This window comes from Rana temporaria, chromosome 9, assembly GCF_905171775.1.
Source record: "Rana temporaria chromosome 9, aRanTem1.1, whole genome shotgun sequence".
NCBI lineage: Eukaryota > Metazoa > Chordata > Amphibia > Anura > Ranidae > Rana > Rana temporaria.
Genome location: NC_053497.1, coordinates 145,025,807 through 145,147,702, shown reverse-complemented (window position 1 = coordinate 145,147,702; position 121,896 = coordinate 145,025,807). Strand labels below are relative to the sequence as shown.

The following is a 121,896-nucleotide window of genomic DNA, read 5'->3' as shown; positions in this document are numbered from 1 at the left end:
ACACACCTGAGTTTGCCATTAAAGTGATTCTGTTTTGAACCAGAGAACAGAGCTGTGTCTCGTTATTCTGGGGGAAAATCCAATGGGTCCTGTCTGCTGGATTGTGGAGTGTCGGAAGCTGTCTTGGGTTGGTGGAATGGAATATCGTAACGGCGTTAACCCCTGACCGTTACAGTCATGTTCTAGGTACTTAAAGGGAACTAAACCCTCCTTTCCTTTACAGCCAAGAAGTCTGCCATCTGTTTGATCTGCAGTTGCCATTGTGCTGCACATGTGATCAATTATAACATCAGCCGTTTGATGGCTTGACAGTTCAGTTGGGAGCACAAAGCAAATGTGAAAGTTATCATTCAGGGCATCCCTTGAATGTAACTGTTTTGGTAAGTCGTTAAATCAATGGGTTTAGTTCCACTTTAGCAGGATAATTGTAAACGTCTTTTTCATTTTGTAATAGTTCTATACGTTTTATTAAGGGCCAATTCACACTATATGCAATGACAGATGTTCTACTGCATTGTAAAACATCTGTCACCGGAAAGTCACACAGGATACATTTGTTTCCTATGTGTCCCATTCATACTGCAACGCAACCTAGCACTGCACTAAAATTCAAACATGTTGCATTTAATCGCAGTCCGAATCACACTGCAAGATGCGCTGCCTGACATTGCAGTGAATGAAGTGTATGTTTTGTACACTTCAAATGAAGCTAGTCCAAGTCCAAATAATCATAGTATGCCTAGAATGTACCGGTTTTGGGAAAAAGTTAAATTGATCGGTTTAGTTCTGCTTTAAAGTGGATGTAAACCCTCCATACACCCAGAGAAGTGAACAGCCTCAGATGATACACAGAGATGAACCAGATCTCCCTACATAGGTTTTACATGTATATCTGCTGTCTTCACATTTATATACTGTTTAGAAAGTTCAGATCGTGTTAGGAGATTTTCTCTTCCTGTTTAACAGAGTGTGATGTCTGGGCATACAGCCAAGATAGATAACATTTCTGATTGGAGGAAAGGCATACACTAATCTATAGCAACCTTCACTGACAGAAATTTCAGGCTGCTTTTATCTGATGTGTCTGAGAATCTGTCAGGAGTTACGAGGCTGATAACAGAGGAACGGTTCAGGAGAGAGCTATGGGACTTAGCTCTTTGAAGAGAGATAACAAAGCACTGCAGATGTATGTGCCCAGCTCAAATTTCATGAATGGGGTTTACATCCAATTTAAGTGGTTACAAAAGTAAAAGATAAAGACCTTTTTCTGGGAGATGATCCTTTACGGAAATCCCTCTCCTCCTCTTACAGTATATTACTTGTGGTTACATCCCAGCACGATCCTCCATATTTATGTAAATGGAAAATAGACCTTAACCTTATGTTCTCGGAGGACCAAAAGAACCGGGTACTTCTATTTGCTTACAAGTCTTACCTTTGCAGTAAATACCAGGAGTTTACATTTGACGTTCTGGTATCGGAGAGCGTCAGAAGTAGCGTCACCATTTCCTGGCCCGTTGTGTTGGCGATGTGGTTCCCAGACTGGCATATTATTCCATCTCTTCTGTCCAAAGCTCTGCCCTGGGCAAGAGACACACAATTTCTCTGATGTAGTTCCACTTTCACTTACAGGTCTACTGACTACATGGACTGACTACATGGACTGACTACATGTGGCAGTCCTCCCCCCCCCCTTTTGTAGTTCCCACAGTGCAACTCACTCACTCTCTTGCTCCAGTGCCTCCAGGAAGACTGGTCCAAGGACATCCCCCTTCATATTCCACCCGACCTCTCCTGCTGGCATGGCCCATGTCTATTTATGAGGTCATCTCTGTCCCCTGCTAGGGATTGGCTGCGGCCTCATAAATATGTATGGCAGCCCCTCCTTACGCCCACCCTCTAGTTCTGAAAGTTTCTACAAACTGATGCTGTGTACACACGGACGTTCCGACAACAAAATCGTGGATTTTTTTCCCGACGGAAACTTGTCTTGCATAAATACGGTCACACAAATGTTGTCTGAAATTTAGAACGTCAAGAACGGCGGTCACGTACAACACTACAGCGAGCCGAGAAAAATGTAGTCCAATGATTCCGAGCACGCGTCAAATTGATTCTGAGCATGCGTAGGATTTTTGTGCGTTGGAATTGTGCGATCGGAAATTTTGTTGTCAGAAAAATTGAGAACCAGCTCTCAAACATCTGTTGTCGGAAATTCCGACAGAAAATGTCCGATGGAGCATGCACACGGTCGGAATATCTGACTAAAAGCTCAAATCGAACATTTGTTGTAGGAAATTCCAACCGTGTGTAGGCGGCATTACAGACCTGGGGGAAGTGCCAGAGAGAGCTTCCAAATGAGTCGTCACTGAACCCTGAACCAGATTCCATAGCTTAGGCTTAGCCCTGAGCTAAACTAAATGTACATGCTCTAGCTAGCACAATCTACTAGAGGGTGCTAAATACAGTATGTATTTTACATTTTAGACTGGGGGTGCCCCAAGATTTGTCATATTTTTAAAGGCCACTGGGGCTGAAAATGGGTTTAGAAATGCTGTATTGGATAATGTAAATGTTTTCGACAACACAAAGAAGCCACACAGTTTTTTGGTATTAAAATTAAGATTTATTCATTATTATGTAAAACCATACTCTCTTCATTTATTGTTGCTGCAGTTATCCCAATCAGTGTTTATCACAGTTTATAGTCATTGTTTAAAAAGCAGCTGTGCAATCAGTTTGGTAGCATGCCACACCTCTTGTGTTACTTATAGACCCATCAGTGAATTTGGGCGGGGTATCTGGGCACATGTAGGCAGATCTAGCTCTGCACCGTAAGTCTTGCGTTGAATTTAGTAGTAACATGACACAATAAGTAGTGTTCTGTAATGAGGAAGGTTTTAGCCTGACCCAGCCTGGCCATTTGGCAATTGTGGCGTTTGCCAGAGGGGCTGATGAGCCTTTTGTTTTATACAGGTATCTGTACCCCCTCCCCCCTGAAAGGTGTCAAATGTGACACCGGAGCGGGGGAGGGTCCTGAAAAGCGGAGGTTCACTTTTGGGTGAACCTCCGCTTTACGCTGGCCATACATTATACCATTTTCTTTTTCAATTCCCTTTGGATTTACCTACGACTATGTAGTGTAAGGGCCTTTCTGATTGCATACAAATTGAAAGTGTTTAGGTTTGTACTCCTAATTTATAGTTTTTGTAAATTTAAAGGAAAATTGCACATTATAATTGTATAACATATGGCCAGCCTTAGTCCCCTATCACAAGACCTATCATAGGAGACACCTATGGAGAAGCCATCAGAGAAGCATAGCTTGTAATGACTATGGTAGTTGGGTGGTGTTAGGAATTCTATTTTGACCAACTGGCCACGGTGTTCCTAAGATGTGTATTGAGTTGGCATGTGACACACCATGCCAGTCCCCATGTAGAAAATAAATATATCAGTTGGGGTGGAGTTGGCTTGTGATACAGAACCACAGAATTTGGCATACCTTATTCAGGTACAACAGTGTTGGTGACTTTGCCCATCAAGCAGGCCCATCGTGACAAGGCAAGCAAACCAAGAAATTGCTTGGGGCCCAGAGCTTGCCTGGGACCCCAAGCAGGGCCCTTGACGTGCTTCCTATAAATGCTGCAGCCGCCTGAGCGCTCTATAGAGCGCCTCAGGCGGCTGCAGCACTGCTGCCTCTCTTGTCACTTCTTCCCCTTCCCTGTAATGTGGCCGAGCTCCTCTCCCTTCCTCCTATCAGTCCGGCCGGGTACCGTGCGGTTCAGGAGATTCAGTTTCCTGTTCCCAGCCGGACTGACAGGAAATGCACACTGAGTGCTCACTTCCTTTCAGTCTGGCCGGGAACCGAAAACTGAATCTCCTGTTGCGTGGTACGGTAGGGAGGGGGGGGGGTAAAAACAACATGGGGGGGGGGAGTAAAAACAACATGGGGGGAGTAAAAAAAACATAGGGAGGGGGAGTAAAAAAACATGGGGAGGGGGGTAAAAAAACATGGGGGGGAGTAAAAAGAACATAGGGAGGGGGAGTAAAAAGAACATAGGGAGGGGGGGAGGGGAGTTAGAAGGACACAGGGAGGGGGAGTAAGAAGGACACAGGGAGGGAGGGAGGAGAGGGGATAAAGAGATTTAAAAAAAATTAAACTGTATCGCTATGCTGTGGTTCCTGTAGGCTTGCGTGCATGCGTGTGTGCGTGCGGGGGGGGGGGGGGGGGGGGGGGCCTCCATGTCCATTTTGCTTGGGGCCCCCAAATTCCCCCAAGCACCAAGGCTGCTTTTGGCTCCCACTCCGGCCCAGGCTGACAAGCTGATTTTAAAAACGATAGAATTTAGATTTTCCTTTTTTTTCTTCTTTTTTTTTTTACCAACATTTCAAAAATATAATGTTAAAATATTTTTTTTTTACTGGAGGGCCTAGACCAGTGGTTCTCAACCGTGCTAGTACCGTGACCCCTTGATACATTTTCCAAAGTTGTGGGGACCCCTAACAGCAAAATTATTTTCGTATCGTGGGTTGTCACCACCCAAGGCAGGCCAAGTAATTTGCGCCCCTAACCCACGGACATTTAGCGCTCCCTGGGTCCCTTCCACTTGTACAGTATTAAAACCCCTTATGATACATTTTAGGCTGTACCACTCTCAGTCGCAAAAAGGCTAGGAGAGTGGTGCAGGCTTCAGGAACAGCCCAGGATTCGGTGACCCCTGGCAAATCGCCATTCGACCCCCAAGGGGGTCCCGACCCCCAGGTTGAGAACCACTGGCCTAGACATTCTGTTGTCCAAGGCTCCAGTCACACGTCTGCATTTTTCGTGCAGAGCAGCTGTGTTGTAATGCATATTAGATGCATTACCATCCATCCCTATGGACAGGGCATTTTGGATGGAAATCACACAAAATATGCAGCAAGAAAGATTTGTTTTTTTAAACGTACTGTACGAAAAATACAGAGGGGTGAATGAAACATTAGAAGAAAACAAAAGGGCAACCCTGTATTAAATACTTATTATCATTATGTTGCATTAATTCACCATGTATTATAAAAAATACATCTATCTGTGTAACCCCAATCCTTATTAGGCCCCTTTCACACAAGGCGGATCTGTCTCAGCGGAGTCCGCCAGCTCAGCGGAAATCTCTCCATGGATCTCCGCTGAGTCGGCGGATGACAGGTCCCTCTCTGCTCACTGAGCGGGGAGGGGCTTGTCCAGCGCCGCTGTCTTCTATGGAGAGATCTGATGAAAACAGACAGCATGTCCGTTTCCATCAGATCTCACCCGATCCGATCCGCCATGGACGGATGGGGACGTATCGCTATCCGACTGATTTTAGCAGATCGGATGTCAGTGGACATGTCTCCGCTGACATCCGACTCTCCATAGAGATGTATGGATTGGCCGTTCAGGTCCGCTGACAAAACTGACAGGCGAACCTGAATGGTCGGACTGTGTGAAAGAGGCCTTAATGTACTGTAATTAAAAGATTAAAAAAAATAAGAGTCTTCAGCACCCCCAAAATAATTTGCATTTTTGTAAATTAAGATTTCTCACAAAAACCACTTCCCCAGACAGCTGCTTATTCGCCTTATAAAAGATCTGCACTCACTACATAAGGCTCAGATATAGATAGAGACTGTACCTTACCATTAAAAGCAGCATTCAAATATGACCTTTGAATATACAAACTTCAGTACACCCTTCCAGACTTCAGAATAGTCTGAGATGCAGCTTACATAAATGGCTGCTGTTGCTGAGAAAATGCTTCCATTCTTCTTAAATTCCATGTATGGCTACCAGGTATCCAACTTGGACCAATGTAAGTATGTATGTGCCATCCCTGTGAAACCTGGAAATCACTGCAGTAGGCACTGCTATTCCAGTGCTCTATAGCCTTCTGTGTTGAGTGGTAACCCTGTTGCCTATTGAACACAGGCGGTCACCTGCTTAAGACAGCAACCATTCAGAGAACACTTTCCATTTTTTCAATGAACGCAAAGTGTTCTCTGATTGGATGAGGTGGAGATTGTGACATCACCGCCCTGTCTCTCCACCTTATCCAATCAGAAATTGCTTTGCTTTAATTGAGAAAATGCAATGTGGCAGGGCAGCCGCTCATCGTGGAACCCGGAAGCTAGTGTATATCACTAGAGTAGCTTTTCAGCTTCCAGGGGATTCCAAAGGTGGGACACATGCATACTTACATTGGTCCAAGCTAGACCACTGAAACTATGCAAAATTAGCCATACCTAGAGTTCGGCTTTAAAGGTGCAGCCAATACTCCCCTTAAGATCTGTGTTTAGCGCTCTCAGAGTGGAGATGAATGGGATATTATAGTGTATGTAAACCCCCAATTTTTATTTTTTTTTGCCATCACACCTTAAATCATTTTGGTAACAGCACTTTCTGTTTCAGGTTGACAACACAATGTCACTGCCGTGCAATTAGCCATAGTGTTGTCAATGCCAACCTTCTGTATGCACTCTTTCAGTTGACCTTTGGTTTGAGGTTTGTCCAATGACCATGCATACCTGAAAGGCAGCCCAACTAAAAAAGTGCAGACATCAGCCAGAAAAAAATTTTTTGGTTAAAGTGGGAATTTAATTGACAGAATCTTGTTCTATTAAAACCCTTGGTCTATCTGCAAGCAGAATTGCAGTTTTTTTTGTGTCTGTTTATTTATTTTGATTGCCTATTTTTGATGTTTAGGCAGAGCTGCTATTAAATTTAGTTGCCAGGCAATACAATAGTTGCCTTGGCCAATAGTTAGGAGATCAATTGATTTCCCCCTAATTCTGGAATTGCTGCTCTTCTCTATTCTGTTACTAGGTGGCCGGGTATCTGGTGACATTGGATAAGATAAGGGCATAGCAGGAACAGATTTTGAATGAATGTGGTGCCTCAGCCAATGGGTAGGGATTTTTTTGGTCCCTTGGCTTGTTGCGAGAGCCTATTTATTTGGATGGAGTCGGGTGATCAGGGTTCTGCGCCACCTTGATGGCTGCCTGGGTGGACATTGCCCTGGGCTTCTAGGCCAGAAATCTAAGGCCTATCCTGGGGACATCTGGCTGCTAGGCTGTCTGAGGGCGATCCGGAAGCAGAAGAGCAGCATAGGGTTGGGACTGCAGGCTTGTAGTCCAACCAGAAGTAACAGTTCCACCGGCCGGGGAACCAGATCAAAGGTAGAGGGGAAGCTGTCACCACTAAGGGACCATCCACCTTGTTACCGGAGACCACTGTGAGTAAGCTGAGGCCAGTACCTGAGCAGACTTCTCGTCAACAGTGAAGAAGTGGGAAAACCTCAGCAAGTGCCAAGTCAAGAACCCAGCCGGACAGCGGAGGTGACGCTTGTCCAGGGACCTAACGTGTCCGCAGGGGTGACGCCTGAAGAGTATCTGTGAGAGCCAAGCCAAGGACCCAGCTGGAAAGCGGGGGTGGCGCTTGAGGAAGATACTGAGTGTTACCAGTGGAAGAGCTCAGGGGATCCAGTGGCTAGTGGATCTGAAAATTAATGAGAGAAACTGGGAGCACGTTGTGTAAAGACCCACCATGAGTGATAGTGGGGTAAACTAAGAACTGTATGTGTTGAAAATAGTTTACTTCAATTGCCGTTAGTAACCGCTACAAGATTGTTGCCATAGGAGAAAGCGGTCCTACCTATACAGAAGTGGTATCCGGCTGGAGGCCTTCATCTGTATAGCTGTCTACCTATAGAAGTCTCGGAGTCTGCCAGTTATCTTTGCATCTACCTAAGGGTGTCCTGGCCCTAACCCTCTCTCTTCTGTTTAAGAGAAATTTCTTTGCATTCAAAAAGTGTATCTTGCATTACACCCAACATGCCTTGTAACCCACTCTAAACAGAAGGATGTCAGTTGTCCCTAACTCTGAAGGTAACTATTATGCCGCGTACACAGCTCATCGGAATTCTGATGAATTCCATCAGAGTAAATTAGAACATGTTCTATATTTAAACTCTGTTGGAATTTCTCCGATGGGGCATACACAGGGTCGGAATTTTCTTATGGAAAAAGTCGGTCAGACTTTTTCCATCGGAAATTCCGATCGTGTGTACACGGCATTAGGCATCGAGGGGCCCAGGACTTTGCTACACCTGAAAGGAGGCAGCCAGCTGAAGAAGACCAAGATGGCAACGCAGGATCTGGTCTATGTCACCCGAACAGCACATCAACGGGACAATGCAGAATTTGATGTGCAAGTTTGTATGTATTTTAATTCATACAGAAAAATACTGCATTAAGAAAACTATATAAAGTGAAGCACAATTCAAAACATACGTAAAAATGGGTTTGCATACACTTAAGGGCTTCAAGAAGGCTGCTTGAAACTTGTAAATGCAATGTAATGCAATTCAGACTATTTTCACATGAACATATGAGGCATGAACATAGACATCTACGTAGCCATGATAATCAGACTGTGCTTTAATGTTATAACTTTAATGTTATAATAAAACTTAGGTTTAAAGAAATAACTACAAAGCCTACAAATAAGAAATTAAAGTATGAGAGCTGGATAGATTGGGCAAAGGCTAGAACCCCTGGATGGTTGGTACTGCTATCTAGGGTTCTACTATGGAGATTATCCCTCACTTCCTGTCCTCGCGTTTTACCAGACAAGAATTAAGGGGAACTCTTCAACAGAAACACGAATTGGAAACAAAAATATGCTTTACTTAGGGTAGGGGAAAGCCCTGCCCATGTCACATATGTATTCCTGTATGTGTTGCCTTTAATGAGTTCCCCTCACTTCCTCTCTGGTAAACAAAAACGAACAGAAAATGAAGATAATCCCTGTAAGAAAGCCCTGGATAACCAGATCGTTTTGATGGGGTGGCTGGTGACCGGGGAAGTCTATGTGTAAAATGATGTTTGTATTTACCAGAAGTAAAATGCAGCACTCAAAGTTCTTCCATTGATGTCCTCCCCTCACTGCCCTTTTGTCATGGTTCTAGACTAGAGGATTCAATAATTGGAGGCAGCAATCATCGGGGGGAACTACACCGGCTTGGACTAGCAATCTGGCATCTAACATATGACATGACGGGTAAGTGTTTCTGATAGTATTCCATTTTTTTATACATTAGAGCCTCACTTTGGTTTGTAGCATCCAATAACATGCGTTCCACATATTATACCATGACCTGCCTTGTATTTTTATATAAAATATTTAGATGCTCAGAATCTTTCAAAATATCACTCACACAGACAAAAAAAATCTATAAACTATAGCTATGTGTGCATTGCACTAATCACCATTCTTCCATGCTAGTGAAGGGCTAGACAAGACAAAGAGAAGACACCTGGACTACAACAAAATGGCTCCCTAACCTGTCATTTCTGAAACACAGAACAATAAGATTGGGAGTTAGAGGGTATCAGTACACCTTTTGAACCTTTAATACCCACAATTAAGACACATTTAAGGCCCATGCTAAAGTCCACAACTGATTGCATCTTAATTTGAACAAAATCACAGCCACCATATATGCCAAGCCTTGTCCTCCTTGGGAGAAAATGTCAGAATTTACATCAGTTAGGGACATTTAGATGCTGCCAATTTCAGGGTATTACCTGTTTCAGTAGTATCAACATTTATAAAATGTGACACTAATGTACTGCTACTAGCTAATGCCTATCAGCAACATTAAAATTTAAAGAGGTTCTCTGGGACAATTTTGAATATTTAAAAATGTTAAATTTTTCATCTCAATAAAGTGTACATCATTTAAAATTTCTGCAAGTACAGAAAAAAAATGATCTGCCAAAAATTCAGAGTGCTCTAACTTCCTGTTTTGTCTGAGAACACAATGCCTTTTGTAGGACTGAAATCCCCAGAGGTGTTCTCAGCTCATCCTTCTGGACTATCCCCCACCCCTCTCTGTCTCTTCACATTCATACATTGATTACATTGATTTTGGTCTTAGCAAACCAATAATGCTTCTGTGACTCCCGGAGACATTTACGCCACACACTGTTGCCCCTACATGAGTTTTACAAGCCTGGTGATGATTTCATAGGGAGTAATGAAAGCCATTACTCACTACAGGAACACGGTAAAAAACATGTAGCGACATGATCTAAAGCAACCATTCCCAACCAGGGTTCCGTGGAACCCTAGGGTTCCTCCAAAGATTGCTTGGTGTTCCCTGAGATGTGGATGTTTGACTTCCTATTTTAAGGTGTCTGTATAGTTCTGGGGTCAACACCACTTGGTAGAGTGAGTTGCATGAAGCCAACAATCTTTTTAGCTGTTCTTAGGGATTGCATTTGACCACCACTTTAAGGGTTGCCTTATTCCCCATAACCACAAATGTAAGGGGCATTTTTTTTTTCACTATCCACCAAGGAATTGGTTTTAGCAAGGGTTCCTTGAGACCTGAAAATGATTTCAACTATTCCTCTGGGGTAAAAAGGTTGAGAAAGACTGATCTAAAGTGAAAGGTTTGGCCAAAAAGTGGGTAATACCTGTTACGGGTAGTCTTAGGCCCCATACACACGAGAGGATTTATCCGCAGATACGGTGCAGCGGACCGTATCCGCGGATAAATCCTCTCGAGGATTTCAGCAGATTTCTATGCGATGGCGTGTACACACCATCGCATTGAAATCCGCGCTGAAATCCTCTGGCGATGACGTGTCACGCCGTCGCCGCTATTATGACGCGGCGACGGGCGCGACGCTGTCATATAAGGAATTCCACGCATGCGTCAAATCATTACGACGCGTGCGGGGAATCCCTTTGGACGGATGGATCCGGTGAGTCTGTACAGACGAGCGGATCCATCCGTGGGATCCGATTCCAGCAGATAGATATTCTGTGCATGTCGACAAATATTTATCTGCTGGAATTCTGAAATATCCGCGGATAAATATCCGCCGGAGTGTACACACCATAGAATCTATCCGCAGAAACCCATTCGATGGGATTTATCTGCGGATAGATTCTATCGTGTGTACGGGGCCTTAGCCTGAGCCCCTAACTGAATTCAGTGGTGCTAAATTGTATTGGCTGTTAAGTAGGGTACTTCCACGTATGCTCCTGTAGGTATCTATGGCAGCACCTCTCGTAACCCAGTGTAATCTCAGGCCCCATACACACGAGAGGATTTATCCGCAGATACGGTCCAGCGGACCGTATCCGCGGATAAATCCTCTCGAGGATTTCAGAAGATTTCTATGCGATGGCGTGTACACACCATCGCATTGAAATCCGCGCTGAAATCCTCTGCCGATGAGGTGTCGCGCCGTCGCCGCTATTATGACGCGGCGACGGGCGCGACGCTGTCATATAAGGAATTCCACGCATGCGTCAAATCATTACGACGCGTGCGGGGAATCCCTTTAGACGGATGGATCCGGTAAGTCTGTACAGACGAGCGGATCCATCGGTTGGAATGGATTCCAGCAGATGGATTTGTTGAGCATGTCAGCAAATATCCATCTGCTGGAAATCCATCCCAGGGGAGATTTATCCGCGGATAAATATCCGACGGAGTGTACACACCATAGAATCTATCCGCAGAAACCCATTTGATGGGATTTATCTGCGGATAGATTCTATGGTGTGTATGGGGCCTCAGAGCTCAGGCTTTCAATAGTCTTTGCAGGAATCTGCATTTTACCATTTTATGGCCACTAGCCAAACTCAGTTTCTACGTCAGGTTCTTTTACTGGGGCTTCTCTGCTATGACCAGGGGTCCTGTTCCTTGGTGTTCACCATCTAGTGCATTTATTATGAACCTGTTTTTTTTCAGAGGTTTCTATAGTTTCGTTAAAGAAGTTTGAAGAGACTCCTAGACACTGCAGAGAATGGAAAGTCATTTTGAAGGGTTCCTCTGTGTTAAAAAGGTTGAAAAAGGCTGTCATATATTGATGATACAGCACGGGTACACTTAAGTGTTTCTGTAAATCTTCCATCAAAAATATAAACTAAGCTCCGTGGACTTCAACAGTGCCCATGCAAAAAGGTTCCTTTAGGTTCACTGATCTGCATTCTTGGAATGACCAGACTGCCTGCACAGCATCCCTATGTAACGTCTCTGCCCGAACGTTGTCGGCCTTAAACTGAACAACAATTGTTACTTTAAGCATGATGGTGTTTGCCTTTATCTGTGCCTGTAACTAAGCGCGAACACCACCTTCCATGATTTTATCTTGTTTTCAGAATATGCTATGGGCTGTTGATTCTGTAGTTTGACCTTATGACCATGACTAGGAAACATCCCATAGTGCATCCCATACCTGTTTGGTGAGTTGTTGGTGAGACTGGTTACCCATTTAATTCCACCACTACTGCCACGGTAAGTTAATACCAATCTGCGACAACCTTTTCAAAGGGTATGTGAAAGAGCTTAAGTCTTTTTAAGCAACACACTTCTAAAATGAATGTGGTGTAGGTAGGTTTCTTGGAGAACCTCTTTAAATGACCAAATATCACTGAAAGTTAAATAACAAAGGGTAATAATTTGTGGATCAATGGCTATAATAAACTGGCTTTGTTCTACTTCACCATTGTTTGAATTGCAGTTGTAAAATAGACAAAAATAGGAGTATCTTCAACATTTCCTCACTGTTCCTTGTCAAAGTGACCCATCATGACCAATGGTTTTTAAAACAATTACTTGGGTCCCCAGCAACCAATGGGCTTCTTTTATCTTCTGATCTGGCCTGGAAAGAAGTTAAGAAGTAGCCCACTAGTTGCTGGGACCAACCTAGACATCACTCCTTTGCGACAGTCTCGATCATGAAGCCCACTGTGACTGGTTTGTCCACCGAACGCAGTGCCTGAGTGAATAGAAGCACATACAACCTCCCAGAATCCCTTGCTTCACAGCCATATCTATACAGTGTGAACTGGCCTAGAGAAAAGACCGGTTCTGGCACTCGGGACATCCTGTGTCTGAGCTTCACCTTAGGCTGGAGAGCACTCTATTCCGTACACAGGAGACCAGTGAAGGTGGAACAAGGACAGACAAGACATTAAAATCACAATTTAGTTTGAGTTGTCTGGATCTTTGAACCACTCGGGGTGTGAGAAAGAGATGTTATATACAGATGCCCAGCGGGCAAACACCAGTTTCTCCGTGATGAAGCGATGGTGATTGCCTCTTCGTCCACGCTCATTCTGAATGTAAGTGGTACACTCATCAGAGCCTCTAGGCTCATAGTAATGATACGCCATCTTGTGCTGTCTCTTGCTGAGGATGGAAAAGAGAAAAGACAAGTACTTTGTTAGAAGGTGACTAAAACAGATAAAGCAGTTGATAAAATAACTCATAAGGCATAGTACATGTCCATCATTATTATGATTATTCACAAATTATCTTTACATTTTTTTAAAGAACAGTATGATACCCAGGCCCGGATTTACTCCCTTTGCCGCCCCAAGGCTGGGTCCTTCAATGCCGCCCCAATGCCGGGTCCTTCAATGCTGCCCCCCCGCCAAAAAAACCTGAAAGTCTCCCAACCCATGCCCATCATTGCCGCCTCACCATCATTGCAGCCTAACCATCACTGCCGCCTTACTGTGCCCTCATTGCAGCCCCCCTCACCATCATTGCAGCCCCCTCACCATCATTGCAGCCTTACTGTGCCAAACAATGTAGCCTCACCAGTCAGTGTGTGCATTACGCTCATCGGGCATCTCCTGCTCCGTCACGGAGCTCACTGTAAAAAGTTTGGGCACGCTGTGATAGAAGTCCCGCCCTCCTCCTAGACCAGCTCGTGTGATAGACAGAACTCTGCCTCTACCACACGAGCTGGTCTAGGAGGAGAGCGGGACTTTTATCACAGCGTGCCCAAACTTTTCATAGTGAGCTCCGTGACACAGCAGTCTCCCACTGTGTGTTACAACCGGTGCCGCCCCTGCACTCACTGCCGCCCCAAGGCCTGGCCTCTGTGGCCTTGTCAGGAATCCGGCCCTGATGATACCACTGGCAAAGCTCTATAACAGGGGTCTCCAAACATTCTAAACAAAGGGCCAGTTTACTGTCCTTCAGATTTTAGGTGGGCCAGATTGTAGGTAACAGGATTAGAAAATACCTTGGTGTCAGTGGGAGTAAACCATGTTTTAACCACTTAAGGACCGCCTCCTGCACATTTACGTTGGCAGAATGGCACGGCTGGGCACAGGCACGTACCTGTACGTCCCCTTGTGTAAACACACCTTCCCCGTTCTTCACAGTGGCAATGTCACTGATCATCTGTTCCCTGATATAGGGAAAGGCGATCAGTGATGTCACACGTCCAGCCCCGCCCCCCCACAGTCAGAAACACATATGAGGTCACACATAACTCCTACAGCGCCCCCTAGTGGTTAACTCCTAAACTGCAATTGTCATTTTCACAGTAACAATGCATTTTTAAAGCATTTTTTGCTGTAAAAATGACAATGGTCCCAAAAATGTGTCAACATTGTCTGATGTGTCCGCCATAATGTCGCAGTCATGAAAAAAATAGCTGATCGCCACCATTAGTAGTAAAAAAAAAAAATATTAATAAAAATGCCATAAAACTATCCCCTATTTTGTAAACGCTATAAATTTTGCGCAAACCAATCTTATTGCGATTCTTGTTACCAAAAATATGTAGAAGAATACGTATCGGCCTAAACTGAGAAAAAAAATTATATCTTTTTTGGGGGTATTTATTATAGCAAAAAGTAAAAAATATTGTTTTTTTTCCAAAATTGTGGCTCTATTTTTGTTTATAGCGCAAAAAATAAAAACCGCAGAGGTGATCAAATACCACCAAAAGAAAGCTCTATTTGTGGGGGAAAAAGGGACACCAATTTTGTTTGGGAGCCATATCGCACGACCGCGCAATTGTCAGTTAAAGCGACGCAGTGCCGAATCGCAAAAAATGGCCTGGTCATTCAGCAGCTAATTCTTTCGGGGCTGAAATTTACTAAGGAAAATTAGTGCAACTGCAAAGTGCCCAGTCTATTTGCCTTTAGTAAATCAACCCCAGTGCAGCGCAACACATTGCAAAAATGTTTTAGTGCAGTGCAGGAGCCTTCCAAAATGATTTAATCTAAAATGATAATCACTGCATTATTGTTTATTGTGGTAATGAACAATGCAGAAGTGGGAATGGGCCCCAACGGTTTTGATTACACTTTACAAGTTTAGGGATGAATTTAATATTCTAGAGGGAATTATCTTCAAAAGATATGCATGCTAATCAGGGAATATCCGATTGCCTCTTTGGGGATCAGGAAGGAATTTTTTCCCCGCCGGAGCAAATTTGATCATGCTTCCTCGGGATCAGCTGTGAGTATAGGATTGTGTATATAGGATTGTATAATTATTATTTCTCTCCTTCTATTGGTAGAACTGGATGGACTTTTTTTTAACCTAAATAACTATGTAATTCAGTAAAAAAAAAAAAAAATACTAAAGGCCCTCCAGCTTCACAGTGGCAGCTGGTGTTTTTTGGGGGGGCGGAAAACAACCACCCCTCCCTCCCCCCGCTGTCCGGCACTTACCCCATCTAGGCAGGTAGCAGGTGGTGGGTAGCGGGCAACCTCCGTGTTCTCTCCTCTATCGGTGGCTTCCAGCGTGCGGCTCCTCCCCAACAAGACAGTCTGTCCTTTCAGCCAACCGGGTGACAGGTTTCAAAATCCACTTCCTGATTGGCCGGGAAGAAGCTCAGTGTTACAATAGCGAATGAATGTTCGCTATTGTAACACATCTGGGTGGGCTCTGTTTGCATCCTCTGCGACCTGAACCCACCCTACTTTTAAGCCTATTAGAGGCTCTGGCTCTAATCGGGTGTTTAAAAAAAACACCTGCCCTTCACTGTAATCCAGGGGATGCATGGATAGGGGGAGGCAGCAACGGACAGGAGGGCAGCGCACGTGCACCCTTAATGGACGAGCCGCCCCTGACAATGAGGACTCTGAAACCAGTGCCACATCCTCTGCATTATTCTTGGCTCACACTAGCAGACTAGTGTTGAGCGGAATACGCCATATTCGATTTCGCAATATATCACGAATATATAGCCGAATATTCGTGAAATATTCGCTAAAATCGAATATTCGTGATATTTTATAAAAAAAAAAAAAAATTTGCAAAATTTCGCTAATGCGAAATTGATTGCGAAATTTTGACAACTGTGGTAGGAGAACTCTGATTGGCTCTGATGCAAAAGAAGGGCGGAGAAAGTATTCGCGAATATTCGGAAATCGAATATTGGTGATATTTTATCGAAATTTCGCTAATGCGAATGCGAAATTGATTGCGAGATTTTGACAACTCTGATTGGCTCTGATGCAAAAGAAGGGCGGAGAAAGTATTCGCGAATATTCGGAAATAGAATATTGGTGGTATTTTATCGAAATTTCGCTAATGCGAATGCGAAATTGATTGCGAGATTTTGACAACTCTGGGCGGAGAAAGTATTCGCGAATATTCGGAAATAGAATATTCGCGATTGCGAATATTCAGCAACATAAAAGGATCGCCTCAGCTTAGCTACTCGGCCCAGGGTCTCTAATCATACCAGCAATGCTTTTAGACGTCGATAGGATGTGATCTGTTTTAAAAATAAATTTGAAAAAAATACGAATATTCGGAATAGCGAATATTGGCCGCGAAATTCGAGTTATTCGCGAATATTCGAATATGCCATATTCGTAACGAATATTCGCAATGCGAATATTCGTGAGCAACACTATAGCAGACTACACTTTAATATATCATGTTGAGCAGCTTGAATAAAACGTGTACTAAGAGTAATAGGTGAGCTGTCATCGCCAATCTACTAAATATGCTGATTGCCTGGCTGTCTTTGATTTCGGAAGAGTCATTGACCAAGAGCAAATATGCAGCAAGTAAAGTCAAAACTCCTAATCCTTTTGCTTGTTCCAGATCAGTGACTCAGGCCTCGTACACACGAGTTTCTCGTCAAAAACCAGCAAGGTATGTTTTTTTTGCCGAGGAAACCGGTCGTGTGTACACTTTTCGACGAGGAAACTGTTGAGGATCTCGTCGAGCCAAAAAGAGAGCAAGTCTTCCTTTTCCTCGATGGGAATGGGGAAATTTGGCTCGCCGAGATCCTCGACAGTCTAACAAGGAACTCGACGAGCAAAACGATGTGTTTCGCCCGTCGAGTTTCTCGGTCGTGTGTACGAGGCTTCAGAAAGTACTGAAGCCACTGGATCAGTATGACAACCAGAGAAATAGCATTTTTAGAAAGAAGCATCAGCAATAGGCAGCCTCAATGTTTCCTTCGTACATAGTACAGCGGCTCTTAAAAAAAAAAGTTTTTTTCTTGTCCCTTTTAAGGGCGACACTACATTTATTAAAAAATGTTGCTGTAACAAATATCATTGCTACACATTTTGTAATTTCAAGTTTTTACAATGGCCATTCTATTTTATTCAGTAGACAACTATGGGCTGGATTCAGGTAGAATTGCGCATTATTTACGGAGGCGCAGGGCAACGTTTTTGCCCTGCGCCCCCGCAAATTTGCTGCGCTGCCCTTGATTCACGGAGCAGTAGCTCCGTAAATTGCGTGGGCGCGCCGGCAAAATGCCCGGCGCAAGCGCGCGCAATTTAAATGATCCCGTAGGGGGCGGGAATCATTTAAATTAGGCGCGATCCCGCGCCGATCATAGAGCGCATGCTCCGTCGGGAAACTTTCCCGACGTGCATTGCGGCAAATGACATCGCAAGGACTCACTGATTCACTTACGCAAACTACGTAAAATTCAAATTTCGCGACGCGGGAACGACGGGTATACGTAACATTGGCTGCCCCTGCTAATAGCAGGGGCAGCCTTACGCAAAAACCGCCGTACGGAAACTACGTAAATTGCATACGCAGGGCTCGCGCAACGTTGTGAATCGGCGTTAGTATGCAATTTGCAAGAATGCAGCCTAAGATATGCGGGCATAAGAGCCTTATGCCGTGCATTTCTTAGGCTGCAGTCGGCGTAACGAGGTTCCTGAATCAGGAGCATTCGTTACGCCGGGGCAAGTAAGCAACTGCGCTGTGTAACCTATGGTTACACAGGCGCAATTGCTTCTTGAATCCAGCCCTATGTTTTTTTAAAGCTGACAAAAGAAATGTAAATGTTGCTTCACTGTAACCATGGCAACTGAAGCGATTCTGTACACTGTGCGCAGAAATCCAAGTAGATGAGAAGCTGTAAATCTCAACCTGCAGCCCAAAGGGTAAGCAATCTGCTTCATTAAATGCAAATTCAGATCAAAAGAAAGTATAAAACTTGTCAGACAAACCAGTTTCAAGAAGGGGCTTGAGCATCTGACTATATTAAATAAACGGGATTGCATTTCCTTTTCTACTTCTTTTTTGTGTAGTATGAGCCTTTGTGAGATTGGCGTACAACTTTCCTTGCCCTCTGCCAGTAAAGCAAAACTGAGCCGCTGGTGGTCCATTCCCAAAATGTAGGCATGTAACCAGTGGTGGCTGGTGTTTTTTTTTTGGGGGGGGGGGGGGCAGCAAACAACCATCCTTCCCCTGCCCAGGTGGCCAGCAGCGGCGGCACTAACTCCTCCGCTCACTGCCTGCCAGGCGGTCTGGCACTTACCCCATCTAGGTGGCAGGCTGCAGCTCCTGGTGTCCTCCAGCACGGCAGACCCCATCTGCATGGCGGCTCTGGCATCCAATAGGATCACCTGACATTTTGGCCAATAGGGAAACGGGTCTCACGACCCACATTCTGATTGGCGGGGAGATTTAGTGTAAAAATAGCAAATATTCATTCGCTATCGTCACACAACTGGGTGAGATCGGGGCGCCTCAAGCCCACCCTTCTTTGAAGCCTATTATTGCCTCTAGCTCTAATCACGTGCTTCAAACCCCCCCCCCCCCATTGGAATCCATAGTCCGGCAAACTGTATGTAGCTCAGGGGGCCGGGTGCATGGATGGGGGGTCGGCGCCCGTGCGCCTCTAATGGATGGGCAGCCACTGCATGAGACACTTGCACAGTATGACAATGTTGCCCCTTAAGCTGGCCATACATGAAGTCAAAGTGGTTCTAAAGCCTTACGCTTTTTACCCTAATGCATTAAGGTAAACACCTTCTCTGATCAGGAACTCTCTAAATACTTACCTATTCCCCGATTTTTATTCAGCGCTGTGCCCAAGAGCAGCATCTCTCCCGCTTCTCGCTGGGCACCCAATTCAGCAATTTTTTTTTTGACCACCGTCATCCAGTGGTGGTGCGTCCATTAAGGGCGCACAGGCGCACGGGCGCTGCCCCCTCTGTCATGCCACTTTCCTCTGTGCAGACTGGATAGATTCATGCTTGATTCGCTGTAGCCACCCCCTATTCAGGCGTCCAGCCCCTTTTTGGGGTAAGTGTGTGCCGGTCAGACGGCAAGCAGGGGGGGGGGGGGTCACAGAGGCTGCATATGAGTGGCACATGCTGCATATGATGGGCACATAGGCTACATATGATGGACACAGGCTGTGTATGATGGGCACAGAGGCTACATATGTTGGGCACAGGCTGCGTATGATGGGCACAGAGGCTACATTTGATGGGCACAGGCTGCATATGATGGGCATAGAGGCTGCATATGATGGGCACAGAGGCTACATATGATGGGCACAGTGTCTGCATTTTATGGGGCACAGTAGCTGCATTTTATGGGGCACAGTGGCTGCATTTTATGGGCACAGTGGGTGCAATTGATGGCACAGTGAGGCTGCAATTGCTGTTTTTTTTCAGTACTTTTCACAATTTATCCGTTTGTTTGCACCCCCCAACAAAAATGTTGAGCACCAGCCGTCATCTCACATTAATGAATCCCATACCTGATTGTCTGAGCAGGGGAAGGAAAACCTGCCCTGAACAACATTGTACTGCAACATGATGTGCAGCATTTGTTCTTAGTTATTCCTTAAACCAGCGACCGCTAATTGGCCTTTACAGTCCTCAGCACCTGCTCAGACTATATTATTATGCATTAATAGCTTCGCCGCAACCTAAACCAAAGTGATGATTAAGTCCCCCTTATCTAATGGGAAATCCCCAGCAATGTTAGAGAGTGAATAGTAGAACAAATTTATAGATATAGCCGCACTCCAAAAAACCTTGATGGTTGTCTTTATTGTAAAAGGGATAAATGAGCACTACAAATCACAGCAAAAAATTGTGAATGCACACCGGCGCGTTTCGCACTATTAACTAGTGATTAGTCATAGCTGATATTAGAGAGTGTGTAAGTGAGTAAGAGATCCATTACCTGCAGTAGTTAGGTGGCACCATTCCATATACATGAACATTATTACACAGCTCCACGGCAATCACCATTGTAAACCAGCCTGTGCTCAGCCAGGAGTGAGACTTCTCCCTACCGGAGACAAAATTACATTTATTACAATACACATTCATTTTTTAATTTATTTTTTATCAACTTTTTTATTTTTTTATGATATTATTCCATTATATGACAATGCTCCCAATTTGGTCTATTTTATACAGGAGAGTTTATACACAAAGGTAGAAAAGGATTTAAAGGATCCGTGTACTTTTAGTGCACTTATTCCTTCCTCCTATGACCTCACACATTTAGCATATAAAATCGTTATCTAGAACTAGATCTTTACTACCCGGAGCTGCAGAGCCTTTGGATCAATACTTCAGAAATCTTTTGATTGTATCGGCAACAGGAATGGCACGTACCAAGATGCAAAATAATCTCCCATTATTAAAATGGCCAGCAGGAACTATTTTTTTTCTGCCACGTTTTGCGCTAGGCACAGCGCTTTGACAAAGAAAATTCATTGAGAAAACACATTGCCTAGCGCAAAACGTGTCAGAATAGAATTTGTTCCTGCTGGCGATTTTATGAAAGGAAGGTTATTTTGCAGCTCAGTGTGCGGCATTCCTGTTGCTGATACAATTGATTGCTTCAGCAAAGACGAGGCAAGAATTGTCGGCACCTGAGATGTGCTTGTGGAGTGTGAAGCCTGATCTCGCCTGGAGCAGCATGTTAAATATTTGACATCAGAAATCTTTCGAGTTGTAATTCTGCTTGCACACCATGGCTTCCATATACTGTATTTTCTGGCGTATAAGACTACCTTTTACACTTAAAAAAACTGGCCAAAAAGCAGGGGTCGTCTTATACGCCGGGTCAGCTGCTCGGATGCCTGCTGGATGTGCGGTAATAGTGTATGTAGCTTCGGCTACATACAGTATATTCCTCTTAGCCAATCCCGGTGAGCGATGTATTAAAATTAATACAGAGCCTGCTCAGATTGGAGTAACAACCTCTGCCAATCCGAGCAGGCTACATACAGTAGCCTGCTCAGATTGGCTTTGAGAGTCAGAGAGGCATGGGCTGATGATGTTACAGCCTCTGCCAATCCAAGCAGGCTTTGTATTCATTAAAAGAATTCATCGCTCGCTGTGATTGGCTCCAGCTCCAGCAAGAAGGAAGAAGAATATGGCTCCAGAAGGAAGAAATATAAAGCGTCGGAAGGGGGGTCGTCTTATACGATGAGTACAGGAAAAAAATCTTAAAAAACAACTGTAAAATTAGGGGGTCATCTTATACGCCCGGTTGCCTTATATACCGGCAAATACGGTACCTCTAAGAGACTAGAGACCGCAGTACAGCCTGGAAGATTTTAGCCAGAGGTTGTGCAGCTCTGCGCAGTGAAGATCTCAGGACAGCCATGTTTTAGATAAGTATTACAAATGCTGAAATTGTGCCGCACCCATTATCCATGCGTGCGTCCCCCTAATCTACATGCAGGGTCCCGGGCGCATTGGTTTCAATAGGTATTTTTTTTAAGCACGTGATTAGAGCCAGGGGCTTTAAAAGGCCTTAAAAAAGGATTGTTTGGGGCGAAGAGCACTGCGCCCCGAGCTCACCCAGTTGTGTGACAATAGTGGGACCCGTTTCCCGATTGCCCGAAAGGAGATGCGTTCCAATTGGCCTAGGAGGATGAGGGAGGTGATGCACAGCGGATGCTGGCCGCGCCATAGATGCGGTAAGTAACGGGTTTGTAACCGACCTCCGGGGGGGGGGGTGTCTGTAATGCCGTGTACACACAACCGTTTTTCATGACGTGAAAAATGCAATTTTTTTTTAATGTCATTAAAAACAATCGTGTGGGCTCCAGAGCATTTTTCTCGACGTGAAAAATGGGCTTTAAAAATTTAGAACATGCTCTATTTTTTCGCGTCGTTGCTCACGTTGTCGTTTTTCACGTCGTGAAAAACAGTCATGTGTAGGCTTTAACGACGTGAAGAAAACGTGCATGCTCAGAAACAAGTTATGAGACGGGAGCGCTCGTTCTGGTAAAACTAGCGTTTGTACCATTAGATAGCACATTCTTCACGCTGTAACAGACTGAAAAGCACGAAGACAGTAAAGGTTTGGTGAGAGATGATTCGCGCTTTTCAAACACGAAATCAGCAAAAGCAGCCCCAAGGGTGGCGCCATCCGAATAGTACTTACCCTATTAATAGTGCCGTTGTACGTGTTGTACGTCACCGCGCTTTGCTCAAGCATTTTTCTTTCACAATCGTGTGTAGGCAAGGCAAGCTTGACAAGAAGTATTTTTTTCTAGACCATTAAAAATGGTCGTGTGTACGCGGCATTAGGCTTAGTAAATAGAATGTTTTATTATATTTACTTGTTTTAAACTTTTCTTCAGTTTCTTTGTGGTTTCTGGCCTACATGAATCATCTGCCCTTACTCAAGATGCCCATGACTAGAAATGCTGGAAGAATGTTTTTCAAAGTGAGTTCTCAACAAAATAAAGCATTGATGGGATGTTTGCTTTAAATATTAAAAATGAACTAAAAAAATTACATCTAAATCCAGAAATAAAAATATATTACAGTTTACCAATCCATCTTTTTGCATTACAGCAATATTTATTTGTCCGTTTTTACGGTCCTACTTTTAATTTTAATTTATTTCTATTAGCGCAGTTTACAGACTTTATGGGCCAGATCCTCAAAAGGGATACGCCGGCGTAACTGCTGTTACGTCGTCGTATCCCTGTTCCTAACTATGGAACTGACCCACAGAATCAGTTTTCCATAGTTAGGGAGAAGATCCGGCATGTGTAAGAGACTTACACTGCCGGATCTTAGGATGCAGTACCGCATCCGCCGCTGGGGGCATTTCGTGTCGAAATGCCGCCTCGGGTATGCAAATTAGCACTTACGGAGATCCACAAAGCTTTTCAGCTTCGTTTTTTCTCCGTAAGTTTTAGTTTGCAAACGCAAAATTAGGGCTGCTTTTACAAAGTGTAAACTGTTTACACCTTGTAAAAACAGACCCTTCTGTCCAGCGACGCGATTTTTTTTTGTTTTGATTTTTTTTTTTTCGCGCCGTATCTTTTTTTTTTCCCGACGCAACTTTATTGACCCGTCGCAATCCACAAAGCTCGGCGTAACGTAATTTCGCGCTATGCACGTCGGTAAAATGACGTCACGAGCATGCGCAGTACGGCCGGCGCGGGAGCGCGCCTAATTTAAATGGGAATCGCCCCCATGAAAATAAATTCCGCTGGCGCAAGGCGTTCCTAAGTTACACAGCCAAAAATTTCTAGGTAAGTGCTTTGTGGATCGGGCACTTAGGTAGAAATTTTAAGGCAGTGTAACTTAAATGGAAAAAATTAAGTTACGCCGGATCTTTGTGGATTACCCCCTTTATCTTTATTTTGCCCTGGTGATCCTTCCTTAGGGTGTCAACATTTACTTGCTGTACTGTATTGAGGAACAGCGTTGTGCTGTACCAGGGGCGGACTGACAACTCATGGGGCCCCCAGGCAATAGATTATGGGGCCACACAGTATGCACATACACACATACAGTATGCATACACAGTATACAGACACACAATATACACATACAGAATACACACAGTACACACACACTGAGAAGGTACTGGAGAGGCGGGGCAGCTTTAATCCTGGGATTTTTAGACCAAAAGGATGTCGGTAAGCGACATTTCAGGGACAGATGTAAAAAACACATTTTTTCATACAGTCCCTGGTTTTACTGAGGCTGGCAACCCTGATGGAGTGGCATGGGGCCCTTGGGCAGTGCCCGAATGGTCAGTCCGCCCCTGTGCTGTACTGTATTGAAGAACAGCGTTGTGTCGTACTGTATTGAGGAGCAGCAAACATTCTCTGATTGGATGAGGTGCAGATGTCACTGCCCGCCCCCACCTCATCCAATCAGATCGCTTTGCATTATTTGAGAAATAGCAAAGCAATCGCTGAATATTGCCCAAGCCAAGCAGCCGACCTCCTGTGTTCAGAATGCAGCAGGCCAGTCATACGGGAACCAGAAGCTAGTGGAGATCACTGGCGTGTAAAAATATCCGTGCCAGGGATTAAAACAAAAGTGCCCTCATATAGGCTTGTTATTTAGCAAGGAAGGTCAAATATGGCTTGACAATTCATCATCTATGTTTCCAGAAAGACCCATATAAAACTTTGTTAGTAATAATTATGAATAGCTTTATTCTAACCGGTCTCGTCCAGTCTCTGCCCGAAACAGCTCATCAAACCTCATCATATTCCGAGGAGACAAAACGAAGGCTGACACGTTGGGGAAAGCAGAGCTGGCTCGCTCGATGATGTGATACAGGTTAGCTTTGCTGTTTTGCACCATCTTGATCGGGGGCCCCCAGAATATAAGCGTCTGTCTTGGAGCCCGGCTCAGAAATTCCTGTGGCCTTCGCAGAACCCGGTACACGCTGGAGTGGGCAACTACCCGGAAAGTTGTTTTGTTACCCACGTCCTTTTCATAGCCAGTGGTGGGAGCATCGTTCATGCGGATGACGCATTCTGCCTGATCGATCTTAGGTCCCAAGCCGGTGTTCAGCAGATGGCTAGAGCTGGTGACGAGGACACAACTGTTGCATTTGGAGTGTAGTGTCTAAAGAGGGTTCAAAGGTCCACATTTAGATTAGATTATAAATCATTATGATATGAATCAATAATTACCCCCAAAGATCATGTACAAAAATCAACTTTCTAAAAAGTTAGTATTTGAATATGACTTGGCACCCTCACCATGTGATGGGGCTGGGCCCGGGGCCACTCATGCAACCAGCACTACATCATGGGAGGAAGGAAGGAGTCCCTATACTGAAATGTACTGGGTTTTTGCCAAGGCTGCGGCCAGGGGTGGACTGGGATGCGAAACACTGCCCTGACTTACACTGGCAATACACAAATCGATTTTTTTCTTTCATTCCTCCATGCACACAAACAGCATGGATGGACGAATTCCTTTCTGCCAGCGTATTGTATTTTTATAGCTACTAGAGCTGGTTGTACAGATATCTGAATGATACCTGCAGCTGACTGGCTGACAATTTTCAGTTCAGCTTTTTTGACAAAAGTCGATGTAGTAATCCGCTTCTGTCGAGGGAGCAGGGCCCACTGATTCCTCTAAATTGGACTAAATTGTAACTGTGTATGGACAGCTTTACTTTGTAGCTCTAAGATGTTACATAGTTACAGTGGGCTGGATTCAGAAAAGGAGTTATGACGGCGTATCTCGAGATACATCGTCGTAACTCTGAGTGTGAGGCGTCGCATCTCTGCGCCTGATTCATAGAATCAGATACTCCTCACTGTTGCCTAGATACGAGCGGCGTAAGTCTCCTACGCCGTCGTATCTTGGGGTGCATATTTACGCTGGCCGCTAGGTGGCGCTTCCGTTGATTTCCGCGTCGAATATGTAAATGAGCTAGATACGCCGATTCAGAAACGTACCTGCGCCCGGCGCATTGATTTACGACGTTTACGTAAGGCTTTTTTCGGCTTAAAGTTACCCCTGCTATATGAGGCGTAGCCAATGTTAAAGCGGATGTGCCATGGGAAAAAAATATTAAAAGCCAGCAGCTACAAATACTGCAGCTGCTGATTTTTAATATTAGGACACTTACCTGTCCTGGAGTCCAGCGCCGATCGCAGCAGATGACGAGCGATTGCTCGTCTCTCTGCTGCTCCCCCCACCATCCACGCTGAGGGAACCAGGAAGTGAAGCGCTGCGGCTTCACTGCCCGGTTCCCTACGGCGCATGCGCGAGTCGCGCCGCGCCCGCCGATTGGCTCCCGCTGTGTGCTGGGAGCCGAGTGTTCCCAGCACACAACGGGGGGGGCGACGGGATGTGACGGAATGCCCGTCTTTTGACAGGTATCTGCACCCCCCTCCCCCCTGAAAGGTGTCAAATGTGACACCGGAGGGGGGGAGGGTTCCGATCAGCGGGACTCCACTTTAGGGTGGAGAACCGCTTTAAGTATGGACGTCGGGACATCGTAGAATTTTGCGTCGCTTACGTAAGTCGTACGCGAATAGGCCTGTGTGTAAGTTACGTTCACGTCTAAAGCATTGACTATTTGCGGCGTGATTTGGAGCATGCGCACTGGGATACTTTCACGGACGGCGCATGCGCCGTTCGTTAGGAACGTCAATTACGTGGGGTCACGAGTCATTGGCATACAACACGCCTACTACATGCCTACTTTGAATTAGGCGGGCTTACGCCGGACCAGTTACACTACGCCACCGTAACTTAGGGCGCAAGTTCTTTCTGAATACGAGACCTGCCGCTCTAAGTTACGGTGGCGTAGTGTATCTGAGATTTCTTTCTGAATCTAGCCCAGTATTTACAAGGTTGAAAAAAGACATAGGTTCATTCAGTTGAACCTTCTGTATTCACATGGCTGGAGATAACCCCAAGGGAAGATGGTGCTGAAGGATGTGTCACCTGCTTGGAGTTTGCCTGTGTGGGTTTCCTCTGGGTACTCCGGTTTCCTCCCATCCCATAAGACATGCTGGTAGGTTAATTGGATCCTGCCTAAATTGGCCCTAGTATGTGTATGCATGGATGTAAGTTAGGGACCTTAGATTGTAAGCTTCTTGAGGGCAGGGACTGATGTGAATGTACAATACATAGATAAAGCACTGTGTAAATGGACGGCGCTATAATACCTGAAATAAATAAATAAAATCAGTGCTGGGACAAGGTCATCCAATGCCCAGGGTAAAAATGGAAAACTGTCCAAATGCTTTAGTGCTTGTGTCATGTGTTAAGAACTGAAGAGTTTGGGATCGGTGCACAAATTTGGGGCTCACAGTGGCAAAGGGAAAAATGTCCCTGCATCAGCAGTGTCACTGGAAAGAAAGAAATGCTCTTGTGTCAGTGTTGTCACTGAAAGGAAAACATTTAAGTTGTGTCAGTGGTGTCACTGGAAGGAAAAAAATGCTCTTGTGTCATGCCTTGTACACACGACCGGTTTTACCGAGGAGAAAACTGCCATGTTTGCTTTTGGGCGGGAAAACTGGCCGTGTATATGCTCCATTGCAGTTTTCCCGACAGGAAAACTGCGAGCAAAAAAATGAGAACTTGTTCTCTTTTTTCTGCTGCGATTCTCTGCGTTTTTTTGCTTGTCAGTTTTCCTATGGGAAACACTGCAGTGGAGCATACACAAGGCCAGTTTTCCTGACCAAAGCTGTCATTAAAACCGACTGTGTGTACACGGGGAAAAGCAACCAAGCAGGTTCTCGGTTTTCCCCTCGGTTTTCCCGGCGGACTTTTGACCGCCGGGAAAACCGATCGTGTGTACTAGGCAATAGTGATGTCACTGGAAGGAAAAAAATGCTCTTGTGTCAGTGGTGTCACTGCAAGGAAAAAATGGCCCTGTGTGTTGGTGGTGTTGCTGAGAGGGAAAATGGCCCCGGTGGTGTCAGTCTGAGGAGGACTGCTTTGTTATGTCAATAGGATGAAGAGAGAAGGACAGCTGGGAGATGGGCTCCTTAAAGGGCATGGAACTAAATGGACCTGGAGGGGCTCTGAAGGAGGAAGTGGGCTAAAGGGCTATAAGGAAGGGAGAAGGTTAAAGGGTTTTTAAAGGTAAAAAACGTTTCCCTAAATAGCTTCCTTTATCTTAGTGCAGTCCTCCCTCACTTACCTCATCCTTCAATTTTGCTTTTAAATGTCCTTATTTCTTCTGAGAAATCCTCACTTCCTGTTCTTCTGTCTGTAACTACACACCGTAATGTGAGTCTTTCTCCCTCGTGTGGAGAAAGCCTCTTGAAGGGGGAGGGGGCGAGCAGGAGTGTCAGGACACTCTCTACTTTGCAGATAGAGAAAGGCACTGTGTGTAAATGGGCGTCCTGACACTCCTGCTCGCCCCCTCCCCCCTCAAGAGGCTTTCTCCACACCAGGGAGAAAGCCTTGCATTACTGTGTGGAGTTACAGACAGAAGAACAGGAAGTGAGGATTTCTCAGAAGAAATAAGGACATTTAAAAGCAAAATCGAAGGATGTGGTAAGTGAAGGAGGACTGCACTAAGGTAGAGGAAGCTATTTAGGGATTTTTTTTTTACATTTACAACCCCTTTAAGAGACTCTTATGCCGCGTACACACCATCACTTTATGTGATGAAAAAAAAAACCGACGTTTTAAATCATGAAATAAAATGACGTTTTTGAAACTTCATTTTCAAAAACAACGTTGCCTACACACCATCGTTTTTTCAAAATGCTCTAGCAAAGCGCGGTTACGTTCAGCACTCTTTTCCATTGAAGCTAGCTTCATAACTTGCTTCTGAGCATGCGCGGGTCTAAAAACGTTGTTTTAAACGTCGTTTTGCCCACACACTATCATTTTAATTGACACAAAAAACAACGTTTTGAAAAACGACACAAAAAATTGAAGCATGCTTCAATTTTTTTTGTCGTTTTTCACAAGACATAAAACAACATTTCCCCCCACACATGGTCGTTTTAATTGACGTTTTTCAAAACGTAGTTTTTTTTCATCACATAAAGTGATGGTGTGTACGCGGCATTAGGATTCGGAGGAGGAGAGAGGAGGTTTAGGGTTGAGTTGCCCCCCCCCACCCTCTGTATTCTCACTCAGTTCAAACCTCCTTCTCAGCATGACACCCACTAGGAATAAAGGCAACTTCTCCATCCTATCACAGTTCATGCAGTATGTCAAGTGGCAACAGGTAGAAGAGCAGCCTGCCCTCATTCCTAGATGCACCACGCTGAGATGGAGGTGTGTTCTCAGCAGCTGCCCAATCGCTTCTGCTCACAGTAGGCTGTTATTGGAGGGAGGAAAGAGCAGAATCCTCCTCCTATCAACTATGCTGCAGTCATTGACAACAGTGAGGTGCCGAAGAATGGACCAGTTCAAGCTCCCAGTGCCCCCCTATATCAACACTGTGCCCAGGCCACATCCCCCGTCTGCTCCCCCCCCACCACATTTTGTCACAATAAACTATGTCCTTCAGGAGCACCAAACTTTCACCATGGCCATCAACCATGGCACACTTTGCATGATACCTTTTCTATGGCCTACCGAGATCTGTATCTACCATGAAAGGGCCAATGGTTGTGTTTACCCACCAGGACAAGGGTTCCCAGTCCTCCCCAGATTTTAGCGGTAGATTAGTGATGCAAAGAGAAAAGCTAAAGTTAAGTGCGCCGAGAGTGTGCTATATAGGGAGAGGGGTGATTGGTTTCACATCCGTGGTGGCTTTAAATGACCATTGCAGGTTTCTTTCTTGTTTTGTCTCTAACTAAATAATAGCTTAAAGGGGTTGTAAAGGTTATTTTTTTTATTTTCTAAATAGGTTCTTTTAACCACTAGCCGACCGCCCACCGCCGTTCTACGTCGGCAAGTTGGCTCGGCTGGGCGAGAGCACGTAGTATAACGTCCTCTCTCCCAGCCGCCACTAGGGGCGCGCTCGCGCGCCCCCCGCTCGCCCCCGACTCCCGTGCGTGTGCCCGGCGGGCGCGATCGCCGTCGGGCACATGCGATCGCTCGTTACAGAGCGGGGACCGGGAGCTGTGTGTGTAAACACACAGCTCTCTGTCCTGTCAGCAGGGGAAATGCTGATCTTCTGTTCATACAATGTATGAACCGAGGATCAGTGTTTCCCCTAGTGAGGCCACCCCCCCCCCCCCCACAGTAAGAACACACCCAGGGACATATTTAACTCCTTCCCCGCCCCCTAGTGTTAACCCCTTCACTGCCAGTGGCATTTTTATAGTAATCCAATGCATTTTTATAGCACTGATCGCTATAAAAATGCCAATGGTCCCAAAAATGTGTCAAAAGTGTCCGAAGTGTCCGCCATAATGTCGCAATACCGAAAAAAAAATCGCTGATCGCCGCCATTACTAGTAAAAAAAATATAATAAAAATGACATAATACCCCCTATTTTGTAAACGCTATAACTTTTGCGCAAACCAATCAATAAACGCTTATTGCGATTTTTTTTTTTACGAAAAATATGTAGAAGAAAACGTATCGGCCTAAACTGGGGAAAAATTTTTTTTTTTTTATATATTTTTGGGGGATATTTATTATAGCAAAATGTAAAAAATATTCATTTTTTTCAAAATTGTCTCTCTATTTTTGTTTATAGTGCAAAAACTAAAAACCGCAGAGGTGATCAAATACCACCAAAAGAAAGCTCTATTTGTGGGAAAAAAAGGACGCCAATTTTGTTTGGGAGCCACGTCGCACGACCGCGCAATTGTCTGTTAAAGCGACGCAGTCCCGAATCGCAAAAAGTACTCTGGTCTTTGGGCAGCAATATGGTCCGGGGGTTAAGTAGTTAAGCTAGTGCATTGTTGGTTCACTTACCTTTTCCTTTGATTTCCCTTCTAAATGTGTTTCCTCCTCAGTAAGCTGTTCTGGCTGACTAACCCCCAGTCAGAACGGCTCGGATGATGGGGATAAGCTTACTTAGGAGAAACAGGAAGTGAGAAATTCAGACAAACAAAAAAAACATTTAGAAGGAAAATCGAAGGAAAGGGTAAGTGAAGCAACAATGCACTAGCTTAAAGGAACCTATTTAGAAAATTAAAAACAAACCTTTACAACCCCTTTAACTATTAAATTATTTAGCTATTAAAAACAAGATGAAGCGATAAGACCGTATACTGTATAAGAAGACATCTCACCTTGTTTCCAGACACCGGGATGTAGCCGTCCTGAATCCCCCATTTTCTAATATTTGGTGGGTTGTGGTGCGTGATTTTGAGATCCTTGTAGTTGAAGGGTTCCTCGCTGTTGTTGGAGCTCAGAATAATGAGGAAGGTGACTAAAGCAAATATGAATATGAGGGCAGCGGTACGACCCTGAGCCATTCCATTAGAAGTACGGAAAGAAAGAATGAGAAAAGAAACAGTTAAGTGTTGGCTCTGTGAACAAGATGGCCGTTGTGCTATAAAATAATGAATGAGGTGCATATCTACCATATCGTATATTCTTCATTAAGAGAAAGGGGACAGTTATGGAATCAATTGTAAATCACTTGAAGTGGAACTAGCCCTTCCAATCAGTTACAGCCAAGGAAGCTGACATCTTAGCTTCTGTTTGATCTGAACTTGCCATGGTGCTGCACATGTGATTAGTTATGACACCAACCATTCGGCTTGACAATTTAGTTGAGAGTAAAAGCAACTATGACATTTAATATTCTGGCCATGCAATAATTGTTTTTGTAAACTGTTCAATTGGTAGGTTTAGTCCCACTTTAAAGAAAAGGAATGTGTAATCCTTTAAATGTTTTTGTTTTTTTAGATAAATATGCAGGGCTTTTTTTCAGCGGGAACGCAGGGGAACGCAGTTCCAGCACCTCCTGCACTGACTGTATGTAATGGCAAGGGGTGCTGGGGTGTGCTTCAGGGTATTAATGCTCACTGCTGGGGATCTATTTTTGCAGGGGGGTCTATTGTTGCTGGGGAGGGTCTTATGTTGCTGGGGGATCAGTCGTTGCTGAAAGAGATCTACTCTTGGGAGAGGGGTCTATTGTTGATGGTAGCCAGAGAGTCTATTAATGCTGGCTGTGCGGAGATCTGTTGATGCTGCCGAGAGTCTATTGTTGCTGGGGGGGAATTTTGTTGTGGGTGGTCCATTGTTGTTAGGGGGATCTATTGTTGCTGGCTGCAGGGGGTTTTATTTTACTGTTTTTTTTTATATCATTACCAAATTCCATACAAATTACTTGGCACAACAAAATTATACTTGGTTCTAGATTGTCTAAAAGGGGCGGTATTAAGAGGTGGGTAGGGGCGAAGAAAAGGGGTGACTTGAAAAGGGAGAGTTCCTGCACCTATTGTCTGAGAAAAAAAGCCCTGTAAATATGTAAAGCAAATCAGCTTAATGGCCATAAAGTTATCAATGTGTGTTAATGGTTTAAAAAACTTTTTTGTGTATTCATCTTAATTTTTATATGTACGTGAAGTGGGTCCTTATTTTCTAATAAATATGCATCCTCTGCTTTGCAGTGCTCCAAAATGGCGGTGCTTTACAGCTTCCTCTCTTGATGTAATTCTGTGGGTTAGTGATCTTTTTGAAAACAATGCATTCCCTTTGTGGTCCAAATCCTATTTAATCATATGTTATTAAATTGTTCAAAAAAAGTGAGGATTAGCTATGTTATAGGGAACATCTAAAAATGTTGATTGTGCCTAAACAGTAACCTGAAAAATCTTTGTTTGAAATTTGTTCCTGAAAATTGATTAAAAAATTGATAACAAATCTTTGTTCCTGGAAAGTGATGGTGCCTAGGCACCTCTGTGCCTACAGCTTCCAGCCAGGGCTGTCTTAATGAGAGGGCACACATGGGCACTGCCCAGGGGCCCCAGCTGCATGGGGGCCCCCTGCGCTTTCTCCAAAGCAGCTGGTCCTTGAGCCCACGCTGCCCCAAAATTGGGGGCCCCATGATGGCACTGAGAGTGATAGATACACAGGGGAGGCAGTCTGCCTCTTACCTACTTGATGTCTGTTTACCTGCGCTGTCATCATTGTAGGGGCCCCAGAGCATTACTTTACCCAGGGGCCCATGATGCTATTAAGACGGCCCTGCTTCCAGCACTATATATTCAGCATGAGATTGACTTCTGCCTCTGACTGCTAGTCTCACAAGATCTGATGATGTCACTACTGGACTTTCCTTGCTGGAGAGAAAGCTGTACCTGAGAACCTGCAGTTGAAGGATCCCCCTGCTTCATTCATCCTGTGGGTGTGGGCTTCCTCCTCCTCTCTGATGCTTTTTGAATAATCCCCCACCAGATTTTAGATCATATCAGGGGGAAAGCTCTGACATTAGGAAGCAAAGTTCCAAGATGAACACCCCAACACTGAGACACAGTGTACAATAAGTCAAGTATAGGGATGGGGACACCATAGGTAATACTGGTGACCAACCATTTGCCCTCTGCTTGCCTTTTATCTGTAGAAGGCACATGTCTTCTACAGATCATGTTCTCTTTAAAGAGACCAACTTAAAAATGTTTTAGTCAAGAGAACAAAAAAATCTGCATTTTTCAGTTTCATACATTTTTTGTTAATCAACTTGGACTGTGCCTCTCAACAAGCTAGCAAATTTGATTACTTCAGGATGAGTGAATTCCCTAGCACAGCTCCTCCCTCCTTGCATCTCATAAGACCTCTTCTCTTATGAAGGTGTCTAATTACTGTCTGTGCTGGCCCAGCTCTTCCAGCCCTCCAACTCCCTACATACCTTTTATGTAGCTTCTGCGAAAAAGGGGTCGTGTGGGGAAAGAAAATAATATAGAGCAGTGTTTCTCAACCAGGCTTCGTCTAGAGGTTGCTAGGGGTACTTTTAAGCAATAAGCACTTTCTGCCTCTCGGATAAGTTGTTTTTAGCTATAAGGGGGTATTTTTCCCACTGACCACAAACGAGGTTGGCCGCTTGGTATTGGCGCCTCCACATCGTTCAATCAGAGAATGTTACATAGTTACACAGTTGGCAAGGTTGAATAAAGACACCAGTCCTTCCAGTTCAACCTGTGTGGGTGTATGTATGTTAAAAAATATATCCCTGTATTATGTGCTTGCTAAGATGCCCATCTAGGAGTTTTTTTAAATTATCAATATTTCCTGCTGACACCAGGGATTGTGGAACTGAGCTCCACATTCTTACTACCAGTGGCAGCCCGTCGCCCCCTAATCCATGCGCCCGGCCCCTAATCTACATGCAGGGTGCCAGACGCATGTATTCCAATGGGGCCTGGGGCTCTAATTGGCATAAAAAGGGTGGGTCTGGGGCGCAGAGCACTGCACCCTGAGCCCACCCAGTTTTTTGACAATAGCGAATTAAAATTCGCTATTAACTTAGTGATTCTCCTTCAGGCCAATTAGGAAGCGAGTCCTGAGACCCGATTGGCCAGGGAGTCTTAGGACTCCCAGTCAATCGGGTCTCAGGACTCACTTCCTGTTTGGCCAGGAGGAGTAGCAAAAGCCCCGGAGCGAGGACTAGCTGGAGCAAGGAGCAGCAGCCCTACCCCGAATCCTTGTCATCTGCCTCCTAAGGTAAGCAGGCCTCTGATCTCCCCCTTCCTGTCCGTCTGGCACAAGGGGGGGGTTATGGCCGCCTTCCTGTCCATCTCTTGCACGCGGGGTGTGTGGCATTAGTTTGCTGCCTCCCAAAAAATATTGAGCACTAGCCACCACTGCTTACTGCCCTGACCGTGAAAAAACCCCTACGCAGTTTAGGGCTAAACCAATTCTCCAATTTCATTGAGTGTCCCGTGTCTTCTTATACTCCCTAAGACTGAATAATTTTTTCCCTATTCTAGAATCACCATTGAGGTATTTGTATATAGCTAATATATCCCCTCTCAAGTGTCTGTTCTCCAGGGAGAATAAGTTTAATGTTTGTAGTCGTTCCTCGTAACTGAGGTCCTCCAGCCCTCTTAATAATTTTGTTGCGCTTCTCTGGACTCTCTTCAGTTCCAGCACATCCTTCCTGAGGGCTGGTGTCCAGAACCAGACAGAATACTCTAGATGTGGCTGAACCAGAGTTTTATAAAGAGGCTGGATTATAGTTTCATCTCTGGAGTAAATACCTGTTTTGATATTCTGCTGGCTTAGCTTGCTTCAGCTTGACATTGCATGCCATTGCTCAGTCTGTCTTCTACTAGGACCCCCAGGTCATTTTCCATCCTAGATCCCCCCAGAGGTTCTCCCCCAGTAAGTAGATTGCATTCATATGTTTGCCACCCAAATGCATTACTTTACAATTTTCAACATTAAACCTCATTTGCCATGTAGTTGCCCACCCCATTATTTTATTGAGGTCTTCTTGTAAAGTTTCTATATCCTGCTGTGAAGTTATTTCCCTGCTTAGCTTTGTATCATCAGTAAACACTGAGATTGAGCTGTTTATCGCATCCCCTATAGGCCTATATCATTTATGAATACATTTTATTTTATTGAAAAAATGCAAAGCAATCTCTGACTGGTGCCCGTGCCGAGTGGCTGACCTCCTGTGTTCTTGATTCAGCAAGGGCAGCCGCTCAGCACCAGACCCAGAAGCAAGGGGAGATCATTGGAGTCACAGGGCCAGATCCACGTAGCCTGGCGCATTGTTGCGTCCGGCGTATCGTATCTCTGATACACTACGCCGCCGTAACTTTCAGCGTATTTTCCTTATCCTCAAAGAATTTGCGCCGTAAGTTACGGTGGCGTAGTGGAACTTTGGCGGCGTAAGAGCGCGCAATTCAAATGGATGTGATGGGGGCGTGTTTTATGTAAATACGTCTTGACTCGCCGTCCGTGGGGGTATTCCAGTGCGCATGCTCGAAATTAACCCGCAACAAGCCAATGCTTACGACGTGAACGTCATTCTACGCAAAGCCCTATTCACGAACGACTTACGTAAACGACATAAAAAATTCAAAATTCGACGCGGGGGATGACGGCCATACTTAACATAGGATACGCCTCATATAGCAGGGGTAACTATACGCCGAAAAAAGCCTTACTGAAACGACGTAAAAAAAATGCGCCGGCCGGACGTACGTTCGTGGATCGCCGTATCTAGCTAATTTGCATACTCAAAGCGGAAATCGAGGGAAACGCCACCTAAGAAGTCCGCCAGTCGGATCTAGCACAGCTTCAGGCGTATCTTGTTTTGTGGATACAAAACAAAGATACGCCGGAGCAAACTAGAAGTTACGTGGCGTATCAATAGATACGCCAGCGTAACTTCTTTGTGGATCTGCCCCACAGTGTCTAACACAGTGATTTTCAGCTAGAGGGATCCCAAGCTGGACCAATGTTGCAATGTAAAATAATGCCATACCTGGAATTCAGATTTAAGCGGTCCAAGGCGAGCTATTAAATCTCAACCCTGGAAAACCATAAGGCCCCTTTCACATTGGGTCGGGAGGTGTGGGAGGGCCCTTCACTGGATGTGAGGAGGCGAGGGGCAGTCCATTGCTGGAATGTGGGGGAGCGCCATCTACTGGAGAGGTGGAGGATCAGGTAAGTAAAGGCGCTTCTCCTCTCTCCTAACTAAATCAGCAGCATTTTATAGTTTCCTGAAGTCAGATTTGCTGCCGTGCAGTTTTCCAACGAGGATATTTTTATGTGCTTTTTTTTATATTATTTTATACAAACAAGCTAAGTTGATTTCTTTATTGCTGTATTTGCAGTAACAATCATTTCAGATAATTTTATACAGCATGAACATGAAAGGTGACATTATGTATTCATAGGATAGAATAGACTCCTTTATGTATGGGAGTAGAACTTGGCTCTGCAGGTGAGTGTTATAGTGATCTAATAGTAGAGTGTATTGTGATTGGGATATTAGTATATTGCAACATAAGAGTAGAGAGCTTAGTGCGTAGAGATTATTACACTTGTGTTAGTCATCTCCCAGGTGAGTCCTATTACGGCGCTGTCATTTTCTTACATCCTTGCACCTACAGGGAAGAAAAACGTTCAGTGTAAATAATTACAGGCATAATTCATGTGCTCTCCGTTCTTTAATGACATAGTAGTACTCTGATGTTTAAAGTACACTATAGGGAAGATTTACTAAAACTGGAGAGTGAAAAATCTGGCGCAGCTCTGTATGGTAGCCAATCGGCTTCTAACTTCAGCTTGTTAAATTAAGCTTTCACAAAATAACCTGGAAGCTGATTGGTTTCTATGCAGAACTGCACCAGATATAGTACATCAACCCCTATCCGTCAATCCAATCACAAAAGTTTCAATGTCATTTTAAAAGTAATTTTTAATATTAATAATATTGCAGCTTTATGTAAAATATCTGTGATACGGCACTTAATTTAGCTGACAATTGCGCAGTCGTGCAACACTGTACCCAAATCCTTTTCCCCACATATAGAGCTTTCTTTTGGTGGTATTTAATCACCTCTTCGGTTTATATTTTTTGCGCTATAAACAAATTTTGAAAAAATAAACCAATATTTTTTACTTTTTGCTATAAAAACAATAAAACATAAAAAAAAATTTGGTAAAAAAAAAAAATCAAATAACGTATATTGACTGGTTTGCGCTACAAATTATAGGATATTTTTTTTTTTTTTTTTACTAGTAATGGTGGCAAATTATCGTGGGATGCAATATTGAAGTAGACAGTCTGACACTGACACTTTTTGGTGACCAATGACACTAATACAGTGATCAATGCTAAAAATATGCACTGTCACTATACTAATGACACTGGCTGGGTAGGGGTTAACATCAGGAGCATCAAATGGTTAACTGTGTGGCTAGCTAGTGTTCTTGTGTACAGTGTGGGAGGTGTTTTTACAAAGGGAAGGCATGGATTCTAGTCCCTGCTTTGCAGGAACACAGGATACATGCCTTCCCTACTGACAGAACGGTGATCTGCCTTGTTTATATAGGCAGATAGCTGTTCTGTCTCTATGCTGGATGATCGGCGGGTGCCGGCAGACATTGAGTCTACGGTACCTGCAGATCAGCTCCCACTGTGTATAATCTTAGTAGTAGTGCCACCTTGCCGTATACAGGCGGCAAGTGGTTAAGGTGCTCATTCTGGCAATTTATGTTATTAGGAGACAACATTGTTCCTCTCTCCCAGCTGTGCTCCTATCACTGGCGGCCTGTCCACTAAGGGGGCACGGGTGTCGCACCCCCTATTCATGCGTCTGGCCCCCTGATCTACATGCAGGGATGCTGGGCGCATGGATTCCAATAGGGGGGGGGGGGATTGAAGCATGTGATTAGAGTCATAGGCTCTAATAGGCTTAAAAAGGAATGGTCTCGGGGCACAGAGCACTGCGCTCTGAGCCCACCCAGTTGTGTTACAATAGCAAATGAATATTCGCTATTGTAACACTGAATCTCCTCCTGGCCGATTAGGAAGCGTGTCATGAGACCCGTCACCCGATTGGCCCAAAGGAGATCCAGTCAGATTGGCAAGCTGGAGGAGGGAGGAGATGCATGGAGGAGAGGAGTGAGAAGATGCAAACCAAGCCAACGAGCAGCCCAGAGAGAATCTGACATCGCCCGCCGCTCTGCCCGTGAGATGGGGTAAGTGTGGGGCCCAGACTAGGGGAGGTGGTGCCGCCCATGACCCCTTTGACCTGGTCGGCTGAGGGGGGTGTGGCATCGGCGTAGGATTGGTTGCCCCCCCCCCCTAAATTCCTGCACTGCATGGGTTAACTGCTTGTTTTGTCCTGGGGCGAGGACAGCGGAGATATACTTACCTAATCTGCCCATTCTCCCAGTGCAAGACTGGTTCCTGCTTCTCCTGCCCCCCTGCGGTCTAGTTTTTTTGTGCAGTAGACTGTTCCTGACGTCCCCCACACCCTGCCATGGTTGTGAAGATTACAGGAACAGTCCACTGCTGGACATGGGGGAGTCCCATTTTCTGGAGGACCAGACAAAACTATAGTTAACCCATGCAGTGTGGGCACAGGTCCCCTGCATGGGAATTTCTTTTTTCCTGGAGTTCTGCTTTAACTTTGGTGCTACTCTTTTTTGGTTTAATATAAATCTTCCTCCTCCAAAACCCACTCCTGTTGCCATTATCTTCCGATGCAATGTGAGTTTATAGTTTAGAGGGACTTATGCACTCATCAAGAGTGCGCAACTATGCCCGTCCTTCCCGCCCAACTCCTCCATTCATAGAAATCATACTACAGCTTCTAGGAATGAGACTGGATCTATGAATGGAGAATGGGCAGATGATTGAAAGATCCACCACCTCCATTCATAGAAGCTGTAGTATTACTTCTAGGAATGGAGGAGCTGAGAAGACTCTGGATGAAAGCTTGTCACCTCCCTTGGCTCTATTAACACCCACAGCACAAGAATGTTACCACAGTGGGCAATCATAGGAGGACAATTTCTACTAAACAAGGAGACAGCAGTGCAAGGGACACATCACACTGATGGTAAGTAATGTCCTTTGTGCTGATTTTCTTTTCTTTTTGCTAAACTCAAAGTTGAGAAACAAAAATATTATAGGCCATTTGCTGTGTACTCGATAGCTCCTTAGTATTATTCTTTATTTGGCTACATCATATACACTGTCAGAACATTTGGGGTTAAAAGAATTTATATTCATATAAAGTCGCATATTGTATAATTTTTCATATTTTTCATATTCATATATATTTGACATGAGAGAAGCCATTTTGGTTCTAAAGTTGAATTTAAGTTCATAGCCCATGAATAGACACGTTGTCTTTCTGTCTTAAGAGACTGTGTGAGTCTGTACCACCTTCCCAAACCATAAATTTAACACTTAGTCAAGATAAGGGAACCATGAGATTGCAGACTTAATTGGTATTTACAGAATAAAAATGCAAAACAAAAGAGGACTTATTCCCATCGTATTATATATATGTTAAATACTAATGTTTTTCTTTCAAAAATATTAACAATGTATCTGTGTTAGTTAACATTATATAAATCTAATTAATACATAGATATTATCATAACATGGGTTGCAAGTATAATATCCTATGAAAAGTGTGAAAAACTTTAGAAATTGTTTAACGTTAAGAGTTACATTTCAAATGACTTAAGTTTCAAGGAATGTTACTATCCATTAGTTAATGGTATGGGAACATCACTATCCCAACACATATATCTAAGCTAACGCCAGGATGTCTGAAGCTAATTGACACATATTTTGACAGTATTTGACAATTAATGGTGTTTCACTAAGCTGAGGGTCAAAGGTCATGTCAATCACATTAAAAGCCATTTCTTATACAATACTGCCTCTAGGGGTTAAAATGGTAATTGTTCAAGATGGCGTTGGTCTTGGTTGTCATGGTAACCTACAATAACATATCGTCATATGACATCATCAATTACATAGTAATGAGACACACACCCACTTTTGGAGTAAGATAAAAGTAGCAACTGATATAGCAGTGGGGATCTCTCTCGGGGGCTCTAAGGTCGGAGGAGCTGAAGAGATCTCTCTGGAGACTGAAGCTGAAAGAGGAGATCTTGAAACGCAAAGATGTAGGGGGTTGAAAGAAGTCCCTTTTGGGACTTTGCTTCTCAAAAAGACAGAACCTGGTAAAGTATAAATCTTTTAATGTATACCTTCTTAGGTAACTGAAGTTTGGTTGAACATATGCTTGACTAATCTAATCTAGTTCCGGAGTGAGGTAAATTCTAACTGCAGTATGAATTGATTTCACTTCTAAAACAAGATATATATATATATTGTTATCTCATAATACTGACTTCAAAGTCTTAAAATTAGATTGGTTATAATATATGTTAAACCATATACTGTATTCATTCTAAATCTAAAATATAAGCTTTGATCAAATTATCAAGCTGTGCATAACCACTTGCCGACCTCCTCATGTAGATATACATCAGCAGAATGGCACATCAACGTACCTGTACGTCCTCTGCTTGACGTGGGTGGGGGGTCCGATCGGGACCCCCCCCCCCCCGCTACATGCGGCGGTCGGTAAGCCTCGGGGAGCGATCCGGGACGACGGCGCGGCTATTTGTTTTTAGCCGCTCCGTCGCAATCGCTCCCCGGGGCTGAAGAACGATGATGTCAGTCCTACAGCCACACCCCCCTACAGTAGTAAACACACACTAAGTGAACACTAAATGTTACAGCGCCCCCTGTGTTTAACTCCCAAACTGCAACTGTCATTTTCACAATAAAGAATGCAATTTAAATGCATTTTTTGCTGTGAAAATGACAATGGTCCCAAAAATGTGTCAAAATTGTCCGAAGTGTCCGCCATAATGTCGCAGTCACGAAAAAAATCGCTGATCGCCGCCATTAGTAGTAAAAAAAATAAAAATGCAATAAAACTATCCCCTATTTTGTAAACGCTATAAATTGTGCGCAAACCAACCGATAAACGATTATTGCGATTTTTTTTTACCAAAAATAGGTAGAAGAATACGTATCGGCCTAAACTGAGGGAAATTTTTTTTTTATATATGTTTTTGGGGGATATTTATTATAGCAAAAAGTAAAAAATATTGCATTTTTTTCAAAATTGTCGCTCTATTTTTGTTTATAGCGCAAAAAATAAAAACCGCAGAGGTCATCAAATACCACCAAAAGAAAGCTCTATTTGTGTGGAAAAAAGGACGCCAATTTTGTTTGGGAGCCACGTCGCACGACCGCGCAATTGTCTGTTAAAGCGACGCAGTCCCGAACTGTAAAAACCCCTTGGGTCTTTAGGCAGCATATTGGTCCGGGGCTTAAGTGGATAATATAACATTTTTGTTTATGCATTTAAGAGTGTAAGGCCTCATTCACACTACGGGCTGTTCAGGTCCGTCTGTCACGGACCTGAACGGCCGCTCCATGCATCCCTATGGAGCGTCGGATGTCAGACATGTCCGCTGACATCCGACGCGATCCGATCCGCTAAAAACAGACGTATGGGGGCCACGTCCCGATCCGTCCATGCGGATCGGATCGGGTAAGATCTGATGAAAACGGACATGCTGTCCATTTTCATCAGATCGCTCCATAGGGACACAGCGGTGCCCGACAATCCCCATCCCGCTCAGTGAGCAGAGAGGAGCTTGTCATCCATCGGCTCAGTGAAAATCTGCGGACTGATCTCCCGCTGAGCTGACGGGAGCAGGCGGACTCCGTAGCGACGGAGTCCGCCTGTGTGAATGAGGCCTAAGAAGGTCTGTTTGTTTTTAGAAGAGATTACACCGTAGCTAAGATAAACAACATTTGTTTACACTTATGCCCTGTACCCACGATCGGATATCTGATGGAATCTAATCCGATGGATTTTTTTGTCGGATATCCGATGAAGCTGACTGTCATCAGTCCAAAATCCGATCGTGTCCAACGCGGTGACGTAAAACACTATGACGTGCTGAGAAAAATGGAGTTCCATGCTTCCCAGCGTGCGTCGACTTGATTCTGAGCATGCATGGATTTTTCGCCGATGGAGTTCCACACAGACAACGTTTTTTTCTATCGGTTTTTTATCCATAGGAAAATTTTAAAACATGTTCTATTTTTTTTTCACCGGTGGAAAACAAACCGTTTTCATCAGACAAACCAATTGTGTGTACAGGGCTTAAGTCCGTGAAGTCACGGAAGATATTCACAAGTTACCAAGTCTGAAACATACACAGTTATTCAAGAATTTAAATGTGGTCTTTTGTTATAAGAATTTGGATAATAGAAATGTGAATAATATTATCTTCATAACCATTTATCTTTGATATGTAGAAGTATATCCATTTATTTGTATTATCACGAAATATACCTGATATTTAACCACTTAAGACCCGGTCCTTTATGCAGGTAAAGGGCCTGGCCAGTTTTTGCGATTCGGCACTGCGTCGCTTTAACTGACAATTGTCGTGCGATGTGGCTCCCAAACAAAATTGGCGTCCTTTTTTTCCCACAAATAGAGCTTTCTTTTGGTGGTTTTTATTTTTTGCGCTATAAACAAAAATAGAGCGACAATTTTGAAAAAAATGCTATATTGCTATGAATAAGCACTATACAAGAGTGTGAAACGCGTTAGTCCTTTTTCTGATTTTTTGCTGTGACATATGCATGTTGTGACCAGTTTTTATTAAAAGGAACAAATTTTTATTTTTGGAGTGCGGCCGTCCCGGTTTTTCCACATACATTTTTGCACTAATTGGTACCTAGCGATGTGCCCAGATCTTCAGAACTTCTTTTTTGTCCGGTTTTATACAGTGGTTGTGCTTAAAGCGGAGGTTCACCCAAAAAATAAATTTTTAACATTACATTCAGCCGAGTTGTCCTAATGACAATTGGCTGTTTTTTTTTTTTTTTTTCCCGTACATACCGTATTTTCATCGCCGCTTCCGGGTATGTCTTCTGCGGGACTGGGCGTTCCTATCTGATTGACAGGCTTCCGACCGCTGCATACTACGCGTCACGAGTTGCCGAACGTCGGTGCGCAGGCGCCGTATAGAGCCGCACCGACGTTCGGCTTCTTTGGGCAACTTGAGATGCGCTGTATGCGACGGTCGGAAGCCTGTCAATCAGATAGGAACGCCCAGTCCCCCAGAAGACATACCCGTAAGCGCCGGTGAAATACGGTATGTACGAAAAAAAAAAAACAGCCGATTGTCATTAGGACAACTCGGCTGAATGTAATGTTAACAATTTATTTTTGGGTGAACCCCCGCTTTAACTATCCCTCTATATCACAGGTGTCAAACACAAGGCCCGCGGCCGAATACAGCCCTCCAGGCCATTTCATGTGGCCCTCACACCCCCCTTTGTCTCAGCAGTCAGCAATGGAGAAGACAGGACTCCACCAGATCCTGCACTTTTCTCTCCAGCCCTCCTGGGAGCAGCACGAGGCAAGGGGGTGCACTGATGTAAGGGATAGTGGGGGCGGGGGGATGCTCGACTTCTGATACAACCGGCCCTTTGAGGGCAACCATAATGCTAATGTGGCCCGCAAGTAAATGGAGTTTGACACCCCTACTCTATATAATACAAGGATATGAGTAAACCAGCTCACCAAAACCAATGCTCTCCCAGTGTGGTTGCTAGCTTTTCTCAAGAGTGGTTAAAGACTCACTCCACCTTTTGGCTACAGTGAGAAAGAGTTAACATTTCCGTCTGTTTTTTGTTTCTAGCTGGGACCAAAGTATGCTGTTTGGTTTTCTCCCAAGACAGGAAGTCATAGACCGCAATACATATCACATCCTGTCTTATATTTACTGTATATAAATGCCAGAGAACTGGCTTAGCTGACTGCCAGCTTGCTTAACTATGTCTAAGTCACTGGCCCGGATTCAGATACATTGCAGTATCTGCCGGCGCGGCGTAACGTAGCTCACATACGGTACGCCCGACTATACACGAGTGTACTGCGCTCGGTATATGTCGGCGCAGTATTCAAACTCGGCGCGGGAAATCGGGTATCGGCGTATATCGCGCACCCACGATTTTGCCCTGATTTTCAGGGCAAAATAGAGCGCGGTATACGCTGATAAATACGGTACTTCCTTTGCCGCCCCAAGGCCGGGTCCTTCAATGATGCCCCCCCCCGCCCAAAAAAAAAATAAAAGTCCCCCAACCCCGAAAGCGCACATATACTAATGGAAAAATCATACGGGTGCACCTACATATAAAATTTATAAGGATTGAGGGGTGAGCTGTGTATGGGGGAATTTAGGGGTGATCTGTGTACGGTGTGCAGGATTTAGGGGTGATCTGTGCACATGCAAGTACCCTCCTTCCCAAGTACAGAGCTCTCCTCTCCCCAGATTAGTTTGGAGCCCATCCTCCATCAATACACATTCCTCTTGCATCAACCCCTCTTCTTCCCCCTTTCAGTAGTGAGCATTCCGGTCACCCAACTAACATCAGAGATGGGCTGCAGAAGAGAAGCTGTAACTCACTGCATGTCCATGGAGCATAGGGTGATTACGTGTCCCGGATTGCCCGTCTGTCCCGGGCACCTTCTTTCCAGGACAATACAGTGTCCCGCAATGAAACTGACACAGCCATCTCCCGGGCCAATCTGATGACCCCAAAAAAGGCCGCCACATCACCGCTTTACTCACTGACGGTACTTGCCCTGGCCGGGAATGCCTGGAGGAGCACAGTCCCCGCCCCCTTCTTGTGATTGGAGAAATCATAAATCCCACATGATTTTTGGGAAGGGGGGTGTCCCTGAATGGTAGTTTGGAAATGTGGTCACCCTAGTGGAGCAGCTCCTGCCTGTGTACACCCCCCACCCCTTCCCCCCTCCCCTCTCTGCTTTCACATAGAGATAGACAATGGCCCAGATTCAAGAAGCAATTGCGTCTGCGTAACAATAGTTACGCAGCACAATTGCTTACTTGCGCCGGCGTAACGACTTCACCTGATTCAGAGAGCTTGTTACGCCGACTGCAGCCTAAGATATGCGTGGCATAAGGCTCTTATGCCCTCATATCTTAGGCTGCATTCTTACGCAGGCCGCTAGGTGGCGTTCCCGTTGTGGTCAGCGTATAGTATGCAAATTGCATACTAACGCCGATTCACAACGTTACGCGAGCCCTGCGTACGCAGTTTACGTCGTTTGCGTACGGCGGTTTTTGCGTAAGGCTGCCCATGCTATTAGCAGGGGCAGCCAATGCTACGTATACCCGTCGTTCCCGCGTTGCGAAATTTGAAATTTACGTAGTTTGCGTAAGTGAATCGTGAATGGCGCTGGACGCCATTCACGTTCACTTTGAAGCAAATGACGTCCTTGCGACGTCATTTACCGCAATGCACGTCGGAAAAGTTTCCCGACGGAGCATGCGCTCTACGCGGGAACGCGCCTAATTTAAATGATTCCCGCCCCCGACGGGATCATTTACATTAGGCGCCCTTACGCAGGGCATTTTTGAAGAGTGCCCACGCAAATTACGTGGCTACTGCTTCATGAACGAAGCGTAGAGCAAATAATTTGCGTAGGCGCAGGGTAAAAAGGGTACACTGCGCCTCCGTAAGGAGCGCGCAGCTGTACCTGAATTTACCCCAATGTGTTTTGTAGAGCAGAGAGGGTTCTAAACGGCTGTCGGGAGGAGAGCGCTGTCACTTGTAAATACAGCAGCGTTTCTGTATTGACAAGTGACAGTAGAGAGGATTTTTTCACCCCTGTGTTGCCGCGGTGCCCAGGGCTGCTGTTAGAAATCACGGGGCCCCGTACAGCCTACCTGACAGGGCCCTCCTAAAAAAATATCAAAACAAATATTTTTGCTAACAATACACCACAAAAATCATTTTTAGCATACACAAGCACAAAAAAACGTATAAACTTACAGGGGAACTGGGCTAAATATACAACAGGAAGGACAATTGCCCTCTTCCTTCCCCATCAGAGTTTCTGGCTCTCTTCTGGTGCTTTGCAGGGGTTAAAGAAGGATTCCGAGGTGGAGCATCTTACTACTGCTGCTTGTGCGGGTGGGATGTGTACTGCGCCAATCACACGGGATGAATAGGAGAAGAGGGTCAGCAGGGATTGGCGCAGTACACAGTACACATCTCACCCACACAAGCAGCAGTAGTAAGATGCTCCACCTCGGGGTTCTTCTATAAGCCCTAAAAAAAATGGGGTGGGAATGAGAACCATGGGGTAGGGGAAAAAAAGGAGGAGGGGGGGTAAAAGTGGGGGTGGGTATGAGATGGGGTATGGGTAGAGAAGAACTCGAATGAGACTGGGGAAATCCTGGTCTGTATAGGGATTAAAAAGGAGGAGGATTTGTGCTGGTAGGGGGGGGGGGGCAGATAGATCGCTGTCAAGGAGACTGGAGAGGGATAATCAGAGATGGGCATGGGGCATACTCTCAGCTGGTAATAAATAGCCATAGTATAAAAAGTAAATGTGCTGTCTGGCAGGGAGGGGAGAGGGAGTGATCTTCATTGCCTAGCAAAGAGACAGTGTTGGGGGTGTGCAAGGTAGGGGGGGGGGGGGGTTGCAGACATTTGTAATGTTTGTAGATCCTGGGACCAGTGTTGCCAACTGTTTGTATTTTTACAGACAGTTCGTAAAAACGGGCACTTTTTTACCCCGTTCGTAAATGTCCGTGGTTGCGGGAATGTGCCAGTAAAAATAGCTGAGATCGGTTCGGCTTGGAACTGCGCATAGAGATTGGAGGCAGGGGGTGATGGTGGCTGTGGTGGCACCGCAGAGGGGGGTGGAGGCAGGGGGTAATGGAGGCAGGGGGCAATGGAGGCAGGGGGTGATAGTGGCAGGGGGTGATTGGAGGCAGGAGGTGTTGGTGGCACCGCAGAGGGGGTTGGTGGCACCGCAGAGGGTGGGGGATGGAGACGGGGTGGTTGGTGGCACCGCAGAGGGGGATGGAGGCAGGAGGTGATTGGAGACAGGGGGAGATTGTGGCAACACAGAGGGGGGTGAAGTAAGGGGGGTGTTGGTGACAGAGGGGGATGGCGGCAGGAGGTGATTGTTATTATAATATATTTTATCGAAAATAACAAAAATATGTTTTTTTACCTTAATATCTACCTTAAATCACATTGCTATTTGCCTAGCGTACTTGTTTGTAGCCTAAATACTGAAATTTGCGCCTAAAAATTTAATTTAGTAACTTTCGTGACATGCCAGTAAAAACGTGGCTGTGCCAGTAAATTTCGGGTGTCGTGCCAGTAAATTTCAATCTGGTAGGTTGGCAACACTGCCTGGGACACACACACACACATGTGAAGGTTAAGTGTCTGTAGGGGAAAAGTCAGGGAAGGGAGGGGGAGAGATAACAAGCATCTGAGAGGAGCAGTGTGACAGGCGAAGATGAATGGATCTGTGTGAGGACGACAGGGAGGAGCAGGACGGCCGGCCATATAGTGGCTGAGGAGGGGAGGAAGATGCCAGGGAGGGAGGGAGAGCATTGCAGACACAGCCAGATAACAGAACTGACCTGTACACTGTAGCGGAAGAGAGCCAACGTGAGGAGACCTGTTACCACGGCCCGAAACCTGCTGGGAGGAAACTTCAAAGGCCCCCCATGCACCAAGGACCCCTGGGCAGTTCACAGAAGTGCCTGTGCATTAAGACAGGCAAGCTCTCCCCCGCTCTCAGTGTCCTGACGAATCCCCCAGCTTAGGGAGAGGAAAGCAGGCAGCGCTAGGAGGAGACCAGGCACCTATAGGAGGATCACATGTGGCTAGAACAGGGAGGCAGATCGGTGCGCTGTGACAGTTACAGAAATGATGCCGACAGGAGGGAGAGATACACAGCATCGGTTCTGTAACTGTCAAAGCGCACCGATCTGCCTCCCCATCAGCGGCCCGGCGGGCCCCACTTGGCTGCGGGCCCCATAGCTCCCGCGTGGGGCGCTATGGCGGTAGTTCCGCCACTGGTGCTGCCATGATGGATCTGAAATGACAGGTGCTCTTCAAATGTAAGGACTCATTCTTGCTGGTAGTTGGTTTTCTATTTAGAATAATAAGCTGTCAGGTTAGTAAAACAGCGATATCAGAACCAATTCAATCATACAGTTTGTAGTGTACATAGATTTGCAAAACAATAAAGGAATATTCCTGAACTTTGTTTTATCTCATGGTTACTGTGAGATTGTGTGGATGTATATCAATGCAGTGCATGTTATCTCAGCTTGCAGAACTTGGATTCATTAAATGAGTTTACCAAAAATGTAAATATTGCAGAATATACAGCCTCATGCTACATAACTAAGCTCCATTTCATGCTGAATAAACTAAATTATTCATGTATCTTAAAAAGAAAACTATCTTTAGATAGACATTTACTCCAAAAGCATTTTATTAAAATGTATTTGCTAAAAATCTAAAAAATCTATTTAAATCAAAAAAATCTGAAGTGCATTGAAGGGCAACCAAACTGATAAGAGGCATGGAGGAGCTCAGCTATGAGGAAAGATTAGAGGAACTGAATGTATTCTCTCTGGAGAAGAGGAGAATAAGGGGGGAAATGATCATCATGTACAAATATATAAGAGGTCCATATAGTGAACTTGGTGTTGAGTTATTCACTTTACGGTCAACACTGAGGACAAGGGGGCACTTTTCTCCAAATACGGAAAGGTTTCTTCACAGTAAGGCCGCTTTCACACGGGGCGGATCAGTAATGATCCGCCCCGTGCACCTCCGCTTGCTCAGCAGGGACACTGTGCAGGGACCGCCCTGTCTTTTCTCCGCTCCCCCCTATGGGGGGGATCGGATGAACATGGACCGTATGTCCGTGTTCACCCAATCCGATCCGCCAGACGGATGGAAAAGTAGGTTTTTCCTCCGTCACACTTTGGCGGATCGGAGCAGGTCGGATGTCAGCGGGCATGTCACCGCTGACATCCGCGGCTCCATAGAGGAGCACGGAGCACCCGTACAGGTCCGCAAAAAAAAACTGACAGGCGGACCTGAACGGACGCTCAATGTGAAAGAGCCCTTAGAGCTGTGAAAATGTGGAACAGACTCCCTCCAGAGGTGGTTCTGGCCAGCTCAGTAGATTGCTTTAAGTAAGGCCTGGGTTATTTCCTAAATGTACAGAATATAACTGGGTACTAACATTTATAGGTAAAGTTGATCCGGGGAAAATCCGATTGCCTCGTGGGGGATCAGGAAGGAATTTTTTCCCCTGCTGTAGCAAATTGGATCATGCTTTGCTGTTTTTTTTGCCTTCCTCTGGATCAACTGTTGGTATAGAATTGGGTATATGTGATTGTATGATATTATTATTATTATTTTATTTCTTATGGTTGAACTTGATGGACTTGTGTCTTTTTTCGACATGACTAACTATGTAACTAAAACTGGTGCACACAGAATCTGGTGTGCAGTCCTGCATAGTAACCAATCAGCTTCCAGGATTTATTGTGAAAGCCTAATTGAACAAGCTGAAGTTAGAAGCTGATTGGTTACTATTCACAGTTGGGCCAGATTCTGTGTGCACCAGTTTTCGTAAATCTCCCTTATGTTACATACTCTTGACCCCTTCACTTTATGCTGAGTTGAATGTTGCATAGTCTTGACTGCTGTACTCTATACACTATGGCCCGGATTCACATACATTGGCGCATATTTATCCCGCCGTAGCGTATCTTCTTTTTACGCTACGCTGACGCAGCGCAGAGAGGCAAGCACCGAATTCACAAAGCACTTGCCACCAAATCTGCGCTGGGTTTCTCATAGGCGTAAACCGTCGTAAGTGGAAGTGGGCGTGAGCCATGCAAATGAGGCGTGACCCCATGCAAATGATGGGCCGAGCGCCATAAAGATATGAATAACGAACGGCGCATGCGCCGTCCTGTGGACGCATCCAGTGCGCATGTTTAGAATCACGTCGGAACTACTCCCTGAGATACGCCGGATCACTGCCTACGACGTGAACGTAACCTACGCCTAGTCATATTCACGTACAAAGTAAACGACAAAAGATACAACGGCTTGTGTTCCCTGGTCCATACCTTTGCATGGGTTGCGCCACATATATGGGGAATAACTTTACGCCGGACGTACGACTTACGCAAACCGCGTATATTATGCGCCGGGCGCAAATACATTCGTGAATCAACGTATCTCCCTCATTTCCATATTTAAATAGGAAATTAATGGGAGCGCCACATGCGTCCAGCGTAAATATGCGCCCACGATACGCCGGCGTAGGCAAGTTATGTTGGTCGGATGAAGCCTATTTTTAGGCGTATCTCAGTTTGTGGGCACGGCGCACAGATACGACGGCTCATATTTGCACTTACGCAGCGTATCTCAAAATACGTCGGCGTAAGTGCTTTGTGAATCCAGGCCTATGTTATGTACTGTAACCCCTGCACTCCATATGCTATGTTGGATGTCACATCCGATTCCTGACCAGAGTGTTTTTTTCTTTCTTTCAACAGTAGTTCCCTACTGGTTAATGAAGTTCTCCTTTAAGGTAAGCCCAGACAAAGTGTTAGCTCTTTGTCTAAACTCTGGTTGCAGAAAGGCATATGTAATGGAAGAGTCTTATTTATTTGATTTGATTAAAGAACCTTTTGTGTTGAGGTTCATGTGTATCTTGGAGTTTGCTTGTAGCATAGTACAGTAGGGAGTATTCTGTGGTTACAAGGACAGCTTGTCTACAATGAGTAAGCATGGCAACTTTTAAGCCACCTCAACTGTTTGCCATGGCATGCACCCCACTTCTTGACTTGTCTCCACCATCTTGTTTTTTCTCGAGTTCTGGAGTTGGGGGGTGCACAATGCAAACTCACAATATGGTCTTGCCCAAAATTTCTTGGGGCCCCCCCATGCAATTTTGCTCTCCAGCTGCTCTGAGACATATAAGAAGGCCAGTATGGTGGCCTGAGTTTATGGGAGGAGCCCGGAGGGTATTTAAGCAGCCCACTCACACATGCTCTTTGTCGGTTCAGTGTGCGGTACTACACGTCACTGGGCCGACTCTTCCCAGCTCACCTCATGTCAGTGAGTCTGCGCATTCAATCGCATTCGACATCGCAAGCGCTTTGCGGCTTCTCCCTTCATGGTCTTCGCCGGCGGTTCCCGCTTACTGTCGCAGGTAGGATTCAAACCTTTTCGTATCTTGTGCAATCTTACAATTCGTTATGCTTCCTATCCTGCATCCCTTTTGGGAAAAAATCTGCCTGAGTTACTTTTGTTTATGTTCCAACATCATTCGGCTCAGGCGTAGTACATTTGCAACTTCCTTCTGCCAAACATACGATTCATTTGTAAATCCATTTGGAGATTGACATGTGTTTGTATGGGTTCTTTGGCAGATTGAGGTGGTAATTGGACTCACATGGTGCCTTGTCTGCACTTGATTAGCCTGGGGGGATGGGTGGTTGGTAGGTGTTCGGTTTCAAAGCAAGGGGTAGCATACACTCTACAACCAATTCGTATCCGATTCGTTCAATACTCCTTACTATCAATTCGTATCGGATTCATTTCATGCATTTTACAACCATTTTGTATCAGATACATTGCATACTTTCTACCGTTGCCATTCATTGTTTCCCCTATGTCGTGTGTTTTAGTTCCCGCTGCGGAACTTACGAATTGCTTGTACACGGCTCTTCTCTCTCATTTATTTACCAAAGTTATTGCCTGTGCGTCATGCATGGCGCCACACCACTCTTGGGATGTGTTGCACATCCACTCCAGTCCAAAGCAAACCCAGTGGCACGTTCACTGTCCCAGGTAGGATTCGTTAGCTTGTTTGTCATGTCAAATTCGTGGCCACTCATGGTGTCACCTGTACCATATGTTTGGTTCCCGCAGTGGAGCTTACAAAGCATTGATGCGCACTTCTCGTGTTCTATTTTCTACACCAAACCTTGTTGTTTTGCCCCATGCACGGCATCACGCTACACGTTCCCGACATGTTTCACTCCAGCCACAGTCCGCCGCAAACTCACTCGCATGGCCCACTGTCGCAAGTAAGATTTATAATTACATTCTTTGTCTTATCAATTTGCTACCATTCGTTGTCTCCCATATCGTTCATTAGTGGCCCCTATGGAACCTACGATTCAAACAGGCGTTGTCCTTCTACCTTATACTGCTTGCTTAAGGTACAAACAAACCAGGTGTTTCTATCCTTTCTCAGTAACCCAATTCTTATTGATTGAGACCTTGCAACCATGCAAATCATCTCAGCAGTCTGAGACCCTTGCAACACATGACCCTTACAAAATGCAAAAAAAAAACGCAAAAAGGAAAAAAATATATAAAACGCAAAAAAAAAAAAAAAACTATTGCCACCATGTAATCTCAGCCCAGCAATCTGACACCTGTTGAGACCTCTTGCAACGATGCAAAATTCGTCTCCACAGCCTGACACCCTTGTTAAGACCCTTGCAAACGCAATACCGTCTTAGCAGCCCCACACTCATCGAGACTCTTGCAACCACACTAAATCGTCTCAGCAGCCTGACACCCTTGTTAAGACCCTTGCAACACATGACCCTTACAAAACGCAAAAAAAAAAAAAAAAAGCAAAAAAAAGAAAAAAAAAAAAAAACGCAAAAAGAAATATAAGAGTGCAGAAAAAAAAAATTGCCACCACACAATCTCAGGCCCGCAACCTGACACCTGTTGAGACCGTTGCAACGACGCAAAATTCGTCTTTGCAGCCTGACACCCTTGTTGAGACCCTTGCAAACGCAATACCGTCTCAGCAGCCCCACACTCATGGAGACTCTTGCAAGCACAGAAAATTGTCTCAGCAGCCTGACACCCTTGCAAACGCAATACCGTCTCAGCAGCCCCACACTCATGGAGACTCTTGCAAGCACGCAAAATTCGTCTCCGCAGCCTGACACCCTTGTTGAGACCCTTGCAAACGCAATACCGTGTCAGCAGCCCCACACTCATGGAGACTCTTGCAAGCACACAAAATTGTCTCAGCAGCCTGACACCCTTGTTAAGACCCTTGCAACACATGACCCTTACAAAACGCAAAAACAAAAAAACAAAAAATATGCAAAAAAAAAAAAAAGCAGAAAAAAATAAATTGTCACCACACAATCTCGGCCCAGCAACCTGACACCTGTTGAGACCATTGCAACCATGCAAAATCGTCTCAGCAGCCTCACACCATTGTTGAGATCCTTGCAAACGCAATACCGTCTCAGCAGCCCTACACTCATCAAGACTCTTGCAACCACACAATACCATCTCAGTAGCCTCACACCATTGTTGAGACCCATGCAAACGCAATACATTCTCAGCAGCCCTACACTCATCAAGTCCCTTGCAACCACGCAATACCGTCTCAGCAGCCTCACACCATTGTTGAGACCCTCGCAAACGCAATACCGTCTCAGCAGCCCCACACTCATCAAGACCCTTGCAACCACGCAATACCGTCTCAGCAGCCTTACACCATAGTTCAGACCCTTGCAAACGCAATACCGTCTCAGCAGCCCCACACTCATCAAGGCCCTTGCAACCACGGAATACCGTCTCAGCAGCCCCACACCATTGTTGAGTCCCTTGCAAACACAATACCGTCTCGGCAGCGCCACACTCATCGAGACCCTTGCAACCACGCAATACTGTCTTGAGCAACCTCCCACTCGTCAAAGACCTTTGTGACCATACAGTCTCGCCCCAGCAACCTGGCATTCATTGAGACCCTTGCAGCCAGACAAATCATCTTTGGCCTCATGTACACTGCTGTTGGTAAAAAAAAAAAAAAAAAATGGGTTCAGACGGATGTTCAGAGGCATTCGAAATGCCAATGCCTGTAACAGCTTGTAAACACTGCCAGATGCGGTAACTCATGTTTACCAGCGTTTCATTCACAGTCGTTTTCATAAAAAAATTAAAATAAAGGGGAATATTGTCTCAGCAACTTGACACTCATTTGAGACCCTTGCTAAATGTAATATCATCTCAGCTACCTCACACCCTTCTAGACCTTTGCAACCACACAATCTCATCTCAGCAACCTGACACCCGTTCAGACCTTTGCAGCCATACAAAGTCATCTTAGCAACCTGACACTCATTTGAGACCATTGCAAATGCAATATCGTCTCAGCAACCTGACACCCATTTAGACCCTTGCAGCCATACAAAGTTGTCTCAGCGGCCGACACTCATTTGAGACCATTGCAAAACGCAACATCGTCTCAGCAACCCCTCACTTGTTGAGACCTGTGCAACCACACCATGCCATCTCAAAACAAACCTCATAATCATCGAGACCTTTGCAACCACGCAATATCGTCTCAGCAAACCAGACTGAGACCCTTGCAACCACCAATACCATCAAACCTTCATACTCAAGGCCCCTGCCACCACACAATATCGTCCCAGCAACCTGACACTCACTGACACCCTTGCAACCACACAATATTGTCTGCAGTAGTATAAAACACTTAGCGGCACGCACCTACGTGCAAACCCGAATACAAACTAAACTTGCAAACACACCTCAGTGACAAACAATCAGCCACACAAACACACAGTGGCACCCAGTTGGCCATTCATCTTCAGTGGCACGCGGGCCACTCATCTTTTCTCAGTTTTTTTCCCTGCGGTTCAGGTTTTCATCCAGCACCAGCGAGTGCACGTTGGCCTGCGAGTGCACGTTGGCCTGCGAGTGCATGTATATCGTCTTGTTGAGCACCTGTGTATTGTCTTGATTTTCTCACACCAATGCAAGATCCAGTCCAAGTTCTCAAACTAGACCAAGTATCAGTAGCAGACTTAGCTATGTGGGACAACTTTCCCACCTGATAGAACATCATTTCAATCTTCATCCCGGCAGTGTTAGCCGAGCCACCAAAGGCTTTTGCAGCCATTTTTAGGCTGCCACTGGTTCTCCAAAACTTGGCCCCCAGAAATTCTCTTAAATTTTTGCTTCACCCAGTCTTCATCACGCCTCATGCTGCACCCCATCGTGGCAGCTGCCCAGGTCTGGGACCACACTTGAACAGGACAGACACTGTTCTTCACCACAGACAATCAGGCCACAGCCGACATCAATTAAGATAGATCTAAGTCACTCCCCATCACTTCCTGCGCAGGCTCGAGCAGCTATCACTCCGTCACCAGTTAATATCTTATGTAGACCTTTTCCAGGCAAATGCAAAAAGCAGCTGATGCGCTTTCCTATTCCAACCTTGGAATGGATGTTTTTTTCCAGCAAGAGCCTGGAGCCGACCCAACAACTATCCCTGTCCCACCATGGACATTGCTGACGATGGACTGAAGTCGCATCTTGCCAACGCAATCCAACTTATTAACCACTCCTTGGCACGCAACACACTGAAGGCCTGTCGCACTGCTTGGAACACTAATCGCAAATTTTTGGCCCCTTGCCCCGGAGCAGCAATAGGCAACGTTGGACACATCCTAGCCTTCATATCGTATTGCCACATGCAGCTGACCATTTCTCAATACTATCACACCATATCTAGATGGCATCCAGCATTTCCTGTCCCTGCAGGACCCCAGTAAACCGTCAGTATTCTCGAGCCCATGCAGTCAAGTCCCTCCTACAGGGCATATAGAAGCACCAACCTGTAGTCAGTGGCAAGCGCCTACCTTTCAAGAGTCCCCTCTTTAGGGACATGTCTAAAATCCTTACTCGTTCCCTGTTTAGGGCTTTGCCCAGTCTAGTCACCCAACAGCCATCTACCAGGCCTTCTACGGTTCCCTACAACATAGTGAATTTAGTCAGCGGCTCCGGCAGTCACACACTGCTCCGACGCCACCCGACTCGCTTTCGAACCACTACACTCTCACAGTCTGCAAACGCAACAAACAGGCCCCTGGGGTTGACATCAACCTGTTTCAGACTGACAACGCCTGACGCCCAGTGACGGTGCTCGACCCACTACTGCTCCATCTACCCAGCCAATCTGATGGTAGCTCGTTGCTACCCTTTCTAAACCAGCTCCCTGAGTGTCAGCCAGTGTGTCAAGCATGTCAGAATCCTCCTAAGTAACTTGGGCTTCAAACCCCAGTCAGTTCTCTGGACATTCTTTCCGAATTGGAGCAGTCTCAGTTGCCTCCCAACAGGGAGTACCAGACTACGTAATCAAGATACCAGGCTGATGGAAGTCTCCTTGTTTTGCCACATACATCCCAAATCCTCATGAAGGAATGGCACAAGCCTTTACCAAGCTGGCTCAATAAATACAAGAAATCAATATAAACTATTTTCCTATCTGAGTCTTTTGCCCCCTTTTCTTGGCATACTGACCAGACCACCAAGGCACACTTCAGGTCTATTTATGTTGTAAGTCTTGTCGCGTGTTTATGTGATCCACATCTCTCTCGGTCAGAGGGTAACCATAAATAAGAAGGCCAGTATGGTGGCCTGAGTTTATGGGAGGAGCCCGGAGGGTATTTAAGCAGCCCACTCACACATGCTCTTTGTCGGTTCAGTGTGCAGTACTACACGTCACTGGGCCGACTCTTCCCAGCTCACCTCATGTCCGTGAGTCTGCGCATTCAATCGCATTCGACACCCTCCCACCCTTCCCTTTTTCAGGGCACTTCTCAGCATGTCCTTCTTCAATTAACTACCCATTACTTACCTTGGGTATGCCCCCTTTTCTTGGCATACTGACCAGACCACCAAGGCACACTTCAGGTCTATTTATGTTGTAAGTCTTGTCGCGTGTTTATGTGATCCACATCTCTCTTGGTCAGAGGGTAACGACCATAAACAATACATATCAGCTAGACTTAAAATCAGTTTACTGTATCAGATCAGGCAGTGATTGCGATTGGTTGCCAGAGGTTACAGCATATCATTACCACTTACTGACTGGTTGCTAGAGGTTACAGCACACATTACGGCTCACTGATTAGTTGCTAGAGGTTACAGCACGATTTCTTGTTGATTGGTTGCTAGAGATTACTGTACAGTAATACTGCTCACTGATTGGCCACCAACCTCAGCTATTTACATATGAATGCCACATGCCTCAGCTATTTACATATGAATGCTCTCGTTATTTACATATGAATGACACATGCCTCAGCTATTTACATATGAATGCACTCGTTATTTACATATGAATGCCACATGCCTCAGCTATTTACATATGAATGTGCTCGTTATTTACATATGAATGACAGTTATTTACATATGAATGACGGTTATTTACATGTAAACACAGGGTCGGCATGTGAGTCATCTGTACACAACAATAGGGCAGTAGCAACACTTCACACTGAGATATCAGGACATAGCACAGGACTAAAACTTCAAGTGACAAGGGAATTTAAACTGGAATAGTTGGCAAGTATGAGGCAGCTGCCCTTTTGCCCTGCCTTAAAGACGGCCCTGGTCTTGCCGAAAGTAAGTTAGAAGATCTATTTGTAACAACCTAATTTGTGATTAATGTGGGCCTGATTTATGAGAGCAGATCCAGCAAGCAGATTTTTGCTTGTCACAGCAATTTTGTTCAGCCTTCATAAATAAATTCACTGATGCAGACAGTCATAATACGCTCTTGTTGACATGCTGGCCTGAAAACTACTTAACGGTACTTAACGAGCCCAACAATACCGTGTAGAGCGCTTTAGCCCATAGCCATTGGTCACCATAAATTATTTAACCTTTCCTTCTTCCCTTATAATAAAGGATAAGATCTGATTGGTTGCTGTAGGTTATGGCACTTTGCTCCTCGCCGTCGCTGTTTTCACTGCCTTTTTTAATAAGCCTGTAAGTGCCCCACTTGTGTGCATTGCAGTGATTTGATTCTACCTCTCATTATAATGCTCTCCAAGCCTGCACCTACTTATTGTATTGCGAGAGCCCTGTGCTGCATTAACACAAGCTGGATGTGTTTCTATGGCAACCAAATTGCGAGTCTGCATCCCCCCCACACTTCGCTAGGAAGAAGAGAGGGAATGGGGAGGTGGGAATAGACTGAGAACATGAGAGGGAGAAAGTGTAAGTGAGAATGAGGTATGGCTGCTGGCGGTAAAAACAGACCTGATCAGAACGAAGCTTGCAATCCACTCTGAGATATACATATGATGTTAGTACAGCAGCCCACGCTTTTGGTGGCTGTACACAGAATGATGTTATATGCAATCGTGTTGTCGATCAATTTACTGTCTGGGAGTAAAATACAATCGGAAGATCAAAAACATTCGATGTAAGCCATATAATGTTCATATTGATCGATCCACTTCCCTCTATCAGATTTTCAGCCCAGACAGATCAGAAAAATATTGGTTTTGCACAAAAATGATTGATTGACTCAGTATGTGTGTTTTGGATAATTCATAGTTGCGCTCATACTATCTGATTCTGTGAAGTATTATTCAATTAGATTGTTGCGTGTATGACTACCATTAGACACAGAGCCAAAGTTTGCTAACCAGACTGAGCTGTAATATTGAAGTATAGTCACCTCTGCTGATCTAGTATAGTACTGGAGCCGTAGTGTTAGTTATAAAATAAACATCAGCTCACCATCATTCTTAAAATGAACCAATCTTTTTGGCTCATGCCAGAATTGTTAGGTTGCTGGTTTGGCCATCAAAGCAAACATTTGCATCTGAGGTTATTCATAAGGATCGTAATTTATAATGTATGTAAAACAGGCCTCGACAAAATCCGAGCGCCAGTTCGCAATTGCAACAAGAAATTGTGACCTGGCGCCTGGGGAAGCTTAGGGCTGCAGAAGGTCGCAAAGCCGCGGCTTCAATTACCGGCCGACGCGGGGCACGATCGAGGCTGGGCCGCACCTGCCGGTAATTGAGGCCGCGGCTTTGCGGCCTTCACAGAAGGAAGCTGAGGTGTGCAGAAGGCCGCAAAGCCGCGGCCTCAATTACTGGCCGGCCGGTAATTGAGGCCGCGGCTTCGCGGCCTTCACAGAAGGAATCTAGGATTGGCCATCTTGTGGTGGCCATTGGCATTACAGGTTACATTACATTACATCACAAGTAGCAAAAAACAGCAGTTCTAATGTGTTTTTTCACTGCCATCTCCTTCCCTCTAATTAGAACCCCCAAACATTATATATATTTTTTATTCTAACACCCTAGAGAATAAAATGGCAGTCATTGCAATACTTTCTGTCACACCGTATTTGCGCAGCGGTCTTACAAGTGCACTTTTTTGGTGAAAGAGAGAGAGAGATATCATTTTGCCCCCCTGTACAAATCATTAGTAAGACCTCATCTGGAATATGCAGTTCAGTTTTGGGCTCCAGTTCTCAAAAAGGATATCGGGGAACTGGAGAAAGTGCAGAGAAGGGCAAACCAAACTGATAAGAGTAATGGGGAAAGCTATGAGGAAAGATTAGAGGAACTGAATGTATTCACTCTTGAGAAGAGGAGAATAAGGGGGGATATGATCAACATGTACAAATATATAAGAGGTCCATACAGTGAACTTGATGTTGAGTTATTCACTTTACGGTCAACACTGAGGACAAGGGGGCACTCTTTACGTCTAGAGGAAAGGAGATTTCTTCAAGGTTTCTTCACAGTAAGAGCTGTGAAAATGTGGAATAGACTCCCTCCAGAGGTGGTTCTGGCCAGCTCAGTAGATTGCTTTATGAAAGGCCTGGATACTTTCTTAAATGTACAGAATATAACTGAGTACTAAGATTTGTAGGTAAAGTTGATCCAGGGTAAATCCGATTGTTTCTCGGGGGATCAGGAAGGAATTTTTTTCCCTGCTGTAGCAAATTGGATCATGCTCTGCTGGGGTTTTTTGCCTTCCTCTGGATCAACTGTGGGTATGGAGTTGGGTGTATGGGATTGTACTATGTTTTTTATCTTGTGTGTTTATTTTTTTTTGTGGTTGAACTGGATGGACTTGTGTCTTTTTTCAACCTGACCAACTATGTAACAATTAAAAAAAAAACAGTGGTGATCAAATACCACCAAAAAAAATAAAATGTGTTAAAAGAATTATATAAATGTAATTTGTGTACAGTATTGTGAGATCAAGCAATTGTCAGTTAAAGTAGCACAGTGCTAAATAGCAACAAAAAAAATGCTCTGGTCATGAAGGGTATAAAACTGTCTGGAGGTCAAGTGGTTAAAATGGAAGGGAAGCCTAACACTATCTATTCTAAAAAAAATGTTGCCTCCTTCTCCTCCTACCTATCCTGCCTAACCTGTATAAAGATCTGTGTACTTACCTATTTCTACTTTGCTCTGGCCTGGTCAAGAAATCTCCAGGCACTGGCTCCCCTTTGATAGATGAGTGGCTGCTGTAGGGGAGAGGAGGGAGTGCTGATTAATGGCTGGCCATGGAAACCTATGGTTAATGGCTTCTAGAATTCCCAGCCATTTTCAAAGTAAGTATACAGATTTTTTTTTTACAGGTTAGGCAGGATAGGTAGGAGGAGGGGGAGGGAACAATGCTTAGGCTTTTCTTCCATTCATTCAAACCTGCTATTGGAATGGAATCCCAGATGTATTAACCACCTTCAGGGCACTTTCACCTCCCTTCCTGCCCAGGCCAATTTCCAGCTTTCAGTGATTTCGCAATTTGAATGACAATTGGCAACATTGTACATATGACATTTTTATAATTTTTATGAGACCGATAAAGATTTCTTTTCGTGGTATTTAATTATCACTGGGTTGTTTATTTTTTGCTACATAAATTAAAAAAGACCAGTTTTGTTTAAAAAATAAATAAATAATTATTCGTTTCTGTTAAAAAATGTTGCAAATAAGTAATTCTTCTTCACTGATGTGCGGTGATGAGGCTTCACTGATGGGCACTAATAGGCTGCACTAATGGGCACTGATGAGGCTGCACTGATAAAGTGGCATTGATGGGCACTGATAACCATTGATGGGTCTGCCCTGATCATCAGGGCACTGATTATCAGTGTAAATATGCCCTATCACAGGAAAGCCGGTTATTGGCTTTCCTTTCCTCAGACAGTGACAGAGACGAAGAAAGAAAATGCTGATAACTGTCATTTGTTTACATGTGATAAGCTGTGATTGGACACAACTGATCAGACAATAAAGGGCTGCTATGTTTGGCCCTTTACCTTGATCTGTGATCTGTGTCCGAAGGAGACCGTGATCAGAGAGCGCACCCCAGGGGTGCGCGGCAGGGTACGTCAATAGATGTCCTCCTGGAAATGTGCAATCACGCTGTAGCCGTCAGTAGGCTATAGTCCGGTTGGCAAGAGGTTAAACAATATGTAAAAAAAAATCCAAATGAAAAGTACATTCAGAGCTCGGTATCTATGGTCGAAAACGAAAGTCAATTTTTACCCCACTAGCCATTAGAAAAAAATTGCAAAAATGAGAATTGTCGAACAAAAATCTACTAGTACATGGACAGCTTAAAGTATAAGTAAAAAGCAAAATATTTTTTACGTTCTGGATACAGTGGAGAAGGATTAGAACAGCTGTGCATTTTATATCGCTGAGCGAGATTCACCCCCTTGATTTGTCCTCTTTACCATTGTCACCTATAGTCTAGGTGGAAAAAAAAACAATTGACGTTTTTGGTTGTTACTAGAACAGGAAATCTTCCCATGGGGACACTCGTTCTGGTAACAGCCAATATCCATACTGTCCTATACATACAAGGCCCTGTATTTCAGTATCCATACTGTTCTGTACATACAAGGCCCCATATTTCAGTATCCATACTGTTCTGTACATACAAGGCCCTGTATTTCAGTATCCATACTGTCCTATAAATACATTCCCTGTATTTCAGTATCCATACTGTTCTGTACATACAAGGCCCTGTATTTCAGTATCCATACTGTTCTGTACATACAAGGCCCCGTATTTCAGTATCCATACTGTTCTGTACATACAAGGCCCTGTATTTCAGTATCCATACTGTTCTGTACATACAAGGCCCCATATTTCAGTATCCATACTGTTCTGTACATACAAGGCCCCATATTTCAGTATCCGTACTGTTCTGTACATACAAGGCCCTATATTTCAGTATCCATACTGTTCTGTACATACAAGGTCCTGTATTTCAGTGTCCATACTGTTCTGTACATAAAAGGTTCCATATTTCAGTATCCATACTGTTCTGTACATACAAGGCCCTGTATTTCAGTGTCCATACTGTTCTGTACATAAAAGGTTCCATATTTCAGTATCCATACTGTTCTGTACTTAAAAAGGCCCAATAAGACCAATGGAAAGATCCCAGCTTGGTGTTAAAATTGAAATACATTGTAGATAGAAGAGAGGGAAGTGAACCATTCCTCTGAGTTCACGCTTCTATCTCTGGTCTATCACACGTTCTGTAACATTAACCTTCAGCTTTGTGTCACCTGTCCTTTTCTGTCACCTCGTCCCATTCACACCTCTTGGATAACCCCACGAGGCAACACTATGGTGAATTCAGTCTCTCGCCCAAGAAGGCTGACTTAAAAACATCACTTTTATTAAGCTTTCCTGTCTTAAGCATAATGCCGCTTATTTTACTCGAACAATTTAAAGGACAACTACCACAAAAATATATTCTTGTCTGATAACTATATGAAAGAGCAATGGACACTAAGGCCGCGTACACACGGTCGGACAAAACCGATGAGAATAGACCGAGGTTCAGTTTTATCGGTCCAAACCGACCGTGTGTATAGCCCATCGGTCTGTTGTCCTTCTGTCCAAAATGTTAAAACATGCTTTAAAATCGAACCGATGGACCGCTGCCCGATTGGTCCAAACCGATGGTTAGTACAGAAAGCATCGGTTCAAAACCCGCGCATGCTCAGAATCAAGTCGACGCATGCTTGGAAGCATTGAACTTCGTTTTTTTCAGCACGTTGTGTGTTTGACGTCACCGCGTTCTGACCCGATCGGTTTTTGGAACGATGGTGTGTACGCACATCAGACCATCAGGCCACTACAGCGGTGAACAGATGGAAATGGCCCGTCGGACCATTCTCATCGGTTTGGAACGACCGCGTGTACGCGGCCTTAGGGGTTGATTTACTAAAACCGGAGACTGCAAAATCTGGTGCAGCTGCAGCATGGTAGCCAATCAGCTACTAATGGCCCGTACACACGATCCGAATATCGTACGAAAAATGTCGTCCGAGGAAGAATCGTACGATAATTGGATCGTTAGTACAGGGCTTTCGAGAGCCGATCATGACAGTTCATCCGATATTATTTTATCGGACATGCACGATTTTTCTCGTACGGTACCAGATCGTACGATTTTCATTTAGTCAGTACAGTTGTCGTTCGAAAATACAATACAAATACATAATCACTTCCGATATTTTTTTTCTGTCGTACGAGAATTTTAGTGACTTTAATAACCTATTTAATTTCTACTTGCGACTATTAAGCGAATGAAGTCGTACAATATTCAGATCGTGTGTACGGGCCATAACTTTAGCTTGTTCAATTAAGTTTTGACCAAAAAAAAAAATTGGAAGCTAGATCATGGTTTATAATCCAGGAATACCTATCTACTGTATTCTGTTGTTTTTGACATTGTAGACTGTGAGGCCTCGTACACACGACCGAGTTTCTCGGCAAAAACCAGCAAGAAACTTGCTGGAAGATATTTTTTTGCCGAGGAAACCGTCGTGTGTACATTTTCGTCGAGGAAACTGTCGAGAAACTCAACAGGCCAAAAAGAGAGCATGTTCTCTTTTTCCTTGACGGGAATGGAGAAAATTGGCACGTCGAGTTTCTCGACGGCTTCACAAGGACCTCGACGAGCAAAACGATGTGTTTCGCCCGTCGAGTTTCTCGGTCGTGTGTACGAGGCCTGAGTTGTCTTCCCCTTTTTCCCATTATTTTTGTATATTTCTTACTGATGATTAATGTCCTTTTGTACTATTGTAGGCTTTGCGTTTACACAAAATCAATAAAAATATTGAAAGCAAAATCTCGAAGCTGATTGTTTTGTATGCAGAACGCCACCAGATTTTGCACGCTAATTTTAGTAAATCAACCCCTAAGGGTTTGCTTTTAAAGGATTCACATTAGGACTAGGCCAGTAAATCCTTTAGAGTTATTCCCTCTTGTGACTTTGACAGCACTCTCCTGGCATGTGACGGCCACATTTACCCAGTTTTAGAATGGGATTATTGTGCACTGGGAGAATGTGGCAGCTAGTGAACAGATGTATTAAACAACTTTTAAGCCAGTGGACGAATTAGCCAGATGGAGCTCTCCATCATGCTGAAACTCTATTCATTTACACTTGCACCACCAGCAGGGTTAATTAACTTTTTTTTGTTTTGCACCAGGCAAGTGGGCTTTATCCCCAAAGCAAGGGGGCAGCAAACGTTAAGCCCCCCCCCCCCATCCCATATTGATATCAGACCATATCTCCTTGAACATTGGGGTAGGAGTGGCATTGGCAAAGGTTCACCAAAAAAATTAGCTTTTGTTACTCTTCAGTAACCACTGTGACAATGAAATGGTTTGGACAGGGGGGGGGGGTGTTATGTGTCATCTCTCCCTGGTGAAGTTAGGGTTAGCTAGCTAGCATAAAGTGTCTATATAACAGCTTGAGATTTTAGTCCCACTATGGTTCTCCAGTTATGGTGATGCTGTTTTGTGTACCACCCGTGTGGATCGTATTGTGTACCTTCAGAATGGGCCACAACTCTAAAAAGAAAATGTTGCAGATTTCTACAATGTGTCAGGCCTCGTACACACGACAAAGTTTCTCTGCAAAAACCAGCAAGAAACTTGCTGGGAGATATTTTTTTGCCGAGGAAACCGGTCGTGTGTACATTTTCGTCGAGGAAACTGTCGAGAGACTCGACAAGCCAAAAAGAGAGCGAGTTCTCTATTTCCTCGACGGGAATGGAGAAACTTGCCTTGTCGAGTTCCTCGACAGCCTAACAAGGAACTCGACGAGGAAAACGATGTGTTTCGCCCGTCGAGTTCCTCGGTCGTGTGTACGAGGCTTCAGTGGATATAGCCAAGATAGCTTGCAAAAACTGGCAGAGGTGGCAGGGCAGCCAGATGGTTTGCTTTGCAATGATGTTAATTTTCCACCAAGGACCCTCTTTGTTCCCTCAATGTTTGTGACAATGTGCTCCATTCCCCAACCTTAAATTAAAATCTAGATAATGCATTATTCTTGTTTTTTCTCTATTCTATTGTTTTTAGCTTTTATCCTGTATTATCACATGATCTTGTTTAGTGCTTTTCATAGCTAATTAAAAGAGCTTTGGAGTATTGTATTTAAAGCAAACATAGGCGTATATTGTATTTAAAATATTTAATTAGCTGGAAAGCTTTTATTGTTTTGTACAGTGTTTTGAATGAGATTGTGTATTTTGTCACAAGCATATAAAAGCGGAGGTTCACCCAAACTAACAACATTCTTTTAAAACAATCCTTGCACAACGCACATAATTGCCATAACATTTAAAAACAATTAAAATAAATACCGTAGTAGGAGAAAGCTGGCTGGTCATGTGATCGCAATCTCTGCAGTGAAATGAGGTATTTGCAGCATTTATTTTTAGAAATCACACACAGAGGGGGATACTAAAATAGGAGGCAGTGCTGGTAGTGTATACAGGTTAGAGTGGCTTAACAACCACTTTAAAAGTAAAAGTAAAATTTAAATCCTAGTTTGTAAAAGCACTGTGCATCATAAGCAGTTTCTATTTTTTTTAAAACAAAATGTTTCAGAGTGTCACCCAAAAACAGGAATTTCCTAAACAAGGACCAGCAGGATCGCCATGTATTTAAAATGATCGACAAATGACTTTGAAAGGACATTAAGATAGTAAAGCTTATAGGAGATTTTATAATTGGGTTTAAATACAGTATCTTACAAAAGTGAGTACACCCCCTCACATTTTTGTAAATATTTTATTATATCGTTTCATGTGACAACACTGAAGAAATGACACTTTGCTACAATGTTGTGTAGTGAGTGTACAGCTTGTATAACAGTGTAAATTTGCTGTCCCCTCAAAATAACTCAACACACAGCCATTAATGTCTAAACCGCAGACAAGCAGACTAAGGACATGGATAACTGGAACCATGTCCTGTGGTCTGATGAGACCAAGATAAACTTATTTGGTTCAGATGGTGTCAAGCTTGTGTGGCGGCAACCAGGTGAGGAGTACAAAGACAAGTGTGTCTTGCTTACAGTCAGGCATGATGGTGGGAGTCTCATGGTCTGGGGCTGCATGAGTAATGCCGGCACTGCGGAGCTACAGTTCATTGAGGGAACCATGAATGCCAACATGTACTGTGACATACTGATGCAGAGCATGATCCCCTCCAGGGCTCAAGTCCTGCGGGAACGCATGGGAACGGAGTTCCTGCACTTTTTTCACAGCAGGAACTCAGTTCCCTTTGCAGGACTAGAGCAGCCGAGCTGCCCGAGGCAATCCTTCACTAAGCGGCGATGCCCAGCTCGAGGTCTGCCGCGAGTTATCGCGGGATTTAAAAAGAACTTGCTTCTTTCTAAATCCCGCCATAACTCGCGGCAGACCTCCGCAATGTCTCCTGTGAACAATGACAAAAGTTCCCAGGAGACTTTGTGGCATCGAGGAAGTGACAGACTACCCGATGAATCCATATACAGGAAGCGGCCAGTAACATAAAGGATCTAAAAAAAAAAAACATGCGGTTTAGTAATTATGCATATGAGCGTATAATTTATTTATTTTGGTGGGGGAGTGGATCTTGGGTGGGAGTTCCCACACTTTTTTCCCCAGGACTTGATCCCTGATCCCCTCCCTTCGGGGACTGGGCCGCAGGGCAGTATTCCAACATGATAACGACCCCAAACACACCTCCAAGATGACCACTGCCTTGCTAAAGAAGCTGAGGGTAATGGACTGGCCAAGCATGTCTCCAGACCTAAACCCTATTGAGCATCTGTGGGACATCCTCAAACGGAAGGTGGAGAAGCGCAGGGTCTCTAACATCCACCAGCTCTGTGATGTCATCATGGAGGAGTGGAAGAGGACCCCAGTGGCAACCTGTGAAGCTCTGGTGAATTCCATGCCCAAGAGGTTTAAGGCAGTGCTGGAAAATATTGGTGGCCACACAAAATATTGACACTTTCGGCCCAATTTAGACATTTTCCCTTAGAGATGTACTCACTTTTGTTGCCAGCGGTTTAGACATGAATGGCTGTGTGTTGAGTTATTTTGAGGGGCACAGTAAATTTACACAGTTATACAAGCTGTACACTCACTACACAACATTGTAGCAAAGTGTAATTTCTTCAGTGTTGTCACATGAAAAGATAGAATAAAATATTTACAAAAATGTGACTGAGGGGTGTACTCACTTTTGTGAGATACTGTATGCTGTTGGTCAACCTGCATTATATCTTTCATCGACATCAAACCTCTGTTTCAATTCTTAGGATAATTTTCCGCATCAAATCAATTATAACAGTAATGTTGATTACACACTTTCCCATCACTGTCTCTTCTCCCAAGGACTAAACTATTACCTTCACTGAACCTATATCAAACTTTATCGAAGTCCATTTTCCTTACCATTATGATTGGCACCATTAAATCTCATAACAAATAAAAATCAGTTGTATAAAACCCATTTTTGTCACTGATCTCTCTTCCATACAGCGGTTCCCCTTTATCAGAGAAGATTTATATATATATTTTATATACTGCTTGCATTAAAAAAATATGTTCAAATTGTTCTGATGTTTTATAATGACACTCTTTGCATGTTTTATACTGTATTGTTTATATGTAAAAGTCATGCTATGGGCGATAGCCATTGGGCAAAAAATATTTTCAACCCTAAAAAAATATATTTTAAGTTATGTACAATGCTCTGAAAAAGTATTCAAACATTTTGTCATGTTACAACCAAAAACGTAAATGTCTTTTATAGGGATTGTATGTGATAGATCAACACAAAGTGGGAGGAAAATGATAAACGGGTTTCCAAATTGTTACTAATATGTGGAAAGTGTGGCGTGCATTTGTATTCAGCCCCCTTTACTCTGATACGCCCTAACTAAAATCTAGTGAAACCAATTGCCTTCAGAAGTCACCTAATTAGTAAATAGAGTCCACCTCTGTGTAATTTTAATCTCAGTATAAATACAGCTATTCTGTGTGATCAAACAGCATCATGAAGGCCAAGGAGCATTAATCAGAGAAGCAGCCAATAGGCCCATGGTAACTCTGGAGGAGCTGCAGAGATCCACAGCTCAGGTGGGAGAATCTGTCCACAAGACAACTACTGTATTAGTCGTGCTCTCCACAAATCTGGCCTTTATGGAAGAGCGGCAAGAAGAAAGCCATTGTTGAAAGAAAACCATAAGAAGTCCCTTTTGCAGTTTGTGAGAAGCCGTGTGAGGCACACAGCAAACAAGTAGAAGAAGGTGCTCTGGTCAGATGAGACCAAAATCGAACTTTTTGGCCTAACAACAAAACACTATGGGCCAGATTCATGTACATCCGCGGCGGCGTAACGTATCGTCGTTACATTACACCGCCGCAAGTTTTCCTCGTAAGTGCTTGATTCACAAAGCACTTGAGTGTAAACTTGCGGCGGAGTAACGTAAAGACGTCCGGCGCAAGCCCGCCTAATTCAAATGGGGCGGGGACCATTTAAATTAGGCGCGCTCCCGTGCCGAACGTTCTGCGCATGCTCCGTTTGGAAATTTCCCGCCGTGCTTTGCGCGAAATTACGGCGCCCCGACGTGTTTTTTGAACGGTGACGTACGTAACGTATTCCCAGACGTCATAGGAAAAAAAAAATTGAAATTCGACGCCATACTTTAACATGGCTGGTCTAAAATTAAGCCATGAAAAAGCAGGCTTAACTTTGCGACGGGAAAAAACGACTTGCGACGACGTAACGCACGCGAGTACCTTCGTGGATCGCCATAAAAGCTCATTTGCATACCCGACGCTGCAAAACGACGCAAACTCCACCCAGCAGCGGCCGAAGTATTGCAGCCTAAGATCCGAAGGCGTACGAAGCCGTAAGCCTGTCGGATCTTAGCCGAATGCCGTCGTATCTTGTTTGTGAATCTAAGATACGACGCGGCAAATTTGAAAATACGCCGGAGTATCAGTAGATACTCCGGTGTATTTCTTCTGTGAATCTGGCCCTATATGTGGCGGAAAACTAACACTGTACATCACCCTGAACACATCATCCCCACCGTGAAACATGGTGGTGGCAGCATCATGTTGTGGGGATGCTTTTCTTCAGCAGTTGTTAGCAACTGCAAAAGACTTGAGACTGGAGCGGAGGTTCACCATCCAGCAGGACAACGACCCTAAACATACAGCCAGAGCTACAATAGAATGGTTTAGATCAAAGCATATTCGTGTGTTGGAATGGCCCAGTCACAGTCCAGACCTAAATCCAATTGAGAATCTGTGGCAAGACTTTAAAATTGCTGTTTCACAGACACTCTCAGAGCTATTTGGCGAAGAAGAATGGGCAAAAATGTCCTTCTCTAGATGTGCAAAGCTGGTAGAGACATCTCCAAAAAGACTTGCAGCTGTAATCGCAGTAAAAGGAGGTTCTACAAAGTATTGACTCAGGGGGACTGAATACAAATGTACTCCACAATTTTCAAAAATTCATTTGTGAACAATGTTGAAAACCATTTATCATTTTCCTTCCACTTCACAATTATGTGCCACTTTGTGTTGGTCTATCACATAAAGGTGTCCTTTTATGAAGCAGTGAAATCTATTCACTGCTTCGTTCTCCGGCATTCACGGAGGAGATTTTTCTCCTCTGTGTGCCAGTTTATGAAGCGGAGTAGATCGCTTAACCCTTGGAGGAGTGAAGTGATCTACCAACGCTTCGAACACTGGAGAACGGCCCCTGATACTGGAATCTCGTGAGAGTTTATGAGATTACAGTACAAGAAATTCACAGAAACAGGAAATGTCAGTTTGTTAAGCAGTGATAAATAAACACCGCTCATTACACTGACAGACGGGTGGTTAATGTTATTAAAATAACGAGTCCCCCTGCATAATATATATATATGTATACACACATATACATTGTATATCAGGGTTTGACAAATTTGCTTGGAATCCAGGAGCCAGCTAAACTCGCCCCGTCCCGACGAGCTTGCGCGCAGAAGCGAAACACATACGTGAGTAGCGCCCGCATATGTAAACGGTATTCAAACCACACATGTGAGGTATCGCCACGATCGTTAAAGTGAGAGCAACAATTCTAGCCCTAGACCTACTCTGTAACTCAAATCATGCAACCTGTAAAATTTTTTAAACGTCGCCTATGAAGATTTTAAAGGGTAAAAGTTTGTTGGCATTCCACGAGCGGACGCAATTTTGAAGCGTGACATGTTGGGTATCAATTTACTCGACGTAACATTATCTTTCACAATATTAAAAAAAATTGGGATAGCTTTCCTGTTGTCTTATTTTTTAATTAAAAAAAGTATAATTTTTTCCCCCAAAAAGTGCGCTTGTAAGACCGCTGCCCAAATACGACGTGACAGAAAGTATTGCTACGATCGCCATTTTATTCTCTAGGGTGTTAGAATACAAAATATATATAATGTTTGGGGGTTCTAATTAGAGGAAAGGAGATGGCAGGGAAAATAGTGAAAAATTACATTTTAGAATTGCTGTTTAACTTGTAATGCCAACGGCCACCACCAGATGGCGCCAGCTGACAGAAGGAAGAGCTTGGGACTTCACAAGGCCACAAAGCCGCGGCCTCAATTACTGGCCGTCACGGGCCCGCCGTGATCGCGCGGCGGGGGCGCACGGAGACACAGGATCCTGTGCCTCCGTGTGCCCCCACCTCCCAATCGCGGCGGGCGGTTTTTGAGGCCGCGGCTTCGCGGCCTTGTAGGCTGCTAAGCCACGGCCTCAATTACCGGCGGGGGCGGGCGCCAGGTCACAATTTCTTGTCGCAATTGCGACCTGGCGCCCGGATATTGTCGACCCCTGTTGTGTGTATATATATAAATGTATATATATGCATACACATAAATATTACAGGGGGACATGGTTACAGTGTTGGGGGGTCTGAACGAGGTAGAAGGAAGTTAAAAATCTTCCTCCTTCCTCCTCAGATCCCCCGGGATTCCCTCTTCACTTCCCGCTTCACCACCTCTAAGATGGTGAATCGGGGAGTGTGAATTCTGACTCGGATCGCCAGTGAAGCGCTCAGATCGCAGCTTCATAAACTGGCCGTTACTGTGTCAGTCTATGAGACTTCTGTGTGTGGAGATAATCGGCGGGAGAACAAATTCAAACACTTCTCCCCCCGATTATCTCTGTTTCATAAACTGTTTATGGGCTGTGATCAGTGGTGATCCTTGGGATCACTGCTGTTCACTGCTTCATAAACGGACTAAAAAAAAACAATAAAATACATTTACGTTTTTGGCTGTACAAAATGTGGAAAATTACAAGGGGTATGAACATACCTCCCAACTGTCCCTGATTTCGAGGGACTGTTCCTCATTTGGAACAATGTCCCTCTGTCCCTCATTATGTGTCCCTCATTTTGGCCTGATCTATATATTTGTATAAAAAATGCACTTTTTATCTTTCCAAAAGTGTTTTCCAGTGCTAAACCTTTCATTTGTTTTCTGAATTGCTGCATTTGTAAATTCCAAAAGCCAATATATAGGAATACTAATGGTTAAAAAAAGCACTTGTGGGTTTACCCAATCTTGTTTTTTTTGTACAATTCTCCTTTAAGGGGGCGTGGCATGGGGGTTTGTCCTATGCCTGCATACATTTGCTGATAGGTGTCCCTCATTTCCATCTCAAAATATTGGGAGGTATGGGTATGAATACTTTTTCAAGGCACTGTATTAGGGGTGAGTCGTACCCTAGCTGTGCATAACTACACAATAGAATACGTTAGAACTGCACGATTCTGGCCAAAATGAGAATCACGATTTTTTTGCTTAGAATGAAGATCACGATTCTCTTACGATTCTCACAGCTTAAAATCTTTTACATTTATAAAAAAAAAATGGGCTAACTTTACTGGCTAGTGTTTTTTTTTTAATTCATTAAAGTAATTTTTTCCAAAAAAATTGCATTTAAAAAGACTGCTGCGCAAATACAGTGTAACATAAAATATTGCAACAACCGCTATTTTATTCTCTAGGGTCTCTACTAAAAAAATATATAATGTTTGGGGGTTCTAAGTAATTTTCTAGCAAAATAAAAATGATTTTAACTTGAAAAGACCTGTCAGAAAAAGGTTTGTAGCCAGATTCAGGTAGAGTTACCACGGCGTATCAGTAGATACGCCGTTGTAACTCTGAATCTGCGCCGTCTTATATTTAAGTGTATTCTCAAATTGAGATACACTTAAATCTAGCTAAGATACGACCGCCGGTGCCGTCGTATCTTGGCTGTCTATTTAGGCCGGCCGCTAGGGGTGTGTACGCTAATTTACGCCTAGAATGCGTAAATCAGCGAGATACGCCTATTCACCAACGTACGCTTGCCCGTCGCAGTAAAGATACGCCGTTTATGTAAGGCGTTTTCAGGCTTAAGTATGGACGTCGGAACCGCGTCGAATTTTTAAATTTTTACGTCGTTTGCGTAAGTCGTCTGTGAATGGGGCTGGGCGTAATTTACGTTCACGTTGCAACCAATAAGTCTTTGCGGCGTAATTTGGAGCATGCGCACTGGGATATGTCCACGGACGGCGCATGCGCCGTTCGTTAAAAATGTCGATCACGTCGGGTCACGATTCATTAGCATAAAACACGCCCACCTCTTCACAATTTGAATTAGGCGCGCTTGGGCCGGCACATTTACGCTACGCCGCCGTAACTTAGGACGCAAGTGCTTTGTGAATACAGCACTTGCCTCTCTAACTTACGGCGGCGTAGCGTATATGAGATACGCTACGCCTGCCTAACGTTAAGCACGGATACCTGAATCCAGCCATTGGTGTTTAAGTGGTTAAACGTTCCCTAATTTACATACAGGCATACCCCACATTTAAGTACACAACGGGACCAGAGCATGTATGTAAAACGAAAATGTACTTAAAGTGAAACAATACCCTTTTTCACTTCTAGGGTGTCAAGAGCTGTAGTTGAGGTCTCAGGGGCTGTATTGGGGGTGTTAGGGGCACACTGGAACAGGGCGGGCTATGCTCTGAGCTTCAGAGCATAAGTACTTACAGTACTTACAGTGCCTTACAGTACTTGTAAGGCACTTTACATACACTCGCAGGTATGTCCTTACTCGCGAGTGTATGTAAAGTGAGTGTACTTAAAGCGGGGTATGCCTGTACAGAAGTTTATTCCTTTGATGTGATACAATGTTTAGACTTAACTTTCCACTGATAAAGAATGTTTTCAAAACTTGGCAGGCTGCCCAGACTTGGTAGATTGCCCAGACTTTGACTTTTGGCTGAGAGCAGACAGGAAATTCTTTGCATACCAAAGTGCAGAGAGAAAATTATTTTCATGTCCAAGATCGTGAAACCCTGTGTCAAGAATCGCAACGGGAAAAAGATTGCGATAACGATTCTTGACGATTAATCGTGCAGCTCTAGAATACGTTAATGTGCATTGGGTGAAGGCAGCCCATTCATTATAATTAGGTTGCTAACGCACCACAACAAGTCATGAATTGCATAAAACCCATTTCGGAAATGTAGCTGTTGTGCGCTGTGTTGGGGTGCCATTCACAATAAATAAGTGCAATGCACTACACATAAAGTGTGTTGCCATGCATTGCATCCTCAGTAAACGGTGAAAGTTAGCTAGATTCAAGTAGCCGGGCGCATCTTTGAGGCGGTGTAGCGTATCGTATTTACGCTACGCCGCTGTAAGTCAGAGAGGCAAGTGCTGTATTCACAAAGCACTTGCCTCCTAAGTTACAGCGGCGTAGCGTGAATGGGCCTGCGTAAGCGCGCCTAATTAAAATGAGGATGAGGGGGGCGTGTTTTATGTAAATTACTCGTGATCCGACGTGATTGATGTTTTTTACGAACGACGCATGTGCCGTCCGTGGACATATCCCAGTGTGCATTGCTTCAAAGTACGCCGCAAGGACGTATTGGTTTCGACGTGAACGTATGAGGCCTCGTACACACGACTGAACATGTCTGCTGAAACTGGTCCGCGGACCAGTTTCCGCGGACATGTTCGGTGGTCTGTACGGCCGACCGGACAATTTTCCGGCGGATCGGACAGGTTTCCAGCGGACAAATGTTTCTTAGCATGCTATGAAACATGTCCGCTGGAAGCCTGTCCGTCGGACATGTTTGGTCGTCTGTACAACTCACCGGACATGTCCGCTCGGCCGAAAGCCCTCGCATGCGTCAAAGTGATTCGACGCATGCGTGGAAGCATTGACCTTCCAGGGTCGCGCACGTCGCCGCGACGATGCGGCCACGTCACCGCTTTCAATGTCCACGGGAAATTTGGTCTGATGGTGTGTACAGCCATCAGACCAAAATCCGCCAGCGGACATGTCCGATGAAAACGGTCCACGGACCGTTTTCATCAGACATGTCCCGTCCTGTGTATGAGGCCTAAGACGTCCAGCCCCATTCACGGACGACTTACGCAAATGGCGTAAATTTTTCAAGTTTCGACGCGGGAACGACGGCCATACTTAACATAGACTAGTCCAGCTATTTGTTCGACTAACTTTACGACGGGAATCTCCTTACGTAAACGGCATATCGTTACTGCGATAAGCGCACGTACGTTCGTGAATCGGCGTATCTAGTCATTTGCATATTCTACGCTAAACTCAACGGAAGCGCCACCTAGCGGCCAGCGTAAATATTCACCCTAAGATACGACGGCGTAGGAGACTTACGCCGCTCGTATCTTAGCCTAATTTAAGCGTATCTGGTTTCCAGAATACGCTTAAATTTACAACGGTGTAGATTGAGAGTTACGACTGATATGCCGGCGTAACCCTACGTGAATCTAGCTAAGTGTTTATTGATCTATTCAGTAACCAGTGAAGGTGCTTTCCCTGTTTATTGAATGGAAGGATCAATAGATGCTTTTACTGTTTTATTAGGAAGATGCTTTTACTGTTTATTTATTATTTTTGGCATCCTTCATTGAAAATTGTAAACTGCAGCCGTTGCTATTTATTCAGATGTGGACCTTCAAATGCATGTTATCCCCTTAGGAATTTCTGTAGCTTGTACAAGATATACAGTAATGGTAGATGCGACCATCTTTACCATATTGGAGAGGATTTGTTTTTTTGTATGTGTGGTTTTAACTGATTTTATGGGTTAGGTTGCTGTCTATTTTAATACTAATAGAGGTGGTATATAAAGGTATAAATGAATGTATTGGTGGTGCGGGTACTTTTTTTTTTTTCTTTGTTGCATGCAAACAGTGGTAAATAACAAATCTTCTCCCTAGGCCTGTAAATCAATAGACAGCTCAGCATCTCATGGAAAAACGTTATCCCAGACCTCTAGGCCATATGACCACAGCAAAGCTTTAATCAGTTCCACAGCTTAAGTCCCTGACCTGCATGCTTATATAACATTGAAAACAAATACTCCGACAGACCAGAACCGTTCCATGAATAAACATTTCGAGTTACTCAAGATCTCATCTGCACAATGTATGGAGCAGCATCACGTCATGTCCTCAGCACACAAAATCATTAGGATAATGCGTTTTAGATTGCAACCTAGTCTCTGATCCAAGCTATAATTAAAGAATAACCTATGCTAAGGCCCAGATCCACAAAGATCTGCCTATCTTTAGGCAGGCGTAGCGTATCTCAGATACACTACGCCGCCGTAACTTACAGCGTACTTTCCGTATCCAGAAAGAATTTGCGCCGTAAGTTACGTAGCGGCGTAGTGTAAATGTGTCGGCGTAATGGCGCGCAATTCAAATGACTAACATGTGGGCGTGTTTTATGTTAATTCAACTTGACCCCACGTAAATTACGTTTTTTTTTAACGCCGCCCGTGGGGGTATCCCAGTGCGCATGCTCGAAATCCCGTCGCAAATAGTCAATGCTTTCGACGTGAACGTAATTTACGCAAAGCCCTATTCGCGAACGTTTTACGCAAATGACGTAAACGACAGAAAATTAGACGCTGTCCCGACGTCCATACTTAACATTGCGTACGCCTCATAGACCCAGAGGTAACGTTACGCCGAAAAAAGCCTTACGCAAACGACGTAAAAAAATGCGCCGGGCGGACGTACGTTTGAGGATCGGCGTATCTAGCTAATTTGCATACTCTACGCGGAAATCAACGTAAGCGCCACCTAGCGGCCAGTGTAAATATGCACCTAAGACCCGACGCAGTACTTAGACGTACCTCAGTCGGATCAAGCCCACATTCAGTCGTATCTTGTTTTGTGGATACAAAACAAAGATACGACGGGGCATCGTAGAACTTACGCGGCGTATCAATAGATATACGCCGGCGTAAGTTCTTTGTGGATCTGGGCCTAAATGTTTTATTTTTTTGGGGGGGTAGATTAGGGAGAGGTTAGAATCTCAGTCAGTTTTTTATTGCTTGTATTGTGATATGGAGGCGGAACAATAGACGTGTGGGTAAACTAATTGTTCTATTTGGATGTATCCCAAATGTAGGTATGGGTTTACTGGGAGCTCTCTGGCCATACAGGGGCTTCTGAAGGGGTTCATTTACAAATACACTCTATTACCAAAAGTATTGGGACACCTGTCTTTACACGCACATGAACTTTAATGGCATTGCAGTCTTAGTCCGTAGGGTGCAATATTGAGTTGGCTCACCCTTTGCAGCTATAACCGCTTCAACTCTTCTGGGAAGGCTGTCCACAAGGTTTAGGAGTGTGTCTATGGGAAGGTTTGACCATTCTTCCAGAAGTGCATTTGTGAGGTCAGGCACTGATGTTGGATTAGAAGGCCTGGCTTACAGTCTCCGCTCTAATTCATCCCAAATGTGTTCTATTGGGTTGAGGTCAGGACAGCCAAGTTCCTCCACCCCAAACTCACTCATTCATGTCTTTATGGACTTGGCTTTGTGCACTGGTCCAAATCATTTGGTGGAGGGGGGATTATGGTGTGGGGTTGTTTTTCAGGGGTTGGGCTTGGCAAACAGCGAACAGTAAAACAATCATACATTGACAATTTCAAACCCACTGTTTAGGATAATTCGATTGCCCGATGTCCGTTTTAATTGAAAAGATGAATTTATATCAAATCTGGACGGCCGTTCTGATTTTGCTTGTGGACATTTGAAGTCCACAAGCATTTACTTCCTGATTCCAGGGATTGCTGATCTACCAGCATCCCTTGTTCGTTCCCGCGCATGCTCACTAGTAACTACGCGGAGCGCCGTACACTGCACAGCCATCACAATGGGCGGCGTTGCAGGAAGTTACCGCCCCCTTGTGATGTTTAAAACAAATGTACACAACTAAGGCAGAGAAAGCGTGACTGTCTTAATTGGGTCACTTCCGCTTTCTTAATACCGCGATAACTCGCGGGAGGCCACCGTAATGACTCCTGGGAACAGGAGGTAGTGCGGCAGAAAGGAAATTACATTATACCCGCCCATATCCGCAGTGGTAAAACACAGGAAACCGAGAAGAACATCAGGAAAAGTCAGGTACACTTGGGGGTAAAAATGCCATTTATAATTGAAGACATTGCTGCAATGTGATTAAGCATATGTTTTAAAATAGGGTGGAACTCCGCTTTAAGGCGTCAGCATACCAAGACAATTTCATGCACCAAAAGTTTGGAATGGCCCCCTCCTGTTCCAACATCACTGTGTACCAGAGCACAAAGCAAGGTCCATAAAGACGTGGATGAGCAAGTTTGGGGTGGAGAAACTTGACTGGCCTCAACCCGATAGAACACCTTTGGGATGAATTAGAGCAGAGACTGAAAACCAGACCTTCTCGTCCAACATCAGCACCTGACCTCACAATTGCACTTCTGGAAGAATGGTCAAACATTCCCATAGACACACTCCTAAACCTTGTGGATGGCCTGCCCAGAAGAGTTTAAGCTGTTATAGCTGCAAAGGGTGAGCCAACTCAATATTGAACGCTATGGACGAAGACTGGGATGCCACTAAAGCTCATGTGCGTGTAAAGGCAGGCGTCCCAATACTTTTGGTAATATAGTCTATGTGAAAGGGGTAAATGATGAAAGTGCCAATCCACTTGGCAGTGCCAAAAACTGATTTTATTTGGCAGGCAGGCAATAAAATCTTCTGATATATTTTGGGAGTTACATAGTCAGGTTTAAAAAGTCCATCTAATTCAACTATAGACAAAAATTAATAAGAAAAAAATCCATATACAGAACCCTATACCCACAATTGATCCAACAGAGGAAGATTGGTCTGTACCATGCTCTGACATGGTTAAGCCTGGTACACACTATAGTTATTTTTTCGTTCAACCCAGCGGGTTGAGCATACTCTTTGTGTGGCCGGACCAGAGTCTTGTAGAGTGGGAGAATTGTCGTTTTATCTCTGGAGTCCCCTTTTCAATGCATGCCAATATTATGTTTGCTTTGTTAGCAGCAGCTTGGCATTGCATGCCATTGCTGAGCCTGTCATCTACTAGGACCCCCAGGTCCCTTTCCAACCTAGATTCCACCATAGGTTCTCCCCCCAGTGTACAGATTGCATTATTATTTTACCCACCCAAATGCATTATTTTACCTTTTTTCTATATTGAACCTCATTTGCCATGTAGTTGCCCACCCCAATAATTACATTATGCAGAGAAGTTATTGCCCTGCTTAGCTTAGTACCGTCCAAAAATACAGAGATTGCACTGTTTACCCCTTCCTCCAGGTCGTTTATGAACAAATTAAACAGGATTGTTCCCAGCACAGAACCCTGGGGATCCCACTACCCACCCCTGACCATTCAAAGTACTGCCCATTTATCACCACCCTCTGAATTCGCCCCTTTAGCCAGTTTTCAATCCATGTACTCACCCTATGGTCCATGCCAACAGACTGTCAGGGAAGGTTCCCCCCGCTGGTGTTACTGCATGGTATTTGGCGTGCAGTACTGTGGCCCACCACCAGGTGTCTCCCGACAGTCTTGGACTGTCGGGGGAGTTCTTCCCTGGTGGTGCTATGTTATCCTTGGGCTGCAGTACTGGCGTCCACCAGCGGGGGATTCTTGGCAGTATGGAGCATACAGCCCTTCCTGCGTTCAGGTGTAACCTGAACGTAATTAGCAAGCATATATATACCCGGCGTGTGCAATCAGTCCTCGCCCTGGTATCTGTCTATTTACCTTGATCATGAGCCTGTATCCTGACCCTGATTTTTGGACCCTGATTCTGATCCTTGATCCCGATCCCTGCCTGGACTTTCCTCCCTGTTTCCTGATTCCTGCTTCCCTTGGATTTCCTACCTCGCAGCCCGTCCATCTGTCCGCTCCCTGCTCTGTTCTGTCCCCATCCTCACCCATCTGCTGACACCCCACGTGTATGACCTCGGCCTGGCTTTGTTTATGGATACGGTATCTCCCTTTGTTTGTATATACGGCTTGCTGTTTATTGTGCACTGGTTGTCCCACATGTTTTGTTCACTTATTTGTAAATAAACACCTTTAATTCACTGCATACAGTCTTGGTCTCCTCTGTGTAGGCACACAGTACTGGTCTACTAAACTCTCCTGACACAGACCTTATTTTGTACAGTAAATGTTTATGGGGAACTGTGTCAAATTCTTTTGTAAAATATAGATACACCACGTCTATGGGCCTTCCTTTATCTAGATGGCAACTCACCTTCTCACAGAATGTTAATAGATTGGTTTGGCAAGAACGATTCTTCATGAATCCATGCCGATTAATGCTGATACCGTTTTCATTAATAAAATCTTGTATATAGTCCCTTATCATCCCCTCCAAGAGCTTACATACTATTGATGTTAGGCTAATTGGTCTGTAATTCCCAGGGATGTATTTAGGGCCCTTTTTAAATATTGGTACTACATTTGCTTTTCTCCAATCAGCTGGTACCATTCAGTAAAAATTAGGAACAATGGTCTGGCAATTACTTGACTGAGTTCCCTAAGTACCCTTGAATGCAAGCCATCTGGTTCTGGTGATTTATTAATGTTTAAGTTTCCCAAGTCTAATTTTAATTCTGTCCTCTGTTAACCATGGAGGTGCTTCCTGTAATGTGTCATGAGGATAGACACTGCAGTTTTGGTTACTGAAGCCCCCCGATTCCCTCGTGAAGACTGAGGAGAAGAATAAATTCAATACCTTTGCTGTCCCCCCATCCTTAGTAACCAGGGGGTAGATTCAGGTTGGGAGCGCGCATTTGTGTGCGGGCGTAACGTATCCTATTTACGTTATGCCTCCGCAACTTTGACAGGCAAGTGCAGTATTCACAAAGCAAAGTTGCGTAGCGTAAATAGGCCGGCGTAAGCCCGCCTAATTCAAATGTGGAAGGTGTGGGTGTCTTTTATGTAAATTTATTGTGACCCCACATAAATGACGCATTTTCCGAACGGCGCATGCGCCGTCTGTGAAAGTATCCCAGTGCGCATGCTCCAAATTAACCCGCAAAAAGCCAATGCTTTCCACGTGAACGTAAATTATGCACAGCCCTATTCGAGAACGACTTACACAAACGACGTAATCGACGAAAAATTTGACGCTGGCCCGACGTCCATACTTAACATTGGCTGCGCCTCATATAGCAGGGGTAACTTTACGCCAGAAAAAGCCTTACGCAAACGGCGTATCTGTACTGCGATGGCCGGGCGTGCTTTGTGAATAGGCGTATCTAGCTGATTTACATATTCTAGGCGTAAATCAGCGTACACGCCCCTAGCGGCCAGCGTAAATATGCAGTTAAGATACGACGGCATAGGAGACTTACGCCGGTCGTATCTTAGCAACATTTAAGCGTATCTCAGTTTGAGCATACGTTTAAAGTTGCGACGGCCCGTCGTAAGTCTTTCTGAATCCGGGCCCAGATGTCCTTCCTCATTCTTTATGGGGCCAATATGGTCTGTCCTCCCTTTTTTACTATTTACATACTAAGTACAGTGATCTCCCCGCTCAGCTGTTGTGTCCTGACAGGGGGATGCCCCCCCCCCCCCAGAACATTTTGATCAGAGTTCTCTGCTATTGGCTAAGAGCACTGGTCGGGAGTCGATCAGCTCCTTTTTTTCCAGCATGCTCGTCCGACAGAAGCCGGCCAACCAGCAAATGTCTCCCTACATTCGGCCCATGTGTACCTAGCATTAAAGCTGCTCTTCACTAACTTAACCACTTAAGACCCGGACCAAAATACAGCTAAAGGACCTTGCCCCTTTTTGCGATTCGGCACTGCGTCGCTTTAACTGACAATTGGGCGGTCGTGCGACGTGGCTCCCAAACAAAATTGGCGTCCTTTTTTTCCCACAAATAGAGCTTTCTTTTGGTGGTATTTGATCACCTCTGCGGTTTTTATTTTTTGCGCTATAAACAAAAATAGTGACAATTTTGAAAAAAATGCAATATTTTTAACTTTTTGCTAGAATAAATATCCCCCAAAAATATATAAAAACATTTTTTTTTTCTTCAGTCTAGGCTATTCTTCTAAATTTAAAGCGTTTACAAAATAGGGGATAGTTTTATTTCATTTTTATTAATATTTTTTTTTTTTTACTACTAATGGCGGCGATCAGCAATTTTTTTCGTGACTGCGACATTATGGCGGACACTTCGGACAATTTTGACACATTTTTGGGACCATTGTCATTTTCACAGCAAAAAATGCATTGTTTATTGTGAAAATGACAATTTCAGTTTGGGAGTTAACCACAGGGGGCGCTGTAGGGGTTATGTGTGACCTGAAGTGTGTTTACAACTGTAGGGGGGTGTGGCTGTAGGTGTAACGTCATCGATTGTATCCCCCTATAAAAGGGATCACACGATCGATGACGGAGCCACAGTGAAGAACGGGGAAGCTGTGTTTACACACAGCTGTCCCCGTTCTTCAGCTCTGGGGACCGATTGCGGGACTCCAGCGGCGATCGGGTCCGCGGGTCCCGGAGCTTCGGACCGGGTCGCGCCCGTGACCCACGGCTGGACAATAGCACAGCATGTGCCCAGCCATGCCATTCTGCTGACGTATATGTGCAGGAGGTGGTCCTTAAGTGGTTAAGGAAGTTTCACTTTATCTCCTCCACATTCCTCTACCACTATTGGAGATTTGCGTGTTTTTTTTTTATCAAGGGGCAGGTAGTTTTGACAGGGACCACTTCCACTTACACTCAGTCTGCCTAGGCGATTGAAGCAGAAGTACCACCAAGCGCAACCTCTTGGGACACGTCACAGGACGATTCACAGAGTGTGCGGTGGGGAGCTGGCTGTTAAGCCACATTGGAGTCACAGCTGGATTCCCACTGTCAATCTAGTGGCTCCAGGGACTCGAAAAACTGGCCCGGCTGAAGACAGCGCTGGACTACAAGTGTTTTTATTTTTATCAAAATCAACATCTACAGTATTTGTTGCTGCTGACTAGGGGTGTAACGGATCGTCACCGATCCGTGATCCGAACGGGCCACCCCGTTCGGATCGGCACACCCCGCGATCCGCGGAGCGCTCCGGAGCCTAGGCCTAGGAAAGTCCCCGGCTTCGGCCTAGCTCCGGAGCGGCGGCCAGTCTGCTTGCCAGAGCCCAGCGTGACACGCCTCCCCGCCTCCCCGGGGAGGCGTGTCACGCTGTGCACTGGGCTCTAGCAAGCTGAATGGGAAAGTTAGCAGTGAAGCACTGGTGTGAGAGGAGGGGGGGGGGGGAAGGGGGAAAAAAGAGCACAATAGCAATTCACAGGGGTGGATTAAAGAGGAAGCAGGTGAGGCTGTTTGGGACTTAAAGTACAATCTTGATGTTTTTACAGCAAAAAAAAAAAAAATATATATATATATATATTGCTGTAAAAACATCAAGATTGTACTTTAAGTCCCAAACAGCCTCACCTGCTTCCTCTTTAATCCACCCCTGTGAATTGCTATTGTGCTCTTTTTTCGGATCAGCAAAAAAAAAAAAAAGGTTCCTTTTTTTAATTGGTCCAAAAAAAAAAATATATTTTATTATATATATATATATATATATATATATATATATATATATATATATATATATATATATATATATATATATACACACTTTTTTTTTTTTTTGGACCAATGAAAAAACTGACCCTTTTTTTTTTTTGCTGATCCGAAAATGATCCGATCCGTGACTCCTGATCCGAGGATCGATCCGATCCGTGAGTTTTTTGATCCGTTGCACCCCTACTGCTGACTTTTTTTTTTTTAACTGAATTTTCTCTTTAACCACTTAAGGACCGGACCAATATGCTGCCAAATGACCCAAGGGGTTTTTACAATTCGGCACTGCGTCGCTTTAACAGACAATTGCGCGGTCGTGCGACTTGGCTCCCAAACAAAATTTGCGTACTTTTCTTCCCACAAATAGAGCTTTCTTTTGGTGGTATTTGATCGCCTCTGCGATTTTTATTTTTTGCGCTATATACAAAAATAGAGCGAATTTTTAAAAAAAAAAATCAATATTTTTTACTTTTTGTTATAAGCAAAATCAAATAAACTAAATTTTAGTCAAACATTTAGGCCAAAATTTATTCAGCCACATGTCTTTAGTAAAAAAAAATCGCAATAAAAAAACAATTAGCTACCTAGCGGCAACAGTGACACTAATATAGCGATCAGAAAAATGATTGCTTAGTGACACTGGCAATAAGGAGTGAAAGGGTTAATTAGGGCGGTAAACAAGGGGTTAAAACTTTATTAGGGGGGTGTACGGGGGCTACCCTGAACCTAACACTAACTGCCTGTCACACTAACACTAAATGCAGTGATCAGTACATATATGATCACTGCATTCAGTGACACTGTGACAGGGGGGTGGGGGGGGGGGTAATGTGCCTGTGTGTAGTGTGTGTCAGTGTAGTGTTGGTGCGACTTACTGTGTGATGTATTCTGTCCTCAGCGGCGGTTGAAAATACCGCCGAGAGGAGAGAATACATCACTTCCCCCTTCCTGTGTTTACACAGGAGGAGGAAGTGACTACACGGGGGAGTGCTCTCATTGGCTGTGAGCGATCCGGAGGGGGCGGACAAAAACGAACAGCCGCCCCCTCGTCCCGGATCGCTCGTGAAGCCACGGGAACCGCCGCATGTACCGGGGGGGGTCCCGATCGGACCCCCGTCTAGGCAGGCACGTACAGGTACGTTGATGTGCCTGTCCGTGCCATTCTGCCGACGTAAATGTACATGCGGCGGTCCGGAAGTGGTTAAAGGGGTTGTAAAGGATTTTTTTCCCCCTAAATAGCTTCCTTTACCTTAGTGCAGTCCTCTTTCACTTACCTCATCCTTCCATTTTGCTTTTAAATGTCCTTATTTCTTCTGAGAAATTCTCACTTCCTGTTCTTCTGTCCGTAACTACACACCGTAATGCAAGGCTTTCTCCCTGGTGTGGAGAAAGCCTCTTGAGGGGGGAGGGGGCGAGCAGGAGTGTCAGGAGTGCCACTAACACACAGCTCCTTTCTCTATCTGCAAAGTAGAGAGTGTCCTGACTTGCCTGCTCGCCCCCTCCCACTCAAGAGGCTTTCTCCACACCAGGGAGAAAGCCTCGCATTACGGTGTTAAGTTACAGACAGAAGAACAGGAAGGACATTTAAAAGCAAAATGGAAGCATGAGGTAAGTGAAGGAGGACTGCACTAAGGTAAAGGAAGCTATTTAGGGGGGGAAAAAAAATCATTTACAACCCCTGTAAGCTTACCATGTCCTGGCCCACTTGAAAGAGGTGGTCTGTGTTGCAGTCACTTGGACACAGGAATTCCACGATTGTGTGATTGCAAACCGTGCCCAACTCACAGAACACTTAGATCACACATGGAGCACATAGGAAGGGATCACAGTGTTCTGGCTGGCAGAGGTGATGACAAAAGTGTATTTGGGCCGAGTACAATGTGAGTGCAGTCCAGAGGGGGGGGGTGGGGATTGGCAATCCTGCTTGGGAAATGGTGTTAGCAATCTTATCATGTCAGAGTACACCGTAAGCAATGACTTTGAAGAAGTATGCAGAATAGAAGTTCTGTCTTCACTCTCTTTAAAGGGGTTGTAAAGGTTTGTCTTTTATTTTCAAAATAGGTTCCTTTAAGCTAGTGCATCAGACCGTTTTCATCAGACAAACCGATCGTGTGTACGCGGCATTAGGATATATTATCATATGCAATAATATTATCAAATCAGTGACGTAATGGTTAAAAAAACTGAATATTGAAACCGCTAAATATTAACCTCCCTAGCGGTATGATTATTTCAGAAAAAAGGTGCTGAAAGCGGTACCATTATTTGCAAGGAAATTTGGCGTTTTATACTGTAGGCCTGTAATTCTTAGGAATAACTCACTTAAATCTGACCAAACAAGAGTCTAGTAGGCATCCCGGGTATGAATTTTTTTTTAAAACAAAATTATAAATTATAATATAATAAATAATTATAACAAATAATAATATAATTATAACAAAAATTATTCAATAATGTAATCAACTCAAAATCACTGAAATTTGCTCAGTTGCAGAATTGTCGCTGTCATTACTTTTATTTTTTTTTGACGAATTTCCACACAAATCACTATCGCACAATTCTGCAAGTGATTATAATTTATTATCGCTGTTTTCTAGCTGATCTAAAACCATTTTTGACATAAAGGGACACTTTTGGTTGCTATGGACAATCTACAGTTTGCAGGCAGAAAGAACAGTTTTTATTATATAAAAGTACATGTAGGGCACTGGGCAGACCACTAGGGACAAGGGGGGTGTGTATTTTTTTACATACAGTACTGTAATCTATAAGATTACAGTATACTGTATGTATTGTGTTTGTTTACCTTTTTGAATTTGGCGCCGATCTCCGCCCCCGTGCGTCATAACATCGCAGGGAACGGAGATCGGCGGCACACAGAGGCACTGTGTGAATTGAGAGAGGTCCCGCTCGCTCACACAGCGGGGAGGCATCGCTGGATCCAGGGACAAGGTAAGTAAGCCAAGCCTGTGGACACTGCGAGGCGAGCCCGAGTCTGACTCGGGGTTACCGATCGTAGCCAAAAAATCTCACCCCGTGTCAGACTCGGGAATACCGCCAGGGGGGTTAATGTACCCAGTATATATAGTGAAAAGCATGAGTGACATACTTAGGTCAGTGAATGAAGCCACAAAAGAGGCTCCATTCACAAAGCTAACACACCGGTGACTTATTTGTCAAGAAAGGTGACTGTTTTTTTAATTGAGTCCAATGAGATTTAAAAATGACAGTCACGGCTTGGCCGCACCAGATCTCATATGAGGTAAAGTTAGGGGGTAAAGGCTTAGATTTCCAGATGGCATGCAGGAATTGTGAAATCTGCTGAAAGTGGGCCTTCTCCGACTCAGGTAGTTTCAGGGTGTGAATACAGAAAGATAGGGAAATAGGACCACTAGAGGTAAAATACTGTCCTATCCGATACAGCCCCTTATCCATCCACCATTTAAACTCCTCAGATCGTAATCCGGGAGGGAAATCAGGGTTATTAAAAATATGGGCTAAAGGACGGAGCGGAGAGGTGGTATTTCAGCAATCTATGCGGCCCTCACTCACCCATCAACCAAAACATCCTATATGGAAGCCTGGGAGGCTGACTTTCAAATGAACATTAGCCAAGAATCTTGGCATAAAGCATTCTTTAGATCATTCCGGGGTATCCAGGGAACGTCCTTGATGGAGGCAAGTGTTAAAGTCATTACTAGATGGTATCTCACACCCTCCAGATTAGCGGCCATGTACCCTGGTGGAGACCCAAATTGTTTCAGGGGTTGTCAGCTGAGAGGCACTATGGCTCATATATGGTGGGAGTGTCCTAGGATCCGCTCCTTCTGGCGAATCATCTTCAACATGATCTTCAAAGTAACAGGGAGCCGGATTCCTAGGTCTCCAGAAGTAGCTCTCCTGAATGTTCATATCCCTCTCCTGGCCAAACCTACTCAAAAATTAATGCACTTTATTCTGCTTGGTGCCAAAATTGCCATCGCAAAATCCTGGAAGCAACCCAAGCCGTTAGTTTCGGTAGCCAGGCAAAAAATTTCATGGGTCATGACCCAAGAAAAATTATCCAGCATACTGGATGATTCTTCTGAGATGTTTCATGAAACTTGGGGCCCTTGGGCTGACTATATCGGTGTTCCTCTGGCACCAGCTTATGTCAAAGCTTGACTACCGTCTAGATATATGTTAGACATCTTAGCTCCCCACCCTTCCCTGCCCTCTATCCCTCTTCTTCTCTCTATTTCCTAACCTCTTACCTTTATGTAGCTATCCCTTTGGTACAGGATCCTCTTGGTTTTTTACCCAAGCGATCTTTACAGGGTTACGGTCGATGGTAATGACACTTTAATATCTTGTTAGACTCCTTTATTTATGGCATGTTTTGTGGGGGGAAGTATATGGTAGGCTCTTCTCATCCCACTGCACTCCCCTTGCCCGCATTAGTGAGAGTGGTGTGGGGAGGGATGGCGAGGAGCGGGGGTCGGGGACCCTTCCCTTAGCACAGCAGGTTCCCAAATGGGGTGCTGAGGGTATGGACTCCGAGTTGCCCTCGATTCCGAGCCACAGTTTTCTTGGAAGGACCTTCTTAGGTCCTGAGGGTAGCAATTATTACAACTTTATTTAGCCTACCGGGCAATCACTATTTCCTCTGTCTTTTCCCCCAGGAATTATTTTATTTAGTGGTATTTACCGTTTCAAGATTTGTTAGCATTCTGCTATGTATTGCTCCTAGGGGCCATATCTATTTTTGAAAAGTATATATGATGACTGTAATCCTATCTGAAATATTAATAAAAACTTATTGAAAGGAAAAGGGGAAAAAAAAATGACAGTCACAGAGGTGAAAGAGTCCATTGTGCTTGTATAAAGCTTTCTGAAATGAGCCTAAGATAATATCTGGCCCCTATAGAACAGCGAAGTGATTGTATGTGTATAATGAATGAAAAAGAACCAAACGACTCCCGTGGTGAACTAGAAACTATATGAAGTGTGATGGAGAAGGTACAAAGCAAGAAGATGTAAAGAAGCCTGAAGAGCACCCCACCCCTCCCTAAAGGCTGGATAAACCGAAAAGTACCGGAGGTTGCCCCCCAGGAAACTGAGGAGTAGGGCAAACGCCATACGTATCACGGCCACCCACCACTTTGTCAGCAGTGGCATGAGGAACTGGAAGCTGGGTCGGCCACAATATGCATGCAGTTGGCTCCTCTGCTGATGCCAGACTTCTCGGATTCCCAGGAGCCGGCACTCTCTTGAACTTTCAGTAGTGACTTTCTGGAAGTTTTTCGTATGGATTTATTTGATTTTAGTCTTCTATACATGTGCACTGCTGTGTACCTGTGCTCCCACGTGTATAGTCTTTCAATAAAAATCTTTACATCATATGTATTTTTTTAATGGTGGAAACCTTGGGATTTTCTTGTGTTTGAGTATTTCGCTCATACTGTTTTATATGCTTGTGAAAAGTCAATGTCTCAAAATTGCAAAGCCAGAGAAAGCCAAGCAGCTAGCATTTTCAGAATGAGGTCCGTAATGGCAGCCTCTGTATTTTTGTTAGTACAAGTGTCCTTTAAAATCTCCCATTATAAGCAGTTAGCGAGGACAAATGCAAACATAGACAACAGTCACTCGTCATTTGGCTTCTTTTGACACGATAGAAGATCATTGCGCAATAACCCACAGCTACCAGAATTTAGGATCCATCCTTCACTGATCTCCCTACAGTGAACAAATATCTGATTGATCGTTACTTCACGTAACACATATTGATCGGTAAAGGTTGGTGATACATGGCAGCTAAATTTATACTAGGGCTGTGCAAATTAACTTTTAATTAATCGATTAATCTTTAATTTTTTTGATCGATTAAAATTCTTTTGATTGGTACTCACCTCTCCGCCGGCTTCTGGGCCTTCAGGGAGTTCCGTTGGAGATCCGGTAACGTCACGGACAGTGGCGGGGCTTGCCGTGTCCATCTGAAGGGCTCCTTTGCTCTGCCTTCATATGTGCATGCCGGCGGGATCTTACTATCTGCCACACGCAAGGGCTGTTACACTTCCCTCTATCAACCTGGGATTCTACAACCATCCACTGGGAGTTGTGATAATTCCCTTCACGGACATCTACATGCCGACAGACTGATGTTAACCTCTCCTCATCTGGATTCAGCAGTGGTATCATTGTACACATTTTTATACCAGTATCATACTTGGCTACATGTTTTTATGACTGCTTTTGGTACCGTTTGGTATTACTCCATTACACAATTTTTACAGTTTATGTAGCTACATCGATTTTATCTCCAGTGCAATATTTATTTTGTTACCTACTTGAAGACTATAAAAGTTTTAATGCTATTCCCATCGAGTGCTGCCTTTGTGTGTTTTTTGTATCCTGCTATCCATTTTTCCAGTTGTTGGTAGCTGCACTGGGAATCAGCCTGCAAGGAGATCAGCTAAAAGTAGTTGGATCTGTATGTGCGTTATAATTAATCGAAATTAGTAGATTAATCAATTAAAAAACAAAACAATTAATCGAACAGAAAATTTTTGATCAGTAACAGCCCTAATTTATACCCATGATGATACCAAGTAATGTATCGACTGCGCAAGTTGGGTATTGAGGGGGTTAACTGCCTAGTCACTTGTTCTGGGCATCGGAAAATTGTGCTGAAAAGTTGTGGCAGGTCATGGCGGTGAGATGTGCCTGATCATGCGCAACCTAAAACTGCCATACATGAACAGATAGCTTGACAGGATTGACAGCTTGAGATCCATGCATGCCCATCTTTATCAAGCATTGCCGGAACATGGAGAACCAGACTTGGTAAACAGCGAACTTATGAAGTCGCCGTTCCCTTTTCCTTATAGAAAATGGAACAATCCCTGATCGATCGCCTGGCTTGGTATTGCTCATGAGACGTTAACTCCTACCACAAGCAATACTTGATTTAGATATGCCGCTTGCAGGTATCGGGCTGGGCCTTCAACCATAACCTAGGCGGTTGCAACTGGCAGATAGTCAGAAGCTAACAAACCCAATACTACGGTAAAACCAAAAAAGAACATTAAAATCCAGCAGACAATGGTTCAGTCTTTGGTGACCAATCAATTGAGCATCTGCCTCTTCTGTAATGAACATAAGCTGTATTTCTCATTAATAACATCAGCTGCTGCCTTACCCTCCCCCTACACTCACCGGAGCCATAGACAGATCAAGGCTGTCACCTCTGATGGTCCCTATGGATCGGGGTCACCGCCGGGCCTGATCTGTGATGTCACAACTGTCTTTCTTGACTGCTGTCACGGTATTGCTCTCCTGTTCAGATGGTCCTTTCCCAGATGGAACCCTCCGTGCTGAGATCTGGGGGGCATCTATGTGTTCGCAACCATGGAGACCCTCCACCCTTTTATTTTGAAGGTCTCTCGATTCTCATGCCTTCCAGTGCATTTGGATCGTCTACCACTTTGTACATCTACGGTCACGTTGCCTATGAAACCCAACCAAAACAAAAATTCCCCTTTTCTGCAAGGTTCAGCTTGGGGTCCTCTCTTCTCTACAGGCCTCCCAGTGTAATCCAGAATTGGTGGTCTCCTTCTATTCCAGGGGTCCGGCTCTTTCTTTGTCCTTTGCCGGTAGGCTTTAACAATGCAGATCTCATGTGTTTAGGTGTCTGATCTCCTATGCCTTGATGTGAGGGTCTCTCCCTTCTCTGTAAGGGTCTCTCCCCTCTGCAGAGCACTGAGTGTAAAAGTCTGCAGCTGCTACATGCAAGCACTGGCAGCCTGGCTGCATGACAGCTGGGTCCTAGTGCCTGTCATGAATACACTCTATGGCTATAGTTCCATTCCTATTTTATTTAAAAAGTACCTATTTCCTGCAAGAAAAAAAAATGAAATGTGCATTTCCTTGAATGACTTCCTTTAAGCCATGCGAGGAAACTCACATTTCATTTTTATTTCTAGAAAAATAGCTACTTTTTAAATGGTCTTTGGTTACTTGTGCATCAAACCTTTTTCTTTGTTTTACTACAGACTGCAGGGGGTCAATTGTTTTCATTCAGACAGACCCCGGCTGGTAGAATTGTAATTATTTGTGTGTGTTTGTGTATGTATGTGCATAATATTATATATATATATATATATATATATATATATATATATATATATATATATATATATGTACACTTTTATTTTATATATATTGATATAGGGGACTTACACTGCCGGATCTTAGGATGCAGTACCGCATCCGCCGCTGGGGGAATTTTGCGTCAAAATGCCGCCTCGGGTATGCAAATTAGCACTTACGGAGATCCACAAAGCTTTTCAGCTTTGTTTTTTCTCCGTAAGTTTTAGTTTGCAATCGTAAAATTAGGGCTGCTTTTACAAAGTGTAAACTGTTTACACCTTGTAAAAGCAGACCCTTCTGTCCAGCGACGCAACTTTATTGACCCGGCGCGATCCACAAAGCTCGGCGTAACGTAATTTCGCGCTATGCACGTCGGGAAAATGACATCACGAGCATGCGCAGTACGGCCGGCGCGGGAGCGCGCCTAATTTAAATGGGAATCGCCCCCATTTGAAGAGGAACGCCTTGCGCCGGCGGAATTTAAGTTACACAGCCGAAAATTTCTAGGTAAGTGCTTTGTGGATCGGGCACTTAGGTAAATTTCTAGGTAAGTGCTTGTGATCGGGCACTTAGGTAGAAATTTTGAGGCAGTGTAACTTAAATGGGAATTTTTACGTTACGCCGGCTCTTTGTGGATCTGGCCCAGAATATCAAACAAAAATCCAGAAAAAAACACATGATACAAATGTTATAAATTGAGTTGCAGTTCAGTTAGTAAAATAAGTATTTGATCCCCAAGCAAAACATGACTTAGTACTTGGTGGAGAAACCCTTGTTGGCAATCATACGCTTACAAATCGAATGTTAAAAGCAACCAAAATTTGAAGTACTGAATGACATTTATCAAGTCATCAAATGTACTAAGAATTTTTATGTTCGTTCAGCAGTAAGTTGGTGTATGGCATCTTAAATGAAGATTTATTTAACCACTTGTTAAGAGGTTCTATACAAGTTAAAAACAGTATTTTTTGCTAGAAAGTTAGTTACTTAGAACTCCCAAACATTTTATATCTTTTTATATAAAAATAAAATGCCCTCATTGCAACATTTTATGTCGCACTGTATTTGCGCAGCGGTCTTGCAAACATAGGGCCAGAAGAAGCCGACTAGAGACGACGTAAGAGAATGCGACGGCCGCGCGTATGTTCGTGGATCGTTGGAAAAAGCTAATTTGCATACCCGACGCGGAAAACTACGCAAACTCCACCCAGCGGACGCCGAAGTATTGCATCTACGATCCGAAGGCTTACGAAGCCGTACGCCTGTCGGATCAAACCCAGATGCCGTCGTATCTTGGTTTGAGGATTCAAACTAAAGATACGACGCGGGAAATTTGAAAGTACGCCAGCGTACTCTCACTGTGGATCTGGCCCATAATTTTTGGGGGGAAAAAAATAAGAAATTTAAATGAATTAAATAAAAAATAAAAATAAATAAATAAAAAAAAAAAAAAAAACAGTAAAGTTAGCCCAAATTTGTTTGGGGTAAAATGTGAAATATGATATTAGGACAAGTAAATAGATACCCAACATGTCACGCTTTAAAATTGCACACGCTCGTAGAATGGCGAAAAACGACAGCACTTAAAAACCTCTAACCTTTTTACAGGTTACCTGTTTAGAGTTACAGAGGAGGTCTTGAGCTAGAAATATTGCTTGCACTCTAATAATCGTGGCAATACCTCACATGTGTGGTTAGAACACGGTTTAATCAGATCGTGACTTACATATGCGTTTGTTTCTGTACTCGAGCACAGAGGGATGGGGCGCTAGGGATGGGGGCACTTTAATTTGTTTTTCTTATTTATTTTACCTTTTATTTTTACACTGTCCCTTTTAATTAATTAATAAAATAATAAATAAATAAATAAATAAATAATATAGATTTAATTTCAAATATATATTTGTATGACAACAAAACAGTTTATTGATATATATATATATATATATATATATATATATATATATATATATATATATATATATATATATATATATTTTACTCTGTATTCCAAAGGCTGTTTTTTGTGACCAGCCTCTCCTGCTTATGTTTCCCTGCATACAGGCTGGGAGAGATCTGGGTCATGTGACAGCTTTATATCGATTAGGAAAAAAGTACTTAAGAGTTTTTTTTTTTTTATGAAAATTATTACTGAGTCATCATCCACATACAGAAATAGAAGGGACAATATAAATTAAACTGTGTGTTTAGCATCACTTTAAAACACTTTTGAGAATAATTTGAAAAAAAGGCAAGAGAAATTTGCCCCAAAATGTGTCGATATTAGGTTAAACATTGCACTGCCAATAAAATACCCACATTTCACACAGACAGCGGACAGTTAACATTTTTTTTTTTCTTTTAAATTCAAAACCCTTAGGCTCGATTCACACCTATGCATGTTGCTTTTGAGTGTTTTTGCAATGCTTTTTGCGGTGCTTGCTGCGTTTTTTGACGTGCGTTTTTACCGCGATTTGCGTTTTTTTTTTTAGCCAGTAATTTTTATTTTTTTACATTTCCTTTAACAACCAGCTATAAACAGGGTAAAAAAAAATGCAAAACGCAAATGGCGGCAAAATCGCGGTACTTGCGTTTTGGATGCAGGTCTATTGAATTCTATTGCATGCAAAACGCTGCTTTTTGCAGGAAAAAAAGTCCCTGACCCTTTCCAAAAACGCAGAGGCACAAAAAAGCATTGATGTGAACATGTTCCATAGAGAGGCAAGCATGGAATTCAGGAAGCCAGTGCTCCCCAAGCTGCGTCGGCATGGCTCAGATTTCAAAGGCGTAAGCCGGCGTAGGTGGAAGTGGGTGTGAGGGTGGAGCAGTGTTTTACGCCCGGCGTATCATGAACGGCGCATGCGCAGTGATGCGGACGTATGACCGCACCCCTGTGCGCATGCTCACAACTGCGCCGGCGCAACTTCCTGGGATACAACGGCCCACCGGCTTACGCCGAGCGCATAAATACGCCCAGCCATGCGCCCGTCCAGCGCAAAAGTACATCCGTTTGCTTGTTTCCCCCCTGGAGCAAAGTACTTTTGTGGAGCCATGGCAGCTGCTAAGGAGAGGAGGAAGAGAAATTTCTTTATGGAGGAGAGGGCTATACTGATATCTGCAATAGCCAAATATGTGTACCTCCATGGTGCCCACAGTGCCAGGACCAGCAGGGCACGCAAGAGAGAGATCCTGAAGAAGATCACCCTGGATGTCAATGCCCTTGGAATAACGTCCTTAAAGGATGTCTCCAATTTACAAGCCGACCTCAATGCTCTGTCTAATTGGGCGACTAAGTGGCAGATGAGGTTTAATGTAGATAAATGTAAAGTTATGCACTTGGGAGCTAAGGCCCCTTTCACATTGAGGAGTTTTTCAGGCGGTAAAGCGCTAAAAATAGCGCTGCTATCCCGCCTGAAAAACTCCTGCACTGCAGACTCAATGTGAAAGCCCGAGGGCTTTCACACTGAGGCGATGCGCTGGCGGGAGACAAAAAAATCTCCTGTCAGCAGCATCTTTGGAGCGGTGAGAGGAGCGGCATGTATACCGCTCCTTCACCGCTCCTTCCCATTGAAAACAATGGGAACCGCGGCAATACCGCCCGCAATGCGCCTCTATAGAGGCGCATTGCGGGCGGTATTAACTCTTTATCGGCCGCTAGCGGGGGTTAATACCGCACCACTAGCGGCTGATACCCGCGGCAATTCCGGCTGTATAGCGCCGCTATTTTTAGCGGCGTTATACCGCCACCGCAGCTCCCGCCCCAGTCTGAAAGGGGCCTAAGAATATGCATGCATCATACATACTAGGGGGAGTACAACTGGGGGGATCTGTAGTGGAGAAGGATCTGGGGGTTTTGGTAGATCATAAGCTCAATAATAACATGCAATGCCAAGCTGCGGTTTCCAAAGCGAGCAAAGTCCTTTCTTGTATAAGAGAGGTATGGACTCCAGAGACAGAGATATCATTTTGCCCCTGTACAAATCATTAGTAAGACCTCATCTGGAATATGCAGTTCAGTTTTGGGCACCAGTTCTCAAAAAGGATATCGGGGAACTGGAGAAAGTGCAGAGAAGGGCAACCAAACTGATAAGAGGCATGGAGGAGCTCAGCTATGAGGAAAGATTAGAGGAACTGAATTTATTCACTCTTGAGAAGAGGAGAATAAGGGGGGATATGATCAACATGTATAAATATATAAGGGGTCCATATAGTGATCTTGGTATTGAGTTATTCACTTTACGGTCAACACTGAGGACAAGGGGGCAATATTCAACATCCAATGGGATTGTATCTAGGGCAGTTTGTGCACAGTATGAGCTGGACATCCAAGACTTATAACCAGTGGAGGTGCGTCCATAAGGGGCGCACGCAGGGCCGGCCCTATAATGGGACCGGGTGGTACCATGGGTACCAGGCAGCACTTTTAGGGGGGCAGCATACTGATGCCCGCCAGCCCATTCCGCCAGCTCTGCTACCCAAATAAAATTGATGTCCTTTTTTTCCCACAAATAGAGCTTTCTTTTGGTGATATTTGATCACCTCTGCGTTTGTTTGTTTTTTGTGCTATAAATATATATATTTTTTTTAACTTTTTGCTATAATAAATATCCCCAAAATTTTTAAAGATAAACTATTTTCTTCAGTTTAGGCCAATATGTATTCTTCTACATATTTTTGGTACAAAAAAAAAAACACAATTAGCGTACATTGATTAGTTTGCGCAAAAGACATTGTGGCCGCCGGCAATTCACAGGTCCCTTTATACTCCTGGATACTTGTATAGAGCCATGGCAGGTCCTTTTTATATACGCCTATATGCATGTATAGAGCCATGACAGGCCCTCTTTATACATCTATAGAGCCATGACAGGCCCTCGTTATACTCCTTTATACATGTATAGAGCCATGACAGGTCCTCTTTATACTCCTATATACATTTATAGAGCCATGGCAGGTCCTCTTTATATTCCTTTACATGTAAAGAGTCTCGACAGGTCCTCTATATACATGTATAAAGCCAGGACAGGTCCTCTTTATACATGTATAGAGCCATGACAGGTTCTCTTTATACATCTATAGAGCCATGACAGGCCCTCGTTATACTCCATTATACATGTATAGAGCCATGTCAAGTACTCTTTATAGTCCTATATACATTTATAGAGCCATGACAGGTCCTCTTGATATTCCTTTACATGTAAAGAGTAATGACAGGTCCTCGATATACATGTATAGAGCCATGACAGGTCCTCTTTATACTCCTATACATGTATAGAGCCATGACAGGTCCTCTTTATACTCCTTTATACATGTATAGAGGCATGACGGGTCCCCTTTAGTTATCATGATATAAAATAATGAATGTGGGGTCCTTTTGGTTGGCGTGATTTTTTTCAGGGGGGGGGGGGGCAGCATTTCATTCTTGGTCCCAGGCAGCACAATGTCTTTGGCCGGCACTGGGCGCACGGGCGCTGCCCCCCTCTCCTGCGAAACCCCATTCTGCCGTTGACCCAAATCATAATAGTGAAACATGCAGACCAGAGAGAGAAAAAAGTCTACATCTTCACCTTCCAACGTTCAGCCATAAAGAGAGACCGAACCCAATTTATTGGTCCTTTTAAAGACAACATGACATCACACACATAAGCACATTTGATTGGTTCAGTCTATACAGTTCAATCCCTTATTACACGCCCCTGTGACGTCTGTTTTTGGCATACTGCACATGTTCTCCTTGCAAGTCCATATATGGTATGGAGCCCCTCATGGCACAAGCAGTCCACGTGTCATACAGGCATGAGAGTCCCTTCCACGATCGCCATATTTGTTTTACTCGACGGAGGGAGTGATGAGAGGAGGGGTTTGAACACATCTGTTCTTGATAATAGTCTTTTGTCCTCACTCAAAGTTTAAGATGTACTTGTAACTTTAAAACATTATGGGGCAGATCCACATATATCGGTGCAGGGCACAGCGTATGTAAGATACGCTACGCCACTGTAACTTACTTTGCTTTTCTTTGAATCCTCAACGAATTTGCGCCGTAAGTTACGGCGGCGTAGTGTATCTCTCGAGGCGTAAGGGCGCGGAATTCAAATTCGGCGGGTAGGGGCGTGTTTCATTTAAATGAAGCGCGTCCCCGCGCCGAACGAACTGCCATGCGCCGTCCGTAAAAACTCCCAGGGTGCATTGCTCCAAATGACGTCGCAAGGACGTCATTGTTTTCGACGTGAACGTAAATGGCGTCCAGCCTTATTCACGGACGACTTACGCAAACAACCTAAAATTTTCAAAATTATACGCGGGAACGACGGCCATACTTTTTTTTAAATTCTTTATTTTATACATTTTTCAGTTTTAAACAAACATATTTTCCAATTTTACCATTTCATATGGCTTAAATATGCCATTACACAAATTAACGGATTGCTCCTATCTCTCTTAAGACTTCTCTGTATAACTATTTTAAAGAAGAAACAAAAAACAAGAAAAAAAAGAGAAGGCAAACGAACACCACGACCAGAAAGAACCAGAACAGTCCCTCTTCTTCCCTTACCCTATGCCTTACCTACCCCCCCCCCCCCCCCCCGCCTCTACCTTCCCCAAAAAAAAAAAAAAAAAAATATTACTTCCCCTTCCCCTCTCCGACCCCGTCCCCCTACCCCCGCAGAGCTCCCTCTCTAAATCTTATATAAGGGGTCCAAGTCGATCTATAATTATCCTCTTGTTCTCTTATTCCCGCAGTTAGCTTCTCCATCTGTTGGATTTCTGATATTCTGCCTAGCCATTGTTGTCTAGTAGGGCTGCTTGTACTTTTCCGACGGCCATACTTAACACTGAGTACGCCACCATATAGCAGCTTTAACTATACGCCGGAAGAAGCCGAATGGAAACGACATAAAAAAATGTGACGGCCGGTCGTACATTCGTGGATCGTCGGAAATAGCTAATTTGCATACTCGACGCGGATTACAACGGGAACGCCACCTAGCGGACGCCGAAAAAATGCATCTTGCATCCAACGGCGTACGAAGACGTACGCCTGTCGGATCTAGCCGAGATGCCGTCGTATCTTGTTTTGAGGATTCAAAACAAAGATACGACGCGGGAATTTTGAAATTACGCCGGCGTAACAGTAGATACGCCGGCGTAATTTCTTTGTGGATCTACCCCCATATCTGTTTCTTCATTTAAGGAATATAACACTATTGTAACATATAGATACACATACATATACATACATATGCATATAAATATTATATAGATCAAGCAATAAAAGGAAATAAAACAAATAAACAATATAATGAAAAACATTTCAGTGGTTCTAATAAAAGAATTAGCTTAACACAAAATAGGAATTTTAGTACTTCCATCACACTTGCCTCATGCTTGAGGCGAATAGTTGCTCAAAAAGTGGCAGTGAAATAAGAAAGAGAAGGGAGACACATCGCGTAACCCCGTAATGGGAACAAATTTATTGGTAAAAACAACAATCCCGACGCGTATCGTCACGTCATCTGATGAAGTCACGTGATGTGACGATACGCGTCAGGACTGGAGCACTGGACACAGCACCATCTGACGGTCGGCAGATGAGCTCGGCGCTCGTGGATGTATGTCACCGCACATTGTTGCTAATGTGAGTTTTTACATTGTTTTTACCAATAAATTTGTTCCCATTACGGGGTTACGCGATGTATCTCCATTCTCTTCCTTATTTTACTGCCACTTTTTGAGCAACTATTCGCCGCAGTTTAGATCTGAGGCATTTGGATCATCTAGTGGTCATTTGAGGTTATCTCTCTTTTTTTTCACGCATTTAGGCTGTAATTGGCGAATGAATATTCGCCTTCCTAACACTAAAACGCCTCTCAGCCAATCAGGTGCTCGGGTCTGTTACCTGTCACCTGATTGGCTGAAACGACACTCTTAGGTAGATTCACAAAGAGTTAGGCCGGCTTATCAGTAGATAAGCCGACCTAACTCTGAATCTACGCCGGCGTTTGTTTAAGCGTACGCTTAAACAAAGCTAAGATAGGCCGGCTTGCGCCTGTTCTATCTTAGCTTGCAATGTTTCTGATGGCCGCTAGATGGCGCTTCCATTGCGGCCGGCGTAGATTATGTAAATGAGGGGATACGCCGATTCACGAACGTACGCCAGGCCTACGCCGTCGAATTACGTTGTTTCCGTAAGGGATAGGCCTAAAGTTAGAGCTATGCTCTAGTGGACAAGTAATGTTAAAGTATGGCCGCCGTTCCCGCCGCAAGGTTCGAATTTTTTGCGTTGTTTGCGTAAGTCGTCCGCGAATCGGGAGTTACGTAGTTTACGTCCACGTCAAAATCAATAGGCCCGTACGGCGTACTTAGCCGCAATGCGCACTGGGAAATGTAGTCGCCCGGCGCATGCGCAGTGTCAAAAAACATAAAAAAACGTGAGGTCAAGCCTCATTTCCATACAACATGCCCCCCTCCAAGCAATTTGAATTAGGCGCCCTTACGCCCGCTCGTTTTAGGCTACGCCGCCGTAGATTAACAGGTAAGTAGATTGTGAATCACTACTAGCCTAGCTAAAAAACAGGCTAGGCTAGGCCGCCCTAAAGTTAGGCCAATGTGTGTGAATCTACCTATTTATCCCCGAGCAAAAATAAGAAAGGATTTTGTTTAGTTTAACTTTGCAAAGACACATACAACTGTGATGCATGTCAATGGCCCATTTAGCCATTGTTTAATAGAAAACACCAGTTGCCTTTAGCTAGAAACATTTGTTAGTCCAGTCCTGGAAATCTGCATTTGCTTTACTATTAATTTCTATAAAAATTGGGTTCCTGCAGCTAGATGCGCCAAATGAATGAATGACTTGTATAGCGCAACGCATGCGAACTGAATCGCCTCTGGGCGCTTTTTCCAGCCAGTATCTGCTTGGCTGGTGCGGTATGCGCGACCGCCGTGTATGTGAGATGTGCAACTGCTGTATGCGTGGAGGTTTGTGCCCGTGGCACATATCTGGTTCTCGTAAGCGGTGGCCAACACACAGGAATGACATCGCGCCCTCCAGGAAGTTGCTTATATTGCTGCCAATTTTTTCCTATCACCATACCCTGCTCACTGTTCTCTGAGGAAGAGATATCCCTTATTTGCAAACTAAGAAAAAAATAAAAAACTTTTTTAACATGAGGTGGTGTTTGTGTGGGTTCCTAACACACATTCATACATATTAGGGCCAATTTAGACAGGATCTGATTTACCCAGCAGCATGTTTTTCGATTGTGGTAGGAAACCCATGCAGGCACAGGCACACATGCAAACTCCAGGCAGATGGTGTCATGGGATTCGAACCAGCGACCCTTTCTGCTGCTAGGTGAAAGTGCTAACCACTACACCACTGTGCTGCTCAAATATGTATCTGTAGATGTAGGTTCTTGTGTCCACCAGCATAGAGAAGTTGGGTAGATGCCACACTCCCAATTCTGGAGGCATAATACTGGTCTAGCACAGGTTTCTTCAAACTATGGCCCTCCAGTTGTTCAGGAACTACAATTCCCATCATGCCTAGTCATCTCTGTAAATGTCAGAGTTTTAAAATGCCTCATGGGATGTGTAGTTTCGCAACAGCTGGAGAGCCGTAGTTTGAAGATTCCTGATCTATCTAGCATGTCTTGAAAAAAATGTGTGTTCTTATGGGCCTTGTATAATGCCCAATAAATATTGTTCGGAAAATACAAGTGGGTCATGGAACATCTACATTCCAAATTTGGCACGATAGTCATGCACTATGCAATCTGATTGGCCAATCTCTGTACAACTCGATATTTAGGCAAAATAGGTAATAGGAACATGCACTTGAACAATTAATTCAATTGATAGGAAATCAAACTCGTACACTAAATCAATTTTTTTAAGATCTAACTTATTGCAGTGTATGGTCACCTTTAAAGATCAAGATCAGAAAATATGAATTTATTGGGTTTAGAAACACTTTTCTGTTCTTTTTAATGTATTGAAATATTTGTGTAAAAATAGAAAAAAAAAATTCAAAGATATGTAGCAGATGCCCCAGTTGAAGTCCACTTGGACGAAACGCGTCGGGCTTGCTATACCTGCACCCCATATTGCTTTTACTCTCTTTTTATACCAAAGTGATCACTTTTATGTTGTTGGTTTTATTACAATAAAACCTACCCTCTTTTACCTGCACCATCCGGAGCATTGTTTTCTTTCTCTTCCCTGCATGACTTGCTTGGATGCAAAGTTTTTTCAAACTCCATACCAGTGTGCACCTTGCATCAGTGGACACCACTGTTCACATCACCAGTTGGCGTCTAAAGAAGCGGACCCTCTGTTCCTGTTCACGAATTGGAGTTGGAGCAAGTACACCTACGGTGAGGTTCCAGTCCAGGCTTACAGCCATCCAACAGGATACCCCGTGGTGAGTCTACTACTGTGCCATCATCCAGCCGAGCGGAGTCCCTACATGCCTTTACGATCTGTTGTCGCTGACAAGCAGATCCACGTCATCTGGTAAGAGTATTCCATCTACTTCTGATTTTACCGTGCAGACAGTTCTTCCAATGATGAGGATGTGGTCAAACACCCCCTATTGATGGACTTTTTTTCTGTGTTTTCTTTTGTGTTGGTTGTTTTAAATGGACACTCATTCACAGGTCACTGTGTTCTTATCACATTGATGCATAATTTGCTCTTTACAAGAATTTTTAGCGCTGCATATTTTTTCACTGTTCCTATTTCAATTTTTGTCATATTGCTTGTGTGGCTGCTCACTTTATATATATTTTTAGATTAGCGCAGTATTTTCCCCTTTTTTCACAAAGATATGTAGCGCCTGGTTACTTCCAAGTACTGGTGCTATTGAAATTTAGAGGGTGATCAGAGTGCTAATGACTCTGATTCCAATTACAATGTTCAAGTAGGGTCTCTGTTTCAGCTTGGCTGTGCTGTGGGCTCATTCTGTTGTTGCTGGGGGGTTATCCCACCCCAGGACGACAGGTAGCAGCAGTGAAGTTGAGGCTTGGGTGTCCTTTACCAGCAGCCAATCAGGAGGGAGTGTCCTCACTGGGCATGCTGGGAGAGGGTACTTATGGAACAGACGCCATTGAGTCTGGGTCTTCTTCCAGTGTGGCACTCACCTTTAGGGTGACCACATCACAGCGCCCCGGCGTTATGGCCTAGCTGGCCGGGGCGTGCGTGCCACGCAGTGTTCCTGGTTTCGGGACCATGTTGGTCCGGAACATTTGAGCAGCGGCGGGACCCAGTGATCGACTGGGTTCCCACTTTTGAGGATCGCAAGCGGTAGAGCTGTTCGGTGGGGAGTCCGTCTGAAGAGCGCCAATGAGGCTGGCGATCCAAAAGGATTTTGACAAACCACCGGGGATCAAGGTAGCCGGACACTGAAGGATGGATCACCTGTCAGTCGGTACCTGGGTGACGTTTAGAAGGAGATCCAGGCGTAATTCACCTAAGGAGGATTGCCTCCGTAACTGCAATCAGAGAGGGCCTGTGGCAGAGGTGTCTCCCTGAAGTTCATTCCAGGAGGGTCTGTGGCAGAGACTTTTCCTCAAGTTCATTCCAGGAGGGTCTGTGGCAGAGACTTTTCCTCAAGTCCAAGTTCATTCCAGGAGGGTCTGTGGCAGAGACTTTTCCTCAAGTCCAAGTTCATTCCAGGAGGGTCTGTGGCAGAGACTTTTCCTCAAGTCCAAGTTCATTTCAGGAGGGTCTGTGGCAGAGACTTTTCCTCAAGTCCAAGTTCATTTCAGGAGGGTCTGTGGCAGAGACTTTTCCTCAAGTCCAAGTTCATTCCAGGAGGGTCTGTGGCAGAGACTTTTCCTCAAGTCCAAGTTCATTTCAGGAGGGTCTGTGGCAGAGACTTTTCCTCAAGTCCAAGTTCATTTCAGGAGGGTCTGTGGCAGAGACTTTTCCTCAAGTCCAAGTTCATTCCAGGAGGGTCTGTGGCAGAGACTTTTCCTCAAGTCCAAGTTCATTTCAGGAGGGTCTGTGGTAGAGACTTTTAGTCAAGTTCATTCCAGGAGGGTCTGTGGCAGAGACTTTTCCTCAAGTCCAAGTTCATTCCAGGAGGGTCTGTGGCAGAGACTTTTGCTCAAGTCCAAGTTCATTCCAGGAGGGTCTGTGGCAGAGACTTTTCCTCAAGTCCAAGTTCATTCCAGGAGGGTCTGTGGCAGAGACTTTATCCTAAAAAGGTTTGAGTGATACTCCGGCTGCCAGGTCAGTGAGAGAGGCCTGTCCGGGTACACTAAGCCCACTCATGCAGGAGTGGTACGGAAAGTGTTACATATGGGAGCAGGACTGTTCCAAATACTACGCCTGAATCTGCTGCTCTCTTTCTTCCTTCAAACTCTATCCCTTTCATCACCAGTTCATTGTTTTTACCCAGGTGGGTAATAAAGAGCACAGAAAAGACACTTGTTGCGGACATTCCTTTACTACTGCTATATGCACCATTCACCCCTAGGAATTCGGAAGAGCCATGAGGTAAATGTGCCACCCAAAACAAACCAGCAGCTCCTCCGGGGGTAGTGCTACAGATATATTAGAAGTAATAGGAATGAGATTAAAGCGGTAGTTCACCCCCCCCCGACACATTTTACCATCGAGACAGGCATTGTAGCGCGAGCTACAGTATGCCTGTCCCGATTTTTTTAACCCCGTACTCACCTTGTAGTCGTCCATCGTAGATTTCGTCTCCCGCGGGGAATGGGCGTGCCTATGGAGAGGGAGGATGATTGACGGCCGGCCCTGGCACGTCACTCTCCCCGAAGACAGCCGGAGTAGGTCTCGGCTCTTCACGGCGCCTGCGCACAGGCTATGCGCACGCGTCGTGAAGACCAAGCCTATTTCGGCTATTTCCGGAGAAGCGTGACGCGCCAGAGCCGGCCGTCAATCATCCTCCGTCTCCATAGGCACGTTCATTCCCCGGTATCTTCGATGGACGACTACAAGGTGAGTACGGGGGTAAAAAATTCGGGACAGGCATACTGTAGCTCGCGCTACAATGCCTGATTTTAAGGTAAAATAAATTTTTTTTTTTTTTTTTCCCGTCGATAGGGTGAACCCCCGCTTTAACATCAAAAGGGTTAATTAAGTGAGAATACCAATTGCCTAACAAGACACATGGGCGTGCCCTATTATCAATGAGAAAACCGCAGTTACTCTAGTACCAGTTGCAGTTTACATATTTATTATCGTTTTGAGCTTCAAAGTGCGCCGGTTCACACGTTCGATTAATGACTTTTCCGGCGCACCAATTAAGGTATGAACCAGGGCAATGCATTGTTCTTAGTAAATCAGCCTCATTGTATACTTCAATAAGTCACATACAGGATGAACTGAGTTGTCCTGTGATCTGCTTACTTGCAGCGTTGTGTCTCCGTATATCACCCCAGATTTTCTCTCTCATCGCATAAATTCTGGTTTGGGTTTGGCATGCACATGTGTTCAAAAAAAGAGCTTAAAATGAACATAAGAAGGACTTAACCCAGATATGTTTTTACTGCAAGAAGCTGATAAATTTGAGTGATACGATCATTTATTTTTTATTTTTTTCTAAAATCTTTTTTTATTGAAAACAAAGTATCACAACCCAGTTAGGTCAGTTTGCATAAAAACATATGCTGTAATGCCCTGTACACACGATCGGTTCGTCTGATGAAAACGAACCAATGGATTTTCAGATATCCGATGAAGCTGACTTTCATCAGTCTTGCCTACACACCATCGGTTAAAAATCCGATCGTGTCCAACGCGTTGACGTAAAACACGACGACGTTCTGAGCATGCATGGATTTTAGACCGATGGATTTCCCCACAGACGATCATTTTCTTCTATTGTTTTTTTAATCATATCAACATTTTAAAACAGGTTCTATTTTTTTTCACCGATGGGAAAAAAACTGATGGGGCCCACACACGATCGGTTCGTCCGATGAAAACGGTCCATCGGTCCGTTTTCATCAGACGAACCGATCGCGTGTACAGGGCATAAGAGTCATGTATACAAAAGTATAAGACACATAAAATACAAATATTAGTCAAAGAGACCCAAAAGAATCGACAAACTAGGTATGATGGTTGGAAGTAGGGTTCCCTCCCTACCAGGAGGGAGGGAACCCTCCACTACCTCTTCTGCTACTGGTATATGCAATAAGAGGGAGATTGTAATAAGGAAAAACAGTAACCAGCACTTAGGACAGTCAATAATAACAAGGTGTAGATGAGAGTTTAAACCAACCAGCTGGGTCGCCAGGGGAGATGGGCATAAAAAGCCTACAACTAACCCCCCCTGCACACCAGCTACACTGGGGCCACCTTAGAGTAGAGCCTGAGCACTGTGGGGAGATGGGACAGCACCAACCCCAGATGAGTCGGTCCATCCCACATCGACAGACTACATAGGCTGTTGTCTGGCCAGCACATCATCTAACCCGCTTTCACACTAGGTCGCTTTGCAGGCACTATAATGCTGCAAAGCGACCTGAAACAGCCGCTGCTGTCTCTCCAGTGTGAAAGCCCAGCGGTCTTTCACACTGGAGCGGTGCGCTAGCAGGACGGTAAACAAAGTCCTGCTAGCAACATCTTTGGAGCGGTGTGTATACTGCTCCTCCACCGCTCCTGCCCATTGAAATCAATAGGGCACCGCGGCTATGCCCTTTCTTGTCCTCTAGCGGGGGTTAAAAGCTAACGGTCGAATAGCGGCGTAAAATTTTCGGTAAAGCGCTGCTAAAAATAGCAGCGCTTTACAGCTGACGCGAAAGGGGCCTAACGCTAAGGCCCATTTCCCACTGAGGCGCTTCTAAACTGCCAGTAAAACACTATTAGCCGGATTCAGGTAGAGCGGCGTTAGAGCGGCGTATCTTAAATCGGCGTATCTTAGATCGGCGTAGCGCATCTCATTTGCGCTACGCCGACGTAACATAGAGAGGCAAGTACAGTATTCTCAAAGCACTTGCTCCGTAAGTTACGTCGGCGTAGCATAAGTGGGCCGGCGTAAGCCCGCCTAATTCAAATTAGCAAGGTAGTGGGCGTGTTGTATTAAAAATAACCGTGACCCCATGTAAATGAATGGCCGAACGAACGGCGCATCTCAGAATCACGTCGCATATACTCCCTAAGATACGCCGGCTCAATTCATATGACGTGAACGTAACCTACGCCCAGCCCCATTCACGTACGACTTACGTAAACAACGTAAAATCCGACGGCAGTTCTGACATCCATACCCTAACATGACTTAGGCCCCGTACACACGTCCGAGAAACTCGACGAGCAAAACACATCGTTTTGCTCGTCGAGTTCCTTGTGAAGCCGCCGAGGATCTCGGCGAGCCAAGTTTCTTCATTGACTAACGAGGAAATAGAGAACATGTTCTCTATTAGGCCCGACTAGATCCTCGTCGGTTTCCTCGGCCAAAAGTGAACACACGACCGTGTTTCTCGGCAGAATACGGCTCCGAACGAGTTTCTGGCTGAATTCTGCTGAGAAACTCGGTCGTGTGTACGGGGCCTTAGACCAGCTTTTTGGTGGTTCATCTTTACACCGGACATACGCCTTGTAAACGGCATAGCTTACTGCGATGGGCGCAAGTACGTTCGTGAATCGGCGTATCTCGCTCATTTACAATATTCGATGCGTAAATCGATGGAAGCGCCCCTAGCGGCCAGCGTAAATATGCACCCAAGATACGACGGCGTAGGAGACTTACGTCGGTCGTAGGAAGTCAAAATTCAGGCGTATCTTGTACTGTGAATTAGGCGCATAGATACGACGGCACATCCGTGGACTTACGCAGCGTATCATTAGATATGTCGGCGTAAGTCTTTGTGAATCCGGGCCTAAGTGCTTTTGAAGAGCTTTCCTTTCATTTCAATGGAGAGGGGCGTTCTTTCACTGCCCTGCCAGTGCACTGCCACAGTGTGAAAGCATTCATTGATTTTTATGGAAATAGGTTTTTTCGTGAGCTTTTCAGGCCCTACTTTTAGCGTGAAAGTGCTTCAAAAGCGCCTCAGTGTGAAAGGGGTTGGAAAGGTAAAAACATTGCAATGGAAGGGCTCTCGCGCTATCGATATTATAAACCTAGGGTAAATACAGGCATGTTATGGAGGAGACGGCTGGTCCGATGTCACAACTTGTAGTCAGCAATGCAACAGGCTGGTCTCTTATCCTGGTCCCCCGGGTGATGTAAATGAAGGTCCTAGATGTTCGGTAGCCTTAGGGGAACCCCACAGAGAAACGGAGCCGTGGATGCTGCACCAGAAGCGGCGTGCGTTCCAGCGTGGAACGCAGCGTATCGCCGTATAACCGGAAGTGACGTAGGGGCTTCGGACAGCCAATGGGATGACGCGTTTCTCAGCCTCCGCTGGTTCATCAGATCCATTGATGGATCTGATGAACCAGCGGAGGCTGAGAAACGCGTCATCCCATTGGCTGTCCGAAGCCCCTACGTCACTTCCGGTTATACGGCGATACGCTGCGTTCCACGCTGGAACGCACGCCGCTTCTGGTGCAGCATCCACGGCTCCGTTTCTCTGTGGGGTTCCCCTAAGGCTACCGAACATCTAGGACCTTCATTTACATCACCCGGGGGACCAGGATAAGAGACCAGCCTGTTGCATTGCTGACTACAAGTTGTGACATCGGACCAGCCGTCTCCTCCATAACATGCCTGTATTTATACTGGTTTTGTGAGTAGCCTCTTTTACTGTGCAAATTGCTTTAATTAAATACCTACTTACTGCACTTAGGTTGGCGCATTTTCTCTCTTTTTTAAACATATCTTTCAGAGTCTGCTTCTAACTCCGGATTTTGCTGCCACTATTGTGCTATTGGACTTAAAATTGGATTATTGATCCATTTGACTTATTTTATTCATTTATTTTCCAATTTTTATTATTGACATGGACCATATGATATATGTACTTTTTTATTGTTGACTGTGCTCTCCTGGTTTTTGCGCCATCGATCTATACATATTAAACCTAGGGGGCACTGCTACTGTATTTTATATGTTTTTATATGAAATACTTTTGAAGCGGAGCTGTACTATGTGCCTTCTTCTCTCTTTGCCCATCTATACCTGCTGAGCATTTTAAGTGCCAGTATCCGTGGACGTTTAGGTGGAGGCCAAAGAGAGAGGATCATCATACAATCAAGATCACAGACTGGGTCGCACGAACTCGCCGTTCGTAGGAGATAGGCCCACTGCTCACGGCCTCCATGTGAGTGCATGTGCATGTGATTGATCGTTTTTTAGATCCTTGCTTGCAGTATTACGCCATATCTTCCTCTTTCTTGTTTCTTCCAATATGGTCATTCAATGTGGAGACTACATCTAGCCCTCATCCTGCTGGATCTTTGAGTACACCTTGAGTGGTATCCAGACTATCCGTGCTATGGCCTTGAGGTATACCACTAGAGGTGTGCGCACCGAAGCTTGCTCTTCCCTGAAATATTGGATTTCCTGGTTTTTCACCACTTATTACTCACAGCTATTGAGGACTGCACCTTTAAATACATGCTTTTTGGATGTGAGACTTTTATTTGCACTTGATTTCACTGGATTTTTACCCTTTATTATCTGTTGGGATCACCCACTTTTGGTCCTTTTTACCAATTCTGGACATTTATTTTGATAACCGTGTGTATTTTATTTACTTCCATGTTTATTTAATTTCCTTATAAGGACTTTACTGCATAGTGTTAACCTTTTCCAGATCACCCACCTCCACAGTTCAGATTTTACACTGCTTGTAGAGTTCACCCCGCCCAATTGGTGGGACTTATTGATCACTGTTTTTTGTTTTGTTTGTTGCTTTTGCATTGAACAACCTGTGTTTGTAGTTCAATGCACTAGCAAAGGAATGTAACAAAGTTGTGTACAGCAAAGAAGAAATTACAAGTGTTCCTTCACTTCTGGTTATCTTTAGCTAGCCTGTTTATACTGCAGTAAGATTTGTAATCCAAGGTAGGAAAGGAGAACAAAAATGAACTAATCTGCACTTTATCTGAAGGGTTGTTACCACATGTATGCTCCTCTTCAGTGCTTTAAGTGGGCCAAAAGAGGTGCCGGTACTCTATTAGGCGCCGGTGCTCCCCCCCCCCCCAATACTGAACATGAAAATACCCTTAGAAAGTACCCTGAAAAAGAGCTACTGTAGAAAGAGTGACATACGTGAGTGTGTGTCAGTACACACACACTGAGCAGTGACCTGTCTACACTGAGCAGTGACCTGTCTACACTGATTAGTGACCTGGCTACACTGACCAGTGACCTGGCTACACTGACCAGTGACCTGGCTACACTGACCAGTGACCTGGCTACACTGACCAGTGACCTGGCTACACTGACCAGTGACCTGGCTACACAATCACTGACCCTGACCTACATACACAATCACTGACCCTGACCTACATACACAATCGCTGACCTACATACACAATCACTGACACTGACCTACATACACAATCACTGACCCTGACCTACATACACAATCACTGACCTACATACACAATCACTGACACTGACCTACATACACAATCACTGACCCTGACCTACATACACAATCACTGACCTACATACACAATCACTGACCCTGACCTACATACACAATCACTGACCTACATACACAATCACTGACCTATATACACAATCACTGACCCTGACCTACATACACAATCGCTGACCTACATACACAATCACTGACCCTGACCTACATACACAATCACTGACCCTGACCTACATACACAATCACTGACCCTGACCTACATACACAATCACTGACCCTGACCTACATACACTTAAAGCTGTGCCAGTGTGCTATCCATCAAATATTATATAAAGCTGAGCCAGTGTGTTAGAGTGTGCAGAATGACACTTAAATGTTTTCATTGCAGTGTCAGTGTGCATGCTAGTTACGCTATAATATGGAGTTGTACCAGCGTGTTATCAATTCTATTATTTATATTGTATAAAGCTGTGCCAGTGTGTGATCCATACTAATGGTATATAAAGCTGTGCCAGTGTCACACTGGCATAGCTTTAAATACCATTAGTATGGATCACACACTGGCACAGCTTTATACAATATAAATAATAGAATTGATAACACACTGGTACAACTCCATATTATAGCGTAACTAGCATGCACACTGACACTGCAATGAAAACATTTAAGTGTCATTCTGCACACTCTAACACACTGGCACAACTATAGATCAGAAATTGAGTGACCTACCTCAGCCCGTGGTGGTAGAGATGCAGCCAGAGGAGAGGACTCGAGGAGGCTCAGAGGAAAGGAGAGCTGATGAAGCAAACTGGGATGTGGGGTGCAGCGCTGTCGCACCGAATGTGCCTGGCCCGGGCGACCGTGACCCTGGAGCCGAGGAGGAGAGCCGCATCATGGCGCGCCGGGCGGCAGTGTAAATTTGTAATTCCCGCCTTCTGAGCTTACCCCGCCTATGATGGACGTCACGTGTCACGCGTCCCGCGGTCCCGGATTGGACAGTGGCTGGCAGTGACGTCCATCCATCATAGGCGGGACCTGCTGTGTCTCTTCCGACAAATTGCTCAGCGGCGCTCGGACACTCGGGGCCATTCCAGCCTTCTTAGCCCGGGCCTAACGACGCGCCTGGTTCCGGTACGGGAAACCCACGTACCTGGCGCACGGAGAGGTGCTGGTACTCTCCAGGGCCATTTTTGGAAGTGGCGGTACTGAGTACCGCCGCGTTCCGGCCCAGTTAAAGCACTGACTCCTCTTTAACTGTGTCAGAAGAATGTTCACAATACTGACTTTAAAGCACAATGGGGAGAATAGGCCCCAAGCGCCTGCTGTGAGAGGTCTGAGAAGAAGTAGATTCACATCCGTGGAACTACAAGTATCACCAGCCAGTCTAAAGAAATTACTCAGCATTTACCTGGGAGATTGGATGCCGGTCAGAGGACACCTTCACTTACCGATGATCCATGTGTGTTACCATCTATTGTGCGGTACGTGCATATTGAGCGGGGATCTGCTGTTTTAAAAGGGATTGCTTCATTTATTTAATAAAAACGGGATTACACTATTGTCTGGTACCCTTCTCTGTTTTTATGTGGAGCCTACCCTTTGCCTGATACCCACTTGAGAAACGGAGGATCCAGAGAGTAAAGATACCTTTTAGTGCATACTATATTTTGCCTTTTGGTGAGTGAGTACCCCGAAGGGGAGTGTGCCCCACAAGTGGTGACTTATCCTGGGAAGAGGTGTAGAATATTCTATCAACTTTCTTCACTTCCTTGATCTCCCTAATCCGTTTCCAATGAATACCTGCATGTTATGTTATTTTATTTTATTTGAAATTGGACAATCACTACCAATTTTTAGCGCTGTTTGACCACATTGAACTTTGCTGTTTTTTTAGAGTGGGACTCTCATTTTTATATACTCAGCAATACTGTTGTCAATTATCACAAGGGCTGTGAATTTTTTTTTAAAATATTTTTTTTTTACATTTTTTTCCCAAGAATTGTATTCAATTGTACAAGAGATTAAAACAATACAGGGTTACAATTTGTTATTTTTTTTAATGGGACAGGGAAGCCGGCAGATGTGTCTGTGTCTCTCCCTGCAGCAGCTAAAAGTCGGTGGGAGGGAGAAACTGGTTTTCAGCTACTGCAGAGAGTCACATAGGGCATCTTGTAATTGCCCCTCCATCCAACCACACTGATTCCCTCTGCTGTTTGGGCCCCCCTGTGAGCCCGGGCCCCCTACAGGAGGACTGGTGCCCCCCCCTATCAGCGGCCCTGATCACACTCATAAATTTAAGAAATCGCCAGTGTGACTGGGATAGTTGACACGTGGTTGACAGTTTTTGACAATTAATGGTGTTTCACTAAGCCAAGGTCAGAAAGGTCATGAGAACAACATCAGCAGTCATTTCTTATACACTACTGCCCCTATAGGTTAAAATTGATATTGTTCAAGATGCCGTTGTACTTGGTTGTCAAGACAACATACAATAACATATAGTCATTTGATGTCATCAATTACATAGCTGTGATACACACACACTTTTGGAGTAAGATAAAAGTAGCAACTGATATAGCAGGAGGAGGCTGAGAATTACGAAGGGATATCTCTCGGGGACTCTAATGCCGCATACAGACGGTCATTTTTTGCGATGGAGTTTGAAGTGATGAAAAAAAGTTTGAAGTGATGAAAAAAAACGACATTTTTGAAACTTTATTTTCAAAAACGATGTAGCATACACACCATCGTTTTGAAAAATGATGAACAAAGTGACGGCACTCTAAAGGGGAAGTTCTATTCGCCTTGAGGCTGCTTTTAGCTGGTTACTTGTTAGTAAAAGACGTTTCGTGCTTTTTTGTCTGTTACAGCGTGATGAATGTGCTTACTCCATTATGAATGGTAGTTTTACCTCCCGTCTCAAAACTTGCTTCTGGGCATGTGCGGGTTTAAAACGTCATTTTTGCCCACACACGATCATTTTTTATGACACAAAAAATGACATTTTAAAAAATGACATAAAAAATTCGAGCATGTTCGAATTTTTTTTTTTGTCATTTTTCAGAAGACATAAAATGACATTTTGCCCACACACGATCATTTTAAATGACATTTTTAAAAATGTCATTTTATTTCATCACAAAAAATGACCGTCTGTACGCGGCATTAGATCTGAGGAGGAAGAGATGCCAGGCTGAAGGAAAAAGATCTCTTGATCTCTCGCTATCTCTGAAAAGGGAGAAAATGCAAAGATGTAGGGGATGTTGATTGTATTGTCTAGCTGTGTGCAATGTGACATTTAGTCTATGCACGCTTAAAGTGGTTGTAAACCCACTTTTTTTACTTTTACCTACAGGTAAGCCTATAATAAGGCTTACCTGTAGGTAAGGAGAATATCTCCTAAACCTGCACGGTTTAGGAGATATTCCCCTCGCAATGCCAGCGGCGCATGCGCACAGGGGATCTACGGCGAAAGGACCGGCAGCCGCTGGACCTTGCCGAATTTAAATCTCCCGCGCGCACGCGACGTCATCGCCGCTCCAGCCAATCACAGCGCTGGAGCGGCGATACCCAGAAGACACGCCGAGGCAAGATGATATCTCGCTCGGCGTGAACCAGGTAAGTTCTACACACCTCGTTCCGAGGTAAGTATTTCATAATGAGCTAATATGCGGTGCATATTAGCTCATTATGACTTTTGCCTTGCAGGAGAAAAAAAAAAAATTTGATGCGGGTTTACAACCGCTTTAAGAGTGTATGAAGAAGGTCTGTTTGTTTTGAGAAGAGATCACACAGCAGCTAAGGTAAACATAACTGTTTACTTATCCGTGGAGTCACGGAAGCCATTCAAGAGTTACCAAGTTTTAAATATACAAGTATCATTCTAGAATTGAAATGTGATAGATTGTAATAGAGCTTGTATAGAAATGTGAATTATCTTAAATTATAACCATTTATCTTTGATATGTAGAAGTATATCCATTCATTTGTATCATCACGAAATATACCTGGGGGCAGATCCTCAAAGATCTGCACCGGCGCAGCGTATCTGAGATACGCTACGCCGCCGTAACTTACCTGGCTTTGGTTTGAATCCAGAAAGAATTTGCGCCGTAAGTTACGGCGGTGAAGTGTATCTCTCGCGGCGTAAGGGCACGGAATTCAAATGCGGCGAGTAGGGGGCGTGTTTCATTTAAATGAAGCGCGTCCCCGCGCCGAACTAACTGCGCATGCCCTGTCCGTCAAAACTCCCAGGGTGCATTGCTCCAAATGACGTCGCAAGGACGTCATTGTTTTCGGCGTGAACGTAAATGGCGTCCAGCCCCATTCACGGACAACTTACGCAAACAAAGAAAATTTTTCAAAATTATACGCGGGAACGATGGCCATACTTAACATTGAGTACGCCACCAGATAGCAGCTTTAACTATACGCCGGAAAAAGCCGAACGGAAACGGCGTAAAAGAATGCGACGGCCGCTCGTACGTTCGTGGATCGTCGGAAATAGCTAATTTGCATACTCGCCGCGGATTACGACGTGAACGCCACCCAGCGGCCGCCGGAAAATTGCATCTTAGATCCGACGGCGTACTAAGGCGTACGCCTGTCGGATCTAACACAGATGCCGTCATATCTTGTTTGGTGGATACCAAAACAAAGATACGACGCGCAAAATTTGAAATTACGCGGCGTATCAACAGATACGCCGGAGTAATTTCTTTGAGGATCTGCCCCCTGATATTTAATTTGCACTATTTTTAGTAAATAAATATATATTTTTAAGTAATATCATTTGTGTCACTTGTCTTCAAAATAGCACGGATAGACGAAATTGAATTTCTTGTTTGTATTGTTAGAAAATTGTAAATCTCCCTAATCAAAGATTTGCATGTTTTTATGAATACAATACTATTTTATTATTTCAGTATAAACATTCTGACACACCATTGCTGCAATAAAGTTACCCCAATGCTGCTTCTTCTATGGAGGCACGTTCCCAACGTATTTAACAAAGTTCGATTGAATAGTTCAGGCTGGGGATCCCCGAGGGTGGTATGGTGTAGTACGAGATTTCTTTTTTTTTATAAATTCTTTATTTTCTTATTTGCATTAGTATTATACAGCAACATACATGTATATATTAACATTTCCCTTCTACCTATACTACTGAATCTCCTTTCAACATTTATCAGGTAATACCTTCTTACCTCGGCTCCCTTACACATTTTTTTTTTTTTTTTTTTTTCACCCGATATCCTAATACATTTATGTTATTATTTCTTATCACCAATGCAATATCTTTTCTTTACCTAGGGTGATACCCCAGTCACCTCCAAACCAAAATCTGCCCAAATAAATAAATAAATAAATACAAAACAAGACAAAAAAAACAAAAAAACAAAAACAAAACACAAATTAGCATCTTGAACACTAGGCTCCCCCCTACCCACCCAGTCCCCAACCTATCTACCTACACACTTTGTTCTCTAAATTTAATATATGGTGTCCATACCTCACGATATTTTTCCTCTTGCTCTCTCAATATCATAGTTAAACTTTCCATTTGCTGGATCTCCGCTATTCTCCCAAACCATTGTATTTTAGTTGGCGCTATCGCACTTTTCCAAAGAGCCGGGATACATGCTTTTGCTGCCGTGATCAAGTGCCTTACAAGAGAGTTTTTGTATTTTTCGTTAGACATAGGGATATCGTGAAGCAAAAAAGCTGATGGATTTCCTCCCAGAGATACCTCTGTGATTTCTAGTACCGTTTCTGCTACCATTGCCCAAAATTCTTTTAGTCTGGGACATTCCCAAAAAATATGAAATAAAGTGCCCTCTGCGTTCTGACAGCGCCAGCATTGATTAGATACTTGTGGATATATCCTATTCAGTACTACCGGAGTTCTGTACCACCTATTCAAGATTTTATACCCCCCTTCCTGATACTTGGTTGCCATGGATGCTTTATGTGCAAATAACAATATCTTCTTTTTCTGTATCTCCGTAAAGCTAATACCCAGATCTCTTTCCCAAGCTTGCAAAAAGGCCAATTCTTGAGGGGCTTCTAAATCTATCAGCAACGCATAAATAACTGAAAGCGAGTGTCTAAGTGGCTCTCTTTTTAAACATATCTGCTCAAACCCAGACGGTGTACGTATTCCTTCCACGCGTTGCCTAAGTGACTGTAAGAAAGCATTAAGCTGTGTTCTCCTAAAAGGATCTAAAACCTCCAAAAATGTTCTTTCTATCTCTTCCCTCGTCATTACCCGGTTTTCTCTGGAAAAATGCATCAACCTCCCAGTTCCCTGGCATCTTAATTCTCTAAAGTTTTGATCCGTCAATCCCGGTTCAAAGCTTGGATTTCCCAGGATTGGGATCATGGGACTTGGATGTATCGACATCTTTGTTTTCTTAAATATTTTTTTTGTCGTCTGGATAGTAGCCCCAATCGTGGGATGTCTCTTCACCTCGTGTGGAATCTCAGCTTCTGGCAGCCACACTATACCTTCTAAGGGTATAACCGTCATAGTTTGTTCCAACTGTATCCATGGCTTTGCCTCTTGTACTGTGCACCAGTCCACTACCCGTGTTAAGTGCGATGCTTCATAATAGCTTACCGGGTCCGGGAGGCCTACCCCTCCTCTTTCTTTAGGTAGAGTCAGAATGGCTCTACGTACCCTCGGGGGTTTTCCTGCCCAAATAAATCTTACAAATCTTGCCCTTAGATCTTTCAGAAAGCCAGCAGATAACTTAACGGGTAGGGTCTGGAACAGATATAATATTCTCTGCATTATATTCATTTTGATGATATTTATTTTTCCAAACCAGGTAGAAATTTCTTTCTCCCAATTCTGGAAATCCAATTTAATTTGCCTAATCAGTGGTGCAAAATTGAGTTTGAATATACGGTTAAGGTTATTTGGTATTTTAGTCCCCAAATAGCTTAAGTGGGATTCAGTCCATTTAAAGCTAAAGTTATCTGTCAATTGTTGCTTTAACCTTCCATTTATTTCCACTCCCATTGCTTCGGACTTACTGTAGTTTACTTTAAAATTGGACATCTCCCCATACCTCCGTAACTCAGACAGCAATGGGGGCAGAGATATCACTGGTGAAGTTATAAAAAACAGTAAGTCGTCGGCATAAGCTGTCACCTTATGTTCCCTCCCTTTTGTTCTAATTCCCTTGATATCTGAATTAGCCCGTATTGTTCTTAAAAAGGGTTCTACGGTGAAAATAAATATAATGGGTGAGAGTGGACATCCCTGGCGCGTTCCATTGCCTATCGGAAAGGATTCAGACATAACATCGTTCACTTTCACTCTAGCTCTTGGGCATGAATATAAACTCATAATCCAATTTAACATCCCTTTTTTTAGTCCTATATGTTGTAAGGCTGCTCTCAGGAATGTCCACTCTACCCGATCAAATGCTTTCTCCGCATCTGCGGATACAATCACTGACGGTTTCGGCTGGAAATGTGAAAATTGGATGGCGTTAAGGACCCTTTGTGTATTTTCCCTCCCCTCTCTACCCGGGGTAAATCCCACCTGGTCTGGATGTATAAGGTCCGGGATAAATCCCAGTAACCTATTTGCAAGTATCTTCGTTAAAATTTTAAGATCAACATTCAACAATGAAATTGGGCGGTAACTGGCACACTGGGTTGGGTCTTTGCCTACTTTCGGAATTAAAGTTATGTGTGCCATCAATGTCTCTCCTCTCATCTACTGTCCTTCTCGTATAGAATTAAAAGCAGCAAGGAATTTTGGTGCTAGCCTTTCAGAAAAAGTTTTATAATATAACAACGTATAACCGTCTGGGCCTGGTGATTTTCCTGGTTTTAATTCTTTCAGCGCTTCTAGAAATTCTTCTAATTTAATTGGGCCATCCATATTTTCTGCCTCCTCTTCTGACACCCCCGGCATCCCTGATGTTACTATGTACTCATTTACTTGTTGTTCCCTACTTAGAGCATGGCGTTGGCTTTTTATATTATACAGTTTCAAATAATACTCCCTAAACGTCTTTGCTATTTCCTGTGATGATTTCACTAGGGTATCACCCTGAGTTTTTACATGCTCAATATAATTCCTCGCCCTTGTCTCTCTTAGCGCATTTGCCAACATTCTACCCGGTTTGTTTCCGAATTCATAGTATGCACGCTTACATCTAGTTAATTTTGCCCTCGCTCTCTCCGTCAATAAAACATTAAGTTCCTCCCGTAATCTTATAAGTTTGTCCTCATTCCCTAAAGTTTGAAGTTTCTTATGTGACCGCTCCACCCCTTTGATCTCCTCAATCAGCGGAGACTTATTTCTTCTGATGTATTGACTTCAAAGTAGGATTCGATTTCCTCTGCTATTTGATTCTCGTACTCTGGATCCTTCAGGAGCATCTCATTTATTCTCCAATGCCATTCACGGGGAGTTGGCTCTCCCAATTCCAAGATGCAGTTAGTGGGTGAATGATCTGATATCTGATATCGTAAATGAACCTATCGAGGCTCCCACTACACACGACAGGGCGTTCTGTGATACAAAAACATAGTCAATTCTGGTATACGTCTTATGTCTCGATGAGAAAAACGTATAGTCTCTGTCGTGTGCATGTAGGACCCTCCATGTGTCCATCAACTGTAAATCCTGTAACAGTCCCTTCACTTTTCGTATTTTTCTATATGATAAATGAGATACTCCCTTAGAAACATCCAGAGCCGGATCCAATACCAAATTCAAATCCCCACCCATTATCACCATCCCCTCCTTATTCTGATGGACCGTATTCAAATATGTTTCCAGTGCACTGACTTGGTTTTCATTTGGCAGGTATAGGTTTACCAATGTAACCTTTTGATCACATAGTAATCCTGTCACGATGAGAAGGCGCCCCTGTCTCATCTTTCACTATCTTACACTCTTTCCACGGCACTTGATTGGACACCAAAATAGATACCCCATTCGTCTTTGTAGACTGGGATGCGCTATGATATACTGTAGGAAATTTACGATTTCCTAACTTCGGAATTTTAACATTTTTAAAATGTGTCTCCTGTAAAAATATTATTTGGGATTTCAATCTGCTTAGTTCTGCTAGGAGTTTTGAGCGTTTCTCGGGGTTATTTAACCCCTTTACATTGTATGAGGTAATATTTAACTTGGTCATCTTACTATTTTACTTCTGACTGTTCCTATTGGTTGGGGACTGAGTAGGTTATCAGCCGGAGGGCCCACTGTACAAAACCCCCAAAAAAAAAAAAGAGCCGCACACTCCGGGTCTGGCAGAGAATCCAACCCCACGGATATTGTATTCTCTAATTAGTCACAGGTCTTGTGCCACCGCAAATTGACCTGCGACCCGCGGTCTTAAAAAAAAAAAAAAAAACACAAAAAAAAAAAAAAAACGCAAAAATTTAAACGTCTCTGACTTCCCCCCCACTTGGAGGAGAGACGCTAAAATTGGGAGTAGTGAGCAAGCACAGCCATGATCTGAGCCTTTTTATCTATAACCCCCGTACACCCCACATATAATCCTTTATATCTAACACCTCTTTTTTCATTGCCCCTGTTCCCCACTCCTATATTACACATTGCTCAGCCAGTGGTATCCCCTTTCTTCATACCTTTCCTAGGTTCCCCTCTTCCCCATCTTCTCTCCCCTTCCCTCCCTTCCCCTCCTCCTCCCTCCCCCTCCCCCTCTTTCTCCCGTTCTCCTTCCCCTCACCCCCCTTCCCCCCTTGCTTATCTCCTTCTTTTTATGGTTAATCTGTATTCTGTCTACTGTAATAGGTATGGGAGCCAGAGGAGAAAGAGCACGGGCGGGAGCGCTCTATACTTCTTACACCCTCGTTCCGGTGGTCTGTCCTCTTATACCCCCCTCCCTCCCAAAAAAAAAAAACATTTTCCCCCCCCTCTACCCCCCCCTATGATTCCCAAAATATTATATTAAATGGTGATCAATTAATGGTGATTAAATAAATAAATTTAATAAATATTATCAATAATTGTTAAATAGGTATATACCTACCCTCCCCATGCATTATTTAGTGTCCCTTACTTCCATATTATATTAGTTCTAATGTGTCATCCCCCTGGTGATTCCCTCCATTTTTATATCTGACCTACTCCACTGGTGGGAAACAAAAAAAATGGAAAGACTATTATACCTTTTCCTGTGAATCCCTCTAATCCCTTACCTTATCCCTCCCCCCCATACCCCTGTCACCCCCCCCCCCCCCACCCACTTCTATTTTGAAGAATTTTAAAGCGATCACATAACCCACACAAAGAACAACAGAACCATATTATTGATATGACCCTTTAACCCGACCCTCCCCCCTCCCTCTCCTTTCCATACATCATATGTGACACTCGTGACCCTGTTACCCCCACACCCTCCCTAAGTCTTAAATTGGGGATCGAGAGTAAAAAAAAAAAAAAAATTGTCCATAGATTAAATTCCCCCCCCAAAAAAAAAAAAAAAAAATTAAAAAAAATTTACAGGGGGGAAGCCCAGCATATCACAAGGTTCTATCATGGCCTCTTAGCCCCTACTTAACCGGTTTATTTATACGTCCATATTATGCCTAAGCCTCTCTTCTCCCCCGTAACCCATCGAAAAAAAAAAAAAATGGGGGGTACTCCAATGATAGGCCCTAGAAAACCCGGAAGGGGAGAAAGGGGAAAAAAAAAAAAGAAAAAAAATGGGGAAAGAGTTCCTTTCTTGTCCGTCCCGCTGTCTCACTGCTCCCACTGCTCCTATTTGTTCCAGCTGGCATATTCGGTCATTGTTGGTAATTCTATCCAGTTAGGGACCTCTATCGGATCAGATTCCAGAAAATTAAAAAGGTCTGGGAGTTGCGACGGTTCTTTCAGACTGAAGGTGTGTCCCCCCTTTTTAACTATTACAGCGAGTGGGTATCCCCATTTATATGTGGCCCCTCTAGATAACATATGCTCCAGCAACGGTTTCAGCATACGTCGCCGAGTTTTCGTTTGTCTGCTAAGATCTGGAAATAGTTGTATCTCCCCCCCGGAATACTTCACCACTCCCTCTTTCCATGCAGCCCTAAGGATGTCTTCTTTTATTCTGAAAAAATGAACTCTGCACAGAATGTCTCTGGGATTGCTCTGCCCAGCGTGGCGGAAAGCCGGCACCCTGTGCACCCTATCCAATTCGATAGGAGTATCTGGGGGTTTTTTTAGTAATTGACTGAAAATGTCCGTAACTACTCCTCTAAGTGCTGGACCTTCCATTTCCTCTGTGATCCCCTTTATCCGGATATTATTTCTCCTAGACTTATTTTCAAACTCTTCAGATTGCAACTGTAGGGCTATTATATGCTGTTGCTGTTTATTCAATCTTTTCTCTGCAATTTCAAGCCGTTTTTCCATTAAATTTTGTGTTTGCTCCAAAAACACCATTTTGACTTCTACCGCTTCCACTTTATTATTTACTGCTGCAATCTCCTCTCTCATAGGACCGGTTATACTGATAATTAACTGCTGGATATCGTCCTTCGTGGGGAGAGCTTGAATTAGATTTTTAAGCTGGTTAATATCCTGCTCTATCCCCTTCTCTGTTAGTTGCAGTCTAGATATATTAAGGGGGCTAGCGGATACATCCTCAGAAATCCCTGAGGACATTGTGAGGTCTCTTTCTGCAGCCTCCTTAACTGACCCAGTACCTATTTGTTGGGCAACCACCTCTGGAATCATTGCCGGATGTGTCTCCTGTAATGTCGCCTCTGGAAATGGTTCCTGTGTCACGGCCAAATTTGTGCCCGTATGCGCTGCCTGTTTCTGATCTCTTTTTACCGTCAGGTATCTAGTGATATATGAGTGCGTTGGTGTCGTTGGCACTCCTGTGTTCTTCCCCCGCCTCGACATATATATCTGAGGTTTTTATGGGTATCTTCCCAACTTCCACAGCTATATGGGGGCGCCCGACTGGGTATTACCTGTACCCTCCGCAGGTCTGCTGAACCCAGGTGTA

General features: G+C 44.3%; 1 protein-coding gene across 2 annotated transcripts; it reads right to left on the bottom strand.

Annotated features, from left to right (window-relative positions):
• Window positions 1–11,613: 11,613 nt before the first annotated feature.
• ST6GALNAC6 (ST6 N-acetylgalactosaminide alpha-2,6-sialyltransferase 6) lies at window positions 11,614–91,029 on the bottom strand. Of its 2 annotated transcripts, XM_040324748.1 has the most exons (6): window positions 90,438–91,028; window positions 36,693–36,757; window positions 30,980–31,156; window positions 24,513–24,922; window positions 20,256–20,363; window positions 11,614–13,229 (listed from the first exon to the last, which is right to left on the bottom strand). In XM_040324748.1, exons 2-6 carry the CDS (start codon window positions 36,705–36,707, stop codon window positions 13,025–13,027), a joined length of 915 nt encoding a protein of 304 aa, XP_040180682.1. In that variant the 5' UTR covers window positions 36,708–36,757; window positions 90,438–91,028; the 3' UTR covers window positions 11,614–13,024. The 2 variants fall into 2 exon arrangements, with proteins under 2 accessions (XP_040180682.1, XP_040180683.1); XM_040324749.1 differs by lacking the exon at window positions 36,693–36,757 and having other exon boundaries at window positions 90,438–91,029.
• Between the last annotated feature and the right edge of the window lie 30,867 nt (window positions 91,030–121,896).

Excerpts from the sequence above, each read along its gene's own strand:
- ST6GALNAC6 (XM_040324748.1), bottom strand. Across the intron at positions 24,923-30,979 it reads TCCCGGTGTCTGGAAACAAG|ACACTACACTCCAAATGCAA; the intron begins GTGAGATGTCTT and ends AACCCTCTTTAG. Across the intron at positions 13,230-20,255 it reads GTGCCACCTAACTACTGCAG|CAAGAGACAGCACAAGATGG; the intron begins GTAATGGATCTC and ends TTCCATCCTCAG.